General features: G+C 39.2%; 10 protein-coding genes across 13 annotated transcripts; 3 read left to right on the plus strand and 7 right to left on the minus strand.

Moving 5' to 3' along the window:
* Positions 1 to 1742: 1742 nt before the first annotated feature.
* Positions 1743 to 7447, minus strand: si:dkeyp-51f12.3 (uncharacterized protein LOC107988041 homolog). The gene is made up of 4 exons (XM_034709492.1): positions 6997 to 7447; positions 6468 to 6652; positions 5205 to 5346; positions 1743 to 2281 (listed from the first exon to the last, which is right to left on the minus strand). The coding sequence occupies exons 2-4, from the start codon at positions 6598 to 6600 to the stop codon at positions 2068 to 2070; spliced, it is 489 nt and encodes a 162-aa protein (XP_034565383.1). The 5' UTR covers positions 6601 to 6652; positions 6997 to 7447; the 3' UTR covers positions 1743 to 2067.
* Positions 7448 to 19652: 12205 nt separating this feature from the next.
* Positions 19653 to 31915, plus strand: dhcr24 (24-dehydrocholesterol reductase). The gene is made up of 9 exons (XM_034676781.1): positions 19653 to 20031; positions 20430 to 20585; positions 24314 to 24419; positions 25589 to 25707; positions 26486 to 26749; positions 27404 to 27547; positions 28946 to 29143; positions 29225 to 29403; positions 31628 to 31915. Exons 1-9 carry the CDS (start codon positions 19801 to 19803, stop codon positions 31779 to 31781), a joined length of 1551 nt encoding a protein of 516 aa, XP_034532672.1. The 5' UTR covers positions 19653 to 19800; the 3' UTR covers positions 31782 to 31915.
* Positions 31916 to 34068: 2153 nt separating this feature from the next.
* Positions 34069 to 49794, minus strand: slc5a9 (solute carrier family 5 member 9). Its single transcript, XM_034711187.1, is given in 14 exon segments — positions 34069 to 34516; positions 35262 to 35477; positions 38268 to 38436; positions 39427 to 39577; positions 42497 to 42604; positions 42946 to 43081; positions 44352 to 44386; positions 44389 to 44556; positions 45915 to 45995; positions 46396 to 46501; positions 46719 to 46883; positions 47234 to 47338; positions 49058 to 49129; positions 49692 to 49794. Coding segments are annotated over 14 exon segments (1845 nt in total). The 5' UTR covers positions 49710 to 49794; the 3' UTR covers positions 34069 to 34201.
* Positions 49795 to 54052: 4258 nt separating this feature from the next.
* ndufa11 (NADH:ubiquinone oxidoreductase subunit A11) lies at positions 54053 to 58354 on the minus strand. Its single transcript, XM_034710083.1, has 4 exons — positions 58223 to 58354; positions 55309 to 55401; positions 54825 to 54947; positions 54053 to 54239 (listed from the first exon to the last, which is right to left on the minus strand). The coding sequence occupies exons 1-4, from the start codon at positions 58299 to 58301 to the stop codon at positions 54127 to 54129; spliced, it is 408 nt and encodes a 135-aa protein (XP_034565974.1). The 5' UTR covers positions 58302 to 58354; the 3' UTR covers positions 54053 to 54126.
* Positions 58355 to 60573: 2219 nt separating this feature from the next.
* mrpl55 (mitochondrial ribosomal protein L55) lies at positions 60574 to 66311 on the minus strand. Its single transcript, XM_034708904.1, has 3 exons — positions 66178 to 66311; positions 63309 to 63525; positions 60574 to 61037 (listed from the first exon to the last, which is right to left on the minus strand). The coding sequence occupies exons 1-3, from the start codon at positions 66213 to 66215 to the stop codon at positions 60888 to 60890; spliced, it is 405 nt and encodes a 134-aa protein (XP_034564795.1). The 5' UTR covers positions 66216 to 66311; the 3' UTR covers positions 60574 to 60887.
* Positions 66312 to 68976: 2665 nt separating this feature from the next.
* Positions 68977 to 82087, plus strand: ctns (cystinosin, lysosomal cystine transporter). Of its 4 annotated transcripts, none has more exons than XM_034674986.1 (12): positions 68977 to 69032; positions 69639 to 69704; positions 71121 to 71223; positions 71598 to 71676; positions 72544 to 72634; positions 74192 to 74295; positions 75953 to 76078; positions 76542 to 76641; positions 77210 to 77329; positions 79076 to 79246; positions 81445 to 81562; positions 81705 to 82087. In XM_034674986.1, exons 3-12 carry the CDS (start codon positions 71148 to 71150, stop codon positions 81851 to 81853), a joined length of 1134 nt encoding a protein of 377 aa, XP_034530877.1. In that variant the 5' UTR covers positions 68977 to 69032; positions 69639 to 69704; positions 71121 to 71147; the 3' UTR covers positions 81854 to 82087. The 4 variants fall into 4 exon arrangements, with proteins under 4 accessions (XP_034530877.1, XP_034530885.1, XP_034530904.1 ...); XM_034674994.1 differs by having other exon boundaries at positions 68996 to 69034; positions 69609 to 69704; XM_034675013.1 differs by lacking the exon at positions 68977 to 69032 and adding an exon at positions 69180 to 69218.
* Positions 82088 to 83422: 1335 nt separating this feature from the next.
* On the minus strand, positions 83423 to 109286 carry trappc8 (trafficking protein particle complex 8). Its single transcript, XM_034708891.1, has 29 exons — positions 108944 to 109286; positions 105126 to 105335; positions 101727 to 101816; positions 101255 to 101429; positions 100745 to 100898; positions 99924 to 100020; positions 99512 to 99774; positions 98395 to 98510; positions 98104 to 98254; positions 97501 to 97601; positions 96046 to 96151; positions 95409 to 95540; positions 94819 to 95043; positions 94221 to 94326; positions 91974 to 92168; positions 91616 to 91758; positions 91445 to 91519; positions 90303 to 90408; positions 89847 to 90004; positions 89200 to 89633; positions 87991 to 88147; positions 87797 to 87893; positions 87255 to 87323; positions 87119 to 87177; positions 86566 to 86763; positions 86375 to 86476; positions 85915 to 86054; positions 84805 to 84894; positions 83423 to 84429 (listed from the first exon to the last, which is right to left on the minus strand). The coding sequence occupies exons 1-29, from the start codon at positions 109098 to 109100 to the stop codon at positions 84195 to 84197; spliced, it is 4341 nt and encodes a 1446-aa protein (XP_034564782.1). The 5' UTR covers positions 109101 to 109286; the 3' UTR covers positions 83423 to 84194.
* Positions 109287 to 110610: 1324 nt separating this feature from the next.
* Positions 110611 to 115527, minus strand: commd2 (COMM domain containing 2). Its single transcript, XM_034708844.1, has 6 exons — positions 115344 to 115527; positions 114004 to 114081; positions 112387 to 112469; positions 111942 to 112016; positions 111721 to 111819; positions 110611 to 111101 (listed from the first exon to the last, which is right to left on the minus strand). Exons 1-6 carry the CDS (start codon positions 115408 to 115410, stop codon positions 110892 to 110894), a joined length of 612 nt encoding a protein of 203 aa, XP_034564735.1. The 5' UTR covers positions 115411 to 115527; the 3' UTR covers positions 110611 to 110891.
* Positions 115528 to 118235: 2708 nt separating this feature from the next.
* lmnb2 (lamin B2) lies at positions 118236 to 136457 on the minus strand. Its single transcript, XM_034703748.1, has 13 exons — positions 136016 to 136457; positions 130822 to 130958; positions 129035 to 129191; positions 128308 to 128433; positions 127362 to 127460; positions 126977 to 127048; positions 126661 to 126786; positions 126291 to 126511; positions 124274 to 124511; positions 123933 to 124040; positions 123083 to 123202; positions 122869 to 122946; positions 118236 to 121134 (listed from the first exon to the last, which is right to left on the minus strand). Exons 1-13 carry the CDS (start codon positions 136226 to 136228, stop codon positions 121099 to 121101), a joined length of 1731 nt encoding a protein of 576 aa, XP_034559639.1. The 5' UTR covers positions 136229 to 136457; the 3' UTR covers positions 118236 to 121098.
* An 879-nt stretch (positions 136458 to 137336) lies between these two features.
* On the plus strand, positions 137337 to 141172 carry rpl36 (ribosomal protein L36). Its single transcript, XM_034703757.1, has 4 exons — positions 137337 to 137445; positions 138714 to 138808; positions 140732 to 140866; positions 141044 to 141172. Exons 2-4 carry the CDS (start codon positions 138716 to 138718, stop codon positions 141131 to 141133), a joined length of 318 nt encoding a protein of 105 aa, XP_034559648.1. The 5' UTR covers positions 137337 to 137445; positions 138714 to 138715; the 3' UTR covers positions 141134 to 141172.
* Positions 141173 to 143338: the final 2166 nt, after the last annotated feature.

Raw genomic sequence — 143338 nt, forward strand, 5'->3', positions numbered from 1 at the left:
CATTGACTGCTCGGTTGTCAGACAAAGTTGCGTGCGTCTATGGAAAAGTAAGTTGTGTTTATTTGTGCTGTTAGTGCATTGGTTTGTTTAGATTTATAGTATAAGTAAGAATAGTTTAGTTAATTGTTAGTTATTTGGTTAGCTTGATGCACATGGCTCAAGTGAAAGTCTGAACGTTACCCATAAAGTTTAACAAGTAGATATAGATTATATAGATATTGTGCATTTATGAAAGAGATTATTATACATATTGTAAAGTTGAATATCAATACCTGCTATTTTTTGTTATCTGAGGTGTTATTTTGTTCTTTACAAAACCACGCTTAAGTGAGTCCCATGTTCTGAACTGTGTCAATACAGAATAAATCCTTGAAAGATAGAAGTTTTGGCATCCGTGTTTTGACAGACACCCCTGGGGCAAAGTGTATTGAAGTAATTCGGACCCTATACAGTCCTACAAAATCCTACATAACAGACATGGCTGCTCACAGACCCGCGTTACTCCAACCCTCTGAATTTGATCCAGAATCTGATCCTGACGGAGAGGCGCCTGCAGCAGGACCTTTCTGAACGATTGGTCACAGATTTTGTGTTTCTTGTTGTTTTATTTGTCAGTGTGTCGACGTGTGTCTTGATACACGGTTACGAACATGTAGCTATATGGCTATGCTAACTAGCGCTGGCACTTTTCCATGAAAAATAAAATTAATCCACTAGATCTTCAAATCTGCAGACGTGGGAAGTAAAACCAACCTTTGTGTTTATTAAGACAGCCTACAACTGGCATGCCTCCCTCCTAAACTCCTTGTTAGCACACATGTGTGCAGGTAATGAAAAACGGAGGAGGACTTGAGTTGTATTTTATACAGTCTATGGGCTGAACAAGCTCCGAGCTCTGACTTCCGTTACAGACCGGATGGCGTTGTGACTTAACAAAAACACTGAAAACTGAAACGGCTCGTTTCAGCACACATTTACAGAAAGGTGGAGAAATCAGAGCAGGGGCAGAATGGATTTTTTTTATTTTAAGGGGGTTTGTAGACATGCCAAGGACACATATTTCAGGTAGAGAACCATTAAAAAGTCGATTTTGCATATGTCACCTTTAAGGGGAATTCAGTTTGCCTTTGTCAAATTTTGTTGATTAAATTAAATCAAAACTTGTTGTTAGTCATCTGTAGTTTTCTTTTTTCAGGAGAAAAACACAAAATGGATTAAAATCGTAAATTGAGTTGAGTAAATTGAGTATCGTCCAGCCCTACCTGGAGCTAAATGGTCATTATTTTGCTTTCACTGCATGAAGAGTGGTTTCATGATGACGTATGTTCACACTTGTGGAGACTCCACTGTGTGCATATTATAACTGTGTTGAACTCAGGCGTTAAGAATACGGTGCAGCTTCATTTTCTGTTGTACCAGTGGTATCATCTGGACTCCGTCCGTCATGGCTTCAGTTTAAAAACGTATTTGAAGCGAGGAAGCCCAAAACTTCCTGACCAATGAGAGGAAAGGGGCGTTTAGGGACACTGATTTAGGATCTTTGTTAATGATGACTTTTACAAAGATTAATAAAGTAAATCACCTGAAATGAGAATAAGTCCCCTTCAACATTTTCTCTTTTCACTCTTAAATAACTTGTGACTTATTTCTATGTACAACACACGCACACACGCATGCATGCACACACGCAGGCACGCACGACCACACGCACGCACTCACACACACACACAGAGCATTACAGCTGCTTATTAAAGTGTGTTTATAGTAGAATCACAGGATAGAGACACAGCAGAGTCTCTACAAAGGCTGACGGTTAAGTAACACTATGCCGCTGACATTTGGCCGTCACTGGTTAAGGCACTTTGCAGCGGAGAAGGCTGTTGATAAATTTCCTGCTGATGATTGACAGGAAGGCATACAGGAACAGTTCCTTTCACAAACACAAGTTCACAAATGTTCAAACAGGCCGGCAAAATATCCTCATACTGTGCTCGAAGGAGGACCCGACTGTTGATGTGAAGGCCTTCAGTGAATACGGAGTGAAGCAGTCATCATTCAGGTCCTTTATCACACAACACACGTTAACGGGACTCGCTGCGGCTCAGTCTGACAAATATCAGGGCATCCGCCAGCTGCAGTCTCTTCCTGTTTCATCACAGTGTCGTAAGACGGAGGCGGCTCCATCGTCCAGGGGGGCGGGGTCGATGGGAGGGATGGTTCAGGCTCCGCCCTCCCGCTGACAGAATCCTCAGACATCTCCCGACGAATACGGTCCAACCTCCTGCAAAAAGCCAAGACAAGAGACGCGATAAGACGTGGGGATGCAGCAGGTACGTCTCTAGTAGTAACCTTAAGTCTTCATTCAGAGCAGGAAACAGGAAGCCTTGACCCGCTGATATACGCAGGCCGCTGTATTGATGAGGCAGCCTTTTGAGACCCTTTCAAACCTCTCTCACTCAGATTTCGCTTCATTAAGTTATGAGGCTTCTGCTGACCCAGGATATGTCTGTGAACATTGGAAACTGCTTCAGCACTGAGTTCCCAGTAGGGTTGTAAAGGGGTGGAAATTTCTGGGAAATTTCCATGGGAAGTTAAGCTGGGGAATTTTGGAAATATTCTAAATTGGGAACTTTCCATGGGAATTTATGGGAATTGAGGGTAATTTCATGGAAAGATATCATATCCAAGCATAAATATTTGTTTTGTTATAAGCAGACATCCATCCAAAATAGAAATCATCTGTGCATGTGATGGAGGAATGTACAGTGCATGTAGGGGGCATGGTCTCAATGGCCCTGCAGGAAGCAGTGTGCTATGTGCATGCGATTGAGGAATAGCATAGATATTCAACTGTACTTACATAAAATCTGGTTGTTTTAGTCAGGATTATGCTGAAATATATTTTTCCCAACTATATTTAACCCTCCTGTTATGTTGGTTTCTTAGGGACAGCAATGATGTTCCTGGGTCAACTTGACCCGGGGCATATTTGATGATCCAAAAGTGTCAGCACCCCAGAAAAATCCTGATAAACATTTATCTCATTATGAACTCCATTACTAACCATTTAAATCAACATTTAGTGCAATGGTGTTCTTTAATTCTTACAGATCATGGTTCAATGAGGATAACTTGCTCGTTTTTCATGAAAATTCACATTAAAGCTTTTTTTAATGTACATTGGAAAGCCCTAAATATAAATACAATAGCTTTACCTGACATAGATTTTTGTTTCTTTTTATTTAAAATTTTGAAGAAAATAATGTATGAAGTGATGTTGATAAATTAACAGGAGACACCTCTTCTGTCACATGCTGCCCAGATTTTGATGCTGTATTTAGCTGGCTTGGAAGTTATAGATTTCCTAAAATGGAAGGAACCTCTGAATGCCTCTAGCCTTTCATCCACTGTGACATTAGGGCCTGGGTTATAGAGTAGTGGAAGTTGCTCTCCCCACTTGTCCCTCACTGTTCTAAGGGCTGACAGCTTGTCTCTCTTCAATCCCAGCTCCTGCAGTCAAATGGCAAAGTGTCCTTCGGCAAGGAATTTTCATTTGATGTGTTATTTATGCCAATTAAGTCAAGCAGAAGAAGTTTCATAAAACACTTTTAACTTTTTTTTTTTTCAGATTAGGGGTTAAGTTCCCTAGTTCCTTCCGTTGCTAAGCGCCGCTCGAGTGGCTGCTTGTTGCAGCAGCTCCCTCTTCGTTGTTCTTTTTTCGACTCTTTTTTCATATCTGTTTAGTTATCTTTGTATTTGGAGCCTGTCATGACTTTTAATAGCATGGACACCAAACTGGCTACGACGACATCAACCTGTCCTTCCACCCACCGTTATGGGGACTGTAAGATCTATCTACGATAAGGTGGACGAGCTAACCCAGCACCAGAGGGAATACTGGCAGAGTAGCATCATGCTAACAGAGCTAACACCTGCGATTTCACCTGCTGTGGGCGGACAGGATACAGGAGAGCGAGACTGAACTAACTGGTGAAGAAGACCAGCTCAGTCCTGGACCCTGTGGAGGTGGTGGCTGACAGGAGAATTATGGCCAAGCTGTTGTCTCTGATGGACATTTTTTTTCTATATATATTCTTGTTGAAATTCTTGTACTGTACACCTTCTTGTTTGCTGCTGTAACTCCATGAATTTCCCCGTTGTGGAACGAATAAAGGAGTATCTTATATTATCTTATCTTATCTTATCTTATCTTCTCTTATCTTATCTTATCTTATCTTATATTATCTTATATTGTCTTATCTTATATTGTCTTATCTTATATTGTCTTATCTCATTGAGAGCCAGCCTTCAATTTAGTAAACTCCTGGTTTACTCGCATAAATTCCTGTAAACTCCAATGGAAAGTTTCCAACTTTGAAAAAATTCCTGGAATTTTGCAACCCTAGTCACTAGGCGGCAGAAAGGACTTCTCTTTAACATCTGATTGAAGTTATCAAACAGCAGAAAAGCTGCAGACAGCGAGTGCTATCTGTGCAGAGACCAGAGCCTCAGATGATCAGATGATCAGCAGCCTGACACTGGCTCATGGCTAACTGTTGTTCCTGTGTCAGGGCCTGAATGTTTACAATCCTTCACAGTGCTTACACTCAAAACAACAGCCACTCCTCTGAGCTCGCAAATGTTTTCCTCACTGACCATCCACTGCGTGTCTCTTGAGAGGCAGTAAACTCCTTCTGATGGAAACTCTGCTTCCCTAGACGATAAGCAGAGCTCCTCTTGTTTGACTCAAGGTTAGGGATTCACTGAGACGATGCACGGCTGAGTCTGTGAGCCACATGCATGTGTGTCTGCTGTTTCCTCCATGACCTACTTCTGAAATTAGCCCAAATCACCAGATCTCTCCAGTTCTCAGTATCACAGGTCCAGTATTTAAATGTTCTGATCTAAAACTCTTCGTCAAACTATGAGTGATATGAAAGTGTGTCCCAGAGATCTGCTCAGCATTCATCTGTTTCTCAGCAGCTCTGCAGTAAATGCCGGAACGCTTAGAGGCAGCATGATTGGGAACAGGGCAGGACATCCATGTTTACATGCTGATGTTAGCTTTAAGCTCAGAGTGTGTGTTTTGATGCTGATTGTAAAAGTTATTAAACAGTCGTAATGAGAAGACTCTGAAGAAGAGAGAGACAGATGTCAGGGCTGTGTTCAGAGACACTCCCAGGAGTCAGGAAGTGTGTGTGTACCTTTGTATGGCCAGGGCCTGCTGCGGGCTGAAGCGGGTTCCTGTCCGGGGATGCAGCAGAGAGTGTCCGGGCACTGACCCCTGCAGATTCTTCATGGCCATGCAGAGTCCACAGACCAACAGGCCCACACCGCCCACTATGGCTGCTCCACGAGGGGACAGATCAGAATCATGATTATCAACATCTGCATCATGCGTGTTTACTGAGTCACACTCTTATTTAACACTTACAGAAAAACAAAAACATATTAAAGGGACCAATCGTTTGATCCTGAAGTCCAGCAGAGACGTTCAGTGACTTCATGAATACTGTAAGAGCTGTGATGGATTCAGGTCTCACTAAACCAAAGAGCTCCTCCAGTTCTCTCATTTATCACAGACTACACCTCTCTATCTCAGCCTCCATCTCTTCATGGTTTAGGGTGATATCTTAGTGACACATATGGCGCTGTATGGTGGAGAGTTTAGGAGGATTCAAGGGACCAGGAGGGGTCTCGATTTATTAGAACATCTCTGCTGCAAGGGAATGCATTAACGGTGGAACAACATAGAACAAAACGAGTGACACGGCAGAGTCACAGGAAGCATTTCATCTTAAATCATAAACTAAATAACTTCTGGATGAATTGCCCAGCCCTACCACCCAGCCCTACTGACCAGCTCTAACGCCCAGCCCTACCACCCAGCCCTACTGACCAGCTCTAACGCCCAGCCCTACCACCCAGCCCTACTGACCAGCTCTAACGCCCAGCCCTACCACCCAGCCCTACTGCCCGGCCCTACCGCCCAGCCCTACCGCTCAGCCCTACCGCCCAGCCCTACTGCCCAACCCTATGGACCAGCCCTACCGCCCAGCTCTTCCACCCAGCCCTAGCGCCCAGCTCTACCACCCAGCCCTACCACCCAGCCCTACCGCCCAGCTCTACCACCGGGCCCTACCACCCAGCTCTAACATCCAGCTCTATCGCCCAGCTGAAACGCCCAGCCCTATGGACCAGCCCTACCAACCAGCTCTAACATCCAGCTCTATCGCCCAGCTCTAACGCCCAGCTCTAACGCCCAGCCCTACTGCCCAGCCCTATCGCCCAGCCCTACGGACCAGCTCTAACGCCCAGCCCTACCGCCCAGCACTACCACCCAACCCTACCAACCACCTCCACCACCGAGCCCTACCGCCCAGCTGTACCACCGAGCCCTACCACCCAGCTCGAACGCCCAGCTCGAACGCCCAGCCCTAATGCCCAGCCCTACCCCCCAGACCTACCGCCCAGCTCCAGCAACAGCAAAACGCCAAACAGCGAAGACGAGTGGAACGGCAGGCCAAAGCACACAGCAAGGGCCCCCCCAGCAGTCAGCAGAAGGCCCACGCAGATCAGCAAGCCCTTGGGGGGCGGCATCTCCAGAGACCTCAGTCCTCCAAGCGCCCAGAACTGTGTCCAGCTACAGAGTCTGCAGAGAGAGAGAGAGAGAGAGAGAGAGAGAGAGAGAGAGAGAGAGAGAGAGGTTTGTTTTGAATTTGTATATGCTTTGGCAATATTGTTTCAACTTTCATGCCAATAAAGCTATTTGAATTTGAAAATTTGAATTTTGAGAGGTGGAGAGAGAGGTGGAGAGAGAGGTGGAGAGAGAGGTGGAGAGAGAGAGAGAGAGAGGAGAGAGAGAGAGAGAGAGAGAGAGAGAGAGAGAGAGATTGAACTGATTGGTTATTGGTCTGATTGGTTTTTGGTCTGGTCCTCGGTCTAACATTAGTCTCCCCTGTAGCTCCATCACCTGAGTGCCTCGCGCAGTGTTACCTGGTCTGGAGAGAGGATCAGTTCAGCAGCAGAGGCGGGGTCTCTCTTTTCCTCTCCGGATCCCGCACTGTGTGGAAACTCTCCCCGCCTCGGAGCTCGAGTACCGCGGCTCATGGTGGGCTCCTCTGCCGCAACTCTGCTTCTTCTCTCCGCAGCGGGATCACATCCGGGTCTGGAGCTGTGGTGGGAGCGAGGATCAGCAGGAAGTGTGCCAGCCCTGTGCGATGTTCGTGCGTACGTGTGATCTGGATCAGGATCAGGGCTGTGCTGGATGAGGAAGAGACTTTCATGAGGAAAACTCTCTGGGACGAAGACTGGAGGGCAGGGCGGGCTGAACCCGGTCTCAGCTCTCTCTCAGAGCCTCAGTTTTGGCAGGGTGTTTACACAAAGGCAGAAAGATAGTCCCATTAAAGGGGGACCGACGAGCTGAGGAGGAGCTGTGCTGGGGGTGGAGCTGGCCTACATGCAGGAGGGGAGGAGGGCTGTCCAAGAGGTTTTATATTACTGTATTGATTATGATCAAACTGGAGAGGGGGGTCAATAAGGAGGGCGTGGGTGGACTGGAGCCTGCAGTAACCTCAGTAAATATGAAACCATGAAGAGGTTCTCCTCAAACTCTCAACTACAACTTTCACTTCCTCCAATAATCAAAGTCTGGACCTGATCATCACCAAACAGCAGTTTAAAGGTCTGTGCTGCGACTTCAGAGCTTGTTTTAAAATCCTCTCTGTCACTTTGAAGACTCTCTCATGAGTTATTGTTCTTTACCCCGTCCCTCCTGAATAACTGACCCACAGGATGCTGCAGCGATCAGAGTCTGATCTCACAGAGTCTGATCTCACAGAGTCTGATCTCACAGAGTCTGATCTCACAGAGTCTGATCTCACAGAGTCTGATCTCACAGAGTCTGATCTCACAGAGTCTGATCTCACAGAGTCTGATCTCACAGAGTCTGATCTCACAGAGTCTGATCTCACAGAGACTCCCTTTAACCAGACTCAGGATCAGGGTCTGATCTCCCCTCACAGAGACTCACTTTAACCAGACTCAGGCAAAGACTTCTCTGCTGCAGGGTTTCCTTATAAAAACAGATTTATACTGAAGTCTGATTGTCTCTGTGAGGATGATGAACTATGTTTCTCTCTCTCCTTACTGAACTAAACTCACAACCAAAGAAGAAGACGAAAAAAATGGAGAAGGATATAAAGAAAAAGAAGAAGAGGAGGAGGAGAAAGCGGAAGAAGAGGAGGAGGATAAATTCTATTAAAAGATCACATGTTCCCCCCCTATTAGATCATGCCAGACACAGTCTGAAACACACACACACACACAGACACACACACACACACACACACACACACACACACAAAAGCAGTCTGAAACACACACACACACACACAAACACAGTCTGAAACACACACACACAAACACAGTCTGAAACACACAGTCTGAAACGAACACAAATGCACACACAAACAGTCTGAAACAAACACACGCACACCCACATGCACACAGTCTGAAATACATACACACACAGTCTGAAACAAACACATGCACATACACACAGTCTAAAACACACACACACACACACAGTGTTTGAAACACACACACACAAACACAGTCTGAAACAAACACATGCACATACACACAGTCTAAAACACACACACACACACAGTGTTTAAAACACACACACACACACAGTCTGAAACAAACACATGCACTCACACAGTCTGAAACAAACACACGCACACCCACATGCACACATTGTGAAACACAGTCACAGTCTGAAACAAACACATGCACATGCACACAGTCTAAAACACACACACACACAGACACAGTGTCTGAAACACACACATGCACACAGTCTCAAACACACACGCACACATGCACACAGTCTGAAACAAATTCACATGCACACACACACTGTATGAAACAAACACACACACACCCACATGCACACAGTGTGAAACACATACAAACACAGTCTGAAACACACACACACAGTCTGAAACAAACACATGCACATACACACAGTCTAAAACACACACACACACACACACACACACAGTTTTAAACACATACACAAACACAGTCTGAAACACATACAAACACAGTTTGAAACACATACACACAGTCTGAAACACACCCACACAGTCTGAAACAAACACATGCACATACACACAGTCTAAAACACACACACACACACACACAGTTTTAAACACATACACAAACACAGTCTGAAACAAACACACATGTATTCACACAGTCTGAAACAAAACCACACACACACCCACATGCACACAGTCTGAAACACATTCACATACAGTCTGAAACAAACATGCACATGCACACAGTATAAAACACACACACACACACACACACACACAGTGTCTGAAACACACATGCATACAGTCTGAAACACACACACGCACACATGCACACAGTCTGAAACACACGTACACAGTCTGAAACAAACACACATGCACACACACACAGTCTGAAACACACGCACAAAGACAGTCTGAAACACACACAGTCTGAAACAAACATATGCACACACACACAGTCTGAAACACACAGTCTGAAACAAACATGCACATGCACACAGTCTGAAACACACACACTAAGTCTGAGTTACAATATGTGTTTTTGTGTGTGCAATTTTTTATGTTTCTGTTTGCGTGTTTTTGTGTGCGTGTGTGCTGGTGAATTGATAACAACACAAGCCATCCAAACTTCACGTGCATATATATTTAAAATCGATGACGTTGATGACGAAGAGTCAAAAGCGTTTGTTATATATCTGACGTTCTGGAGCTCGGCCTCTCGTTTTAAACTCTCTCCTCCTTTATATATCTCTGACAAACACAAACTCCTGAAACATGATGAAGGTTGTTCCGTCTCTGGTCCTCAGTCTTCTCTGGTCCTCAGCCTTCTCTGGTCCTCAGTCTTCTCTGGTCCTTAGCCTTCTCTAGTCCTCAGTCTTCTCTGGTCCTCAGCCTTCTCTGGTCCTCAGTCTTCTCTGGTCCTCAGTCTTCCCTGGTCCTCAGCCTTCTCTGGTCCTCAGTCTTCTCTGGTCCTCAGTCTTCTCTGGTCCTCAGTCTTCTCTGGTCCTCAGCCTTCTCTGGTCCTCAGTCTTCTCTGGTCCTCAGCCTTCTCTGGTCCTCAGCCTTCTCTGGTCCTCCGCCTTCTCTGGTCCTCAGTCTTCTCTGGTCCTTAGCCTTCTCTGGTCCTCAGCCTTCTCTGGTCCTCAGTCTTCTCTGGTCCTCAGCCTTCTCTGGTCCTCAGCCTTCTCTGGTCCTCGGTCTTCTCTGGTCCTTAGCCTTCTCTAGTCCTCAGTCTTCTCTGGTCCTCAGCCTTCTCTGGTCCTCAGTCTTCTCTGGTCCTCAGTCTTCCCTGGTCCTCAGCCTTCTCTGGTCCTCAGTCTTCTCTGGTCCTCAGTCTTCTCTGGTCCTCAGTCTTCTCTGGTCCTCAGTCTTCTCTGGTCCTCAGCCTTCTCTGGTCCTCAGCCTTCTCTGGTCCTCCGCCTTCTCTGGTCCTCAGTCTTCTCTGGTCCTTAGCCTTCTCTGGTCCTCAGTCTTCTCTGGTCCTCAGCCTTCTCTGGTCCTCAGTCTTCTCTGGTCCTCAGCCTTCTCTGGTCCTCAGTCTTCTCTGGTCCTCAGCCTTCTCTGGTCCTCAGCCTTCTCTGGTCCTCAGTCTTCTCTGGTCCTTAGTCTTCTCTGGTCCTCAGTCTTCTCTGGTCCTCAGCCTTCTCTGGTCCTCAGCCTTCTGTGTTTGTCTTCTACCTTAAACTCTAAAAATTCCCAGCAGCCCCTGAATGTCTCACACTTAGTTAAATGATGATTCTGTAAACACATAAAAGGTGCTTGCAAATTAATTTTCACATTTTAATTTGATAGGGAGACTAACACGACAGAAACATGAGAAATGTTTGAAATAACTTCATATCAGTAAGCATGTATTTGATTTCTCTAAAATATACATCAACACCAAAGATAGCGTTTCCATGGTTACAAAGGGTCAGCTCTTGATCCTGAAAGCTTCAGTGGAAAAAACACATCTGTGAGGTGAGTCCTCATTCCCTGGTTGTGCTCATGTGTGTCACAGAAACTGTCCACAGACCTGATCCTCCTGCAGTCAGTGGCAGAGCCACACAGTTTTGACTTGGGTGGCCAAACTGGGACTGACTGTTGAAGGGTTGGCCAGGCGTGGAAAACATTAGGGGCTTACCCCAAACCTAGGAGGGTTACTTCCAATAATCACATCTACTTTAACTTCTTTTTATAAAATAATTTAACAAATGGTACATTTTTGTAGATTTCTAACGTTAACATTAAAAATGTAACTCGACAGTGTCAACATTTAAATCTGCTGAACTGAACTCTTTAAGGACTCAAAATGAAGAGGATTGTCCAAAGTCAAAGCATCAACAAAAATGATACTCAAATCCACAGAAACTACTGTCTTTGCAGCTTGCTGAAACGCAATAGCTGATTTGAATATGAGTAATGCCTCTGACATGGCAAATAGCCAATCATGTTTAAGAATTTCAGGGTGGCCAATCAGTTTTCAGAGGTGGCCAGGGCCACCCCTGTCCACCCCCTGGCTCCACCACTGCCTGCAGTGAGTCATCATGTTCATCATGAAGAAACTTTCAACCCCAATCAGGGATCTCCACCTCCCTGCTTTTTAAAGATGAACAAACCAAAGACAAGCCTCCTACAGCCACCACAGAAAACCATCAAAAAAACAGTTCCTCCAGAGACCACTAGAGTGTGTCTCCTGCAGTTCCTCCGGAGTCCACTAGAGTGTGTCTCCTGCAGTTCTTCCAGTGTCCACTAGAGTGTGTCTCCTGCAGTGCCTCTAGTGTCAACTAGAGTGTGTCTCCTGCAGTTCCTCCAGTGTCCACTAGAGTGTGTCTCCTGCAGTGAGTCAGTCCCCACAGAGCCCCTTGTTAAAATGTTACAGCAGAAATAAACATGTTCACAGCCTGGTACAAAAACTGTTTGGGTCTCTATAGCTCATTTCTCTCTTCATGACAACTGTACGGCTGAATTTATAACAGCAGGTTAAGTCACATGCTAACATTATTTATATGTTAGCTCTGATTAGCAGCTCTCTGTGTCGACATACCTGGACTGTTAGCCAACAAATGAGTTAGCCAACAAATGAGTTAGCCTTTCGATTGGATGGGATAACAATATAACTAAAACAAAGTAAGTTCTCTCTGCTTCAGCTACTGTTTTTATCAAATATGATTACTCACTGACTCCAAAATAATTAAATAAACAATTACATAAATAAATAATGGGGAACATGGCCGCAGCCTCTCACTGGCAGTCTGAGAACCTGTGTGTGTCGTCATGGTGTCCTCTGCTTGTTTACAGCTGATGAAATATCTGCTGCTCTGAGTCCGGACACTTTACACCTTTGTTTACATGAATCATCGTCAGTGTGAATAGTTGTCACCTGTTAGGTGTGTTACTCTGACTGGAAGAACAAACTGAAGTCTTTTAGCGTTACTCTGACCTTTGTTCAAATCACAGTCATGATGCAACGTGTCAAACTGATTTAAAGACAGCTTTTGTTCCCTACCTGTGTGCTCAGCTAACCATCTTGTGTTTTAATCAGACATGGCAGTGGTGTAAATGTTTTTATCTGACCCTTGGTAAGACATCAGTTTTCCACAGTCAAACTTTGCAGCACTCTAAAGTGTCTGGGTGCTCGGTCTGATAAGGCTGCATTTGGTTGGATCTGTAATCTGTGCATATAGATATCCTTTATAACTTATTCAAAGAAAACATGCTACAGCGATCTTTTTGACATCTGAATCAAGCATGCTTCAAATGTTTCATAAAGTTTGTAGATGTCCAAAGGTAGTTAGTGAAGAGGTAGGAGGGCTCCACAGAGTCACACCTCAAAGCTGATCTCTCTTGACTGTGCAAACAGAGGCTCTGTGGCCAGGTGTGTGTCTGAATATGCACGTCGCAGGTGTGTGGAGCTGCATGTGGTCTTGATGGCCACCTCATAGGGAGGAGGAGGCTCCAGCCATGGGGGAGGATGAGGAGGTGGACTGAAGCCACCAGACTCCATGGGGGGGTAATCAAAGTCTTCACCACGGGTGCCATGCCGATGGCGCTCCATTGTCCTACAAAAAACAGAGGCGGTTAAAATCATGATGCTCGCACTGAAAGATTTTAGGGCTATAAAGAGGTTTGTACAACATTAAACACATGCTGCATGAAGTGTGCACTGCATACGCTAACATTTTGATGATCTCCTCTCGTCTTAGAGCTTAACCTCTGTGGTCTTGGTTTTTGTTGACAGTCAGTGGCAGCTGGTTCACCTTAGGATTTTAGTTTTGAGACTTTATTATAAGTCCTTCTATTCTGGCACCCAACAGGACATTTTAACGATTTGTGTGTCTCTCCAGTCTCCAGTTAGCTTTTTTTATTTTTTTATTTTTTTATTTTTTTATTGAATATGGTAAACAACACAATGACAAACACTACAGACATGTGCTTCAGACAAATCAAATACCCCAATAAATTAAAGAGACAAGGAAAAAGAAACAAAGAAAAACATAAACAAAAAACGCGACATATAACTCTAGTTAATATATAAATTAAAATATATGCAATATTTCAGACGCTAAGAGGGAAATCCTCTCCAAGAAAGTCATTAAAAAGGTTTATTGTTTTATTATTTTTTGCTATCAATCAATTCAAGGGATTTAAAGTATAGTTTTAGTTCTTGTAAATAAACAGGGAAATAGGGAGTGCATTTTTCTGTTTACATTTGTGAAATTATCATAAAATGTACAATGAATTCCATGTCTCTTTTAACATGTTTTAAACACATTATAACAGCCTTACAATCAATCATAAGATTATAAGAAGTTTTGCGCATCAAATATCCTGTCATTTGGGTCCCCAGTTAGCTTGATTTGCCTCCGGCTAACACTGTGACGTAACCATGACAGTCCTTAAAAGTGTCTATATGTGGGTGTGTCTATGTAAACCATAGACTGTAAAAAATATGGACGTAGTATCCGTGACGTCACCCATCTGTTTCTGAACGCTGTTTTGAAGCCAATCGGGAGCGGCAGCCATATTGCTTCTGTCGAGCCAGTGTGACGTAAAGAGGCGGGCTTTGAGCCTCCTAGCCAACAGCTGCAGTGTTCCTGCAGGCAGCTGAGCCTCTCATTGGAAGACTAGTAATCTCAATAACTTCGAAATTGCCGAATTAGAAAAAAATTCACCCCCCTCACAGCGAGAGGACATCGAGAAATGAGCTATTCAGACTAAACTCATCTTTTGTACCAGGCTGTAAACGTGTTTATTAATGCTGCAAAGATCGTCTTTTTCCCATTCATGTGTATGTGACTTCCGGTACTTCCGGAGCCAGCCTCAAGTGGATCCTCGATGAACTGCAGCTTTTAACACTTCCGCATTGACTCATATTTTTAGACCGGAGGTTGCCGCTTGATGTAAACAAACTGCGGGGACAGTTTAAGGAGTTTCATGTTGTGGGGATTAATCTGCACATCTTCAGGTTTTGTGTTATCACACTCTGACACGTTAAGATAGTGCACATTTAATAAATTATTGTCTCTAGTAATCATTTCTCTTCTTGGATTTTACCTCAATAACTTTCATGGGACCATCATCTCTTCTGGTTATATGAATCTGACCGAAGCAGACAGACGCTGATCGATCCTTTTAGTGATGAAGCAATCAAACTCTTCTTTGGTAACCACGGACGACCATAGATTTGCCCTCCACTTCAGTTTCTTTGTGATAGTTTTTTAACTTATAATGAAATAAATCAACCCACTGATTTCTCTTTAAACTGTCTCATCTTCCGCACATTTACGTCTGACAGCATTTTATAGACATTTTTAATATCTGCACCTAACCTAACCCTTCGCAACACATTGGTTTAAAATGTGTTTATCATTGAGTTGCTCCTGTTTTACAACGCCTGGGGGGGCAAAGCCAGCAGTTCACCTGAATACCCTACAGGTCAATGCTTGTTTTTACCTGCCAGGCAACAAGCAGAGACTCGTGGAAATGAATGGTGTCAGATAAATAAATATTCTTTCATTTGATTGACGTTTAGCAGACAGACGACGGAAGGTTTAATTCAGCTGTTTTAATAATAATAGTAATTAAAATAATAATAATAATAATAATATCACATTTCAAAGCTCTCAAGGTCACCTTACTAAGCAGAGACTGGAAACATGTCATGAGTTGATCTTCAGTTTGGGAGTTTTGTGTTTCAGTCTTGTTTCCTCTCTGTGTGTTTTCTGCATAAGTTACTAGTTATCTTTTGTCTTCCTCGTGTTATTAGTGATCCATGTCTCGTGTTGTTTTCTTGTGTTTTACTTCCTGTCCTCTTGTGTTTCCCTCCTCTTTGATTGCACTCATCAGTCTCACCTGTGTGCTGTGTTCACACCTGTATTTTGTTACCCTGAGTGTATTCAGTTTCTCTGTTTCCCCTCTCTTGTGTTGGATCATGACGTCTTCCTTCCTCTTCTCCTGTGTTCACCATGCATGGCCTCTCCCAGTGACTCCTTGTGTTCTGTGTTTTCTGTTTGACTTTTCGGATTTAGATTTTGGGACAGTTAGTACGGTTTTTTTTTTGTACCTTTTGTCTTTTGTTCTTTTATGAAATCTTCATGATCTGCACATGGGTCCTCTCCTCATGCGACAACACTTTGTAAATGTGAATATCTGTCTTGGTGTTTATAGAGGTGTTTATATCCCACCGCTTCTCTGGGCAGATGTATTTAAACCATGTGTTCTCCAGGGCTGAGCTCTGCCAGCAGAGGGCGACACAACCTTTTCTGTCCTCTAGTTTGAATCCACACAAGAACCAAGATAATGTGAAATAAAGTCAAAGTAGAGCTGTCAGGAACATATTTTTCCCTGATGGAGCCTGAAAACAGAACAAGCTGAAGTGGAGCTGAACTTTCTGAATAACAATCCAAAACTGTCTTCAAATATAATAACCACAGAAGTAATAAAGTAAGAAAACAAAATAATAAAATCAAATGTTTTATTTTGGATTTCTACGCTTGTTCACTGGTATCTTGCATTAAAGTATAATCTATAGTTTGATCATTATTTTTGCTTAGCATTTCCAAAAACATGCCAAATCATACAAATAGACATAAGGCGTGATTCTTTTTACCCACCTGGGCAGAAACACAGACTGGGACTCAGGGAAGCGGCCTCCTGGGGGTGTGAAGAGTGCATGGCTTCCGAAGTTTGGGTAGTCGTATGGATAATGTGGACAGTCTGGGTCGAAGTCCCTGTGGTTGTAGTTTGATATACTTTTGCTGTTCATGGCCCAAAAGAGCCCGAGGATGAGCAAGACCACCCCCAGCACCACGCAGCAGAGGGAGAACGCCTGCAGGCGGCTCTGGTACGAGGCCAGGAAGGCTGTGGAGCCTCCGGTGACAATGAGGAAGGCTCCGACAAAGATGGCTCCATGGTGCAGAGAAGGCATCCTCCTCCGGGACTGAGTCTGAGATTACTGTGTCGGCTGGTAGGTGTCTCTCAAACAGTCCCCCATTCACTCCGCTTCAGAGCAGGCATCCAAAAGCTCCACAGAAACTAATTTCCACCTAAATGACTCAATATTTTGATGGTTTTGTCCTTTTATAAACCGGCGACTCAATCCTACTTATAGGTTCCCATATTTTCTTCAAGGACTAAAACAAGCTCACTGAAAATGAACTCCAAATGTCATTCCTCCTCCTGTGGGTTTCCAGCTCCCACAGAAAGGGCATGAAATAAGGTTTCATCAGAATATGAGGAAAAATAAACCAGTCCAGGCATCGATACGCTTCGGGCTAATGTGAACAAGCTGTGTTCATCATCAGGGCAGATGGACAGCAGGAAAGCAGAGCCCATTAAGAAATCTTTACTGATGCCCCACCCTCCCTGTCTAATGTGTCTGAAGGGTTCCACTTTATCCCTGTGTGTGTGTGGCGGGAGTGTGTGCATGAGTGTGTTTGTGGGAGTGTGTGTGTGTGTGTGTGTGTGTGTGTGCATGGGTGTGTGGTCAGTTTCTGTAAACATAAGTGGATATACTGGATATGAAATGGGTCCCTTTTACTAGATCAAGAGCTCGCGTTGGAGATCCTGAGCTGTAAGAGTAACTTTTTGGAGGGACAATCAGCATGTTTATATCAGCATGTTTCAATCAGCATGTTTAAATAAACATGTTTGAATCAACATGTTTATATCAGCATGTTTAAATCAACATGTTTGAATCACATTGTTTGAATCACCATGTTTGAATCACATTGTTTGAATCATCATGTTTAAATCAACATGTTTAAATCAGCATGTTTCAATCAACATGTTTATATCAGCATGATTGAATCAACATGTTTCAATGAACATGTTTAAATCAACATGTTTAAATCAACATGTTTGAATCACATTGTTTGAATCACCATGTTTGAATCAACATGTTTAAATCAACATGTTTAAATCAACATGTTTAAATCAACATGTTTAAATTAGCATTTTTAAATCAACATGTTTGAATCAACATGTTTGAATCAACATGTTTCAATCAGCATGTTTAAACCAACATGTTTATATCAGCATGTTTAAATCAGCATGTTTGAATCACATTGTTTGAATCACCATGTTTAAATCAACATGTTTGAATCAACATGTTTAAATCAACATGTTTAAATCAACATGTTTAAATTAGCATTTTTAAATCAACATGTTTGAATCATCGTGTTTAAATCAACATGTTTAAATCAGCATGTTTAAATCAGCATGCTTAAATCAACATGTTTAAATCAACATGTTTAAATCAACGTGTTTAAATCAGCATGCTTAAATCAACATGTTTAAATCAACATGTTTAAATCAACATGTTTATATCAGCATGTTTGAATCGGCATGTTTATATCAGCATGTTTAAATCAACATGTTTAAATCAACATTTCCAAATCAGCATGTTTAAATCAACATGTTCAAATCAACATGTTTGAATCAACATTTCCAAATCAGCATGTTTGAATCAACATGTTTAAATCAACATTTCCAAATCAGCATGTTTAAATCAACATGTTTAAATCAACATTTCCAAATCAGCATTTTTAAATCAGTACTTATTTAATCGATGTGTTTAAATAAGTTTCACAGGATCACAGGATGCCAGATTAAAGTTATCATGTTACATCAGTACTTTTTACATCTACATGTTTAAATCAACACATTTGTATCAGTACATCCTAATCAGCCATTTAAACCTACATGTTTTAACTAGCAGGTGTATTACTGTCGGGAGTTTTTTTTAAGCAACCTAGATATATTTAAAATAGATTAAAAATTAACAGGGAAATTGTTTTATTATTGAAAGTTATATGTTTACAACATTAGAAACTTAGGTTAGAAGAAACAAACATAAATAAATAGCTAAAGCTTTAAATAACCCTGAAAATAGAGTCTTCTTCAAGTACAGGAAACCACAAATACACCCAACCACATACACACACTGACCCATTGTGTGTGTGTATTCTCTGTGTTCCCTCCCTTCTGTGTCAGATCATTGTCCAGTCTTACCTGAGTGTTGTCTTCCTGTATTCCCAGTCTTCTTGTTTTTTTCTGTGGATTTGTATTAAGTACGTTTTGTTTTATCTCCTTCTGTTTTATGCTAATCAAACCTTTTTTTTAGTCTGCATTTTGGATCCTCTTCTTTTCATGATATGATGTTGTCTCTCTATGATCTTTTCATCATCTTGTTTTGCTTCAAGTCTTTGAGATCTGCCTTTGTTTCTATGATTTATTGTGTCCTTGTTGACCTTTTGTTTGCATTTTTTGTCTTATTTTGACTTCTCTCTGTTCGACCTGACTGCTGAATTATTATTCTGTAAGCATCCGGACTACTATTATTGTTATTATCATTGTGAATATTATTTCCAATAACTGCATTCATGCATAAAAGATTATTTTGTCATCATATTGTTAGGCACAAATTTCTACCTTGCCCTTAAATAGCAAGGTAGATACATTTGCTTAACGACATATTCTGCATAAACCACTCATCAGAAAGTGTTTAACAGCTGATACATGCACTGAAATACATCCATATATATGTAAAAATACATAGCCTATATGTATACGAATATATATATATTTGCACTGATGCATGTATTTATATTCACTGATTTTGTAATATTACTGGTATTTGAAGCGTCAAGGCTTCAAGGGCTCCTAATGAATCAGAAGAATCAGAAATACTTTTTTATCCCAGGGAGGGAAATTCGGTCATTAGAGCTCTTATAAACAGAATGAAACATGTCTGGAGGCCTCTCTTCTAAGAATCATCTTTCCTTCAGAGTTTGAGTCAGATATTTAAAGTTTAATGTCTCAGCTGGTCTCTGATCAGTCTCAGGTCTCAGGGTCTCAGGGTCAAATCTGGGACGTCTAGGACCGGTCTGAGACATAGGAGTCTGAAACTGCTCCATGAGGACAGCATGGTGTGACAGCCTCTCTGCTCTGTGATTGGTCCGAACCCAGAGAGACAACAGCGCTCAGTCACTCCCTTGACCAATACGAATGCTTCTTTGTGGTCTTACCCTGCCCATTTCAGTTTTAACCAATCAGTGGATAAGAGGAGAGGTCCCGTCAACCCACGGCATGAAAGGGTAATCAGTGTCAGAATAATCGATAGTTCAGCCACACGAGAGTCCTGCGGTCAGTCCAGGTCTGACCGAAACTCCAACAGAGACCTGCAGTCTCGGTCCCGGTGTGTGCAGAGACCATGGAGCCGCTGCTGTACCTGTCCGGTGTGCTCGTGCTGTTCCTTCTGTGGATCAGAGTCAAAGGTTTGGATTATGTGATCGTCCATCAGAGGTGGATCTTCGTCTGTCTCTTCCTGCTGCCTCTCTCGGTTATATTCGATATATATTATTATGTGCGCGCGTGGATCATCTTCAAGATGTGCTCTGCACCCAGGCTGCACGACCAGCGCGTGCGCGACATCCAGCGACAGGTGAGCTCTGGTTGGTCTGATAGTGTCCGCGTGCGGACGTGTTATGTGAGCAGAGATCATTATTTTTTTTTAGATGAGCAGCTGTTTTATGTTTACAGTGTACATATACATATACATATACATACATATATATCTATCTATACATACATATAGATATATAATATCTATATATATGAAATACTGATGTGTGAAATGACACTGTAGTGTAAAACAATGTAGTGAAATAATGAGATTACACTGTGATGACAAGAACGTCCCCAGGATGTCCTCAGTCTCCAGGATATCCTCAGTCTCCAGGGTGTCCACAGTCTCAGAGACAGAGAGTGGCGCAGGTTAACAGACAGGTGTGGTGTCTCTTTCACAGGTAGCAGTCTGTTCACTGTTTGTTCTGTATCCAGGTGGGTGAGTGGAGGAAGGAGGGCAGGAGAACCCACATGTGCACAGGACGACCTGGCTGGCTAACCGTGTCCCTCAGAGTGGGAAAATATAAAAAAACCAACAAAAACATCATGATTAACATGATGGACATCCTGGAGGTGGACACACACAGGCAGGTAGGACAATTACACACACTTACACACACACACACACACACACACACACACACACACACACACACACACACACACACACACACATAACATTGTTGTGAATATTGTCACTAACCACTTGGTTTTCCTCAAAAATTTAAAATACAGTTCTTTCTCCTTAAGCTCTGTTGCTGTGTGTTGATTGGTTGAATTGATAACATGGTTGTAGAGGGTACTTTGTCCTCTATGATGGCTGTTTGAAGCAGCTGTGATCATTGCAGTGACTAGTGACCAATGTCGACCGCTCTTACTTTATCAGATCAGTCTTCTTGTGCTATTCTTCCCCGAGTTCGTGAAGGACCCTCTGCAAAATAACTTGTAACACTTACCCTGGAGATTGGTAGTGCAGCTGAAGCAGTGGACAGGTACAAAGAAAGAGTTCTATAATGTCTATAACAGGGCTCATCAAATAAAATACGTAATGCTCCAGTTAGAGACATTTTTTTCAAGTGAAGGTCCGGGTCATGATAATGTCTGAATATCTGTATGATTTAATACAGTAACATTTTAAAGAAGCTAAGAAGCTATACTAACATCTGCTGGAAGTCAACAACTGACAAATAAATAAAAAGCACTGTTCAAGAGAAGTACAATTCTCACTGTGCACTTGGAGGTGCTACTAATAGTAGTATGAATAGTAGTAATACATTTGCAGTGAAGTACTTGTTCTTTTCTCTATCCGGTTAAAGTAAGGTTTGTATGTAAGTAAAATTATATTAATAATAATTACTTTATTTATTAAAAACAAATGTTTACAAAGTGCTCTGAAAAACAGGGCATGGCAGGATTCGGATGACGAAATAAACCTTTAGCAGATGGAGAGGAGTGAAGAAATTCTAAGAATGAAGTGATGAAACAGTAGACCAATAAATCCTTGTTTTAGAGGTTTTACAAATCTAAATAAATAAATTTGGATAGATAAATAAATAAATAAATAAATAAATAAATAAATAAATAAATAAATAAAGGACAAAAGACAATAAAATGGTTTTAAGAAGAAGACAAAATCACACCAGAGAAAATAAAAAAGGATAGATTAAGAACATTAAAATGATAAATAAAAATAAATAATAAAACAATAATCAAATACAATAAAAAATTATTAGTTAGATTAAAAAATCATAATAAAAATAAAAAGTGGTTAAAGGGTAGAAGTCACATATAAGAAAGTCTGTAAAAGTGAGTCTTAAGAGGAGTTTTAAAAGATGTCACTGACTCTGCGAGCCTTATCTCTTCTGGGTGGTCGTTCCAAAGTCCGGGGGCCCTGATAGAGAAAAGCCTTATCCCCTTTGGATTTGAGCCTCAACTTTGGAACGACCGACTGTTCCCCACCTGAGGATCTAAGGCCGAGAGATGGGTCATATGATGAAATGGCAGTATCTATATCAAAGTGTTTTTGAAAAAGGTATATTAAAATAAAGATGTTCAGACTTTTATTTAAAGGTGTAATTTGACTTTCACTTCTTATTCTTTTTTTGTGCATCTTGACACGTAATAATCGTTACACAGCTTTAACACCGGCTTTTCTCTTTCTTTCCCATGCTAACATTTCCTCTTGTTCAGCCATCGGGCAGGGAGCTTTGGCTTGATCTGTGAAACGTTAAAACTGGGCTGGATTCGTCTCAGGTAACTCCTGAGTCAGTGAAAAGATTATGTTGACATTAAAATTCAACATTTGCAGGTTAGTGGCTCATGAGTACTTTGTTAGTGGTCCGATGGATCAATCATATTGGGCTCTTGTTATTATCCGTGTTCTCATTTCGGATTTAAGTGAGTATGATTGCACAAAAGATCTGTGCTCTGACTCGAAATGATTGTTCAACATGGCCTGTCAATGTTCACGACAATATGCAAAGATAAGAGGCATACTGGTTTGAACGGCTTGGGGGAATCAGTCGGTCCGATCTGGATGTAAACCTACCCCCCCTCTCCCCCTTTGCCAAAGTTGTACAAGCGTCTCTGCCCCCAGCGGGTCCTTGTATGTGAGGTGAGACTCAGGTACGCTGTGTGAGATGATTTGCTTTAATCCTTTGAAGGGCACTAATTGAAATACTTTGAAATTCAAAATTTCAACCCTAGAGTGTTATTGGAGGACATAACAAGACTATTTAACATTTGTGACATTTTACCAAACATGGTTCCTTGCCCTGTAGTGGTAAATAAAATTCAAAGAATAGTGTATATGAGAAATAGAAGAAAAATCATGTAGGGGTGGAAAGAACATTTATTTAACAACATTAGAACATAAGAACATAACAAAGAACATGGGGTGGGGGGCAATATCCAGGTTGCAGGTGGATGTGACAAAGTTAGGGTCTGTCACATCATCATCTTTATTGTCCTCTTCATCATCGTCACTGATGGCAGGGTGGGCTGGCACAACAACATTCTCCTTCCTTTTGCCATAAAACATCTGTGCAGACATTGCGTAAAATTTAGACACATGCAATAAAACATAAATTGTATTAAAATGTATTCTTTATTTATTTATATTATTTTATTATTGGTAGGGCTGCAAGTATTGATTATTTTTACAATTATATATCAGTTTGTCAGTACCTATAGGTGCAGTTCACCTCACCTCAGGTTTCTGTTGAACTGTTTCTTACTACATTTGTGCGCTCAACTCTGACACAAGGAGGGCGTATGTCCAAAAATTTCAATATCATACTAACTCTAGTTTTTACTTGAACAGGGCGTATGATCAAATATGATGCATACATTTTTCATGCCCTAATTGCACTTATTTCACCAATTTCTCCACAAACAACACACGTCATCACTTAGTAAAACTACTTTAGCATAAAATGCTTGAGTTTGAGTCAACTTACCATGTTTTTTTTTTATGTTGCACCTTATTTACTGAAGTGCGTGGAGCCGGTAAAGCGTCTTTTTCCAACTTCAGAGTAAAAAGGCAGTTTGATGTGTTCCAGGACTCTGCTGATTGGTCAAATTCAACATTGGGGCATTCTGTGACATAGAGTGATTTTTGCTGATTGGCTGGGTGTAAATCACATGCCTCTCGACCTCACTGTGAAGTAGGGGTGGTGCCATTTTGGGTGTGTGTGGAAGTTACCAAATATGGTTCCTCGCCCCATAAAGGGTTTTAAGTGTTTAGGATTCAGGGAATGACCTTTGAATGATAGACATGTAACTGATGATCTATGCTACTTGTTGTACAGTGTGTGTGTTGTGATAGGTGAGGTCATCGTTTTGTGTAGAGCTGCTTAATAAAATAGGATGTTGAGTTTACCTGTACAGGTGTGCAGTTGGACTCTACATTGTGTTACTTAGTAATGTCACACTCTGGTCATTATGCCCATCTGTTGTTGGGCTTGAGTTTGTTGTGCAATGTTTTATTTTTGAGGCATGCAGGACATTTTAGGTTATTCTGGGGAATCTTTTAGACAGTGTGTGTCATTGTTTTGGATTATGCATTAATAATAATCATAATCATACATTTGCTTAAGCAGGCATAGTTGTCTACTCTCATGTTGCTAAGAAGATGCAAATTTTAGGAACAATCGGCGCCTCATGCACAGTGTTGGTTTCAATAAATAACAATGACTGCTCATTGTAAGATCCGACCTGATTAATCAGTTAACACTTACTTTACCACTCACAGAAATATTACCTGTTCTGTAGAATCTACCTGACGGTCGATTGTACCATCACTGATGTTTGTCCTTTAGGTGGTGAGAGTCGAGCCACTGGCTAACATGGGTCAGGTGACTGCTCTCCTCAACTCTATTGGCTGGACTCTGCCGGTGCTTCCTGAGCTGGATGACCTCACTGTGGGTATGTTTTCCATGTTACTGTGGGATATTTTCTTCATCATCTGTGTCTCAGCCCAGTCTTCAGAGATGGCAATCCTCCATCAGTCACTGTTTCCTGCTCAGAGCCTCTGTCACTCCTATAATCGTATTACAGTCCTGATGTTGTAGCTCAGGAGATGAAACGTGGAGGAAATGGCTACAGAGCTGGAAGCTCCCTTGGATCAGGTTTCATAATGGATTTCCTGATGCCATAAACTGCACATCAACAACCTAATGTTTTCCCATCAGGCTGGGGTACATTCATTTATCCTCATGCCCATGCAGACAAATACACAATCGTCCACAGCGAGCAGATGCAGCTCTCTGTCCTGTGTTTGCCTGAGCTGGACATGTGTAAGGGATGTATGTATGGTTAGGGATGGTAATGTATGGAGAGGGTTCTATTTACCATAACCACCACTAACCATACATTATCAAACTTATTACCTAGCTACTAACTTAAAATACAAACATGTTGATAAAAAAACATTGATTAAAGATTATTTTAAAGATTTAAATGATTTATGTTTTTAAAAATAGTACCAGTGATTCCTCGTCAGATAGCGTTCCATGGTGATGGATTCTTACCTGCCTGTTGCGGTGGATTAAACATGAAACTGTCCTCATTCAGCTCTCCTTCTTCTCTGAGCTCTGTGTTTCACACACCTTTAAAAATAAACAAATGTGCACAGACTTAGCCTAATGGTTAAGTTGGGCGCCCATTAAGCAGTTGGCCTGGGTTTGAATCCAGCCTGCAGCCTCTTTCCCGCATGTCAGTCCCCCCACTCTCTCCCTGTTTCCTGCACTATTCACTGTCCTCTCCTCCATAATAAAGGTGGACAGGATCCAAGATGTAAATATCTGTTAGCCTGCTGATTCAGCATGCTAACCAAAGCTAGCAGTGTACCCACATTATTTACTGAAGCAAAATGTGCCAGAACTCTTTTCCAGTTTGCCTCTGGTGTTGCTCATGTCAGTGAAAGTTAATGACCATTGTCAAGGAGTTTTCAAGGGGTTTTGACCAATCAGAATCAAGTATTTATCTCAGCTGGGTGATGAGTAAGAGAGGGTAATAATTAATCTGTAATAATCAATCAATCAAATCAAATCAATCAGGGAAAAAATGCCTAATGCGTTTTCCTGTCCTCTTAGGTGGTCTGGTGATGGGAACAGGCATTGAGTCGTCCTCTCACATTTATGGGCTGTTTCAGCACATCTGTGTAGCATACGAGCTGGTTCTCGCTGACGGCAGCTTGGTGCGCTGCACTGAGGTCAGTCAAGTGTTTCTGAAACAGTCTATCTAACCCTAACCCGTGACCCTAACCCTTAACCCCTGACCCTAACTCTTAACCCCTGACCCTAACCCTTAGCCCCTGACCCTAACCCTTAACCGCTGACCCTATCTCTTAACCCCTGACCCTAAACCTTAACCGCTGACCCTATCTCTTAACCCCTGACCCTAACCCTTAACCGCTGATCCTATCTCTTAACCCCTGACCCTAACCCTTAACCGCTGACCCTATCTCTTAACCCCTGACCCTAACCATTAACCCCTGACCCAGACCCTTAACCCCTGACCCTAACTCTTAACCCCTGACCCCAACCCTTAACCCCTGACCCAGACCCTTAACCCCTGACCCTAACTCTTAAACCCTGACCCCAACCCTTAACCCCTGACCCAGACCCTTAACCCCTGACCCTAACTCTTAAACCCTAACCTCTCACTCTAAACACCTGACCCTAACCCTGACCCTAACCCTTAACCCCTGACCCTAAACCATAACCCCTGACCCTGACCCTAACTCTTAAACCCTAACCTCTAACTCTTAACCCCTGGCCCTTACCCTGACCCTGACCCTAACCCTTAACCCCCTGACCCTAACCCTTAACCCCTGACCCTTAACCCTGACCCTAACTCTTAACCCCTGACCCTGACCCTTAACCCCTGGCCCTAACCAAGGCCTAATGTTACAAACCTCGGAGGCTGACACCTGTTTGCCAGAGGTGTGTTTGTTATTTTCAAACAAGAGATACATTTTTGTCACACAGGAGGAGAACTCGGACCTGTTTCATGCTGTCCCATGGTCCTGTGGGACTCTAGGGTTCCTGGTTTCAGCTGAGATTAAAATTGTCCCAGCTAAGTCCTGGGTAAAGCTGCACTATGAGCCTGTCAAAGGACTGGAAAACATCTGCCGACGCTTCGCTGAGGCGTCAGAGAACAAACAGAACACATTTGTGGAGGGTCTCCAATACAGTCTGGACTCTGCAGTCATCATGACAGGAACCATGACGGACCATGCTGAGCCTGATAAGGTGAGATGTTCATCCAGAGCATGTGGAAGTCATATGTGGGGGGTTAGAGCTGTCTTTTGGACCCATGCCTTACAGTGAGAGAATATCAGACATGCTCTTGTCACCTAAAACACTTGTGGGGTGAGGGTCGGGGGGTAGAGCGAGCAGGAGTGTGATTGGTGTCTCCTGTGTTTGTGTTTAACATCAGTCCAACATGTACAAGGATGTTTTTCATAAAACAAACACAACACTACAAATCATTAATCAAACAATGGAGGCAGGCAGTAAAGAGCTCATGCAGATAAACTCTGCCCAATGTGAAGGACATTGCCCCGCCCACTCTGCTGTGTTCACACACCAACTTCTTTACAGCAGGGGAGTTACATTAAAGTCAGGAGTTAGACGTTTGTATTCACACACGGCACTGACTTTGTCCACTGTGTATCTCCTTAGATCTCAATTTAAATATATTTAATATATAATATAAATCCTACTAAAGAAAGCCCCGTCTGAGGAGACTTACCTTTCAGTCACTGCAATGCTTTTTACCCTTTCTTGTTTATATATATATATAGCTTTATATTCTATTACTATTACTATTCTTCTCTTTCAGGAAGGTGCTGCATGAAATCATCTTGTTTATAATTTTGTTATTAATGTTTGATGTGATATCAGATTAACAGGATCGGTCTGCACTTTAAACCCTGGTTCTACAAACATGTGGAGGGATACCTGACAGGTAACTACACTGGAGTCGAATACATTCCCCTGAGACAGTACTACCACAGGCACACACGCAGCATCTTCTGGGAACTTCAGGTACACACACACACACACACACACACACACACACATACGAGAATTATATTAAGGGGCTGCATTGATGATCCAGACTTTAGTTTTTCAACGTCTTATCCATCATCACTTTCTCTTTATTAGCACCCTAGTGCTCTTTGTCTGACACACATTTAACACACACACATGCACACACACAAACACACACACACACGCACATACACCCACCCACCATTAGCCATTAGTGTAAAAGGGCCAACATCCTCTGTCTTGTGCAGTAGTAAATGTTGTGATGAATTATGCATGGTCTTGGTTCGACAGATGTCTGCAGGAGCTCGCTCTCTGCTTTTTACATTTTTTTTATTTTGGCAGCAGAAACAGAGAGAGCGAGAGTGAGGGCGAGAGAGAGAGAGAGAGAGAGAGAGAGAGAGAGAGAGAGACAGAGAGAGAGAGAGAGAGAGAGAGAGACAGAGGGAGAGAAATATGAGAGGATGAGAGGTCACCACTGAGTTGTTGCACATGATGATGAGGGCCAAGGCTGCCCTCTGGTGGAGTCTTGGAGTATCCTCTACATGATGCCGGTGATATTCTTCTCTCCATATAACACAACTGTTGGACAGAAGCTATGAAGCCATATCTGCTACTTTACATTTACCAGTAGAAATTAAAATCATATTTTAATGTTGAAATTAAATTGGTTAATAAATATGATCATGCACTGCGAGACAGCACATCACTGCCTGAAGGGGGGGGACTTTATGTCCCAGGGGGATGTGCCGGAGAAAAGACGTTGTCATTGTTTTGTTTATTTCATCTATAAAGTCAACAAGAGCAGCAGAGTCCTCCTGTCCCTCCTGTCCCTCCTGTCCCTCCTGTCCCTCCTATCCCTCCTGTCCCTCCTGTCCCTCCTGTCCCTCCTATCCCTCCTGTCCCTCCTGTCCCTCCTGTCCCTCCTGTCCCTCAGTGTGGTGTAGACTTTCTCCAGATTTCATCCTGATAAACTGCTGTGCTCGCGCTCTTTGGATTCAATGCACCAATCACAGTCCGGTTCATTGTTGATCCTCATCCCTACTGTACGGGAGTCTTCTCATTTACATTCTTTCTCAGACAGAAGTTAAAGTTAGTCTTTCTCTCCACTCATTTTTTAAAATCAGTGGAGAAGTTTTTCCCTGATGTTTGGTTGATCAGTCAGGTCAGCCATGACTGATCAACCAGTCATGGCTCAGCCATGTTTTGGGATTTTTTTTCACTGTTGGTTTAAATGTTGAAGACTTTAAATAAGTCAGTCTGCTGAGGTGGGGGATAACAGAGTGAGGATTGGGGCACTGTTCAGTTGTGTTGCACAGAGGTGATGGAGGCTTCTGGTGTGAATGGTAGTGTTAACTAATATTCCCCTTTGTGTAAACACACGCTTCCTTTTAGGATATAATCCCCTTCGGTAACAACCCAGTGTTTCGCTGGCTGTTTGGATGGATGGTTCCTCCTAAGATCTCCCTGCTAAAGCTCACTCAGGGGGAGACTATCAGACGTCTTTATGAGCAGCACCACGTGGTCCAGGACATGCTGGTTCCAATGAAGCATCTGGAGACTGCTATCACACGCTTCCACCAGGACATTCAGGTAAGACTCTGGTAAGGCTGCCAAATACCTGATGTTCATAGTGCATTCACCGACTTCATGTGTCTTCTGGTATGGTCTCAGGTTTACCCGCTGTGGCTGTGTCCCTTCCTGCTCCATCCTGGCAGAGGGATGGTCCATCCCAAAGGTCTGCAGGGAGAGTTGTACGTGGACATCGGGGCTTATGGCGAGCCCAAAGTCAAGCACTTTGAAGCAAAAGCATCAGCGCGTCAGCTGGAAAAGTTTGTGAGAGATGTGCATGGGTAAGTCTTAAGAAAAGTTTTTAATAAACGCCTGTAACTCAGGGAGGAGGAAGAGCAGAAGTCAAAATAAACTGGAAGATTTATTAAAGTTTGCATTGAAACAATACATAAAAAAAAACAAACAGGGTGTATTCAGAATATTTTAACAATCACTGAATGTTAAGAATGAAGTCAAAAGATTGACCTTTTAAAAAAGAAATCAGGAGGAAGATTTGTTTTGCTTTTTACCAGTTAAAGCCTCTGGCAACCCAAATCAACAAAAACGTTCTAACTATGATATTTATAGTCACATGTCAAACTTTTATATATATATATATATATATATATATATATATATATATATATATATATATATACTGTATATAGATATCAGAACTTAACTTTATTCCATTTTTGAAATATACTCAAGTCAAGTTATTGATAATGTTCTGACACAAGGTTAAAGTAGGCGGGCTTAACTTATGTATTAGGAAATAAATATCCAACTAATCATAAATAAAACACTGAGTCACGCACACACATGTTCAACCAAAACTACTCCGGTCCTGCTCAGTCCGTCTCCTGACGTCAGAGCGACCTCCTCCTTGTTTGCTAACCATGTAATGCCTGTAATCTGTCTGTATAGCTGACTGTCTCTCTGCTCTTTGCTGTGATCGTGTGTAACTGGCTGCACATCCACCGGGGAAGATGACAGCTTGTTGTCATTCTTTATTTTTCCAACTGCGGTGGATTTGTGGAAACAGCGGGCCACGGTTTAGTTTCCGTTCATTTCCCCAGGACTGGTTCACTAACTGTCCTCAAAGAGCTCAGAGTTTAGCCAAATGGCACATGTTCCTGATGTCCCAATCATGGAGACTACGTAGTACTAAAAGTTCTAAACCAGCATTTCGTAACTGAGCACTCAGAGACTATTTGAAATAAATATTATTCAGATGCTGGAGTTTTTTTGTCTTAAAATTTGGGGTCAAACGGCTCCAACATGCAGGCTCTGAACTCTCCCTCTCTGTGCTGCTCCACGGTGCCCAGTGACTGTTGCCATGGTTTAGTCAAACGTTAGCGGCCACGCCCACACAGTCTTCAGAAATAGACTGAACTGGAAGATAGGCTGTTTTTGAACAGAGCTTTTTCATAGTTATGGATGTTTATTTTCACTCAGATTTTTGGTGATGCTTAATGACACATTCAATTTTAATATTCAATTCAATTTGCTTTATTGGCATGAACAAAGACGTGTTGTTGCCATAGCACATACGATTCATACACATACACATACATTACATATTATATACATTACATATATATTCATTATGATATATATTACATATTTTATACGCATTAATGAACGGTGGTGTCACCCATACAGCATATCTCAATGTTCTCACTTGATGCAGTATGCTCATAAGATAATATCTATATGAATTTAAAATATTCCAAGTCCCGGAGGCTTTGAGAAAAAACTTAAATCAGGAGGAGAAATGTATTACTATTTCAAAATTCTTGACAACATTAGGTGTTATATAACTGTAATTAAGTTAATGTTACTCTAATTCAGCTCATCCAATATTAGACATTTAAGTTCTTCTTATAAAACCCTTGTTTCGTTCTTTGTTCTTCATCCCTTTTAGCTTTTTTAAACTTTCAGATCATATTTTTTACTTTTTTCCCCAAAAACTGTTTGTTCTTTTTAAATGTTTCAGTGAACTCTTAAACTTATAACTCGTCACATTGCATGTTTATTTCTAAAATTTGGAGTTTAACCTTAAAATTAAAGTTTCCCTGTTAGTGCTTTTTTTTTTTTTATCATACCTTGCACTTAAAAGCTGACTTTGTTGACTTTAATCCTAAGGCTAAACTCTGGGACAGTCTCCTCCTGAGCATCAGGTTGGCTAATTCTGTGACTGGTTTTTAAACAACCCCCCCAAAAAATCTTATTTTTTACAGTTTACCATTTTTAGAAACTTTGTTCTTGATTCTTTCTGGTGTTTGTATGACTGTGCTCTGTCACAAGCTTATTGATGTTCTGTTTATATGGATGGTCTGATAGTTGTGAATGCGTCTTAGTGAAACACTTTGCTGCTGTATTTTATTAAGTGCTTTACAAATAGTCATTAATTCGATAAGGTAAAACAAAAAAGTATTGCATCCTCTTTGTGACATATCATCTTTAAACTCTATTTATGTTTAAGGGTATACTCTGTTAATCTGACTCATCTTCCTCCTGCAGGTTCCAGATGCTGTATGCGGACGTCTACATGGACAGAGAGGAGTTCTGGGAGATGTTTGATGGACAACTGTATCACAAACTGAGAGAGGAGCTCGGCTGCAAGGACGCCTTCCCCGAGGTTTACGACAAAATCTGTAAATCTGCCCGACACTGACCTTCATCACCAGATGGTGCTTTCTGCAGCTGAGCCAGCTTCTGGATTTTTTCACCAACATAATAATTAAAAGAACTTTAACATGTAGATATATCTCGGAATTTTTGAAGATGAAATTAAAAAATTGAAACCTCTCATAAAAGTGTCTGATGATCTGTGAATGTAAAGTCAGTGCAGAAGTGTTGCTTCAATGAGGACAGCTAGGTTCAGATTCTGGCCTGAGAAGACCGTTGGTATGTAAGAGGCAGTGGCGGTTCTGGGGGGGGGACAGGGGCCAGTGCCCCTGTAAAATTGAACCTGGACCCCCCTGTGCCCTCCCCCTCCACACGAAACAAATATTATACAATAAAAAAAGAACCGCCACTGGTAAGAGGTAAAGGAAGCCTTCTATGTTAAGCTTGAACAATCTTCTCTTAACAAAGGTAGTGGTCAAAGACACCATTTGTCTCCAACATGTAATGCTGTTTTCAATTCTCTGTCAAAACAAGTAGGGCCACACTCTCAGCAGAGATCATGAAACCCCAATGACCCACAGACGACTGAAGACCTGAACGACTGTCAGGAACCAACTGCCCACTATACCAGTACGTACTGATTTGGCCAAAATTCCGTATGTAGTATGTGAACAAGAGCAAAATCTGCAGTATGCCAAAAGCATAAATCACTAAAGTTGAGAAAATATGGTCCAGGCACTCTTCACGGTGCAATTGCATGCTCTACTAGAAAAAATTGCAGCTCTTGACTTTGCCGTCAGAAACCCCCTTCGTTTTGGGACTATTTTCAGACACACCTCACAGACCTGTGTTCTTCCGCTGCATGAGCACGGATACACGCCGATCAGCTGTTTGAAACCACCTGCACTTTTAGGAACAAAAACTACTAACTGCAAAAACGAGTGATTCTGACAGCGACGATGACATGCCATTTACTGTGGACACAAGAGGATACCTCCATGAACCAGAGTTTACAGAGGAAGAACTCCAGATGCAGACCCTGCACAGGCACGCCCCCTGGGATATAGGGCCTGATAATGAATGATAAATTTGGGCCCTACAACTTTACCACCCCAAATGTCCACATATCTTTAGGACCCCTGTCAGTCATGGGCTCTTAGAATTGCGCTACATTGTCACCAACATACAGCACTAGTCCCACAATACAAACCACACCACCTCAAAAACATGCCCATAATTGCTATTTTTGCAGTAAGGTAAGTAAATCAGCTGCTGGGTCCAAATCTCCAAACACACCCTACACTTTCACAATGATAAACAAACCAATGTGGCTCAAAAATACAGTGATATTAATCCTTAAGGCAGCAATTATAGGATACAAATACCTCCCCACAACCAACCTGTCTGACCTCAACAACAGAGCCATTATACGCAGAGCACGCCCTATAACACTGGACACCCAACACCCCCTCTACTCGGTCTTCACACTGCTCCCATCTGGTCGCAGATACAGATCCCTTAACTGTAGGTGAGCCTGGATTGGCAGAAGCTTTGTCCCGTCGGCCATAGCACTGCTAAACAAAATGCCCATGTAATGTGTCCGGTGTGTATATAAGTGTCCGGTGTGTGTATATGTGGGATGATGTGCAGCATTGTTGTGAGGCTGGGTGGATGTTTATTGTTTATCTGTGATTTATATATGTATTTTTGTACAGACAGTGACAACAAATTAAGGACAAATAAAGATCTATATATCTATCAAATAAATAAGGATTACACTGTCTGTGTAAATTAAATGTTAAATTACTTTTCCTTGGGAATGCAATTTGATTGTTAAATGTCTGCAAAACAAAGGTGGCTGAGGAAAAATATCTCAGATTTTTTTTTTTAGGAATTATTAAGCAATTAAAATATGATAAACTAGTTATAATGTGACTAATAAAATCCCTTTTCATAATTTCAAATAATAGCATGATTAGTTTTAATATGTGCATTTATCTCATGATTCTTTGAAAGGATTATAATAACAGCAATCATTAATCACTCATTTTACTCATGTTGAGGATTCACATATTTTTAACTGGAATCTCAATTTTCTTTATCACATTAGCCTCATGGCCCAGGCTGAAAGCTCCCTACAAGTCAGACAGTCAGACAGACAGACAGACAGACAGATGCACACGGCAAAACTCTTCCCAATGTATTACTCTACATTTAATGCAACCATCTCAAATGATGATGTAAAACATTTTTACCTTGATGCATGCATTGGGGCTGCCAGCCGCTTTGGACCACTGGCTAATCTGGGATTCTGAAACATCTACATAGCCAGCTTGCCTCTGCTCCAGGGTGATTTGTACAACCGCTGGACAAAGTTTTTCATTTAACCAAAACATTTAATCAAAAGTCAGACACAAGTCTAACCTTACTCACGACAAATCATTCATCATTTCTAGAACTTGCATTTCAGACAAAGTACCCCCAGAGAAACACATTGACAGCCAGTAGTATCAGAGCATTCACATTGCAGACACTTCTCCAGAATGGCTCCTCCTGCAGGGAGTTCAGTTCACTGTCCTCAGCCACCAGAGGTACAGAGCCTGTGCTTCCACCAGTCAGACCAAAGACCCAAAGCATTGCTCTTGAACACCATGAGGATTTTGGCAAATGGTTAGAATCAGTACCCAAGTCAAAGCTCACTGTATCAGAAGTAATCTGGGCACTTGTGAGGTCGATCCGTGGCTCCTGGCTATATCTGGACCACCAGGTCAGTCTAAACAGCTAGACAGAACAGAGAGAATTTCGGTGATGTAGTAGTATTGCTTTCACAAAAAAATAGTGAAAGCAGTATGCATGCATTCTTCAACATTTCTTGAGTAACAGCGTTATCCTTGGAAGAAAAAAAATGTGATGCACAGAATAAGCCCTTCCCTAAGTCATGGTTTCAGACGACACTACTTTAACAGTGCAGTAATCATTTTTATAATAAATTAGATGGTCAATATCATTAAGTACATATCATTGCATTCTTTTGACTCCCAAATCACGCACTGGTAAGGATTGCTTTACATCATTAACATGGACTTACAAACTGTTTTGAAATATTAATGGAATTCTAACCATGCAATTAAAAACTATTGGAATTCAGTGATTCATTGGATCTACAAAATGATTTGGCAGCTCTACTTAAAATAATGTTTTAGGGGCTGTCAGTGATCATCATGGTCATTCTTTGAAATTTAACCATGCTGTACATGTAGCATATTAAAAATATAAGGACTGGCCTCTTTTTTATTGTAGTTATGTAATGAATGGTCATTGTCAAAGTCTGTTGTATACAGTTTGTTAGGTTCAAATCATTGTATGGTTCTGCTCTAATTATGTATAATCCCAGCTACATGCTGCTGTAATTCTAGCATGTATGGCACAGTATTAACTCCAGAAAATGTGTTTTTTTTGTTTAGCACTCTGTATTTCCGTTTAAGCATGAGAATACAGATAAACCAATTTTAAGGCATGTACTTACATGTTCTTTAGGTATTGGGGAAGTAGCCAAGCTTATGATAACAATAACAAGGCAGGTGAGAGCCAACAGGATGAGGGCAAAGTACAGGTAGTGGACATCGGCCAGGACAGCAGGACGATGATCGCTCTGACCACAGCGAGGAGAACCATAGGAGAACTCCAGAACCATACGAATTAGTCCCACGACTAGTCCAGTCATCAAACCCCAGAACGCACCCTGAGATAACACACAAAAACACACACATGCAACACAAACTTAGCTGCAGAGACAGGTCGAAACTGGTAGATCTATATTAGTAAAACTGTTTTGCCCTCCACACATAACTGCAAAGAGTAGAGTTATGTAGTTTTCAAGTAGAAATCATAATTACGGATGTGTCTTTTTTTCCTACAAGTGTCTTATTGCTTATTTCTTAATGATAGTAACATCAACATTAAGGTTAAAGCCTCTGGAAATGTAAATGGAATATTTAAAATGCATATAGAATATCAAAATTGAATGTGTAATCAGGCTTCAACAGCAATCTGAGTGAAAATAAACATCCCCAACTATAAAAAATTCTGTTCAAAAACAGCTTACTTTCCAGCTCAGAGCACTTCACAGGACTGTGTGGGCGTGGTAGCTAATTTTTTGATTGACAGGTCAAGAGAGTTCACAGCCTGCATGTTTGAGTCATCTGACTCTGAATCTAAAGACATAAAAACACTCCAGAATCTGACTGATGAGTTACAAAATAATTCAGAATCAGAACTTCTATCATTTATTAGTTTAATCACGTCGTAGTCTTGATGTTCGGGGCTTTATAGTTCGGGAATATTGTTAAAATCTGGGAATAAATTCCTTACCAAAAAAAAATCTTCACCAATGTGTTCATAAAGGTCTCTAATAACAAATATAAAAAAAAGTTAATATCAACTACTGTAGGAAAATCCCTGACAGCTGCTTAAAGTTTGCGTACCTGGAACCTTATTTGTGAAAAGTTGAAAATGTTTAATTCTGCCTTCAGCAGCTTGTGAGGGGTCAATCTAGGGGTTATTCTGGATTCTGAACTGATTGTAAACTTTATTTTGCACAACAAACACTCCTTGTTGGAAAAACGGCCACGCCCACTTTTACACATACATTCAAAAGTATCTCTATTTGTTATTTTAACATCTCGAATACTAGTTACAAAACAATAGTGTCAAAAAACAACAGTCAAATATCTCAGGAGTCTTTGTCTTGGTCTTCTCCAGACTCTACATCATCGTGGGTAGGGTTCTTTGCATGCACTGTCTGTACATCTTCTGCATGCAGAGACACACGTCTACCGATCTTCTTGCAGCTGCATCGCCGGTTGCTGCAGTCCCCATTACAATAACAACTTCGTGAATAAGATGAGCTTCTTTAAGAGCCGCTGGATCTAGTGTTGGAACTAGCTAATCTGGCCCGTTCATCCGTTGTCTCTGGGGTCCTGCATCCAGTCCTGGGTTTGGAAATTGGCATGGAGGCTAATTTGGGCTAATTTTCCCTGGACTAATTAAGACCATGGGGTGCCAGGACCAGCGGAGGCTGGAGTGCAGGAGCACGGCTCTGAGCAGTTTGGGGAAAGTTAGTGAACCTGTCCTGGGGAAATGAGCGGAGTATGTGCAGGACTGCTTTAGCCACTCAGCTGTGGCTCAACTCGACCGTGTCCCAAAGTTTCCCCAAACTCTCTACAGGTAGGGAAATACAAGAATGACAACAAGCTGTCATTTTCACTTGAGGAAGTGCAGCCAGTGACAGCACACACGAGCACAGTGGTGCAAAGAGCAGAGAGACAGCTATACAGACAGATTAAAGGCAACACATGTTTAGCAAACAAGCTAATAGCTAACGCAACACTGAGGGGAGCTGGCTGAGACGTCAGGAGACGGTCTGAGCAGGAGCGGAGAACTTTTGTTGAACATGTGTGCACATGACTCAGTGTTTCATTTCTGATTTGTTTGGTTATTTATTCCGTCATAAATATCCAAGTTAACCCCGCCTTCTTTCTCCTAGTGTTAGAACCAAGCGGCAACCTCCGGTCTCAAACGATGAAGCCCATGTGGAAGTGTTACAAACTGCAATACATCGATAATCCGCTTGAGGCTGGCAGCAGAAACACCAGAAACCACATAGACATGAATGGGAAAAAGACGATCTTTGCAGCATTAATAAACATGTTTACAGCCTGGTTCAAAAAAACGGCTTCGCCCTACGAAGCTAATCTCTCTATCGGCACACACTGTACGGGGGGTGAATTTTTTTCTAACGTGACGGTTCAGAAGATATTAAGATGACGAGTTTTGCCCAAATAAGGACATGACTGACGTGACTCCCAGTCGGGAACACATAGCTGTTGGCGAGGAGGCTCACCCTACGTCACACTTGAGTTGAGTTCCACATTTCCAATATGGCTGCCGCCGTTGATTGGCTTCAAAACAGCTCTCAGGAAACAGATGGGAGTACGTCACGGATACTACTTCCATATTTTATACAGTCTATGGTTAGAACGGTATCAAAAACTTGACTGATATATATCGAAAATGCATTAAAGTTCAGTTCCAATATTTTAATATGTATAATAGTATGTAAATGTGACTATAAATATCATAGGCAGAACATTTTTGTTGATTTGGGTTACCAGAGGCTTTAAGAAAGTTAGGAAATTTGTATATCTAACAGCTGCAATATTAATGCAAATCCTAAAGTATAATTATAACGGTTACTCTATCAAGTACAGTCTGTTTCTTTAGAATTGGTCTGACACCTAACCCCAAGCAGCAATTTCAGGCACTAAAATTTACAGTATAGAAACTGTTAATCTTGCTGCTGAATTTTAGTTTGAAGGTTATAAAGAGACATTAGAATTAATTTCAGTCTGTTTTATAATAGCTAGAAATTATATAATTAAACTCCTCCCAGGGGCTTTAAACTGACCTAAGCCAATCAATCAATCAATCAATCAATCAATCAAGGTTTTGTATTTGTGTGTGTGATACCTACCTGCTCGTTGGCACGCGACCAAAAGATAGCCATCAGAAACACTGCTGTAATAGGTGGAGCTAGAAAGCTGGTCACTGCCTGGATATAATCGAAGAGCTGTCCACTATTGGCTGTTTGGATGACTGGAATCCACAACAGGCTAACACACACCAAAACCAGGATAAACACCCTGTTAAAAAAACACATTAAAAATATAGCTTCAGTTGAGGCCAAAAATTAGAAAGATTTTGTGGAATATGTTCCTGAATATATTACAAACGGTAATGGAAAATAGAATAGTGTTTACACATATATGCATCAATCAATCAATCAATCAATCAATCAATCAATTAATCAATCAATCAATCAATCAATCAATATTTGTTTGGCGCCAAATCACAACAAATGTTATCTCAAGATGCTTTTACAAACATAGCAGGTCTAGACCACTCTATGTCAAATTATGAACAGAGACCCAACACCAAGACAGGATAAGACTCAGTCTCACTCCACCTTAATCCACCATGAGCAGTGCACCTCTGCAGTATTTAGCAAGTTACAGTGGCGAGGAAAAACTTCCTTTTAAAAGGCAGAAACCTCGAGCAGAACCAGACTCATGTTAGACAGACATCTGCCTCGACTGAGTTGGGTCTGGAAAGAGGGATAGAGGAGAATAAGAGACAGAGGGAGCGGTGATAGTGATGAGACGATTCCATGTTTTAAGGTTTTGTTTTTAGATCCATCAATCATGAGTCTGTCGTATAAGTAAATATCTTTATATACTTAAATATCTTAAATAGAAATGTACATTGTTTTTGAGGATGTGAATATTTGTTTACACTTCACCAAGTTTTTGACATTATACTACAGAATCTTGTGTAGTTTTGTTTCAGGATTTTAAGATTAACAATCTTTATGTGGTGTTTGAAGTATTCAGGCAATTAACACTGGAAATGTCATTGTGATGTCAGTGAGTCACGTGGTGAAAAGGGATTTGACTGCAGAGAAGAAGAGAAAATCATTTGGAAAGGTTGTTGTCTTAACAGTCCTTCCTCCTCCATTCATTTTCCTCCAGATTTTTTGCAGGATGTTGATGATCTGTAGCTGCATTCTTATTTGTACAACTTCTGACTGCTGTATTGGCTTACTGCTATGTAAAGGTCAAACTTAACATCCCTACCTTCCAACAATCATGAGTTCTCTCTCTGAAGCTTTAGGTCTGGCTTTATGGTATAGGTCCAATGTAAAAATAGTTGAGCTGCTGTTAAAGATGGAGGTCAGTGATGACATCAGAGCTGCTAACATTACTGCTAGCATCAAACCACGAAGACCTGTATAAACAGAATTTCAGAGGGATGATACATTTAGAAATGATAATGGTCAAAATAAATGTCTTGTGAATATTTTTGTTGTACACATTTATTTGGGTAGGAAAAGCTATAAAAATACAGAACAAAATGTAAAAAAATGGAACCACAAAATATAAATTCTACTACTCTAATAATTCTAATAATAATAACAATAGTAATCTGCATTTGGGCAGGGAAAAACACAGTTATAAAGTATTATTCATGAATAAAATAGAATAAAAAAAAACTTCAGTAAAGGCACCAATCATTTGATATTAATATAAAATAGATAATAATTAAATAAAAATGACACATAAAACCTCTAACAGTAAAGATCAATACTTGATATTAAGCCACTGTATCTGCTCTTAGGATTATATAAAGAGACAATTGAGTTCTTGTGTGCAGTTTCAGACAAGCATACAATAAACTCTGTAACAGGCCTGACTGATCCTTCCTTTCATGACTCTAATCTTGGTGTCACCTAGGGATGCACCGATCCGATCCTGGTATTGGATATCGGCTAAATCGGACTCAAAAAGCTAGATCAGATACCGGTGACAAGGGGGCCGATATATAGTGCCAATCCATATGGCAGATCTGTTCATCTCAGTTCTATGCTGTTCTGTGTTTACAACAGCCATGCACGTCTCCTACGTCATCAGTGCCGGCCGGTCTGTGCATTTCTGCCCGGTGGAGCATGATGGAAGATAACTACAGAGGCTCTGCAGTTTAGGTGCATGCTTCTTTTGCGAACACTCTGCCGGAAACTTGCAACAAGTGCAGCGGTAATGTTTCGACGGATGGCAGTCGCGCTGAAAAATATAATGGGAGCCCAAAGGAGGAAGTTCACATGAGCTGTAGCCTACTGCAAAGAAGCAAGAAACCTATTAATGGATTCAAAGTGTTATAAAGCGGACAGGTTATTGGATTTAATTGTTCCGGATCCTTGAAATTAAGGGATTCCACCCTCTGGTTTAGCACTTGGAACCCAGGTACAGTTCACCATCAAGTCAGAAAAGCCTGAAGTTGCCAAAACATGATTCTATCCTCACATTAAGGAATAGAGATTGTTAAATCAAAACCAGGATCAGATCGGCTAGTATCGGTATCGGCAGATACCAAAGCCCAGGTATGGATATCTGTATCGGGACCTAAAAAGTAGGATCAGCGCATCCGTAGTGTCCCCTCTAGGTATTGTCACTCATTACTCCTGTAACACTAGGGTTCAATGTGGGGTGGTTGGTCACTCTGCAAATAAGGAATGGGAGGATGGATAACTTTCTCAGGAACACTTTAATGTAACCACACTTGATCAACAACAACACTTCCTTGTTACTAACATGTAACAGAACTAACCAAGCTAGAGCAAGATTGACCAAGCTCAAGGTGTGTTATGAAAACCGCATAAGTACATTCAGCATTTTTTGGCGACAATTACAAGATGCTATAAAATTGTTTTAACATGGTCAATATACAAAAATAACTTTTGTAAACATGGGCAAAAAGTCCACTGTATAAATGCTGTAAACATATTTAACTTTAACTCAAAACATGAACTGATTATGAACTGAATTCCCTGTCAAAGCTTACGCACTTTACTTTACTGTCTCTTAATAGGACAACACCCTCCTTAAATGTATTACCTCTCTTTCTTCTTAGCAACATTTCAAGACACTCCTGCTTCCATCTCTTCCAGACTGGAAGGGGCAAAATGAGATATGGTGCCTCTATGTTTTTTGCGATTTTTACTGTACTGATACTGACACAATCCTTCTCAAGCAGAATAAAATATAAAAAATTGACAACATTAACAATATACCTGAAAGCAAACTCACACACAAAGCCAGTTATTAACAGGTAACTGGGGTCACACTTTGCAGCTGATCTTCCTAGATATCATCACTATCATCTCTCTCTCTCTCTCTCTCTCTCTCTCTCTTAATCTCCTCTATCCTATTTTCCAACCCCAACTCAGTCGAGTCTGGTTCTGCTAGAGGTTTCTGCCTGTTAAAAGGAAGTGTTTCCTTGCCGCTGTAACTTGCTAAATCCTGCAAGATGCTCTGCTCATGGTGGATTAAGATGAGGTAAGACTGAGTCCTGTCTGTAAGAGGGGACTGGATCTTATCCTGTCTTGATGTTGGGTCTTTGTTAATAATTTAACATAGAGTATGGTCTAGACCTGCTATGTTTTTAAAAGCGTCTTGAGATAACGTTTGTTGGGATTTACAAATAAAGATTGACTGATTGATATTTTAAAATCAGTCTACACCTCTTGCTGTCATAGATCTACATATAGTATTTATTGATGGCTTATTTGTTATTTGAATTTGAGTTGAACACAAGGTTGTTGTGCTGAAAGAAAGGAGGAGTGCTCAGTGAAGAAACCCACCCCACTACGCCCTCTACTGATAAGTTTAGTAGCCTTTCCCATGGCTCCTCATGTCCCCCAAAGCCTGAGATAGAAAGGACAGGTGGGCAGTGCAAGCCAGCACATCACTGGGGTTATCAAGTGGGCACCTCCCTTCACTGATGTTTCGTTTAGTTAGGCCCACGACACCTTGGAGAGGCTAAGCAGTTAGCTCTGGGGTCCCAGAGGAACCCCCCTCAAGTAGTTCCTGGAACTTCTGTTCAGAAATATATCTTAAGTGAGAACATGAAAAGTCATCTGAAAAAAAGAAAAATGCTCCAAAAGCTAAATTTGCATTCTACCTGCATCCCTTGTGTGTGTGTGTGTGTGTGTGTGTGTGTGCGCGCGTGTGTGTGTGTGTGTGTGTGTGTGTGTGTGTGTGTGTGTGTGTGTGTGTGTGTGTGTGTGTGTGTGCGTGTGTGTGTGCGTGTGTGCGTGCGTGCGTGCGTGCGTGCGTGCGTGCGTGCGTGCGTGCGTGTGGGAAAACTCACCTACTGGCATTAGCTCCACCACCAGTTTAGGGTAGGCAATATTCGAACAACCAACTGATGCTCCACAAACCTTTTGACACACCTCTGGATCTACACATCCTACTTCATCTACATAGACACAGGCAAAGAAAGGAGGGGAAACTTGGTTGGTTGGGATAAGAAAAGAGGAGCATTTACCAAAATGATTGTGAATGATGACTTCATGCCAAAAACACAATAAGCTGTTTCTTAAGATGTTTCTTTGAATCTTCAGATTGTAAAAGCTTTTTAAAGAGGGAAAATTGAAACAAACATTAACAGCGATTTAAAGTATAAATGAGAAAAGATCAATGAATACTCAAGACTATATTCACCTAACACACTAAAGAAGGACTAAGTCTAGTAAGGCAATATACATTTCTTTTTAAATATTGCATTGTATTCTAATGTAAAAAGCCTGACAGACTGACCAGGAAAAAGTGCTCGGCTGATCATGCCCGGCATGACAATGAAGAACATGGGCAGCAGTTTGAGGTAGCCACCCATCACACTGCCTGCTTTTGCATGAGACAAAGACTTGGCTGAAAGGGACCTCTGGACTATAACCTACATACATGCACGCATGCATGCAAACACACAAACACACACATATTGAAAAATACAATACAAATAGTTATGCAGTGATGAGCTGGACCGTGCTAAGTTCAGCCTCTAAGCCCACCCCTGTTTTCCTACAATGAGGGAGACATTCACAATGATTGATGGTTGGAAGTGATTGTCAGCTTGTCTGGTAATGCCAATCCAAACTTTTCCATTTCAAGTTCCATTTCTAGTCACCTTAGTTGTACATTTTTACAATAGCCACATGCAACTTCCTAACAGGGGAAAGGGCCCACCTATTGGCCCTCATTTATCAAACGTGTCTATGACCGAAAAAAGGGTGTAAGACCATTTCCACACAAAGGTCGGCATTTATCAATCTGAACGTGGGCGGAGGATAGGCTCTAATCCCACACCAGTTCTCAGTCCGTGTACGCAAGTTTTCATGTCAGTGTGAAGCGCTGTGCAGCAAAGTAAATCTGTCTGGTGGAGTCTGTGTAAGTTTTTATCAAAGGATTCTTAAATCAAAAGTTTAAACTTCAGCTGGAGTTCAGATTTCATACCCATGCTGATGACTGCTGCAGTGATTTTCATCCAGACGTGGTTTCTCTGACTCCAGTAATGCCTCTTTTCCGGCTGCCAAACTACACAGTTGTATGTCTCTCATTTGTATGTGTTTTTCTTTTCTGCATTTAAATGAAAAATTTTAAAATGTAAACTTGTACGCAGATTATAATGTGAATTTAGCTCAATAAACATAAATGCCAAAAAAAGCATCTCCCCTTTTTATTTTATTTTGTTATTTTAATATTTTTTGTTAACCAACCCCAACATGTTGTGAATGGAATACTGTAAACATTCTGCAGACCATCTTAATCTAACAAGCTTGTGTAATTTTGGTTTGGTGATGTACACTTACAGCCCCCTGTAGTTTGATGTTGGTAGTACAGTCTGTAAATAGTAGATAACACATTTTATGCTAATGTCGGTGTACCTTTCTTTAAGTTATGTACTGTCATTATTATTTTTTATTTACTCGATCATTGTTGTTATTACTTATATATGTATATATTCACTTGTCTATTTGTAATTTTATTCATTTCATTGATTTGTTTTTGTCAGATCGGTTTCTTTGTCGTCATTGTTGATTGTCCTTTGTGTCCTTGTGTTCTGTCAGTTATTGTGTTGTAAAAATGTGAAAAATAATACAAAACTTTGGTCATAAAAATACATGCACACAACATTTATGGACATATGGGACATGTGGTTAAGTTACCTGATCAGTGCACCAGACCCAGGTAGATAAAACAAAAGCCCGAACACCAAACCTGGCCAGGGTATATCCCCTGAAATGGGGTCTCTGAACAAGTGGAAGGCATCACTACGAGGTAGGTGGCAGGTGGTCTTGTCAACCGTCACTGCGGGAACAGCTGTCATATAACGGTCAACGAGGCCTTCGTACCAGCCAACTCTGGCGAATGCTGAGAAAAAGCACGAAACATACACTCACAAACAAAACACACACTTTTTTTATTATTGAACTGTATCTTGCTTTGGTTGATGTGTGTGTGAATGCAAGACAAGAAATCAGATCAGAATCAATAAATATTTATCAGTTATCTCTGCAGTAATTTATCTGTTGTACTAAGTTTTTTTAAATTATAAGAACTGATCAGGGAATGAGTCTAAAGTAGACACTAATTGGCTTCTGTCGACCAAAGGTAGGCAGAGGTATAAAGTGAGCTCATGAGCACAATAAAAGAACTACTGTTGAAGACTACTTGCCTGACACCAATACTGCTTTAATTGTTGTCACAAAATTAAAACATGAAACTCAATGGCATATCGGGATCATAATGAACAATGGTATGGATTTCCATGATAATTATTGTCCATATTATTAGAGTACTTTCACAATTAATTAAACACCATAAATACTGTATTCCTGTGATATAATGAAACCATCTTTTTCTGGCACAGCTCATTTATTGGTCTTATGAATATGGTTTATGGTATAGTGCTTGTCACCATCATTTGGTAAAACTTACTTTACTCCATTAGAAATAATTTTCTCTTTATAAAACAGCTTTATTTTGGTTAATATGCCAACCAATTACCTTTCTGGTCCTCATCACCATTTTCTTTTGCACCGCTAAGCACAATCTGGCATGGTAAGTGATTATCTGTTGTACAGTACATTTCACAGTGCATTGTGGATGCTATGGGTCCACAATATGACGTACAATGACTGTCAGACAAAGCCAAGGCCATCTTAGAGTAATGCCTTAATTAGGTTCATAATCTAGCTATTGTTGGCCACCAAATATAAAGAATCCTTCTGCAGGCTGCTACTGTTTCTCTCTTTGCTTTCAGTGTTGTATGGAAAGACATATGGGGTTGTGTGTGTGTGTGTGTGTGTGTGTGTGTGTGTGTGTGTGTGTGTGTGTGTGTGTGTGTGTGTGTGTGTGTAGGAGATATAAAACTAATTTTCTGGTTGTGTCACTGTGATGGCCTGCTTAAATAATTACAGGAAGGATCAACAGGTATGCTAATATGTTGTCTTCACTTCCTTCTGACCATGAATAAAATATCTGATCATAAAGATTCACATACACTTATATATGCATCTGTTAGTCCAGCTGTGTGCTGCACTTACACAACACACTAATGCAAATGCATGTGGGACTTTAAAATAAATAATCAGACAAGCATGCTTAAATTCATGATGTTGCCAGCATGGTACAAATCCCTTGCCATAGTGTGTATATGTACATGTGTATATATGTATATGTGTATATGTGCAAGTGTGTTTATGCTTGTGTGTGGATTCACATCTTACCAATGAACATCAGTGCAAAGGCTCCCCCAACCATGATCAAAGTCTGGAGAGCATCAGTGTAAATTACTGCTGCCAAACCACCTGCCCACAAATAGATAAATGTTGTTTAGTACATTGTGTTCCAATGTTATAAACAGGCTTCTTTTTCAACAGATTTCAAAAGAGACTTGATTTAGAAATTTGTCTGGAGAGAATCTTTGGATTTATAATCCAAGATGGCCATATGCCAAATAGTACGTTTATTGTGTCTGCATGACAGAGATGTGCCAGAAGTGGATGCATAAATTATATCAAATCATCCACATGTCATCCTGTGTTTAACAATGTTTAATTGCACACAACATCAGTTGTTCTCTGAACCAACAGCAATAAAATGCAACAACTTTTTAATAGGTGCTAATGATTGGAAGATGCAAGCAAGTTTGTGTGTTTGTGTAGGTGTGAGTGTGTAAGTGTTAGTGTGAATGTGTGTGAGATTTACCTGCCACAGTGTAAGCAGCAGTAATGATCAGCAGTACGCCAGTTGATAGATAGATGTCCCAGCCCAAAGACACCTGGATGAACAGTGCCCCTGAAAAAATATCTGTCTGGGTGCACACACACAAACACAAACACAAACACAAACACACACACACACACACACACACACACACACACACACACACACACACACACACAGACACACACACACGCGCACACACACACACACACACACACACACACGCACAGTTTGTATTTTTTTCTTGATTGCATCTCAGTTATAAGTAATCTTTGGCAAAAGAGCCTGTAAAATGTGTGTCTTACTGATATTTTTGTAAAGATGTAGAGTATGAGTGACAAAACAGACATGTATATGCGTATCCTCTGGCCTCCAAAGCGTTTAGCCAAGTATTCAGGCATGGTCACCACACCAGCAGAGATGTAGACCGGGATAAAGATCCATCCCAGAGCCACAAGGACCCACGCTGCCTTCAGCAACACACAGTAAAATTACAGCAACAAATTGTCATCATTGTCTGCAATAGTACGGTTGCTTTTTTCCTTTATTGACAAAAAGAGTATAGTGCGCAAAGAGTTGTCAGCAGTGGTGTCCTCACACACACCCCCCATCCCTCAGAAGTTTTGTAGTTTCAATCTTATTCATTCTTATTAATTCTTATTCATTCTTATTCATTCATTTATTAGTACCCCTGGCTCAGGGGTAGAGCCACCCACATTACCTATTTATTGTGTATGTTTATTCATGCTGTTTTTCTGTGTATAATATAAAAGAAAACTAAGCCTAACCCAAATAAAAAAAGACTGTTTGTGTTTCTTACATTCCATTCAAATCCCCCAACAGCGATGCCTCCAGCTGCTCCGGTTCCTGCCAGGCCAATAAATAAACCACTGCCAACATTACTGGACATCAACGAGGCTCCAATCTATGAACAAATACATACAGCACACAAAAGCAAAAAAAGCTTTTGATTTATTTTTAACAAGATGTGCTTGCCTTAGTTTTTATGCTGACTACATCAAATTACTACGATGGAGAATTAAGAAAAAAATAATTAAGCAAGAATACATTCGTAATGCTACAAAGATAAAGTCATAATGTAACTAGAATTAAGACATAATTTTATGAGTATGAAGTACTAATTACAGGCCATGGTTATTGATTATATGAAGGCTGAATTATCATATAGGAGGATATGAAAACATCAGCCTGCCTGCTTATTAAGCCTAACTAAAGATAAAAATACTCTTGGAAATCAGCATTTGCAAAGAGCTCTTGTGTGCATGTCTGAGTTCATGACTTAAAAACTTGTAGAGGTCCGAAAGTTATAGACTAAACTTCATGCTAAGAAATTGCAAACTGGCTCCTAATAAATGTCTTTTTTCAGAAAAACTGTTCCATAACAGTAACAAGAGGTAGGAGCAGAAAATATAATATTGTGAACAAAATATACAAGACAAAACTACATAGTATGCTGTAAAGTCATGTGGTATATAGATATCAGGGGTGTAACGGTACACAATTTTGAAGCTTTGGTTCGGTACATTTTTGGTACAGTAAGGGGAGGGGAAAAATTGTACTAATAAAATGTATTTTCCTGTATTAGGAACTTGAAGAACTTTTACACACTGTCTAAAGTGCAGCATGGACAATTCAGGCTTGCAGGCCTGCTCAGATTTCTTTTTTTTTTTCCATTTTAAATGAAAATATTTTTTAAGGATTTTTATAAAAAAATAATAGATTAAAACATAGAATCATGCAGAACCCGATCCAAGCACAGAATGTGAGCAGATTTTCCATTTGGTGAGTAAATCTCAGAGGTCTATTTGCCACATAACAGTTAAAGGTGACATATCATTCCCTTATTCAACCATTTAACACAGTCTCCTGTTGTCTAAATGAAACATTCTTGCCATGTGTCAGTCAAAATATTATATAAATCAACTAGGTGGACCAACTCTAAAGAGCCTTTCTCAAAACAGTCCGTTCTGGTGCGTGTCTTTTTAAATCCTTCTCACCCTGCCCCTCTCTTCCGCGAGGTGTGCCAACATGAAACATGACGGTCAGTTCAGAATCTGCTCGCCTTGTAACATCACAAGGCGAGTTATTGTAATTCCGCCTGCCCCCACCAGGTATCACCAACGTCACTTCCGAGCCACACCTTCAGAGCTACCCAAAAGCCTGTGATGGATTTACTTTAATGAGCAGGAACCGCTAGGATGTGAAGAGCTCACATTTACGTGCAGCAGGATGCTGAGTTTATGGTAAGCTTTTTTATGTCCTTCATTTCGGCCAGTTTGGCAGGAGATATTCCATATATAAAAATTGTCAGACATAAGCTCTGAATATCCATATCTGCTTAATAACTTATATTTACCAGCAATAAAACACAAGAAACATTTACACATTAATCCAGAAAATCACATTTAAATTTTAAAATGAATCAATTAATAATTATTGTGAATTATGAAAAGGCTCTTTAGAGCTGGTCCAAAACCTCCTCTGGTGCTTGATCCATATATTATTTTGACTCAAACATGGTAAAGACGTTTCATTTAGACAACAAGAGACTCTATTAAATGGTTGAAAAAGCATATGATATGTGACCTTGAAAACACATCACCAAGACCAGTTTGGTACTTACAGGCCACCAGGTCATTGAACGGCCAGCCAAGAAGTAACCCCTTATGGTGCTGCGATTGGCTCGTACTGCTGACTGTAGGACACAGAGATAGATTCAGTCAGTGATGAACTTCAAACAACAATTCACATGGTATGAAATAAAACACAGTAACATATAATGACTGGAAAGTCTGTGCCGTTTCTGGGTTCACCTTTCTTTCTTTTTTTTTTCACTTTCTTTTTTCTTCTACTTATTTGTAGGACAGACAATACAACCATACGTTTTTAACAGAACTGTTTTCCTTGTATTGCTTAACTAGTGAATGCTTTTGTGAACAAAATGAAAAAGTCAGGAATGTGACAGGAAGTGATCAGGAAATAAATTACTGTATTAAAATAAAATTAATTCTGAAAAAATCTTGGGATTAGTAGTATTATTGATGTTTCCTAAGCTTATTAGAGCTTGTGTCAGGATGTTAACAGGTCATAATCCCATGTGTAATATCTTTTTTAATTGCAAACAAAACCATTTCTCTTTCAAAGCCCTGGATTTAATCAAGTTCATGTCTATTCCAGACGTTACATTTGGACAGATCATGAAGACGTGCATTTCAATTTGCCTGATAGTTATTCTACTGACCAATTTCACATCTTACCCAGATTCCAACCACCATGACAAAGACAAAGTAGACAACAATCACAGCGATGTCAGCAGCCTCCACTTTAAGAATTGTGTTGGAGGGTGCTCCAGTTGTAAACCCGGGGGTACTGCTGCCTGCATGCAGAAAAAAAGAGTAGAACATCACTTCTATAACATTTTTGTCTTTTCACAAACACATACTACTACTACTACTACTACTGCTGCTACTACTACTACTACTACTACAACTACTACCACTACTACTGCTACTACTGCTACTACTACTACTACTACTACTACTACTACTGCTACTTTAATAATAATAATAGTGTAAAAGAGTAACTGTGGCCAGACTGTAGCTGCCACAGACTCTGATTGGAGGTGGCTACACCTGTGTCTGATTGGACTGAAGGGGAAAGGGAAGGGGTGCATCTCAAAGCTCTTAACTTCAGTCTCCTCTCTCCTCTCTCCTAATATTAATGATCAAGTTAGCTTCCCTTTTATATACCAACATATACAATAAATAATCCCTTTTTAAAGATTGTCTCAGTTTATTTATTTTTCCCAATTGTCTTTATAAAATAGCACATCATAATATAAACTTGTCGTTCTCCTAAATGTGAACTTTTATGTGTCCTGTGTGTGACTCTTGATCGTTTTTGCCACATGTACCACAGCCTTGCAACTAAAGGCAGCAAACATATTGCTCAACCACTTTTTCCTTATTATACCCCTCGGCCAAAGTGTCTTCTGAGCAGGCCTTTTTTCTTGCTGAGTTTCAAAAATGAAATGATAATACCTCTGCTGCTTAAAAAAAAACACACACACAAATGGACACACTGAAATAGCAAGTTCTGTAAGAGTTGCTTAATAAGCTGTTTTAACAGGGTTATATATCATTTGTACAGCTGCTTTCCTTTGTATTTCTTTCCCACAGACTTTACTGAAAAACAGTCCCACAGAGAGCCTGTGAGTGTAAGCTAAGTCAAAGAGGGTTCATACCTGTGGTAAAACTGGCAGACATGTTGATTCTGATATTCCAGATCTCGTTGAATTCTTATAGACACTAGGTTCCCGAGCTTTCTTCTGCAACAGAGCACTTGAGACTGCTGATCCTGCTTGTAGTCAACCTGAAGCTTAATTATTAATCTGTTGGTTATTGAGAAGGTCAAACTTCATTGGTTAGCTGCAATCTCTTGGAAAAAAAATGTTAGACAAAAGATAATTGAAAAAGAGGTCACAGGTTTGATACAGGTTGTTGTGTGATTCCTTTTATACTGAGATTAACTGGCTGTCAGTGTTGAAAATTGTTCTGTTTTCCCATTTTTTCTATAGATCCTCAGGCAGGAACCTCCTTAAAGTTCCTGTCACAAAGTTGAAATCTAAGGGTGACCGAGCGTTTGCTGTGCAGGCTCCACGACTGTGGAACGACCTGCCTGAGGGTCTCAGGCAAGCTTCATCAGTATCTTCTTTTAAATCACAGCTGAAAACATATTTATATCAAAAGGCCTTCATCTAATATTGTTTTATCCACGATGTTACATCTACTTTTAAGATACTTTTATTCATGGTTTTCTTTTATTCACTCATTGTTTTCATTTGTTTTACTGATTTTAATTGTTTTATTGCTTTAATTGCTTTTAGTAGTTTCTCTTTTACTCTTTTATTCAGCTTTTCAACCCATACCCCCCCCCATGCTTTGTTCTCTTTATTGTGGGCTTTTATGATGTAAAGCACTTTGTAACGCATGTTTTGATAGGTGCTTTATATATATCTGGATGGATTATTATTTGTATGTATTCATGGTTGGGAGGAAGAGGGGCCACCAATGGACGATTTACAGTGAATTTTAATAGGAGAGAGAGAAGCACACTACATGCACATACTTGAGTAGTCGTTTTTCTTGAAGCTGGGTGAATGTAAAGTCCCCATCTTTCCCTGCAGCCCCCTCTATTTAATCGACAAAACCCTCCGTTCCACATGGATTCATCTGTTTCTGAGCAAAGTAGCATGATGTACTTCCAATGCGTTGTGCACAAACAAGCAAGGGTGTTTCAAAACAGTTTGACAGGGGTGGCCCAACTGGGGCACTGGTTTATACAGGGGTGGCATGAAGTATGTGAGCCCAAACACCAGCATTCATTGTTGTACTTATGTTGTTACAGCATCCATATAGTTAATCTTAACATAGCTCTACCTCTTAACAAGGCAATCGCAAATATACAGTACATTTAAAACCACATACCACAAAAACTAATAAAAAATAAACTAAAGCACAGCTTAAAAAAAGATAATTAAAACTAAACTGAAATCTGGAAGCACAATTTCAATACAAGGAAATAAATAGCAATACAAATTTCAAAAGTATTATAACCTTGATAAGTGCAAATCATCAATAAGACATTCTTCAGCCAGTAACTTTGAAAGAGCTCCAAAAATGTTGACTTCACTCAGGGGAGCTTTTGTGCTGTACATGATTTCATATGTTGTTGTTGTTAGGATGCTATCCTCCCAAGCCTGAAGGGTACAAGTTATTTAAACTGTTGATCTCCAATTGGTTCTTGCCCAGGGACAATGTTTGGAGGGATGCATACTCACCGAGGAGAGACTGAGGTCCTTTTTGGGGACCAGTGATTGTTCCAAGAGTTTATTAAACACTCAGAGAGACTTTTTTTTTCTAAGTTAATTTTCTTTATTCAAAAATGTGTCTGAACTTTTTGTGGTAAAATACATTTCTGTGGAGGTACACTCTTACTTATTTCAAGTGACAATATAGGTAGTGTTTTCAAAGAATGTCCGAGGAGTCCGTCCTGTGGGATATGTTTCCATTTAGTTAAACCTCCATACTTTTCCTTTTACAGAGTGGAAGTGATTCCTCAGAGACTCCAAGAGTTACCAGAAAAATAGTCGAAAAGTGAGCTGGATAAGCTCTGAAGAAAAAGGTAAACCAATGTTGGAGTCTCAATATTTATTCTTTAAGAAGAGGGTGTAGGTGTTTCATTAGGTGTTAGCAACCACTCAAGAGTCCCTTCTGCATTTGTGCTTATTTGAGTATGTGCGTGCTCATGTCCATGATGTCATCCAGGATGGTCTTGTTCCCTCACGTCGGGAAGATGTGTATGTGTGGGAAAGTTGTCTCAAGTTGAACAAATGTTCGTTATAGCTTAGCTGTCCTAAGTTGATCCAAGTTGATAAAGCTCAACATAGATGTTGGCACAGGTCTTTCCAAGTTCTCCTTTGGAACACCTCTAAGCTCAGTGGCCTTGGAGGTGCTGAGATTGTTTAACTTTGTCTGTTTCAAGGGAGTAGTAGTTGTGGCTACTTTCTCCCCGAGTGTCCTAATTCTTATCTGCAGGAGTATTTGATGTACATTTTGACGCTCATGTAAATTGAATGTCCCCAGACTCCCCACAGTTGTACACTGGTAAACCCCAGTAAATAAACTTTTTAAAAAACATACACTACTCACAAAAAGTCAGGGGTATTTGGCTTTTGAATGAAATTTCAGAATGCACGATAACCTTTACAGGTGAACTTAATTTGACCTTCTCTAAGCTTTTTAATGCACAGTTCCAACTGTGCAATGTTTCTGTACTTTTTGCATAACATGCTGTTCTCTAACAAGGTGGTTAACCGCAAAAATCCAAGCGTCTGATCCATAAATCAACCACTAAATATTCTGGTTTCATAACAATTGGTATTCAAACAGCCCTCATCATCACACTGTTCACATTTAGACATCATGGGAAATAGACGACACCAAGCAATTGATCAACAACAGCACTGAGTCGTCGCGTAGAGGGTCGTAACCCAGCACCCCAGACCCTCAATGACCTGAGGGCAGAAGAAGAGTGGAATGCCATGCAGAGAATAAGTCGACTTGTGGAGAGCCTGAAACGTCTGTCTTTGATGCTCAAGGACACATGACAAGTTATTAAGAAATGTTTACCCACCACTGTTAGCTATTCTTTCAATACATTGTTCGAGATGAAGAAATTACCAATGCATGCTTCTACTTAAATGCCCTACTTACATAATATAATATCATTGTAGCATTAATATTTTACATTTTACATAAATTTCACCCAAAAGTCAAATATCCCTAACTTTTTGTGAACAGTATATATTCCTGACTAATCTGAGTTATCTAGGTTTCAGCCTCCCAATGTCAATCCTCCAAGGACATTCACTGTTGTGATTAACTCCACCTACAATAGTTGAAACTCCAGTTGCAACACCTTAACAGGGTGCAACTTACTGCAACCATAACTGTACTGAAGTGGACTAATGAATACAATGAGTACATCCCTAAATCTTACTGTTTGAGTCATTTTTCAACAACTGAAATTAATCACATGAACTGACACAAATTCATCATAACATTTTCACAAGAACTTTATTAAAGTAAATCTTTTCACAACATACATTTAAATTTTACAGCATTTATCCACTCATAGTTTAGGGGCTCCAGCTAGCTTCCATCCCTCCATCTTGCCTACTTTAGTGAAGAAGGCCAGTGAACCCAAACCCAGACATGCCGATGTTCCAGTCATAGCACTGTGAGCTGGGAATGGAAACACAGCAGAAAATATGATTAGGTAAGTTAGGCCAGCTCAGGGAAATTAACATTTTCCTGCCATTAAGTGAAGGGGAATGTATAGTGAGCAGTTTGTTTTAACGGATTGGAATCCTGACATGGTGAGCAGGACCGCATTGCCGAGCACAGGTCTTGTCTCACCTTGAGACATATTGTTTTCTCATAGGTGATAATGTCATGCACAATCTGCACTTTCCTAAATTCTCTGGCAGAGAGCACAGTTTTGCAGCATTTAACCCCCTCCTCTACTGTTTTTCTCTCTCCACACTAAACAAACCACATTGTTACCAGAGCTGCATCCCTGGCAATGGTCTGTTCTTCATAACAGTCTATCGAGAAATATCAGACTGTTGCTATTTAATGATCAATCAGAATCAAGCTACATGCTACACAGAAGCATGTTATTTTCAATTAAGCACTGAAGTTCTCTCTAAAAGCCAAATATGTGTTCATGAAAACACACATTATTGCACTCTTGCTTCATACAATGTCCAGCATGGATGTGCATGTGCGTATAAAACACACATTCAATTACTGAGGACTGATACTTACTTCTGGCACCCAGGAAGATCCCAGAGGCGCAGCCCCCAATGAAGTAATTCAGTGGGTCATCTGGGGCTTCACGAGCCTGAGCAGTAAGACACGTTGCCATGCCAAAGATTGCTCCCATGGTAGCTGTTACAGGACAGATACAAAACCACAAATTTTAACTTTACGTTGGTGTTGATTTTGTTTCATGCAGTAGATAAAGGGGTACCACTAAAATCTTAGCTAATCTTGCTCTGTGTATACATACAGAGTGTGTGTATATATATGTATGTATACACACATACATACACACATACATACATAAGTTGCTAAGAAATATGTCCCTGGAAAGTTTCATAGAGGTCTAAAGGTTAACACAGCGTATTCACTAGAAGTTGCACTTTCAGGCAGTTTGATTTTGGGCTTAAAGAGAAGGATTTAAAATTTGACACAGTAGACACGTGAACTTTTGGCTCATTTCATTTGGAATGTTAAAATGAATATTTACCCATGGTTACAGTTGTGTTCGTAGCTCTCTGTAGTGCTGCCATTGCTGAATCAGGCTGGAATGCCACGATGTGATAGGCTGAACCCACCAGGCCTGAAACCACAGACAGACACAGAATTAAGCATGGAAGGTTACAAAATTACAAAAATATATAAAAAGGAAAACAACATTATTTTGACACTTCAGTGTCTGAAAACAAAGTAGGTTTGATATGTAATATTGAAAGAAAGGCTCATACCACTTGCTCAGGTGTGCTCACATTCTTTTTTGTACAACCGTGTATTAGGGCCGTGACAATGTTTTTTTAAATGGACACAAACAAGAAAACTCATTGTGCCCCCCTTTTGCACGTCGCACTCTGCTAGTCATTAAGCCTGCCTTGGGCAACCTCCTAAAATGTTACGTTTAAATCCTTAAATTAGCGGCCATGCTCCTTGTTATGATGGAGATGATGGCTTTGTATCAGGAAATAAAGGCCAGCTGTTCATTCATCTACTGAGTTTGGGACCTTGGTGACATTAAAGCTAGTTAAGTGGACACACAGAAACTAAGGGTTACTTTAAACCAGATAACACTTTCTAAGCACAATGTCATTGGCTGTGTACTGTTAGCTAGCGTGCAATTGAATACAGCATTACAGAGTGCATGCACAGGCTGCTAACAATCACAAACCGCTGACATGGCTCACAGCTGACAGATTTTCTTGTAAAATAACATTAATGTACACAAATATAGATATTTAAAGAGAATCTAATATTTGAGAAGATATTTTGAAAATTTTCTCTGACATTTAAGAAACTTCTGGCAAAATAATAATGGCGCTCAAATAGAATTTTTTTTTTCTTACTTTTTAGATTCTTACCATATCAACTTATTTCACTTCCTCAGTTCTCTCTGACATTGAAAAGGAGTTTAAAAAAAAGTAATTTTTATATATATTATATTCTTTTTCAGTTTTTCTGCAAACATGTCAGAAAATAAAACAGATAAATAAATCTTGCATTAATTTTTAAAGGCTTTATATAGAGACCTGGTCCTCTAGTGTGACAGAAATGGTGTACCCAATTAAGGACGTTCTCTGTCACACCAGAGGTTTGTGTCTGTTTGTGAGCCTGCTGTTCATGGCTTAAATTTCAAAATAAGTAAGTAAGACAGTTTAGAATCATTTTTAAAATTCCAATTTAGGGTTGACACACCAAAGGTAATAAAACTTCTCCCTATAATCTCCCTAGTAAATCAAATGAGTGTCCCTCAACTTATAAGGTACATGCTCCATCAGATATTTCAATACCTAAAATGTTTTTAAAACCATAATTCAATTTTCATAATATATTTTTAATGGGATCCTCTAATATCTAACCGTTTTTCAAGAAGTCTTCTACTTGAGCCTTAAAAACCCCCAAAAAACATCCTGTAGGTGGTTTGATCCATAACACGATGCATGAGATCGTTTCTGACAGCAGCTAAATACAGACACACAGACACCGAGCGACGAGTAGATCTGTGACACCGGTAGCTGAAGTGTTCATTAGACACATTTTTAGGAGTTCAACAAACTTCTGCACTGTTTTAAGATTTGATCCATCCCTCATTAACGTGGGTCAGCCCTGTTCTTATAGCTAACTTAAGTTGTGACCTGCAATAACACAGCATCCTCTTTAAAGTTCATAAGGAGAGTTTAGAGCTGAGTGAATCTGATGACAGAGTGCTGACAGTGTCACTATCGCAATATCACAGGTGAAGTTATTAGAACACTAAACTCTGATAACCTCAGGTGGAGATGCAGAGGAAATCTCCTCCTTCTTTAAAGAAAGAGCAGAAAGCAGCAGAGGATGAGGATGCAGAGGTTACTGTAGGTCAGATAACATTTAGCTGTAGGTAATAATACATATGATTTAAAGGACCCAGATAAATGACTTTAAACAGCACATAGAGATGTAGATTCATGTTACAGAGACTCCTGCATTGAAATAATACTATAATGGTGTTAAAATCAAAATATGGTGTCAACACAAACCCCTCTATCTGGAATATGTGTGTTGCTCATCACTGCAGTGGCTCACTCTACTCTCAATCTTCAACATGTTTATGTATTTTGTCATATTTGTAAGACATGTTTTTTTTTGTTTTTTGTACGTTTTCATTGCCATATTTTACTGCAAACCTTGAAATTATGAGACATTTAAAGTATTTGACTTACATATCAGTTTATTAAATGTATTAATCTGCAGTTTAGGGTTCTATATGGACAGGGTTGCTGGGTATAGGCTGATTTTACGATGCTCCAGAAAATCTCCCTATTTTTCACAGTCCAATGTTGGCAGATATGGTATTATCTGCTTAGTTTATGGTGCATTCAGATTCTCTAAATACCATGGTTCTCTTCACTCCTTATAACCCTACCTAACCCGAGACGTGATCTGTCACTGATGAGGAAAACTGGACAAGAGAACTTAAGTGATGTTTTTTTTTGCACTTTAAGAACGTACCCCAAATCTAACATGTACAGTGTAGGGGTCCCAGACCATGACTTGGTTTCTTTAACCTTCCTCTTAAATGTCACTTTGAAAGCTGTGAGTTAAATGACAACTTCGTAAACACGTTCCAAGTTCTTAGTCAGTGGCGCAAAACATGCTATTTAAGCCATTGAACCCAATACAAAAAACACATTAATTCAAATTAAAACAAACACAACATAATAAACATCCTTCCAGCTTACAATAATAATAAAGTACATTATATTCTCTCTACACTGAGCTGTGACCTGTAAACAGTAACTCTGTCACCAGTCCTGTGCTAGCATGCTAGCTCAAACCATTACCTCTGACATTAACGTTTTTGTTCAACGCAGTTAAATATCACAGCTCGGGGTAACACTCCATTAGTGTATTTATTTGCCTTTGCTGATATTCACCTAAAGCTGTGCCGAGTTTGGTCGTGATCCATGTTTTCTCGACGCAGTCCGAGCCCTCCTTTAGCTCCCAGTACCCCATGACGGCTAATGCAAGGACACGGACTTCTTCTCTTGATTTACTGGGGGATCGCAACCAACTTAAAAAGGTGCATACCGCCACCTACTGCACCGGAGTGTGTAACTTCAGGTAACATCTAACATTCTACATCAGGGGTGTCAAACTCATTTCAGTTCAGGGGCCACATACAGTACAGCCCAAGTTGATCTAAAGTGGGCCGGACCAGTAAAATCACAACATAACAACCTATAAATAATGACAACTCTAAATTTTCCCATTGTTTTAGTACAAAAAAGTACAAGCACATTCTGAAAATGTTCACATTTAACAAACTATCTTTCTACAAAAACTCTTGTATTTTCTGCCATGATGAGTCTCATAGTGGGCCGAATATTTTACTCTTTAAGTCCTGAAACCTGCTGCGAACACACCAAACACACAGGTTACCCATTCACCTGACACCGAATGTAATGTTTACTGCAAAAGAAAAGATAGATTATAATAATGAAGGAGGTAAAGTTGACTATTTAGTGGATCATCTTATAGTGCTCTAAAAAGTCTTTAGGAATCTCAACCGGATTATGCAAACAGCAAGTAGCCTAATCTATTTCCTCACTTTAAGAAAAAAGTCCCAGGAAAAAAAGTGCCTTTCAGGTGCACTCCGTCAACAGTATAATTTAATGCGACCCCTAGAGGACAAATCTGAAATCGCAGTTACTTTTATTGAAAAATTGCAGTCTTAATGTCTTCTATGTAACCCTTTCATTTTGCAAAGTTATTCCGCGGGCCGGATTGGAACCTCTGGCGGGCCGGTTTTGGCCCGCGGGCCGCATGTTTGACACCCCTGTTCTACATCATGCAAACATGAAAACAAAGTACCAAACAATAAACAAAAATTATGCGACTAACTAATAATAATAATAAAAAATAATAAATAAAAATAATCAACAACTAATCAAAAAATAAAAATAAATACAATGAATTAAATAAATAACTACATAAATTATATCACACAATGCAAACCTGTTTCTTTCAGATAAACTAAAAGAGCCCTATAGCATTCACCCGTCCCATCAGTCCTCCCCAGAATTCCCTTTAAACTCCAACTCCACTCCAGCCCAAATACTCTACCACATAATCTCTTCCTCTGTACGCCATATTTTTTACACTCTATAACCACATGTTTCACATTCGCCTCAACATTACACACATCACAGTTCACTGAGAAACATTTGGCCATTAAGTACAGAGTCGATTTCAATTCTGTATGACCCAATCTTAAGCTGGCAATCATCACTTCCTCTCTACTATTCCTCCCTTTAAAATCAGTCACATCAATGGATTTCTGGATGCTGTAGAAATGCCTACATTTTGTATCCTCATACCATTTTTTCTGCCACACATCCCTTACTGCCCTCCTTATCAGAGATTTGGCCTCTCCTTTTCCAAAGGGAACTTTCAGGATATTTTCATCATTAAATTTCAAAGCTCTTTTCTGAATTGCCGTTGTGATTTGCACTTCAGGGCCACCGTAGTTTTCCTTCATTCAGCATCTTTATATAGTTAAGACTTTTATAAATGCATGATTTAATTAACTTTTATTTCAATCATGCAATGTTTATTTTAAACTACAAAATGTTAAATTATGAGTAGTAATAAGCAACCAGTTAAGAATTTCTTAAAATATTATATATAATATAAATTAGCTTTACCGGCCAGATACATAGACCTACAAATATTAAATATTAAATATTAACCTGATTTACAAGATGACATAAGACAATGATATAGGCTACAGTTTAAATAATTTATGATGAAAGGCAAACTTATCCTCACCAACAATTACTCACGTTTAAACACAGGGATTTAATGACTGATATGTCACATTTATTTATGCTAATTAGGAACATTGAGCACAAGCTTCTGACTTACAAGACATGGCATTCACCAATTTAAGAACATAGGTGTGAATAATTGCATGGTTTAAGAGCACGTCATGATGTAGAGTTCTGTTAGAAATTTTGTGTATATAAACGTATAAATTTAAGGAAAATCTTAAGATGTTGGTGAATGAAACCCAATCTTATTCTGCATAGGTAGATCCTTAGTGGCCATCAGACCGATTTTGGTGTATTGCCACCCCCTATAGGAATGGAGTGTGACTCACACTGTGTGAAGCGGTGGCAGGCCTCTCAAATCTGAAATAAGAACTTTGCTTAACTGGTTTCCAAGGAAAATAAACAAAAGACTGCCTATTAGAAGAGATCAGGAGAAAATTCACCACACAGATACATACCTTTGCAATGAGGCTCTTTATTAACCTGACATTGTTACAGATTTCCGCTCAAACAGGAACATATCAGTTTATTATTGAAAATTAAAAAACAAGGGAGGCTTTAAGTCTGTGGAAGAGTTTCCTCTCATGGTGTTCAGTTGACAATAAAGTTTCATTGTTCTGGCTTTTAATTGTCCCACATTTAAAGTTTTGTAAAACAAAAACAGAAATTATTTAATTTAAACATACCTTTAAAGGACAAGAGGAAGTTTACAGTGACAATGATTTAATGGTTGCTGGAACTTACATGGTTTGTGTCACATATAAAAACATTATTTCTTCTTCCAAAACTGTGTGTATCTGTCAGCTTTGAAGTCATCGTCATAGTGGACAGCTGTCTGTTTTACTTTTTTCTTCACTTCTCTCTTTTTCTGGCGAGCTCGACGTTCATCTTCAGACAGAGTTGACAGGTTGACTGGCATCTTGAAAAGCAAAAAAAGAAACATCAATTAACTGTCAAATAAAAACAAATCTGAGTAATCATGGTTTCATATGCTGTAGGTTGGCTGGCCTTGATAACTTCAGTAAGATTACTATTCTGGTGTGCGGTCTTTCATTTTATGCATATAAACAGATATAATTGGGCTATGACCAAGCAAGATGTTACAAAACATCTTGAAGACATATGAACATTTTGAATTTGAGTTTATTCATCATGTGAAAAGCTATCCAATAAAATGATACATTTAGATACAAGTACACTGTAGGTAAAGCCTAAGTCAGACAAAAGAAAAACCGTGTCAGGTCAGAGGAATGTCTTAAAGGTTACCTCAGCTTAAGGCTTGGTGACTACAAATCTATAACAGAACTGAACCAGATCTCAGCCTCTGCTCTTTTATTTTAACCACTGTCTATTGAATGCATCCGTATAGGTAAAAAGGGAAACCAGGCAAAGACACCATGGGTATGGCAACTTGCCCTGAGAGGCATAGGTTCATTATGCAGGGTATTTCGCTGTTAATCCTGGGGAATACTAATAGTGTGTAACTGATTTGTGTAGCTTGGTCATAAATTTGTCCAGTTGATGGATTCTTGGATACAGAGAGCTTTCTCAGCCCCCAATGTGCTTTAGTGTTTGTGTGTAATTCAATAATTTATCAAAAACACTGAAAATGAGCCCCGTCTGTTTTGGGTGTTCGACAAACATTGTGAAGAACAAAACAGAATATTTTGAAGGCAAAGTATGGCTGAGCTGCTGAATTGTATAGCATTATGTTGTCAAATTAGAATGAGAACGTTGTTGATAATAAATAGTCAATAGTGTTGTCAACACAATGGAGTCTAGTTTCCAAATATGTTTTTATGGTCATTTCATTTAATACTGTCTGCAGATGCAATTTAAGAGGCATTTTGTTCTTATGGTGCTTTCAAATGGGGTCGTGTTTGCCATGTTCACGAGAAATGGCCATATGAACTAACTAAAATCTCTAAAAGTAGTATGACACCCTCTCCACTTTTAAGAGTAGACTTAAAACTTTCCTTTTTGATAAAGCTTATAGTTAGAGCTAGATCAGGCTTGGACCAGCTTTTGTCATGCTGCTATAGGCCTAGACTGCCGGGGGAACTGGCGCACTGACGCACTGGGATCCTAGCTCACCCCCTTCCCCCCAACCCCCTCATCACTTACTTTAACTCTGCCTGTCCCATTAAAGTTACTAACAATAGACCTTTCTGGAGTCCCTGAGCTCCCTTGTCTCGTAGATTCCTCTGAGCTGCCGTAGACATCCTCCTGCTGCGGACGATCTGGACTCCAGCGGCAACAGCTTCTACGACTCGTTTCATCACTATCACTTCTCTCTCTTACTCCCCTCTATCTGTCTTTCCAGACCCAACTCGGTTGAGGCATGATGGCTGTCTAACATGAGTCTGGTTCTGCCTGAGGTTTCTGCCTGTTAAAAGGAAGTTTTTCCTCACCACTGTAACTAGCCAAATTATTGCGATGTGCAATGCTCATGATGGATTAAGGTGGGGTCAGACTGAGTCTTACCCTGTCTTGAAGTTGGGTCTGTTCATAATTTGACATAGTGTGGTCTAGACCTCCTATGTTTGTAAAAGCGTCTTGAGATAACGTTTGTTGTGATTTGGCGCTATACAAATAAAGATTGATTGATCGATGGATTGATGAACGCCCCCCTTTCATCATATTCACATCATTGCAAGTCAATTTTTTCGGAAAGCATCAAGTTCACGAGCTGTGACGTGTCTGATGACATCCACAGAAATGGTGGAGCCTATAGACTCCAGTTTCATGCAAATACATGAAGTTATTATGTAACTGATCAGGTCTGTAGTTAGAGGAGCAAAATTAACAAACGTTAGCGAGAGCAAAGCTTGTACAACGTGATTTGATTAACGCTAGACACGTACGGGACCAAGAGGAGTTTGTTGTTCCTCTGCACGGCTTTTCAGCAAATATGAAAAATTGTAATATGAGCATTTCCACTTATAAGGAAAGCAAGGAGGACAACGATGAAATGTTTGGCCAAGCCACTCATTCACACGACTTCACAACTTTAGGAGTTCCATTTGAAGACAGCATTATACACAGAATACAAACTGTAAAATCAATGTTGAAAATTGAATTTTCTTTTTAACCGGACTGTATTCAACAGAGGTCTGTCAGTTCTATCCAAACTAATCAGTTGTCATTAAGGCACTAAGCAATCAGGAAGTGAAACAGATGGTGTACAAACCATGAGGATGCGTCTTGGTTCTTTGTATCTGATGTTGACAGTGGATCCATCAGGCTGGACCAGCATCACAGGGTACAGTCTCTCATATTTCTGCCTACCACAGGCCACCACTGATGTCCTGTTGGAGTTAAGCTGAGGAGTTTGACTGTGGAATAGAGACACCTGGCTGAGCGCTGGGGTGTGTCCACAGAGTTTTAACACCGACGGGCAACCAGTCCTGGTGAGCACAGGTGAAAAACATGACCACACATACAAAGTATACAATAAATGCCAGTGTTGTGAGCAAGTGAGTTCCCCTGTGCATCCTATAGTGGTGCCACAAATAAAACGTACCAAATGTTGATACAGAGAAATTCAATCATTTTTGGAAAACTATATACCCATGTACTGGAAAGCTACCCTCCTACATTGCAAACGTGTTGGAGTGGAATTATTGATCCTGCATGACGCGCTCTTCTCATCAGCATTCTCCATTGATGCCCCTAAATCATTTAACACCCTCCAACAGACTTTAAAGTTGATATCTATTCCTTCTTTGGAAGAGTTTAAGACTAAATTATATCTGTTTTAATGAATCTATTGTTTTAATGAATCTATTGTTTTAATGAATCTATTGTTTTAATGAATCTATTGTTTTGTGAATCATTTTGTGTGTTTGTTCTGTTGTTTCTGATGTGCCTGTGATCTCGACAACATTGGAAATGAGGTAAACCTCAATGTCTCTTCAAGAATAAATAAAGATTTTGAATTTAATTTAATTTAATTTGAATTTGATACCAGTAACACTTTACAAAAAAGCTGGGACACTGGCAACAAAATATTGGAACAAAAGTTAAGAAAAGTTGAAAGAAAACATTTGGTGGAATATCTCACAACTGCTAGGTTAATTGCCAACAGGTCAGTGACATAACGGCATAAAAACAGCATCCCAGAGAGGCTGTCTCTCTGAAGTAAAGATTTGGAAGGGTTCACTCCTCTGTGAAAGAAGCTGTCAAATAGTGGAGGAATTAAAAAATCATGTTACCCAACTAACAATTGCACAGATTCTTGGGATTTCCTAATCTACACTTCAGAGAATATGAAGAATTCTCTAGAAGCAAAGGACAAGGTGGAAAATAAAAAAGGAACGGCTGTGATCTTTAGGCCCTTATTCAGTACCATCAACAATAGTCATAATTTTGCAGTCGACAACACTGCATGGAACTCTTCCAAAAAGCATAATCTGTGAACAATGTTTTGGCTCTAGTCTAAACAGGCTTTTCATCTCAGCTCTGCCTCCACTGTCTTCTATTGTGATAGTGTTTTTAAGCTTGTACAGCACTTTGGTCAACAGCGGTTGTTTTAAAATGTGCTATATAAATTAACTTTGACTTGACTTGACTTCTAACATCTTGCTACAGTCTCTTCTTGCTGTGTTTTGGGTGGTCGAGGCTGCTAGGGGGCAGACAGCAGGGTAGGAAGTGTCACTACCTGAAGCTTGGGTCCATTGAATGTGGAAATACTGTAGTGAATAGGTTGATGGACAGTGGGAGCTGGGCATGGAAGGGGGTTGCTCTGGGACGCTAGAGGAAACAGTTTAGCCTCTCAGGATTGGGGACATGAGAAGCCATGTGGTAGGCTGCAAAACCAGTAGAGGGCATAGTGGGGTGTTTTTTTCACTGAGCACTCATCCTTTTTTACTGCTCAAGTATCTCATGTTTAACTCAAAATTAAACTTGACTTATTTGACTTATTACTCATTTGAAATGTCTGGTGCATTATGAGACAAATAAATATAGCAAAATAGTGGAAAAACCTTGTTACTCTTAAAGTTACAGCCATTGATCTGGTGTGTATTTTTTTTTTTTTTTTTTAAGTAAATTCTTTACTCCTTATAATCTTCTATCTATTATCAATCTTTCCACTTTTACCTTCTCATATTTGGCATGCATCAGTAGATATTCAGTGACCATCACACCTTCAATCTTCCAACACAAACATTAACCCTCACAAGACACACTTTTTGTTTGTTTATTTTTAAATGTGTTTATATATATATATTATCATCTTTTTATTTATTTATTCATTTATTTAATGTATTAACCCCTTGAAATTAACAATTAGGAATTTGTCATCCAGCCATATCTGTTTCATTATCATTATTGATATAATATATTTATTTACATTCCTATTATTATTATTTATTTATTTTCTCCCTCTTTCATTGCTTACTTTTTATAGGTTATTTCTGCTCTATTCTTTTTATTTTTTTTAAACATCAATTGATTTTCTCTGTTTCTTTAGTTTTTTTGTTTTTTGCTGGTGTTGTTGTTTTTTGCCTTGGTTTTCCTCTGACTGTTATTATTAGTATTACTATTATTACCACTTCTTTGTCTGTATGTTTTGTTTTCTTCTTGTTGTCCATATTCGTGCCTTGTTTACTTGTTACTTTATCTACTATCACTTGGTCACACTTTCTTGTAAAGCACATTTCTTGCACAATAAATAATAATAAAAAAAGATTTAGTGTTTACCCCGCAAATAAAGACTGTGGATGCATCTCAATGAACTTGTGTCCTTCGTTGGTCACAAGTTAAGAATTGAAGATATCTCAAACAAGAGTGCTGTTGACATGGAGGAGACTTGACCCTGTCCTAACTTGTATGCAACATGTGACATGTATCATGCAATGTTCGTTTTTACATGTTACACAGCGACCCTACTGTTTTTGGAAACTGGGTTGTAGAAGTAAATAAACCTTTCATTTCACAGAGCCTTACTGTATTCTTCACCAACATATTTCTTAAGAAAGCGTGGGGACACCAACATCAACGTTTCAGAACTCTAATAAAGAAGTGTTAATTTTTCCACATTATCATGTGATTCTTACCATAATAGACTCCGTACAGTGCAGAGCTTTGGAAGCATGTTGGCGAAGATACACAGTAAATCCAACCTTCTGTCTGTACGTCCAGCCAAAGCTGACAGGAAGCACTCCTTCACAGGGTCAAACCACTCCACAAGGATCTTCTTTTTTTCGTGTTACACTGTGGTTGGTATCAAGCTTAATGGTGCATTACCGCCCCCTTCTGCTCCGGAGTGTGGATCATACAGTGAGCTCAAAAAAAAACAAAACAAAACGAAAATCTAACCAAAACCACAAACACACACCTTCATACACTCCTTATACACCACTTTACCCTAACTTCCCTTTATCCAAACTATGTAATCCCCTCAGTATCCTCCCAAGTCACCCCACACCCTGTGAAAAACCCCTGTGCTCTTTAAAATAAGATAAGATATTACTTTATTGATCCCCTGGGGGGGATTCATTTTTTACAGCAACCCAGACATAAGTACAATCAAGAAAAAAGTTTCAATAAGTAAAATTAAAAAATAAAATAAAATAAAATAAGTAAAAATAACAATAGATAAATAAAGCTAGAAAAAAATTTAGATATATACAATGTTACAGATGGAATTTAAATTAAATAGAAGTAATTACAGGCAGTATTAAAAAAAAATTCAATAGTGACAGGTTGACACGGTGTGATTATGGTTGGTAATGACAAATTAAGCAATAAATAAAAATAATATGGTATGTAATATGACCATGAGTTGTAGAATATGACCATGAGTTGTAGCTAGAATAATAATGTAATATAACATAATATGAAAATAATATGGCAAGATAATTATATAATACAGTATATTATGCATTATAATGCCAGCAGCAGTCAAGAGAGAGAGTTCGTGATGAGATGATGGAGTGTGACAGACAGAGCAGGGATGGTATGGATCTGTTCATGTGGGGTGGGCACAAAGGAGCGCCTGCACAGAAGAGCGCCTGAAGCGTTCAGTCTTGCACCATAAATTAAGAATGCCAACAAAACCCTGACCTGTGCTCTGTCACCCATACTCAATAATACCCCTTTCAATGTGAACCCCCCTACTCCCAATTACCCTAGCTCCCTCCTCATCCTTTCTCTCTGTGTCCCATACTCCCTACACCTCAAAATAACATGCTCTACAGCAGTGGTTCTCAAAGTGGGGTCCTGGGACCCCTGGGGGTCTGTGTACCATAGTGTGGGGGTCCGTGAAATAATAAAAATACATTTCTAATAAATAATAAATAATATACAAAATTGTGCTGTGTCATTACAAAACAGCATTTACACCATTGTTATGATACCATTTGGTGGCTCGAAGGGATATGCCAGTCTTGCTACTGTAAATTTTCTGAAAGCGTTTAAGATATATTACTTTAAAAGTAGAAATGCTGTCATGTTGAGTCCACAAGGAATGAAAAGACCCTCTGTTTTAAAGTATACAAGTGGTATTTACATGATTCCAATTGAAGTGTTATCTGTTTATCACTATGGAACAGGTCTGAAGTATTTACATTGATAAGTTTTACAATAAAAATAGTTTCAAGGGCATCTATGAGTGCAAATGGTAGTAAGCATGTGCTTAATCTATGTTACAATTATGAGGGGGTCCTTGGAAAATTTTCTGACCTGTAAGGGTTCTCTGGCTCCAAAAAGTTTGAGAACCCCTGCCCTACAGACTCCTCCTGACATAAGGGCACACCACACCAAAAAACATCTGGTGTCCTTTCAGTGGAAAACATATAAAAAATGTCTATAAAGTGCACTCTGGATGCTCTGGATCCATCTCTGCTCATTAACAAAACAAATCAAAATACCATTTTGCACTTAAATCTTAAAAACTTTAATAATTGTCCCCCTCACTTCTGAAATGATGTCTACATCCCAGTGGGCATGGTGCATTTATATCCACGTCCATCAATTTGGACAAACACGTGTTCAATGTGACAATCAATGTATGTGTGTGTGTGTGTGTGTGTGTGTGTGTGTGTGTGTGTTTTCTGTTGGTGTTCTCTTTTTTTTTTCTAAAGTAAGTAATGGTTGTTAGACCACGGAATCTGTTGGAAGTCGGGGCAGCCTTCCTTTCTTTTGTAGATGTCGCTATTGTTAGCATCTGAGGACTATCTGTGGATCCTTTAAATCTTCAACACCCTTCCTGTGTTATTTTTCATAGTGTCTTGTGTTTATTGTGTGTGAGTGTGTGTGAGTGTGTGTGAGTGTGTGTGAGTGTGTGTGAGTGTGTGTGAGTGTGTGTGAGTGTGTGTGAGTGTGTGTGAGTGTGTGTGAGTGTGTGTAGGTTAAGAAAACAAAAAATCACAAATACAATATTCAAAAAAAAAAAAAAAGAAGACAGCCATTTGTTTCTCCATTAATTTATTTCGTTGATCAAGTTGACATCATAACCTGAAAAAGAAGTTTGCCAAAACATATTTTACAAAGAAATTCAATGGATGGCTGCTATAGATTTTGTTTAAATGTTTGAATAGATCAAATTTGATAACGAGGATTTGGTTGTGATATTATATATTTATTAATTTAATTTAATTTAATTTAATTTAATTTAATTTAATTTAATCTAATTTTATTTAATTTAATCTAATTTTATTTTATTTTGTTTATTTTATTTTATTTTATTTTGTTTTATTTTATTTTATTTTATTTTATTTTATTTTAATTTATTTTAATTTTTGTATTATTATTTTCGTCCACACTCCACACCAGTAGGTGGCGGTAATTTACCTAGACGTTGTTTGCCAAACACGAAAGAAGAAGAAGAAGAAGTAGGGAGGAGCGAAGAAGACGAAGAAGAACAGTCTTGTGACCCGCCAATGAGGAAGCAGTCAAAACAACTGAGGAGGTGTAAGTTCTCCTTTGTTTCTCCTTTTAAATAATTTACCTTAATGCCTCTTAAGTCTTTAACTTACTGTTGCAAGTAGCTTTAACGTATTATCATTGACCACAACCGAGAAATACAATTTACTCATGTGACGGAACAGTTGTCAATCCATCTTTCGTTACTGTTGTATCTTTGTTTTCACTTCAGGTGTGTGTTGTATCTTTGTTTTCACTTCAGGTGTGTGTTGTATCTTTTGCTTCACTTCAGGTGTGTGTTGTATCTTTGTTTTCACTTTAGGTGTGTGTTGTATCTTTGTTTTCACTTCATGTGTGTGTTGTATCTTTGTTTTCACTTCAGGTGTGTGTTGTATCTTTTGCTTCACTTCAGGTGTGTGTTGTATCTTTGTTTTCACTTCAGGTGTGTGTTGTATCTTTGTTTTCACTTCAGGTGTGTGTTGTATCTTTGTTTTCACTTCAGGTGTGTGTTGTATCTTTGTTTTCACTTCAGGTGTGTGTTGTATCTTTGTTTTCACTTCAGGTGTGTGTTGTATCTTTGTTTTCACTTCAGGTGTGTGTTGTATCTTTTGCTTCACTTCAGGTGTGTGTTGTATCTTTTGCTTCACTTCAGGTGTGTGTTGGCTGCGTGACGGCTGTGGAACGTGGATGTTTCGACTCGTGCTGTCACGGCTTTCAGGTACGTGTTGGATCGCCTATATATTGACAGTGTACACAGGTAAGTGTGTACATACTGTACCTACATACCAGGAACTGGACCCAAGTTGATCTTTAGTACGAACAATAAACATCAAGCTATCAAATTTGAACTGCTCTTGGCTCTATAAGTGTCAAAATTTAGGGGAGAGGGTTGCAAGTCATCCACTGTAAATCAGAATCAGCACAATTAAATAAAATATCAATTTCAATCTTGCATGACTTAACACACTGTTTGCAGTACTTGGCTGGTTTTAGGGGTTAAAGCTGCTGTTGGTAGTCACAGAGTAAACATCTGTTCAGAGAGAGGGACTTTGAATGTCAACACTATCCCTCCCAACCAGATTTCCTCTTAGCCCCCCAACACTGATCGGCGTGTGCAGTCATGATAGCGCTGGACTCATAACCAATTGGAGGACGTAGTAGGGGCCGCCCCTTAACCAATCAGGACAGAGGATTGGAGATTAGCTGTCATTGGTCCATGATAACGGGAACGAGGGGAATAATAACATTGCTTGATATAAAGGCATTGGAAAATGCAGAGATTTCGCAATAGTCTCAAATTACTCCACTTACCGATGAGTACCGATGGGCATTATGACCTTTTCTCAAAACCTATCAGAAAAAAAGGATTTTTTTTACACCATTCCTACCAACAGCATCTTTAATACCATGTGAGGGGTTGTTACCACAACAGGATTTATGGTTGTAAGGTACCTTCTAAGTAAACTCTGGGTTTTCAGTACTGTGAAAGAGGTTACTGAGGTAGCCATAATCCTTTTTGCAGAAATCCACCTACTGTACAAACCTACTGTAAATAACCTACTGCAAAAAAAAAAAAAGTCATATAGTTCCTATATTGCATCCCTGTTCTCCAAAGATGATTTAGCTGAAACTAAACCTTAACTGTGAGGAAGAGAGTCATTTTATTATTTTAAAATGATGGCGGCTTGAATGAGGAGAGACATAGGCACGCAGCTTGCAGCCAGAAACTATTATCATCTTGCTATTTGTACCCCTGCTTCCTCAATAATACATTTTTTTAAACTTGAATTACTTGCTATGTTGGCTTCGTGAATTGGAGAATGCAACTCCACAACATGTTAACTGAATCATTGAGGGCTGTACCGAGTAAGCCCAGAGCAGACAGGCATCCAAAAGTAGGGTGAACATTTCGAACATTACAGTTGCAGCATTTCAGCTCAGTGTAGATCTAGAAGAAGAAGGATGCCAAGTGTGATCCCCAATTTAAAAAAAGTGTTCTCCCTGAAATTCAGAACAGCTTCTGCAGTAGTACAGTAGAGAAGTAGCTATTTAAAATAATACTGGTTTCACGTTATTGCTATGAAAAATTCTGTCTGAATGCTAAGATGCTTTATGTGTGCCCCGTGTCCCTCAGGTTGACGGTATCCATCATTTTGCAGAGATGTCAGGTCTGGGCTTGGCTAAGAGGTGGCTACCTACTTACCTGCTGCTTCTGTGGATGTTCACAGACATGTCTGGTAAATGTACTGATGTTGCTATGTACAGTGATTTCATCTGCTTCTCCATAAAAAAGGAATTTCTGCCTTGCCACTACACTGACGTGGTCAAAAGACTAGTGTTATTTAAACGTAGAGCGTTGCCTTGCTTTAATTTGCTACTCTTATTTTGTTTTCATTCATTAAATGGAAAACGACATGTCGTAGATGGTTAGGTTTTGAATTTGTTAGACCTGTTCAATACATTTTCTTTGAATCAGTAACCTCTTGGTAACCATGCGGATGGGAAAAGTGTTGAGAATGTTGTATGTCAATTTTTGATCCTATTGTGAATTTTAATCATCAATTGATGATGCCTTTCTGGTGTTTGTTCTACTTGTCTTTCCATCCTCCAGAGTCCAGACTTTATTTGTCTGCACCAAGTGTGGTGACGCTTGAGGAAAACGCAAATGCCAGTATTACCATTACTACCAGGTGAGCACACACACACTTTAGGGCCTTTACAGCAAAAAACAAGGTTCTACATTGAATGTGTCACTTTACTCTGGCCAGTAATTTGGGGTGATTGAGTCAAATTGCAAGTTTTTTGTTGGATAGCTGTTGGAGTATTTGCTACATTCTCTTTTTTTTCTTTGCAATTAAAAAAAACATTATGATCTGTTCTATCAATCTTTATTTGTAAAGCGCCAAATCACAACAAACGTTTTCTCAAGACGCTTTTACAAACAGAGCAGGTCTAGACCATACTCTGTTATATTATTAACAAATACCCAACATCAGGACAGTCCCCTCTTACTGACAGGACTCGATCTTATCTCATCTTAATCCACCACTAGTATTGCACCTCACAGTATTTAGCTAGTTACAGCGGCAAGGAAAAACTTCCTTTAACAGGCAGAAACCTCGAGCAGAACCAGACTCATGTTAGACAGCTATCTGCCTCGACCGAGTTGGGGTTGGAAAGAGGGATAGAGAAGAATAAGAGAGAGAGATGATAGTGATGAGACGAATGGTGGTAGTAGTAGTAGTAGTAGTAGTAGTAGTAGCTGTTACCACTGGAGTCTGGAACGTCCACAGCAGTGAGTTAAAGTAAGTGAGCAGGAAAAAATATTTTCATGAACATCTACAGGTCATGGTTAAATTCTAACATTAATTTAGTAGAGTCACAGTGATATGATACAAATGTGAGCAGTAAAGCAGGGCTGTATAATAATTTTTTGGAGAAAGAGCTCACTCAGGTTTCAAAACAAAGAAAAGAACCTTCAGAAATGTCCTAAGCATGAAGAGAGACACATATACACTGCATTGCTGTTCTGACTAGATTTTTGTCTTTTTCCCTAGGTTTCCTGTCAACCAGTCAGCTGTGATTGAGTTAAATGTAACCCACAGCTCCAAGCAGAACTACTCATCTATAATTACAATTCCAAAGCAGGTAAAATATGAAAAAACAATTAAAAAAGATGTGCCGCAAAGAAAACATACTTTCAATGTCCTATTCATCACAGGGAGGCTTGATGCTACATGCACGTATATTTGACTTATTTTTTAGCCTTTGGTTCTAAAAAGTGTACCAAAGACTTCAATTGAGAAGCAGATGGTTTTGTTTTTTTAGTGAACTCCCCTACATTTCCTCATGCACCATCATTACAGTGAAAAAAAGGGATGTTTAACAGTATGATTTTACAGGTATGATCAGAAAAGGGAATTTTGCCTTAAATACAAAGAAAAAAGTTCACATCTGTATATGCAGTATTGCATTATTACTCAGTGTTGTGTTTGTCTTTAAGGGTTCAAATAAAAGCCCAAGTCAACTAAATGAAATGTAAGCAGTCACGGTTAATTTATTCTCGATTCTCATTAATACTTTGTAAAAGGTAGTCTTTTGCTGTAGAACCTAGTGATGTGATTCTTTTGGATAAATGTGAAATTCACAAAAAAGACAAAAATCAAATCATTTTAAAGAAGGGAGGGAATAAGCTGTTTAATAAACAAGTTAAATTTATTTTATTTTTATTTCTTTATCAAAGTTTTTATTCAGTACAATTTGAAACATGTTTTGCAGCTAGTCAAAGTAACAAAGCATTTTTTCAGAAAGTAAAGAGGTACATAAAACAGGTATAATACATTTGTCTAAACATTCTTATAAAATGAGGTTATAATAGTGGTGAGAGAAAAAAATATTTTGTCAAAGAAAATTCAAAGCTTGCCAATGTCATTGTGAATAAAGGTAGTGTGCCAGGATTGGTAAACAAATAGGATCGTTGTCGTATACATCTGTATACATTTATACACCCTCGCCTACAAGAAAACATTTAGAAACATATATCTGCACACGTGCAAACCCACATACCCATTCGGGGTAACGATAAATCAGTGAAGGAATGTAAATAAGCTTAGAGTAAATAAACTCTCAAGTAAACTTGTATCTAGGCTTACAGATTTAAATCATCACATACTGAGAAAAGCAAATAAATAAATAAAGAATCTTAAAAAAACTTGATCAGAAAAAGTGATCAGTGAACAGCTGAATTAAAATCAGCTTTGTCATTTGTGTCGCAGTACTAACTCAAATTAACAACTTGAGACCCTATTATTACCACCCATAGTAATATATATAACAGAAAGGGAAACATGGGGGAGGACAAGGTCTAGGTATAGCTGCTTGCATGGGTTCCTGAATCATGAAATCTTGTATTGACAACAATGAACTATGTACAATTTAAACAAGTTCAAATTTTAATATCATTTTAAAATTTATTCCAGAAAATGTTTACAATTGCACAAAATGAAACCAGTAATTAAAGTAATTTTATACAAAACTAATATTTACTATGAATAGGCTACTTACAGTCAACAGCCACAGAAATTCTGAAATGGAGAAATATTGCTGGAACAGGAAGATTTTTTAAAATTATGAGAAGAGGTGCCATTTGCATATTTGTGTGTGTTTGTTTGTGTGTGTCTGATAAATCCACTTGTTTTTGTTTAGGTGTTTCTACCAGCAGAGGCAAACTCAGTCTCCTTCAATGTGTCTGCCCATGATGTGGGTCAGGTGACAACACACTTACAGAGCAACAACTCAGATCTCAACAGGTTGGTTTTTGCATTATGACAGCACAAGCTGACATAAAACTTTCCTATTCTCCTCTAAAAGGCCAGCTCAAGGCCAGCAATTAGAGACAAGACTTAACTTTTTAGAACGCTGCAGTTAAAGTTAGCTGCAAGACAAACACTGTCAGCTGGTTACATTGACAGAAATGAGGAAGAGGGAAAGGGTGAGTTCCCCATCAGTTAAAGAAAAGCTGTGTATGTACATAACTCTTAAGGGATTTGTTGCTTTCTGTTTTTTAGCACAAGTTGTCAACAGACAGTAAAGAGCAACAGTGGTCAAGCAAGCAAAGGACTAGATAAATAAAGCATTGAATTAAAGAAATCAAACATCATATCTTGTTCTTTCATTTGGTAAGGTTGGGTTAGGAGGATAAATAAATTCACACTCACTTCCTCAAAACTCTGTAAGGCAGTACAACAGGTTATGCAGGAAGGTGCAATATTTATGATGTCAATCAATGTTACATACTTGTAACATAAAAAGAAACACGTTAAGCATATTCTGATTCTTTGACAAGTGTTTTTTTATACTTTTTCGCTGGCCTGACTACATTCAGACTCTACAGACTTACTTATACTTCTACTACGTATACTTTTAATACTACTTTTACTACTACTTCTCCTACTTTCACTACTACTTCACCAACTTCACCTACTTCTACTACTTCCACTACTTCAACCACTTCTATAAATACTTCTACTACTTCCACCACTTCAACTACTTTCACTAATTTCACTACTTCAACTACTTCCACTACTTTTACTACTTCACATCTTTAAGACCCTTCTATGATTCTACTCTTTGTGATTTTAGGTTCTTTACAAGTTTCACTTTGTTAAGCTTTGATTAAGTCTTCTGATTTTCAGCAGGGCATCCAAATATTTCAGTAGGCTTACACAATTTTCTCTTTCCCTTCACATTTCCACATGTTCGGTTGAGTTTCACAGCTTTAATCCTTCAGTTTCAGCATTTCAACACATTTGCTGTAAGGAAATGGAACTTTTCTAGCTCTGTTAGGAATTCCACAGTTTGACTACAACCACAGTAATAAAATAAAGCTAATAACTTTTTAATAATTACTATTTATAGGCTCTTGTTTACTTTATACTCTTTTGCACTATCTACTCGGCTGCTTTAACACTTTTAATTTCCCTGTTGTGGGACGAATAAAGGAATATCTTATCTCTTATATCTTAAACATTTCCTTTAAAGTCATCTATGCATACTACTGCTAAATGAAATTAAGTATCCTCCTATTTTTCTCATCCCCTGAGAGAAAGACAAACATCTATTTTTTTGCTATGAACATAACTGTGAGTGTCTAATTCAACCTAGTTACACAGTCCAGCTTTTATACGAAATTAGATTGTGTGATATCTGGACTCCATGTTATAATAATTCTTACAGCTATTTTCTGTTATATAAATAATATTTATAATCTATATCGTTCACTCAGAATGCTATGCTGGGGTCTTCCACATACCCTGGATTTTTAGAGAAGTGTACTACTGATTTTTGTATCCCCTTTGCTGAAATTACTTGATCATGCATTTTACCATTTTAGCAATATAATAATTATGTGTCTTGTAAAGCTGCTGTTTACAATTCTGACTCTCATCCCTCCAATTTGTCCATCAGGATCCACTTTATGGTTGTGCGTAGTAACATCCTTTCTGGAATCAGTCAGGTGATAGGCTGGATTTATTTTTTCGCCTGGTCGGTGTCTTTCTACCCACAGGCCTGGGACAACTGGAAGAGGAAAAGGTAGTTTTCAGTTTGTCATTCTCTTTTATTTATGTCGATTTTTTTTAGTGGTTTCTTTGTGCAGTTTTTGGTAACACTTTCTATGAACCCGCCACTTGTAATGCAGCATAAGCACATTTATAAGGCTTTGTAACAATCTGTATAAGTGATTTTATATATATCATTATGTGTTGGTTTTAAATGTAATTTTATGTGGGAGCGATCTGAAGGTTGGGCCTATGGTCTTGACAGTGAAGCCAAGCCACTGATGAAGAAGGGATCCATTCCAGTCACTCCCTAGTTTACCTCGGCTGATATGTCTTTGATCTTATGGTTTATTTTGTCTATAGTGTCTAACTGATTATTGGGTCTTCTGGGGTATCAGTGTGTGGTCTTATGATTGGGCTGGAAGTAAAAAAACTGAAAAAAAATTGTGAATTATGAACCAAATCAGACAATTTATACTAACATACATTTTTTTTAGTGTTGTAGGTCTCAACTTTGATTTCCTGGCCCTCAACCTCACGGGCTTCATCGCTTACAGTGTCTTCAATATAGGGCTGTTTTGGATTCCTTACACAAAGGTAACTTAATCCTTGTGAGGATGTTGAATTATCAATACAGTCTTCTTGTCAGGTTTCAGCTACCAGGATTACTCAGACACATCTTTCAGAAGTGAAATGGTTAATCACTGATCAGTTGTGTATGATCATACAGCAACTCATCTTCAGCAGCCAGCCACAGCATAATAATAATTGTGATCCAGAGGAAATTGACAAAAGTAAATTGTGTTGTAATTGGTCAGAAAGTTTCGGTGCAGTAAAGTGATTGCCTTTAAAATGACAAAAAATGTTGTTATAAAATGAAGATGACTCTTTTTTTTAAGTAAGATTATACATTATGCCACATTTTACCTCATGACACCTACCCCTTGATGCTGTCTGACCTGACCTTTTGTTAAAATTACAGTAAAAATAGCATTCTTGTTTTCCTAGGGAGAGTGGGGTTTGTTTAAAACGAGGTACAGGGGTGTTGAATTTGAATGTCTTCTTTGTCTATTAACATTTTAATGGTGAGTTACAACACTCATACATAACTGCTTACATTTTTTGCTCAACAGTATTTGGTGTATGTTGTGTGCTTTCCCTTTAGGAGGAGTTTCTGAAGGAGAATCCCAATGGAATTAACCCTGTTGATGCCAATGATGTCTTCTTCAGTCTCCATGCTGTCCTGCTGTGTTTGATCTATGCTATCCAGGCTGCTGTGTATGAGGTGATTGTCTTGGCTTATCAAAATCTTATTACACAATAATATCGTGATAAGTATATGATATGATATTCATCAAAAATAAAGACAAATGAAGACTTGGTAAATTGCCATTTCTATAGCTCTAAGTAGCTGGTGAAGTCCCCCTATCAGTGGTGAGAGAGACGCACTCTGCCTGCTGGAGTCTCTGTGTAACTTTAGCCTTTGTCTTTTTGTAGAGAGCTGGTAATATATATATGATGACGTGGTTGTCTGGGATGGGGAGTCATACGTTGACTCCAACATGTTTGCTAATCTTCTAATCCTTCTTGTCAACTGTCTTGAAGACAGTTGAGGGAATTTCACTGAGCCAGACCTCTAGACCTCTCCATACTTGTGTACTTGTGTTGTGTCATCATGTTCTCTGATTGGTCAATGAGTTTTGTGATTTGTCATTGTGTTTTCTTAACTGTCGTTGTGTTTTGTGATTTGTTGTCATTGTGGTTGGTTTGTTTATTGGGTCACAAATCCCACCTGGAAAATACTGGAAATTCTTAGTAGTACAGTTAGGGTTGCAAAGGGGTGGAAACTTTCCATGGGAATTATGGGAACTTATGGGAATTAACTGGGAATTGAGTGTAATTTAATGGAAAGGTATCATATCCAAGCATAAATATTTGTTTAGTTATAAGCAGACATCCATCCAAAATTATACAATTAAAACAGATTGATTTGTAAGTACAACTTTATCAAGTGTTAAATATTTTATTGAACAATCAATTAAAACATTAATGTTGAGTTAAATATTACTCATCCCCCCCGACCCAACCTGTTCAAAAATGAACAGAAATGCAATCCCAACAAAGTCCCAATCAAAATGTTAAATGAAAAGAGCCCCTCTCCCTCCAAAAATGTCCTATTCAACATGCAAATAAAAAAGCATCGTTTCCTCAAGCTTTATAAGCCTAGCCTCTGCAGGATTCTAGAAATCATCTGTGCATGGGATAGAGGACAGTGCATGTAGGGGGCGTGGTCTCAATAGCCCTGCAGTAAGCAGTGTGCATGTGATGGAGGAATAGCATAGATGTTCAACTGTACTTGCATGAAATTTGTTTGTTTTAGTCAGGATTGTGCTAAAATATATTTTCCCCAACTATGTTTAAGTTCCCTATTAAGAGCCAACCTTCAATTTAGTAAATTCCTGGTTTATTCACGTTTATTCCCATAAATTCCCGTTAAATCCAAATCCCATGGACAGTTTCCAACTTTGAAAATTCCTGGAATTTTCAAACCCTAAGTACAGTTTGTGTGAAAAATTGTTTACTGAGTGCAAGTGGGTACCTCCTGAAGTGATACTCTTAGTGAATAAAGTTGTTTCTGCTTTGTTACACGTAAGCTCTGGAGTGAACAGATCCACTTGGTTTCATTTGTCCAATCATCTCTACAGGACCACAAATGAACCGATCCCATTCATGAAATGTATCCAGTGATGGTACTTTAGGGGGTTTTGTCCCTTCAAGTTAATTTCTTTATGTTTGACATTTTAACTTTGGTATTTCTATTACCTTAGCAATGCCAAAACACAGGCCTACACCAAGTTTTGTGCCTGAACACGTCCTCTGTAATAACTACTGCTGCTTTGTGTGGCTATATCGTGAAGTTAATGATTCTAACATGTCTTTTCTGTGAGTTTGTAGAACCACCGTTTGCCTGACAGTACAGCACATCCTTCACACTGTATCCTTATGTAAATCTGTGTCCTCTCTCTTTCAGAGGGGCGATCAAAAGGTCTCTTGGATAGCCTTGGGCTTGTTGCTGATTGGCTGGACTTTTGCCTTGATTAGCTTGTTTCTTGCTGTAGCCAGACAGATCACTTGGTTGGATTACCTCTACTATTTCTCCTACATTAAACTAGCAGTCACCCTGATCAAGTATGTACCACAGGTAAGTGCTCGACTCTTCAGAACCAAAAGATTGGAAACACTTAAACATTGTGAAGCTTTACAATACAGTTGCCTTTTTATGAATACTTAAGTTGTTAAAAATGTTCCATGTGTATGCTAATGTGGGATCCCAATGTGGCACTAATTTAATCTACCAAAAGGTTGAGATACTTGAAAAATAAATAGTCAAATTTGATTTTTACAGTCACATCATTTTTAGCATTGGCCTAGTTTTCTAGTGACCCCTGGGATTGTTGGTCCATTAACAGCGTGTGGCCGGTTTTGCATTGCTATTTTGTGGATGCAGAAGACAACTGTGCCATAAACCAATTAAAACCTGGTCTGAAGTCAACCTTGCACATTTTCTTGTGTGCATTAGGACAGACCTTATACAGAGATTTAGATCAATACCCCATCTCAAAAGAACGTGTATTAGTTGTAGGGATGTCAATTTTAAGTAATCTCAGTGATCGATAAATGTTAAAGGCACTATGAGGAGTTTTAACTGGCTGAGAAACAGACTGAAATTGATACTGATGCCTCTTTATGACCCTCAAAAGCAAACAAGACCATCCACAGCAACACCGATACTTTCTCTGTTGTCATTTTAATGCCTGAAACTGTTCTGAGGGGGTAGGTGTCAGAACAGATGATTGACATCTCGCTCTAGAAACACCCTTTTTTGGCTGTTTTCATGGCAAATAATCACGACCAATTATCGATTAATCATTTAAAGCTAGGGTTGGTAGTCTCGGAAAACCAGCATGAATTTGAATGTAGCTTTTCCTCAGGACTCCGTCTAACCCCTCCCCTCCTCCCTCAGAGCTCCTCCAAAACGACGCCCCCCCCGCTCACATGCACGAGCGCCACTGATTCGCGACCATATGATCGTGACTGATTCAAAACCGGTCCTCACCAAAACATTATCATAGTGAAAGTTAAAAACACAAACAAACATGGCTGCTGTTAGTGCTCACAACTATCATGCTAGCATTATCCAGTTGTACCAGTGACACGATATCAGGAGAAAAGTTATAACACATATATAATACTGTAACAACTCTACTGTTTGTTAAACCTGTTCAGTATAGATGTTCTTAATTCCTACAGTGTTGACGGTCAGTGAAGGCATCAGGAGAGGTGTAGAGTGTGCGAGTGGGAGAGAGGAGAGGAGAAGTTTTTCATTCATTCAAACATTGATTGTTGTTTTGTTGGTTGGCGTGATCACGGCCGACAGTGACCGGTTATTAAAGCTCAACGTGTTCACGAATCGGCTGGTCATCACTACAGCGTCCGGACAGACGCTACAATAAATATATATTTTCTGTAGGACTTACTGAACGTCATTAATTATTCTGCTTGTTGGTGAGAGCTTTTTAGACTCTGATCCGGACTACAGTCCTGAGTAAAGCACCGCATCAGGTCAGAGGGGACAGGCCCGAGGACGAGCGAGAGGGGCAGTAAATAGAGGCAGGGGAAGTAGAGGCAGGAGACGGGGACTCGGAGGAGTGCACGTCGGGGAAATGTAAGCGCAGGAGGAGGGCAGAACGGCTGGACGGGATTTGATTGGTTTAAAATTTGGGGAGCCAAAAAACGGTGATTGGTTGGTGTTTTCCCAGGTTTACTCCGGCTGTAGATAGCAGTTTTTTTCCACTCTTTTTTAGGAACACATCATGTAATGATTGCCATCAGGACATAAAGATAATTTTAACCAGTATGACAAAAAGTGTATCTAAATCTGATTACCAACCCCAGCTTTAAGAGAAAGTAGACGTTTTCCATGCCAAAAACAATGCCACCTTTACCATCAGTGAGTGACTGTTGTGTGAATGGGTGACTGTGACTAGTAGTGTAAAAGCACTTGGAGTGGCCAGAGAGACCAGAAAAGGGCTATATAAGTACAAGTCTATTTATGATTTAGCACATGCTCATGCTCATAGTTCATTGCTGACACTACAGGTTTACCTTCTCACACTCTGGGCCTGCCAGCAAGTTAACTCCGTTCTGATCTTGAAATGCACCAACTCATAATCATCACAGTAAAGTGACGGGGATGAGAAACTTTCAGATAACAACAGAATTTATTTCTTTTGCCAATGTATTTCTTCTCTCCAACAGAAAAAGGCACAGTGGTGTGTATTTGGTTAATTATAACTTAAAGGGCATCATTGAAATCTTGATGCTCTGTTTTTTTTTCAGGCATTCATGAACTATAAAAGACAGAGTACTGAGGGCTGGAGTATTGGCAATGTGTTGCTGGACTTCACTGGTGGAACCTTCAGTATTCTTCAGATGATCTTACAGTCTTACAACAATGGTAACTTCTGTACTTTATGCTATCTAATACTTTGTGCTGGTGTATCAATGCAGGTGTGTTTTCCACAAAATATGATCTAACTTTTATCTTACTGACAGTCTGTTGTTGTCTTACTTACTTACTTACTTGTGTCTCTTTGCAGATGAATGGACGCTGATATTTGGGGATCCTACAAAGTTTGGCCTTGGACTGTTCTCTGTGGTGTTTGACATCCTCTTCATGACTCAGCACTACTGTCTCTACAGAAAGCCACCACAGTATGAAGCTATTGTAGAACAACAAGAAGCCTGATGTGGACCCCTTGCCTTGTTGATGGACTACCTTTAAACATTACTTCAAGGGAGCCTATGATTGATTTCTATCAGTCAGCCCACAATAAGCACACCTGATCAACAAAGAATTGATTGAAGCTGTTGATTATCATGTTGCTTTCCTCCAAAGCAGTGCCTTCTTCTTAAAAATCAGCACTTTATGTAATGATGTCAATGTCAACACTTTTTATTAAATGCAATATCACAACTGTTATCATAGTAATTTTGAGATATTATAATTTCAGAGCCTTATTTAGGCAAGCCAATAATATAAGCCAATTTTAGCGCAGCACAGATTTCTGTTGGTGTTGTTAAGTAACCCAAAATATTAGGGAAGGAAGAGCTTTTGTGCCTGCCCAGCACATTCGACCAATTCCCCTAGATAGATGAGTTGCTTCAATCCAACCAGCTCCCAGCGGGACCGGATTATTGAACAGAAAAACATCTTTTTATTAAAAAAAAAAGAAGGACGATTAAGACAGAAAAGGGGAAAGAGTTGTTGTACAAGTGATGACATCAGCTTGGTCTGTCATCAGCATACAGTGTTACCAGTGCCTTGACTGCAAAGTTCTGCAGTGGTTCCTTTCCATTGCACGAAAGGCAAATAATAAAAACACATTTTTACATGCCTTTAATGGATACCTTAGAATTTGCTCCTGTCATCAGTGACGTTCTCAGACTGTTTCAGGGGCAGGGGTGAAAAATTAAAGAAAGGGCATCTCCATTCAAACTGGTACTCACAGTTTAGGGTTAATTTAAATGTACTTAGGCAGAGGTAACAAGAGGGGATGTCTCTATCCTGCCCTGGGTCTGAGTGTCTTTTTTAAAATTGTTTTGAAGCTTTGAGTTGCCCTCCCTTTTCTTGACAGAGCTTCAATAAGGATTTCAAACAAGTGGCTGTATTCACAAAGCTTCCTAGTATAAAGAAGATATCCCCCGTCCAGAAATCAGTCTTAATATCATTATCATTTGTTACATTTTTATTTTCTGATGGAGGAATAGCATAGATGTTCAACTGTTCTTGCATGAAATCTGGTTGTTTAAGCCAAGATTATGCTAAAATATATTTTCCCCAAATATATTTAAGTTCCCTTTTAAGAGCCAACCCTAAATTCCTGGTTTATTCACGTTTATTCCCATAAATTCCTGTTAAATCCCATGGACAGTTTCCAACTTTGAAAATTCCTGGAATTTTGAAACCCTAAGTACAGTACATGTGTGAGAAATGGCTTTACTGAGTGCAAGTGGGTACCTCCTGAAGTGATACTCTTAGTGAATAAAGTTGTTTCTGCTTTGTTACACGCAAGCTCTGGAGTGAACAGATCCACTTGGTTTCATTTGTCCAATCATCTCTACAGGACCACAAATGAACCGACCCCATTCATGAAATATATCCAGTGATGATACTTTAGGTACCCCACCCACATAAAAAAAAGAAAAAGAAGAGTGTGACAATAATTCCAAAAATACAACATATAGTGTGTTCTAAGAGTTCCATGCCTTTTACATGTTAAACATCCCACGCCCAGAAATCAGTCTCAATATCATAATCATTTGTTACATTTTTATTTTATATTTACATTCAAATTTTTATATAAATATAATGCATAATTTTCAGAAAAAAAACCTGTTAAATCAATGCATACAAGATTTCTATCATAACATGGTGAGATCAAACAAAAAATGAGAGGGTATGCTGATCTGATTAGCTGGACAGGAGGAAGTAAACTGCATGCACATGAGACAACATGGGAAGTAGGTTGTTGAGACATGAAGCCACGGAGAGAACAGGTGAATGTGATCCAGTCGTCAGAAGGCTTTTACCAAGAACTTTGGGAGAATAGATGCCCCAATAATGTAGACTCTATGATAAGATGATTGGGTGTTAGGGGGTACAACGTTAAGATGTACACATCTCTAGTTAGAATCTGGTGATGGTGGGTTAAACAGTGGGGTTAGAAGCACACAGGGCTAGTCTGTGGAAAGGTTAACATCTGTGTTGAAGAGTGGGCCTTTTAAGAAGAAAACCAACATGCAGATGAAAAAATTTACATCTGGCTGAAGACATGTATGTGTTCCAAGGTCCATAAACTGTCCGTCAGCTTACTCTATAACATTTACTCATCAAACTCTAAAAACTGTAGTTGCTTTAAATAAATCGTTTTCTATTTTACTAATTGGTATAAAACATCGGTTTTCCTGCTGTCCAGTATATTCAAGAAAACAAGTATGGTCCTGTGTAGAGAACTAATAGACTCTGTTAAGTGGTTTCTCTGTCCACAGAATCCAGGCCCTCCTCTTCGTAGGCTAGGCTCCTCTGCTCAGGCATTATTGATGATTATGAGAGCAGGACTAGCTGTCTGTTGACTTGTCTCACACATAGTGCCCAGCTGGGCCAGCTTGGCAAAGACTCTCGGAGTGTTTAGGTTGTAGACTCCTGCCTGGAGAAAGCAGGCCCGCAGAGTAAGGCACAGCACCTCTTGAGACTTCAGCTGCAGTTTGTACTGGGTCTGACCCACCCAGGTGAACGAGCTGTGGACATCTAGAGATTCTAGGCTAAATGAGAGGAACATCGTATATTTAATATTTTCAAGTAAAACCAAGACTTTTTGTAAGTATGAACACAGAGACATATCATGGGGCAGTATTTGTGCCACAGACTACATGATGCCACGTTTACACATGCACACACATACACACGTGTATAACAATGTATACTCAAAATTAAGATTTAATTCATTCCTAGGTGTGTTGCATGTTGCAAATGTGAATCATTATGTCAAGCATCCAGAAAGAAGTGAGGAAAAACATTACAACTGTCGAAATATGGAAGTACATGAAGTGAGTGGGCGCAATTGAGTCGCTGCTGTGGACGTTCCACACACACGCACACACACACAAACACAAAAACTCCACACAGACAAAACTTACCTGCTGCTTTTGTGCCGTAATTCAATGTTGACATCCACTTGAGAAGAGGAACAGTTCGACAAAGTCAACGTAACAGGCACCACACAGAGACTGCAAAACAGAGACAGAAACGTCATTCATTCAGAGGAAACTCATATCAATATCGAACATGGGTTTAAGAAAATGTGAAATACAGAAAAGAATCTCCACAAGTTTAGAGAATGGAATTTCATGGATAGAGACAGAAGTCAATATCCATATTTGATGCAACTGCCTGGAGTGACTACAGTGCATATGAGATGATTTGCTACTTATGTTGTGCTTTCTTTCAGTCATCTTTAACAATCCAACTTACTGACCAGCATATGACCTTTCACTACAACCTGCAATATACTTCCAAATTTGGAGATGTTCAGGAAAGAACATTTTAAGTTGTTTAGGGCAGCAACACAGTTAACCATGGCAACCAAGAGTAGTCAAAGACATTTAACTTCCAAACTACTTGGCGACATCTCTAGCGGCTCCGACCCTAACTCGATCGAGGCAGATGTCTGTCTAACATGAGTCTGGTTCTGCTCGAGGTTTCTACCCATTACAGGGAAGTTTTTCCTTGTTGCTGTAACTCGCTAAACACAGCTAAGAGCTCTACTCATGGTGGATTAAGATGAGATAAGACTGAGTCTTACCCTGTCTTGGTGTTTGGTCTTTATTAACAATTTAACAGAGAGTACGGTCTAGACTTGTTGTGTTTGTAAAAGCGTCTTGAGATAACGTTTGTTGTGATTTGGCGCTATAGAAATAAAGACGGATTGATTTATTGATGGCGGCTAACGCTGATAATATGACTCCATAATTACTCCTTTTTGTTCATCTGGACTTGTCACTTTCTCATGCTATGTATGCTGGTAGCCACCTTATACTTGGCTACACAGCCTTGGCTAAGTTGGCTATCGGCTTACAATTTCTGGATCAAATTCTTCTGAATTCTCTTTTTGTTAAAACAGACGTAGGACGACAGATTCTGATCGCTAATAATGAATTGCTCCTTTATTTGAGGATGTAGAAATTGAATGTAGCCAAAGTGTCCAGATAGATGGCTTTGATTGTGCAGCCCTAGTGTAAATGTCCCACCTGTCCTGGATGAATGGATGTGTGTAGGTCTCAGGGTAGTGCAGGTTGGTTTTGATGAGCTGGGATAGCTCTGCAGATGGAAGGATGACTGGAGGAGGTAGCTCTGATTTAAACTTGAGAAGCACCATCTCCTGAGCTTCCTGCAACAAAATCACTTAATCAAAACACACAGATACTCAAATACATATTTCACAACATTGTCATCATTGCCTCTTTTAAACGGCCATAGATCTTGTGCTGTTGAGCAAAGACTGATCCCGGGCCTCTGAAAATCCTTTGCTTTGCTCTGTAAATTTGCATTTTATAAGCACATTTCACTTTATTAATCAAATTTGTACATGACTTTTACCTTTTTCCTTCAAGCACAAGCATGTTATATAGAACCCAGTCGCATTATTGGATTTGAGATATGAATACCACAATATCTCGACATTGTCTACCATGTGTGTGAGTACAGTACCTCTTTGGGAGTCAGAGAACAGGCCTCTTTGCCGATGGTCTGCAGGGCCACATGAAGCTGGCCTTCTAGTATCAGCTGTTTATTGTCCTCCACCACGTAGGCCTGCACAGACACAGATCCCAAACTTGAGGCACAAGAACTGACTGTAAATTTAGCCATGGAGTTGTCACATCTATCTTTGTTATATGTACCTTCCAAATGACAATTATGTTGAGGTCCAGCTCATTACACTTCTTTACAATGTTGTTAATGTCAGAGGCTGTGACCTCAGGGGGAACAGAGCTCTTGCTGGATAATGTCCTGGATGATGCCACATTCACTCGCGGGGAATCTGAGGTCGGACAACCACGGAAAAAGAAATCTCCACAGGGTGTGGCGGAGCTGATGATCTACACAGACACATAGCAAGAGGTGAAGAGAAGAAGGGAGTCACTGAACACGGCGTCCTTTTTGTTTGACTTCCATCAATCTCATCAGTATTTTTTTCAGCTGCAGCAGGGAGATATTTTTTTATAGATATAGTTCTAAAAAACAATTATACACATTACCACACTACCACGAACCAATATCTGGTGTATTATATAAAAGAGATATCAACAGAAACACAGTGAAATTAGGACATTTTCTAGTGGCCAAGGTAAAAAGGATCATATGATAAGTTTGAATAGTTTTCAATTAAGTGTTATAAAAATGTAACACATATCTGACCACTTAAACTTAGAACAAAATGTTGCTTCAGTTTACCCGTTCATTTCCCAGATTCAGGTCTGCAAAGGTGTACTTGTCCACAGCATCTGAAGCAGCTAGAAAAAACAGACAAAACATGATCAGATCTACTTCTTCAAAACCATGAAACTCTGACCAAGGAATGGTTGATTACCTTGGACGGGCTTGCATCGTGTGGCTCTGAAACAAAGCTTGGCTCTTTCTCTGCTTGTGAGTTTACAATCTAGAGAGGAAGAGGACAAGCAGAGATAAGATGTCAATGAAAATACATCAAACCAGTTTAACTTAATGATAGTAAACTGTAATTCTGTACATTGTTGACAATGAGATGTGTTTAAAAAAAAAAGGAAAGATGTGTAAACCTTAGAATTAAGATTCATGCCATGTGAAATTAGCTTCAAGGTAAGGGGAAAAACGCATTTGGCATTGTTTTAGACACGGAAAACATTTATGTTTTTTTTAATGATTAATCATAATTGATCGTCAACATTTCCAAAGATCGATCACAGAAAATACTTGAAATTAACATCGCTAGTTAAGAGTGCTGTGAAACATGAGCATTGGTTGAAACTTGTGTTTAAGTCTCTAGCCAGCTCATTTGATGATTAGAGGCCTGAATTGGATCAATTAATCTTAAAGCCAGAAAGACAATCAAAGTTCCAAAAAATGGATAGTGAACTGGGTATTAAAACAAACCTTTATCCTTTGCAGGGTTGATACACTTGTGGAGGCGCCAGTGTTGACTACTGCTTGAAACCTGGACAATGTGGAACTCTCGCACACCTGCCTCATTCTGAAGTCAAAGGAGGAGGAGGAAGAACAAGTTTGAGTGGTAACACATTCCTTTTCAGCAAAAGAAGTTGAGACTTTTAGCATGCTGTTTATCTCACCGTATTGATGTTCTCCACATCAACAAAGACCAGTGTTCCACTGCTACTTTTGTCATCAAGACTTTGATTTGGAGGAACGCTGCTGCGGCAAGCAGAGGCCTGCACACTCAGAGATCGACTGGCACAGATAAACACTGTGTGACGCAACACACGATGACTTCACATGAAGAAAGAGAAAAGAGAAAAGAGCGATAAATAATGGAGACCAGTTGTTAAAACAAATGAATACTGATTTGCACTGCTGCTAGGTGAAGAATTGTGACAATTGTCACAAAAAACAAAGGAACAACGGTAAATGATATCTTTGAAACAATCAGATATTTTCTTCTCTATGAGTTAACTCTGGCTTTAACTATTAACTTAATACACTTAATTAAATATACTTTCAGGATGTGGGTAAAGGAAGAGCACAGAGACAACTTCTGCTGTGCATCTCCAACACGTTTTATATCCACCGTGACTGTAGTACAACTGAACACTGAATAACTGTGATGCATTCACTGCACTGTGGGAAACAAAATCACTCTGCCCTTAACTCTTGGTAAACTTGAAAGGGATTGCATTTCTCAAACAATAATCTACTAACCTGATGCATGGTACAACATTTGATATACTGTTGTTTTAAATTTAAATCAAATCATGCAAATTATCTCAACCTGAGAAAAATAAGAATCTACAAACAAAAACTGCACAAAAATCTCATCTTACACAAAAGACCTACTTCCTGTTAGCACCATCAAAAATGATGGATTCAAAAGATTATCAGAGAACTAAATCCCAGAAACAAGCTAACACCATTCAGTTTCTTCAGCTTTCACTCAGGGGCAAAAGTCCAGCTTTAAATTTGAATGAAATAAAGATCAAATGATACACGATTATCTGAACAAACGATTTTAAATATCTTTGCTTTCTTTCACTCAAAAGGAATCAGCAACCTAATCCAACAAAAAGGTTAGTGGAGAAATATGTTTCAGAATTTGAATATTTAATGTTAATTTTTTTTCCCCAACGCAAACAGGAACCTACACAAAAAGAACAATAACAAGAAAAGGAACAGTGCTTTTTGTCAAGTTCTTAAAAGCGTAATTCTACAATGTTAAAATCTATTTGTTGATAGACATGTCAGGAGCTGATCTGAATCATTAATTTGTAAAATGGAATCTTATCATACATGCCTTCAGCCCATTTCACAATAACTCTCATTTTTACCTGATTTTGATTCCTTTCTCTGTGCTCTCATAGTAGAACAGGAAATTGATTTCATGAACTCCCTCCTGGTCTGGTCCTCTGAGCCAGAGAGGGAGTTGGGTGGACTCTCCCGGCTGCAACGTGTTGCCATCTATCGGTATCTCCATAACACCAGACAGCTTGCTGTATTCCCCTGCAGAAACCAACATCTCTGATGCCCCAGAGCACGACTGGGGGGAAGTGACCGTGGTTTTATAGGCTGAGCAGTTTTCAGTTGAGTTAGGGCTGAGAGGTGTAACGGGCGTCGTGGCATGGCTGCCAAAGGTAAAGAAATCTGGGTGTGTGGATACCACTCGCAGGCCACGCAAAGCAACACTGCTGACGTTACAGAACTCAACGTAGGCCTTTCTGATCTCACCACACAGCAGAGCAGTGGGAAACTGCAAGAAAAAGATCTGGGGTGCACACACACAAACACACAAACACACAAACACACACACACACATACAAAATCAGAGTATGTTAGAAACTTTAGAGAGTGCTCTTGAGTGTTCTTACATTTTGTTGTTGTTGTTCTTAAAACCTTTGTAAGTGGGTTTTATTAACAAATGTGTTCTTTAAAATAGTTGATGAATGAATTGCTTTTATTGTCAGCAAGTTAGTGTTACCTCCATTAGGGGCATGGGCGGCGTTATGATGGGATCCAGTCGATGATCAGGACCATGTCTAACCACCATCTTGTCCTCTTTGGTCTGGTTGAGTCGAAGGCCACGAATTTTCAGGTCCTGTCTGCCCCGAACCACTATCAAATCCAATGTTTGCTGACCTGTGAACACAAAGAAATTTGCAATGTATGTAACTGTGACAACAAAATACAAAACATTCTGGATGAAGAATCTTTTTCTCTTTAATTCGAGTTTTCTACAAATAATACAAAACTGACAAAGGAGAAAAAATAAATATAAATTAAAACAAAGAAAGGAAGAGAAGAGAGAGAAAGGACAAAAATGCAAATACAGTACAAATAAGTAAAGCTTCATTAAAAGTAAATCTGAGTTCAATCATACATAAAGGAAAAAAAAGAATTCATTTTTAAAAATTAGCTGAATATCCATAGTAATTACCTTCAGTGCTTGGAGCCTTTTCTCCAGATAAGGCTGTGGCCAGGTCGTACACCACACCTACAATGTTCAGCTGGCCTGTTCTGTGTGGCAGCAGCCTCAGCCGAGCCTAAAATCCAACATTACAATGGCTGTTAACACTGCACTATTACCAGATCCCTGGAAAGTAATGGTTAGGTATTTGGTTTATAATTTATAGATCATATGAACCACCAACACTACCAGAAACTACCAAAGTAATAACCAGATAATAGCTTTATAAAAAAAGTCTGGGACTAAACCTCGAGTCAGACTTGAGCCCTGATTTACAAGACTCTCAATTTGACTTAGACTTGAGCACTGGTGACTCAGGCTTTGACTAGAACTAAAGCATTGATTGCGTTAGGACGTGATGCAGACGCACACAAGCTCAAACTTTATCAGTCAAGAAAGCACCCAGAGAGACAAGTTAGATTCTTGATTGTTAGCCTATTTGGACTGTTGATAATGTTACTGTTAGCTCACTTCTAGATCACTTTCATTTGGTACATTCCTTTTCTGCCAGAATCTGCTGTTTGTAAAATCGCTTGTAAAATTGTCTCAACACTTGTTTTCTTAAATGTAAATTTGTTTTGGCCTTGGTAAAAGTGTTTTGCTAATATCATTATGTTTTATAACAAGTAAAAATGTTTAACAAAGTTTGAAACAAATTTACATTTTGGAAAAGTGTTTCATCCTTTGTAAATTGTCATTGCACTTCCAGGCGTAGGTAGGACCTGTGTTAAAATTGGTCTGTGATGCAAGAGGCTGCCAGAAGACTTACATCTCCTTTTTGAGGCCTTTATAAATTCAAGCTAAGAAGACTAGAAGGTTGCCACTCAGTTGCTTTACTTGTTAAAGTTTATAAAATATACACAGGAATATAAAATGTTTCACATACATGCTACTATAAAATGTTAGTAGTTAAAGTTAATATCATTAGAGGAGAAAGATAGGATAAATAAATACTGTTCATTATTCAATCATGTGTTTGTGAACACATGCTTTGTGCCACTCCTGCTCAGTGCCCCAGATGGGCCACCCATTAAGAAAAGTCTAGATCTGCCCCTGGTACTCACACATTCCCAACTGCCAATCCCCTTAAGAGACTCTTGAAAGCAACTTACAATTTTGGTCTCCTCTGGACCCATTTGAAACTCCTGGATGACCTCTGTTGTGACGATGTCATCCTTCTGTTTTACCTGCAAAAGCAGACAGATATACAAGAAACCGTTGAGTCTTTTTATTTTTGTTTGTTTTCTATGTAATTGTCAGGAAACTTGCTCTAGACTGCTTACCCCCAGATCCAAGGTCTCCTCATTGGTGATGGCCATCTCTTCAGACACACCCTCAGCAGTGAATCTCCAGAGAAGTGATAGGTTGGACAGAGCCAGAGAAACCTTTAGAGGGTTGTTGAATTTTAACTCTACTATGATTGGCTCTATAGTGAAAGAGAAAGAGAAAATGTGCTCAAGAAGGGCTGTACACTGAGCAGGCACAATTTAGCCCCATGGGATTGTGAGGTTAGTTGTACTATTATTCTTTGTTATCCTTTGTCAAAACAGAAAACTACCTTAAACATAGTCACTTAGTTAAACTAAAGATAGTTAACATTTTCATTCACAATGCCATTTTGTCTGCTGAAGGCCATCTTACCCTCCACTACAGCCAGTGGGCAGCGCAGGTTGTCCGTTTGGCTGTTGAGACAGCATTGAGTGGGCTGAAAGTTAGCTGGGACAATCCCTCTGTTGGAGGCAGCCACAAGCTGCTCCTCCAGGCTGCACCACATGGCTGCCAAATCCTGATCATACTCCTGATCTAGAGATACATGAGTAGCCGCCTGCTTTTCCCCTGCAAAAATCAAACAATTAGATTGACTTATTTCTTGATATGTTTTTGATACAAGAATAGCAAACCTCTGCTTGAACTACAACTCAAGAAGTTAATAGTAAGAAGTTCATCAACTTTGTTTTGTCAGTCAGAAATCTCAAATATGGCATGTTTTGCTTAGCTATTATCACAGTGAGCAGGGTTTACCAGTTTAAATGAATGCCTATTTTGGGAACTTTTAGTAGCGTATTAGTTCTAAACATATTGGGGGTGTGATGGAAAACCCTTACATTAAAAAAAAGCCTTTGAATTCTCATTATTACATCAGTTCTGTCAGTTCTTCCCAGCACAATGCAATGACTTCTAATCAGAGATTAACTTAACCCAGACAGGGAAAAGTGGTTTAAGTTCGATGGATAGACTAACCAATTAATATTCATTTTAAGTCTCTGCTAAAACTACTCAGCTTAACCTTTGTTTAACCCTAAGCATGTTACCAAAGCATCAGTGTTCATTAATTACTAATGTGTACTAATTTTGACTCAGCTTCTAATTGGGATAAAGTTTGGGCAAAGATTCTCTTGACATCCAGGAACCCAAACCATCAGCAAATACATTCTCACTTTGTTCATAGAGTTTATTGAACACCATGGAAGCTGTGTTCAATAAAAGTGATTTCTGACCCCACTTGCACTTTGTGCTCCGCAACTTTTGCTCACATGTTTTGGGAATGCTCTCCAGTGGTCAGTTTTTGGGGGATGGTTGCCTGTTACACCTACAGTATATTAAATGATCTTACTAATATAGGCTTGACACTTAATAAGAAAAGGGTGGTACTAGCTGGTCTCACGCATTGAAAGCCTCCACACTCACTTTCCTTTCGAGTATTGGTCTTAACATACTTAGACATTGTATACCTTGAACTATCATCAGCCAGAGTTCAAGGGGCGAAAGTGGCAACAATAGAGATCTGGCAACTGATTTCTGCAAAACTCAAAAGCCTTCTACATTGCTTATGTTTATGTATGATGGCTTTGATTGGGGAGGGGGGTTAGGTTTGTCTTCTTTATTATTATTGATTATGGGTATCATTATTATGATGTTTTCCCCTTCATTATTTGTATAAGGTTATCTTTTCTCACAGGCATGCTGTTGCTGCTGTGTTGATTGGCTTCCAGTATCTTTTGGAATAGATTTTAAGATTATTTTACTGGTTTTTAAATCTCTTAATGGTCTTGGCCCTTCTTTTTTTATCATATTTGCTTTTATCATATGAGCCAGTGAGAGCCCTCAGGTGTTAAGGTAGTGGACTTTTAATTGTACCAAAAGTAAGAACTAAGACCCACAGTGAGGCAGCTTTTTATTATCATGGCTGTGGAACACCCTACCTGAAGATCTGAGGGCTGCACAGAGCATCAACATTTTAAAAAGCAAAGTCAAGACCTACCTTTTTAGTCTCGCTTTTAACTGAGTTTTAATCTTGTAACAGTTTTATTTATTCATTTATTATCTATTTCAAATTTTAGTCACTTTTATTTCACTTTATTTATTTCTGTGCTTATTTATTTATTTATTTATTTTAAGTATAGCATCTTATTTTCTTTAATGGTTTAATATTTTAGTGTTTTACTATCTTAGAAATGTATTTTATTTTGGTGAGTTTAACTTCCTGTGTTGAGTTTTAACATCATATTTTACCTCCAGTGTTTCCTCATTAAGATATCATGAGAGCGTTTCCTCAGTTCGTCCAGCAACTTATTTATTTATTTATTTATTTAATTTTTATTGTTATTATTATTATTATTATTATTGTTGCATATATTGTGTTCTTGACCTTAGGATTGTGGGGTGGGTTTGGGGTTGGGATCTTTTTCTTAATTTATTCCATTTTAAGTTGTTTTTATGTACAGCACTTTGTGTTACAACGCCATTGTATGAAAAGCGCTTTATAATCAAAGTCTGATTGATTGATCATTATATTGCTTGAAAATACCATTTTCATTAACCTGTATACAAATATCAATAAAGTAAAAATTGGATAACAAAAAAGTAAATAACTCATTTGTGTTTTACCCTCTGCAAGGCGGCGATCGTGTCCAAAATAAACTCTTGTGGCTGAGCTGTGGATGCAGGGAAGAGGTAGTTGAGGGAGACTGACTTCATTTCCCCCGATCACACTCTGAAAAAGATATGCACATTTGTTATTTCTGTTTCAGCTAAACCCAATATGTATACAAAGAAATATAATAATAAATATTCTGTATTTATAAACTTTGAATTACTTTTGTAGATTCATTGTTACATCAGCAATGTATATAAAGCTAAAGAGCCTTCCATTACATTTGATACATTTTGACATCTTTCTTCACCTCAGTTGTTGTCCAGCAGTAAAATGAATGGGCATTTGTCATTCTAAATGCCCACCATTCACCCTTTTATACACACATAATATACTTCTGGCAGAGTCTACCATGCAAATGCCAAGCTACTCACAGTTAAAATGATAGACACACTAGAACACAGATAGCTTTTCCCTGGGGAGCAACTTAGAATTTAGTGTCTCATACAAGGCCAGTACGACATGAACTATAAGGAGACAACCCACTCTACCTATGAGCCATAGCTCCATCCTATAGTTAAGTACATAAACATGACAATAAACTGTAGTTACCTTGTACACAAAGAGATACTCTCTGAGAAAGGCGCCCTGCTGTGTGGCAGTCTGCCTGCTGTCATTGGTCAGGATCTCTCTAAAAGCTGTCACGGCGTTCTCTGGTTGACCAAGTGTGAAGGATTGACGCCCAATGGTGAAGTTGATATGGTCCTCTGCCAAAGACCAGCCTCTCTCCTTGTACACCTGCATGGCTTGGCAGTAACAGCGCAGTGCATGCCTCCTCTACATACAGGGAAGAGTGGAAAGAATGATGGTAAGGTAAAAGAAGAGGTGATGAAAGTCAGACCCTTTCACAGCGTTTTTAGATAAATGTACCGGTCAGGTGTGGACAGCCTGACATGTTTCAGTTAATTTTCTGGACATATGGCTTTTCCATATTGGTTACATTGTCAATGGTCAAATGATATATTTTGTGTGTTAGACCAGTATTAGAAAGTAAACGTTTTTAGTAGTTATTTAGTTTATGGGGATAAATGCTGTATTCTCACAGATAGGCACATCAATCTCTGCACAGGGGTTAAGCCTGAATTCTTCAGGGCTTATCTTTTTAAGGACAAACCTTACATTAGTGATAGTGGAAGGCTCACCTGTCCTGCTTTGCTGAAACGATGACCAGCCAGGATCATGTGGAAAGCAAACTTGCGTACCATTGGGTTACGCATGTTAATGAAGCAGTGCGCTGCCTGTTCCAACAGCAGTGCACTACGCAGGTCAGAGTCCTGAGACAAAAAGAGTCAGATAGAAAAGTCAAAACGATATCAGTTGACTACAACTTATAACCTTTGTTCTATTGATCAATCCTACCATGCTTCGGGGTATTACTCTCATACAAAGGCTGAACTTATCTTTCTTTGTCACAAAAATGAATTCATGTATCTCTTGGATAGTTAACTCTAAGTGTACCTCTACTTTGTTCTATGCAACGTAGAGTCTATTATGATCAATATAGTAAGGTATGAAAATATTCATAAGAACATTAAATGGCAAATGCACAACTTAATCAATAATAATGTTCAGTACAAACAATAAATAAGTCAAATTGATTTATCATTAAATCAGTGCACACAAGTAAACTCAATTTATAAGAGTTTTACTTGTGTATATGAGAACTACTACCAAAGTGAGCCCACACAACTCACTATTTGTAATAAAGTGAATTAAGAATGCATTGCAACTAGGATTTTCCAAGTGCACAAGAGAGCTAAAAATGGTGAGTTCCCTCACCTCACTTGTCATCTTAATGAGAAGAGTTGCCGCTTCCGAGTATTTTGCCTGACTCTTCAGAATCTCTGCACTAAGTAAAGCACATCGCTCGGCCAGCACCATGTTCCTACAGAGAGCATTGGGAAGAGAATCAAAGCCACAAACAATGAGAATTACCACAGAAACAAAGACAGCTTTGGGAAGACTATGAGAGGTTAAGAGGGGAGTTTTTCATTTTGTTTTTTCTCTGTCACTCAATATGACATTGTTGTTAAATACTAAGTTTACAGCTAATGTGTTTTTCAGTCTATCGATAGAAATTTTTATGCCACGTTACAATGCTGTGTCTGCTCAAAAACCAGCATCATAATTGGAAAGGTTTCTAAGTTTCTCGCACATTTTGGTAAATTTTGAGACAATGCGCCGACCAAGATAGACTGGACGATGGTGAGGCAGGATAAAAAGTGAAGCCCACTAGTAACTAATATGACTGGGTCAGCACCAGAAGACATAGAACTGTAGGAATAAGGACAGTAGTGGATATCTAAAAATCAGGGCTGCAAAAGGGAGATTAAATGGTGTTAAGAATTGATTAAATTAAGAATCACTGTAGATGTACTTGAAAGAGCTACAGCTCTACCTGAAGGCCTTCAATGATAGTCTTGTGGAAGTGAATCATTATCTTAATATTTAAAATCTTTTATGAGCTAAAGAAATGGCACGACAACTCCCTTTGAAGTATTCCTAGTAGGGATGTTAACAGTTAATTGAGTATCAATTAGTTGATTGTTAAGAACTTACTCGAACACATTTATTTGTTTCGATTTTATATCACGTGGAACAAACATCATGTGGTCTCATATTTCGTTCAGCTATCAGGGAGATGTTTTAAGTTTAAAGCATGTTTCGATGTGACTCAGCTGACTGAAGGTGATGCGCATGAGTGACAGGTCTCCACGAGCGCTCTTTTTCTCCACTGCCGGACTGATTATGACCCGGTTGTGCTCCCGGCTGACACCTGACCACGTTCACATGCTTATTTTTCTCAATAAGAACGAGTAGACAGAAAACTAGACACTGTGAATCTAAAATATGTTTCTGTTCAATTCCCTTGTTAAAGTCTGAGCCTTCACTTTTATGACTGTGTGTTCGCAGAGATTATGAGCCTGCTCCACACGTTGATATTCAGCGTGTGTAACGTTTTGAACACCTCAATACGATCCGTAGATATTTAATACTGTTAGTTATATACAATGTGTCGTGAAGGAAAATTGGATTCAGGTGGAAAAAAAACGCATTTGGCATTGTTTTTGACATTGAAAACGTTGTTAACATTTCCAAAGATCGATCGCAGAAAATACTTGAATTCCTAGTTCACAACTCAGGCGATGGAATTAATTTTAACAAAATAGTATGAATGTCTTAAAAACATTTCATTGACATAAGAAGCTGAAAAAGTTGGCACTTAGGTCATACTTGCACACATCTCTGTACGTCTGTATAGCTGTATCCATGTAATGTGCTGGGTATGGTCTTGGAGCTCCAGCCTGCAGAAAAGCTGACACTGCAGCCATTTCCTATAGAGGTCAGTGGAATGAAGGGGGAACAGGGAAATCCAGCAAGTTAAAAGATGACCAAAAATAATAAGAGCATATTTTATTGCAAAACTCTTGATATTACTGCAAAACTGAAATGACAGTCAATTCACTTTCTTTATACATGACTCTTCCTTGCGTACTTCTCGTACTCTCACACAATGACCACAGTTTAGGGTAATGTTCAGTCAAATAAACAAAGTCTTCAGAATCCATTAAAAACTTTGCTTGTAAAATACGGGTGCATTCAATCTGAGCAAAACACGTACAATTCAGATCCTTAACCTAAAGCAATTAAGAGTTATGGTTGATACTAAAAATTTGAAACAAAGTTCCCTGCTAAGGTATCATTTCAATTTACCCCTGACTTAAATTTGCAGCTGTAATGGATATGTTTTGTGTGTATCTGTATTTTGTATCTGTTATTAATACATGGTCCTCATGCAGAATTATAGCAAGATTAATGCAGGTGTGTATTTCTCACCAGTGCTCCTGCAGCATACAGCATGGCCTGGTCTGACAAGAAGTCTTTCTTTGCAGTGTGGTAACAGCTGTAGGCCAGCTCATAGTGCTGAACCAGAAAGCACAAGTCAGCCATCTTCCTGATCTGCAGCTCCGGGGCTTCTGGTGGATATCTGATATCAGAGAATCACAAGGTCAAACTAATGGTATATACTATATAGTGTTATGTTCTAGCATTGTGTATGAATTAAAATGAAAGCCTCTTTGAAGCCTCATAGAAAGTGTGATGGGGTTATGGTGCAAGGGAGCTTACAGAAGGCCATATGTGCTCTTTGGTTCACTGATGCTCTTCTCTGGAACTTTACCTCCACCAAACCACTTCTTGGTGGCAGTGAACAGAGACCGGCTCAGGCCTTTCCTGGAGACCAGCTGTGGGCAGAAGAGCAGATCACAAACCTGACTGTTTAAAAGATGTTGAGGGATGTCAACTATGAAACGACAGTCAATCAGAGCTAATTTTGAGACAGCTAGTGTTGCTAGGTCACCTGTGTTACCTGCATGGGCATTATTGTAGCAATATAATTTTAAAATGTTTATAGGGGGTTCTAAATGTTTAAAATAATCTCTTAATGGTACACTATACATGCATATGTGTTTCAGTTTGTACATAAATGTGTAGTATATTGAGCATGTAAATGGCATTACTATTAATTACTTCAAATTGTTGGTATACAAATTTTTGAGCAAGAAAAATTTGAAGATGAGGAGCAGCTTCATGAAGAGGGCTGTGAGATCAGGGATCACCGGGACACATACAAACAGTACTGGGCTGCTGGAACAGTGCCAAAAGAACGAGGATGGATACCCAAAACTGTCTGGAACTGCTAAAAGAATCCACAGCATCCCATCCATCTCCACCACCAGAGAGGATATTCTCCATGGCAGGACTTATTGTCTCTGTTCATAATTTGACAGAGTGGTCTAGACCTCTTATGTTTGTAAAAGCGTCTTGAGATAACGTTTGTTGTGATTTGGCGCTATACAAATAAAGATTGATTGAGATTGAGTGCAACACTTTAATTAAACATTGAAAAAAATGGGACCAAAGCAATGATAGGAGAGGGCCATAGTGCAAGAATTTTCACTGACCCACTAATTCTACTAATAACAATCAGATACAGTGGTACTTATGTTCCAGTTAAATTAACACCCAAAATGCATCACATGTAATTTTCTGATCAAACTGGAGTTAGATTTTTTATATTCAATCTGTTTTAGTTTTTCAGGTTTCTTATTATTATTATTATTATTATTTGGATGCTCTATATAATGCTCTCAACCAATCATAATGGTCAAAATTAAATGTTTATCTTGTGATCACAATCAAAAGCATGTTGAAATATGTTGACCGTCATAACATGGAGTTTTACCTGGTCGTTGAGCTGTCTAATGTTCTTCTCGATGTGCGGCAGCAGGCCTCTGAAGGTGAACTCTTGGATGAACTGCCTGATGCGGTCATGGTCATTCAGGGTCAGGCATACTCCATGGCTTCCTGATCCCCCCGACACACTATCTGGAGCTCTTGCACCTTTCTTCAGGTCATTGCTTACAGCATCGAGAGTGTACAGGCTCCCTGAGGTGTTAATTGTGTCAAGCTGCAGAGGATGGCTTTTCAGGCTGTTGGACATTCCATCTGGTAGAGAACATTGTTAAAAGCTGAGCTCTTTCATGGCATAATCATAGTCATTACCGTCTTTATTTGAGCTCCTGTTTGTCACAGTAACCAATTTTATTGGCATCTGGTGAGTCAGATGTATAGCTAGAATTGTGGAATTGGCTGACCTTTGTCTGTTGATGGTTGGCAGTCCGCTTCCGCTGTGCTGATATTATTTTCATAAGCAGGACTGTTGACAGTCGGAGCCACATCATCAAGAATATCCTGCAAAAAAGGAATATGATGTTAGCACATACCCAGCTTTGACTGAAGGCATATCAGGCTAATCCCCAGGTTGAACCAGGTTGCATTGTGCTCTCTGGGAGTTTGTAAACACTCCCTCTGAACACATTTTCATTTAACGATCTAAGCACTGATGTTTACATTAATTACAGTTCAATTCTGTTGGGCTCTCCTTTTAATAGAGGAGATGCTATCAGTGGGACAATTTTCATTTTCAAACAAGCGGCAACCTCCAGTCTTAAAATATGAAGCGCATATGGAAGTTTTATCAACTGCAGTTCATGGAGTGTACGCTTGAGGCTGGCTGCAGAAACACCGAAAACCACATACACACCAATTCAAAAGAAAGATGATCTTTGCAGCATTAATAAACATGTTTACAGCTTGGTTCAAAAACAGTTTAGGTCCGAGTAGCTAATTTCTCTTTCGGCACACACTGTAGGGGGGGTTTAACTCAGTATTCTGGAAGATATTACATTTACGAGTTTTGCCCAAATAAGGACATGGCTGACTTGATTGACAGGCGGGCCCCCTGTAGCTGTTAGCGAAAAGGCAAAAGGCCCGCCTCTTTACCTCACACTAGCTCGAACGAAGTTTGGTTTTGTTCAGCGTTTCCAATATGGCACCCGCTGACGATTGGCTTCAAAACAGTGCTCAGGAACAGATTGGTAATGTTCAGGGATTGTTATGTGGAGGAAGTGCTTACCTGGTTTTGTATATTGCTCCTGTGAAGATATTGACTCCAGGGGTCTGGAATCTGTTCATCAACTTCAGCTGAAAGGGCACGTGAGTTTACTTTCAAAAGGTAACAGCCCTGAGAACCATACCTCTGTTTCATATCCTCATACACTGTTTCTGCCCTGAGGAGGAAGGGGAAAACACTGATCAAACATAAAAAGTATAGACCTTTTTTTTATATATATATATATATTTGTTCTGTTTTTTCTTAACATCTGTCCATCATTTTTCCAATCATGCATTGTCAAATTATTCATGATTCCACAGCTGTACAAATTAAAGTATATGTCTAAACCAGAAGTCTTTAACATGGAAATGATACAACATGGAATATGTAAGTAATATTTAGCTTTAAATTTTGCATCAACATTTAAGTCCTCAGCACTCAAAATGATGCTAACAGTTAAACACTATATAATACAACATAAGCAAATCAGCAAAAGTTTACACATGCATATAATACAGCCATTTTCAGTACCTTTGTTCATCCCCTTCACTCATGTCATGCAGCAAGACGTAGTACTTGAGCGTGTTGGGAATAAACCACTTAGGGTTAGTATATTCACCACTATGCTGAACCCTGTGCTGCTCTTGGGAAAGCTTGAGGAATTGCTCCACAGGGACTGTTTCTGTGGAGGACACAACCAGCAGGCCTGCAGGGACAATTAGTCAAGGACACAATTGTAGACATTGAGATCCACTGGAGAAGAGTAGATGCACTAAGCCCTGAGGACCTATGAGAGCACGAGACTAGAAAACCAGTTCTATTACAGCAATCTTAATTATTTTAACAAACAAAATTTACATTACTCCACCAAGTAAGGATGATAATGGCCATGTCATGATTTGTGATGTGTGACATTAATACACTTTTCTCCTCCTTTACATTCCTCTTGACTTTGTTAGGCTATACTTGTTTAAAGTTGTATGTTGTATTTTCAGAAGGATACAGGCGAGGTAGTGGTTGAGGAACTCATGGTCAGAGGCAGGCATGGACTGCAGGAAGTTCTCTCTGTAGGTTTCAAACCAGGGTGTGGTTGCTAAAAGACAATAAAACATCAGATATTCAACAACAACAACAACCAACAAATAACAAGCAAATGATCCCAAACTTAGTGACTTAGCTTGTGATTTTGGTGTAATAACACAAATAGGAATGGCCCATACTAGAACCTGATGAATACTGAAGAAGAATTTAGTAGGGGAAAATTCCCTGATAACTGATACAACGGCCAGTGTGTAGTAGAGGTTGTTTTTAGGCTTGAATGTAAATACACCTTAAGTAACTTAATAAGTAATGTATTCAAAAGGTAAACATTATTATACCAGGTCAACCCAATATAGTTTGGGCCTTAGTGTGCTCAGCTGTGGTGCCCTACTACTATATGTTACTACAAATATACCTTATGCTGAAAGCAACAACATTGACCTCTTCACTTTGTGCCAAGGGTCAATGTAACGAATGGAATCCTCATCCTAGAAAATATAATCTGACAGAATTTAATAATGATTTTTATAAATGTAGGTGGTTTGGTTATTGTCATTGTCGCTTTCACTGAGGATATCCAGTGATTGTCAGTGGTGTAAAGGAAGTACTTTGTCAGTGGTGTAAAGGAAGTACTTTGTTAGAGTGCTTAAGTAGGTTTTGGGAGTATCTATACTTTACTTGAGTTTCTGTATTTTTTTGGAACTTTCACTTTTACTTTGCTACATTAAAAAGAAAAAACTGATACTTTTACTCCGCTACATTTATAGTGTCACCCTTGTTACACGCTACAAAATAAAAAGTGAAAATAATTGTCTCATGATGAATGGATTATCAGGACTGTGTGTGTTCTAATGCGAATAACTCAAATCAAGCTGAGGCTCATCTCAGCGAGACCACACACAGCCTGCGAATATTTATCAGTCTCAACAGCATGATGGAAGCGCCCTCGTACACTGGCGATAGTGGAGATACCGCCATACCACCACCTGCTAGTTGTGCTTCAGGAGAAGACAGACACCCAAGGCCATATCTAAAAAACCTTTACGCTGTTGTCGGAAGGGGGAGAAAAGGAGAGGGCAAGAGGAGAGGGAGGGAGAGAGCAAGAGGTGAAGGAAGGAGGAAAGGAGAGAGGGAGCAAGAGGAGAAGGGAGTTGAGGGAGGGAGGGAGAATTAAACGTAATAAAGCTTGTGAGAGAAAAAACTATTTCTACCCGTTTTGTTTCTTTTTACTTAAGTTCATTTAATTTGAGCTACTTCAAGACTTTTACTCAAATGCTTTTTTTAATGGGTGACTTCCACTTTTACCTTGAGTAGATTTCAAGTAAGATATATTTACTTTTACTCAAGTATGGCTTTCAAGTACTTTATACACCACTGGTGATTGTGCACAAGTGTCCACTACAGTATTCATATATTTACATCAAGCGGCAAACTCCGGTCTCAAATGATGAAGCCAATGCGGAAGTGCTATAAACTGCACATACAGTTTGCGCATACATCGAAAATCCGCTTGAGGCTGGCTGCAGAAACACCGGAAACCACATAGACATGAATGGGAAAAAGACGATCTTTGCAGCATTAATAAACATGATTACAGCCTGGTTCAAAAAACGTCTTGGCCCTAGAGAGCTAATCTCTCTAATGGCAAACACTGTACAGGGGGTGAATTTTTTTCTAATGTGACGGTTAAGAAGATATTAAGATTACGAGTTTTGCCCAAATAAGGACATGACTGACGTGACTCCCGGTCAGGAACACACAGCCATTGGCTAAGAGACTCACACTACGTCACACTCTGCCTAGTTGAGTTCCGCATTACCAATATGGCTGCTGCCGTCGATTTGCTTCAAAACAGCTCTCAGGAACAGATGGGTGACGTCACGGATACTACGTCCATATTTTATACAGTCTATGATTTACATAGACCACACTGATTACTTTGTGAAAGTCACATAGTGGCAAAAGCTGATGATTCACTCTTCTTTAAATCATACATGTTTGCTAACCATCTCTGCCCTAACAGAAACACATCAAAATGACGTTAAGGGTGAGAGCACCATATGCTGGCGGACCGTTTTAACTGCCGTAATACCAACAGCTTCACCACATCTCGCGGTTTTGACATGCCCCATCAAGCAGTTTTGTGCGTCAACGCGGAAAAATAAACATGTCCATATTTTGGTGAACGTTGTGAACTGAACCGCTCAGTTTACAGCTCATGAACGGGAATGTGAACATCCTTCACTCTGGAGGCAGAGAGAACAGTTACATTCCAGAAGGGTCCGAGAGGCATCGAGAGTTACTGACAGTTACTGAATGCTGTGTTTATTGTAACCAAAGTCAGGTTAATGGCACCCAAATGGCATTCAGCCTGGCTTATGCATCAAGTAGCTGTAGTAAGTGGTACCTGTGAAGTTGATCAGTTTTATGACCGAATCAGGACAGATCCAAACGGGCTGGTATGGTTTTAGAGGAGGTGTAGCTTTTTGAGAATGAGGAAAAGTTTGCTTTAGTGTTTCTTCTGTATTTATTTACCCTTAGTCTTTTTAATTTAGGGGATCTTCCCTGTGTATCAGGGCGTTAAAGTCGGATCCTTTTGCTAAATATTCAGCTGATAGATCGTACAGTTAAATATGTTTCTATGTTTTCATAGCTGAAGACTTTCTTGGCTTTTATCCTAAATATCCGTCTATAATTCTATTGTAGAATACAGTAATTCATGTAGTTTAGTAAATATCAGTGATTAAAGGCTGCAGACTGAAGTATATGAGGCTGTATTGAAAAGGAAAGTAGATGCAGATGAACTATGAATGTGAACTAGTTCATTTTAGACTGTATGAACTGAACTTTGAACTAGCAAATTTTTTTGTGTGAACTTGCACAACACTGCCAACAAGAATAACTGTGCTTGGGCCCGTTCATTGCTGCTTGTGGCTTAAATTTCAACTTGCTTTCTCATGATGTCTAACATCTTGGTTTCTGTATCTTCTTCCTATCCACAATTTACATTCAGTGCACCCCCAAAGAGAATAAGTGAGTTCTAAGATTAACACATCTCATCAAGCTTTTCTTTACGAGGAAAGGAGGTCTGATTAACAACTTGTTTTTTAAATTTTACTAAAATGCCATTTTTTTTACTTAGACCTCACCATTGATTCACCAGCACCAACATCTGGCTAGCTTCAAATGACAAGAAAAAACAAAATCCCGGCAATAGGAAATTAAGCAAATTATAGAAATGATAACCTATCAGTTAGTCAATAGAATGTCATTTTAACAGGTTACAGGTTATAGGACAACAAACCCATCTATGACCATCAATTAGAGAAACTAGATGCACAAAAAGGTCTCTCTTTCTTACCACTGAAGTTAAGATCATAGTCTCCTGCTGTAATCACATTGGTCGAAGCACCATCTTGTGGCTGACAGGATAACACCACTTCATTGAGCATCCGGCGCTGGGCAGGGCTGAGGGGAGCAGATGCTGTGTTTAGACTGGTTGACACATTGTTGACACAAATGCGCAGGTTTTTCACAGCCTGCATCTGGTTGTTGGGGTCTCGGATATGGCCTAGAAGAGAAGACAAAAAACACAGTTTTTGGTCATCCAAAATAATGCATCATTGCAGGCAAACTATCATGACAAGCATCCATAAATGTAACCACAATCAGTCAAAAACAATCAAATAAGTTTATTTATTTGGATATTCATTAAAGCTGGGGTTGGCAGTCTCGGGAAACTTGCATGAATTTGAATGTAGCATGTCTTCAGGACTCCGTCTAACCCCTCCCCTCTTCCCCTCGGAGCTCCTCCAAAATGACGCCCCCGCTCAAATGCACGAGTGCCGCTAATTCATGACCATATGATGGTGACTGATTCAAAACCGGTCCTCACCAAAACATTATCATAGTGAAAGTGAAAACCCCAACAAACATGGCTGCTGTTAGTACTCACAACTGTCATGCATTATCCAGTTGTACTGGTGACACGATATCAGGAGAAAAGTTATAATACATGTAATACTGTAACAGCTCTACTGTTTGTTAAACGTGTTCAGTGTAGATGTTCTCAATTCCTACAGTGTTGACAGTCAGTGAAGGCATCAGGAGAGGTGTAGAGAGTGCGAGTGGGAGAGAGGAGAGACAAGAGGAGAAGTTCTTCATTCATTCAAACATTGATTGTTGCTTTGTTGGTTGGCGTGATCACGTCCAACAGTGACCGGTTATTAAAAATCAACGTGTTCACCAATCGGCTGGTCATCCTTACAGCGTCCGGACAGACGCTACAGTACATATACATTTTCTGCAGGACTTACTAGATGTCATTAATTCTTTTGCTTGTCAGAGCCCCCGTGGTGAGAGCTTTTTAGACTCTGATCCGGACTACAGTCCTGAGCAAAGCACCTCATCGGGTCAGAGGGGACAGGCCCGAGGACGAGCAAGAGGGGCAGTAAATAGAGGCAGGGGAAGCAGAGGCAGGGGACAGGGACGGGGAGTGCACGCTGGGGAAATGTAAGCGCAGGAGGAGGGCAGAACAGCAGGACGGGATTTGATTGGTTTAATAAATTGGACCCTAAAGGTGGTGATTGGTTGGTGTTTTCCCAGGTTTACTCCGGCTGTAGATGACAGCTTTTTTTTGCTCTTCTTTAAGAACACATTATGTATTGATTGCCATCAGGACATAAAGATCATTTTAACCAGTATGACAAAAAGTGTATCTAAATCTGACTACCAACCCCAGCTTTAATAAAACATTTCCTAACTTGCTTGGTTAGTTTGCAGCAGGTTAGTCACATGGCTGGGTATATAAAAAAGGGCTGAGTTGCTCAGCAGTATGAGAGTCTGTGTCAGCAAATAGTTCAACAATTTCAAATTAAAGTTCCTCAGAGACAAAATTGCAAAGAATTTGGGGATTTCATCATTGACAGTTCCTAATTATTTAAAAAGATTTTAAGAATCTGGAGAATTCTCTATACAAAAGGAACAAGACTGAAAAAACAATACTGGATAGCTGTGATCTTCAGCGCCAAGGAAGCACTGCATTAAAAACAGACATAACTCTGGAGTGAAATTCACTACGAGCTCACAATCACATCCAAAAACCACTGTTTGTTGCTGCATCCACAAATGCAGGTTTGAACTGTACCATGAAACATAAATGACTTCTCTGACCCCCAGCCCATTTAAGATGGACTGAGGCACAGTGGAAAACTGTTACGTCGCCTGACAAAGCAACATTTGACATTCTTTTTGGAAATAACTGATGCTGCATCCCCCGCGAGGAGGATAGGGACAGCTTGTTATCAGCCATGTTCAAAAGACAGAATCAGTGATGGTATTGGGGTGCAGACATGACCACAGCATGTGTAGCTCACTCATCTGGAGAGGCACCATCAATGCTGAAAAAAAAGTCTCTAGGCCAACATATGCTGCCATCCAGACAATGCTTCTTTAGAAAACACCTAGTTGAGATAATACCAAACCATATTCTGTATGTTTAACAACAGTATTGCTATGTAGTCACAGAGTCGGGGTGCTAAACCGGCCTGCCTGCAGTTTCGACTTGTCACTCCCTGAAAACATTTGGCACATCATGAAATGAAAAATACAACAATGGAGACCCTGAACTGTTGAGCAGCTAACATTCTACATCAAGCAAGAATAGGACAACAATTCATTTTTAAAACTTCAGAGACTGGTCTCCAGTTCATGGTCCCCAAAAGTTTACAGAATTATTTTAATAGAAGAGGTGATGCACCACAATGGTTAACTTATGCCTGTCCAAACTATCAATCAATCAATCAATCAATCAATCAATCAATCAATCAATCAATCAATCGATCTTTAATTGTATAGCGCCAAATCACAACAAACGTTATCTCAAGACACTTTTATAAACTTGGCAGGTCTAAACCGTACTCTATGTTAAATTATTAAAAAAGACCCAACATCAAAACAGGATTAGATCCAGTCCTATCTTACTGACAGGACTCGATCTTATCTCATCTTAATCCACCATGAGCATTGCACCTCGCAGTATTTAGCTAGTTACAGCAGCAAGGAAAAACTTCCTTTTAAACAGGCAGAAACCTCGAGCAGAACCAGACTCATGTTAGACGGCCATTTGCCTCGACGAAGTTGGGGTTTGAAAAAAGGAAAGAGGAGAATGAGAAAAGAGAGTGCATTGATAGAGATGATATGGTTAGTAGTAGTAGTGGTAGCTCTTAAGTGTATCCTTTCATCCCTACTCCCTGGTGTACAGGATGCAATTTTCAGTAATCTGTCACTCATATTAATTAAGGCTGGCAGAATAACATGTTTATTTTACTGTATTAATTTCAGAAGGAATAATGCATTGAATACATTAATGATGCTTTGAAGCCATTAAGACCTGAATGACCAGAAATGTTTTTCTGCTCAACAAAAACAAAAATTGAGTTATTGTTCTTGGCCCCAGAAACCTCAAGCACCACCCAGCACCACTGTTCAGAATCTGGGAACTCTATTAGATCAGGACTCTTCCTTCAACTCCCACATTCTTTAGGACTTTAACTTTACATGGTTTAAGTGAATGACAAATAAATTAAAACTACTGTTATACTTTCAACTTTTCTATCTTATTTCCAACTTACACTTGGACTGTGAAGAGATGAAACCTTTTGTTTGATTCTAGTCCAAAGCATGCTGGGAACTCTCTGTGTTTGTGTTTGTCACTGCTCTGCAGCTTCACAGAGAAGGCACAGTCTACCTATATTTCTGACAGTACTTTGAACCCTGGGTATAATATTGTCACTTTAAGCCTTAAAGTGTTGAATGAAACTAAACCTATTAACGTTAGCCAATTAACTTGTTTACTTCTGCTCGCTCTCTGTCGTCCTGATAACTGAACATCAGCTGAATTCTTCACTAGCTAACAAGACGTGTCCGAGAAACAGAGATGAGGTGCTGGATGGTCAGGTGTCACACTGTCTCCTCGGATGTCAGATCTGATAAAGATCTGACCTCCTGTCACCTCACAGCTGCTTTGGAACAATCCTGTGTACTGTCCGGTTATCAGCGCCATGCTAAAGCTAGCTATAATCCATGTCAGGTTATAGATGTTAGCTAGACAACTTAGAACCATGTAACACAACAACTCTCACATAGGACCGACCTGCGACTCCGAATACTAGCCCTTACCTTCGGACGTTAGCCTGCAGAAAGGCCTCAGCAGCTCAGCGAAATTCAGGTTGTTCTTGCGAGTCACTCTCTCCGCTTCTTCGCTGCCTAAGACGGCCACCATGGGGACGAAGGAGTCCTGGACGAACTCCTGCACTGACTGGACACACACAGCCATGTCGGAGCAGGTCTAACCAGATAACACACCGTACTGGGTCGACTGTCTCGTAGTTTGAAGGTTCCTCCTGTTTATTTCATTGCTTAGGGCAGCTCCTCCTTTATTTTCAGACAGCAGCCATGTTGAATTTGTAAGTCCACTTCCTGTGTGGAGCTGAGACTGTCAGGTGATGCTGACGCGCTTCGACGCTCGAGACTTCGATCGCCTTATCTTCAGTCCTCGTACTTTGGCCTTTATGAGTTTTGTGAGAAGGTTGTGGATCATATACAAATATGAAATAAAAGATTATGTGCATCTAACTGATCTTTTGGAGAAAGTATGATAAACCGAAATTTTTAAAAAAAAGTTTAATAATAAAATAATTCAACAGTCGCAGCAGATGGCTGTTAAGATAAGATATTACTTAATTGATCCCCTGGAGGGAAATTCAGTTGTTGCAGCAACCCAGACTTAAGTACAATCAAGAAAAAGGTTCCCATTAGTAAAATAAAATAAGTAAAAATAAAATAGATAAATATAAATATAAATAGAATACAATTTAGATAAGATAACTGACTCTCTTGGCTGCTGCTGGCATTAAAATGCATAATATACTGTATTATAATTATCTTGCCATGTTATATTATTTTATATTACATTATTATTCTTACTACAACTCATGGTCATATTACATACCCATATTATTTTTATTGATTGCTTAATTTGTCATTACCAACCATAATCACACCATGTCAACCTGTCACTGCTGACATTTTTTTAATACTGCCTGTAATTACTTCTATTCAATTTAATTCCATTTGTAACATTGTATATATATAAATTGTATTCCTGCTTTATTTTTACTTATTTTATTTATTTATTTTATTTTATTTTTACTTATTGAAACTTCTTTCTTGATTGTACTTATGTCTGGGTTGCTGTAACAACTGAATTCCCCCCAATCTCCCTGACACGAAGGAGTTTGACATAACATATTCCATATGCAAAGTGTGCAATTTGAAAGCAAAGGACCTATGGGGAACACTCCAAATGCCTGAGCTTGCATCATGCAGCTTCGCTCTGGAGATTGAAGAAATAGAACAACAGTCAGCAACGGTTGCAGCACAGAACCATCGGGTAATGCTGAATGGGCAAAAATAATCATTCACATCATTCACGAAATAAACAGCTAGAAGTTGTAAGGCCTACCAATTTATGAGGTTGTGTCACATATACAAGATTGGCCTCAGCCACCAGTTGCTGTCCCAGTGAAGGTCTCTGTGGTCCCTGAAATTGATCTCTACAGCAATCCAATTTCCAAACCCTCCAGTAACCCTTTATCACTTTACAATAAACATCATGTTCTTCTACTGTTTTTTTTTTCTCTCTTTGACCAGAAGCAACTCGTTTTGGTTTAAAAATTTCAATTTGAAGGGGCAGCACTGTCAAATGATGAATTACATATACTTTACTCCTTAAAGTTTATTTCTGTCTATTCACTATTGATTTTTGAAAAACCACAAGAAGGCCATTTCATCTCTGCCAAACACTTTAATTCAATATCAGTTCCACTGTAGAAAGTTGATAAACAACAATTAATCAAATTTGGTAGATATCATAACTCAAAGGGTGACAGTGAGGAGCATTTGGCAGCCAGATGGGCAAAAACCTAGTTTTAACATCCAGACAAAAAAAAACAACAACACTAGAATAAAGAGAACAATACTTGCTATTTTCCAGGTACAAAGTGATGATGTGATGTTTTTGAGTTGGCAAAAGGCACCCTTGTTACACTTCAAATGTCTCTGAGGGTTATTTAATGTTGCGTAATATGCGACGAGCATGACTGGTTTTTATGGCAGCCAGAGCAACCTCCAATGTGGAGATGAGGTGAAGGAGGGTGCTAGGGTCTGTCTGGAGAATCCTGCTGCTTTGATCACTTGTGCCGTCACAGCCACTTGTCAGGAGAAGACGCATTGTCAGCTTGGGAACGACCTGATGACGGACTGCACGACTCCCCAACTGTCAGGAAGGAGTAGGTGGAAACACAACAAGAAGTGACAGGGAAACAAAGGATGGTTGATCATTAATAAACTTAAATATATCTATATACACAATCAAATGTCCACAAAAAACTGCACATTGCAGACAATATCACACAAACATGTTATCATAACTACTAAACTATTCAATTTAATCCACAGCTTTTATTTATACCTTATAAACTATCTAGCATACACACATGCACAATGGTTATAAATCAATCAATCTTTATTTGTATAGCGCCAAATCACAACAAACATTATCTTAATACACTTTTATAAACTTGGCAGGTCTAGACGTACTCTATGTTAAATTATTAACAAAGATCCAACATCAAGACAGGATACTATGCAGTCCCCTCTGATAGGACTCAATCTTATCTCATCTTAATCCACCATGAGCATTGCACCTTGCAGTATTTAGCTAGTTACAGAGGCAAGGAAAAACTTCCTCTTAACAGGCAGAAACCTCGAGCAGAACCAGACTTATGTTAGACAGCCATCTGCCTCGACTGAGTTGGGGTTGGAAAGAGGGATAGAGGAGAATAAGAGAGAGAGATAGAGCGATTATAGTGATGAGACGAACTGTAACTCCGCACCTGTACATCCAGTCTCCATTCAAGGTTTTGATATGCAGGCACGTTTGTAGGTAGCTGACTTAGGACGCTGCGAATCTGACTGTGGTGCTGTAGGTAGAGCTGCAACAAAAACACTCACCATCAACTGGAGTGCAGTAAAACTTACAACACACTGACTGCCATAAAGCATACAATTCACGGACTTATAACATTAAAAAAAATATTAAACAAATGATTGTCACCTGTAACAGTAACTGGTTAAGCTCTTCCCCAAACCCCAAAACCAACACCGAATCCAGGAAATCCACTTCAGAGATCTACAAACACAAATACACACATGGAACCATTACTTGTTAAACTGTTGACCCTTTCAGTATTTCAATGCACCTCAAAGCCTGGGGAATATCGGGCACAAAAATGTTTGGCTTTTCTTTTTATAATTTTCTATAATGACATTGTACACTGAAAAGGGAATTAACGCCTCCTCTCAAGATTTAACAATGTTTTCTGTCAAAGCCTAATCCTCTTTTTACTCATGACACAATGCACAAACTGCATTTTAATATTAAAACACACCTTGGAATCTTGAAATTCATTTGAGTCAAGAATTAACAGTAGTGAAGATTGTGTCAGCAGTCTTAATGATTCAATACAGAAAAAAGAAGTTTCAAAGTTAGTTTTAATCACCATGTGTTTGGAGCTCTCAGTCATCAAAAACATCAGGCCCTCAACTCCATGCTGCACCATCTCCACAGGAACACACAGCTTTCCTGCAACCAGTCAGTAATTATAACTTTAATTTATACACTTGAGAAGAAAAACTAGAACAATATATAATCTTCCAGGCAGCCTTAAAAATGTAGTGAGTGTTTTTATATGCCATTTGCAGCAGAGAGATGCTTGTGATATACATTTGAATTTTTTTTTTCAATCTAAAAAATATGAAACAACCACCTAACCACTGTGGCATGTTGTCCTATTCACACCATAATGTGTACTTCCATCATGATGTATAGTGGCTATCTGTCACACTATTCATTTAACAATAATAATAACCAGGGGCTGCAGTTGAAAAGACTTTTATAATTACCCATCCTCACACAAAATAGGTTCAGTTCTGAATGTAAAATAATTTATGTGAGCAAAAAAGTTAAATGGGAGCTCTTTCTGAATGCAACCACATAACTGGGAAACTTCAGTGAGGATCTGTAAAAATAAACCTTGTTGGCCTAGCTAAAGATAATACAGTCCACAACAGCAAATTAATTTTGGTCCAACATTTATAGATATTTTAATTTAACTTTATGGTAATTTTGAATGCTGCATTTTGTGATGCTGTTAATGTGTTACCAATCAAGGAAAGACCTAGAGCTAGTTGTCATTTCAGGGCTGTTTTGTTTGAAAGCCATTTTGATAGGGTATAATATGACAACTAAATAAATCATTCAAAAATAACATACTGAAAACTGTGAGAATACTGCAGTACTACAAACCTTTTCAAGTACTACAATTACAAGATATGCTAAAATGTGATGCTTCATACAGAATTAACCATTAAACATCCAGAGCTGCCAACTTTGTTGAAAAGTGCTTTCAGCTGCAGTGAAGCTGTTGGCTGATTATATAGGGCCCCGTTTGTAAAGTTGTGCACACTGAAAATAAGAGCAACAATTCTCCACATTTAGCTCCAAAATGCCATAAAAAAGTAGTGTGAATTTTTAAAAGTCACTTTTGTACCACATTGAGATTAATATTTGTGATCTTCTTCACATTTAATTTTGTTGTGAAAAATATATATTTTGGTACAAATTATGGTATGGACAAGCTAAGGTGCTATTGCTAAGTCTGTATCGCTTTATAAATATTTTATTTTGGTATTTCCACGAGGTGTCAGTGTGAATTTGCATATTAGCTAAATATTGAGGATTGAAGCACGAAATTTAACATTTAGATTTAAGATTTAACTTAAATATTTAGATCTAACATTGCCATTTAACATTTAACATTTATGTTTAGATTTAACATTTAGATTCAACATTTAAATTCAACATTCAACATTTATATTTAACATATATATATATAACATTTATATTTAACAGTGACTTTTACATTTTTCTCAACAAAATTAAATGTGAAGAAGATCACAAATATTGCTCTAAATGTGATTAAAAAAAGTGATGATAAAAAATTCACACTACGTTTCTATAATGTTTTGGAGCTAAATGTGGAGATTTTAGCTGTTATTTTCACTGTGCACTTTTACAAATGGCGACCCATATGAGTGTGAAACGTGTGTGGTCTTACTGGCAGCTCCCTCATAGATCCTGGTGCTGGTGCCTTTCCGTAGGAACTCTAGTGCTATGCGACCAAATTCTGCAACCACTGAGGACAGACAGACAGAGACACAAACAAATAGATGAAAGTAAAAATAATAAATAAATAAAAAGTTATTCTGTTAGTCTTGTCCTTGATTTAACATATTCAGGTCCTAGAGGGCATTCTGATAGAAATGCATCTGCATCTATGGTCTGCATCTATGTTCTGCATCAGTCTATGGTCTGCATCATTCTATGGTCTGCATCAGTCTATGGTCTGCATCAATCTATGGTCTTCATCAGTCTATGGTCTGCATCAGTCTATGGTCTGCATCAGTCTATGGTCTGCATCAGTCTATAGTCTGCATCAATCTATGGTCTTCATCAGTCTATGGTCTGCATCGGTCTATGTCTGCATCTATGGTCTGCAGCTTTGGTCTGCATCAGTCTATGGTCTTCATCAGTCTATGGTCTGCATTGGTCTATGGTCTGCATCAGTCTATGGTCTGCATCAATCTATGGTCTGCATCAGTCTATGGTCTGCATCAGTCTATAGTCTGCATCAATCTATGGTCTTCATCAGTCTATGGTCTGCATCGGTCTATGTCTGCATCTATGGTCTGCAGCTTTGGTCTGCATCAGTCTATGGTCTTCATCAGTCTATGGTCTGCATTGGTCTATGGTCTGCATCAGTCTATGGTCTGCATCAGTCTATGGTCTGCATCAATCTATAGTCTGCATCAGTCTATGGTCTTCATCAGTCTATAGTCTGCATCAGTCTATGGTCTGCATCGGTCTATGTCTGCATCTATGGTCTACAGCTTTGGTCTTCATCAGTCTATGGTCTGCATCAGTCTATGGTCTGCATCAGTCTATAGCCTGCATCAGTCTATAGTCTGCATCAGTCTATAGTCTGCATCAGTCTATGGTCTTCATCAGTCTATGGTCTTCATCAGTCTATAGTCTGCACCAGTCTATGGCTTGCAGCCAGGTCCCTCTCCAAAATTTTGACTTATTCACAAAATGTAAAGACTTTACTCTCGTAATGTTAAATGTCGTCATGTCAGTAAATCTGCGAGTTTTATTAAATTCACACTTTACTAGGTTTCTATATCACTCATGTGTCTTAACTTAATATGCTATTTTGCCGTGCATGTAATAGTTTTATGAGTAACAGGTGGAAACTAACGACACAGTGTGGTTTAGAAGATGTTCAGACAAACTACACCTCCCACAGTGGTCAGCTGGCTCAGCTGACAGTCACCAGGTAACACTGTGTGAGAATGTCTCAGTCTTCATCTGCTAAACCAGCGACAGAGCGGACTTTACCTGCTGTGTCGACCTTAGGCAGGAAGGAGAGGTGTTCTTTATGGTCTTCAGACAGAACCAGCAGCATCCTGAACAACAGCGTGCTGTCAAACAGCCTTAAAAAGAGGTTATCAGTTCAGATCAGTCATATTATCAACACGGAAGACGATGTTCTACTCTTCTTCTCTCAAGTTTTTTTTTTGTTACGGCGGCAGCAAACTACATTAATGCACACCTGCCCCCCTTTGGTCTGGAATGATAACTGCATTGGCGGAGGAGACCTCCACTCTCAGCCTGCTCTCAGCCGACTCTCTTGCAGACAGAAGCCGATTAAAAACCTATTTTTAACAAATCATGCATCTCTCTGATTAATAACTAAATCAATAATGAAATAATCCACAATAAATCAAAAAAAAAATGTGTTAATAAAAAACCCAAATGTACGGAAGAGGATTAGGGCCATTGAAAAAAAAAAAAAAAGGTTAAACTTTTTTTTTTTAAATTATTATTCTGAGAAAAAAAGTCAGAATTCTGAGATTAAAGTCAGAATTCTACCTTTTTTCTCAGAATAATAATTAAAGAAAAAATCTTTGACCTTAAATTTTTTTTTTCAGTGGCCCTAATCCTCTTCCATACAAATGAATAATATAGATGTGTCTATTATAATTTAAAATAAGACTTTATATGACTTTAAAATAGACTAAAATTTGAACTAGATAAAAAATACAGTAAGATGAAATAAGACTCAGCTAAACGCAAGACTATAAAACCTACTATAAAATGTAGGTCTTGAGTTTGATGTAAGTATTTTGTTATAAATATAAAATATTATTCCTCAAAGAGGAATCATTATTCCTCAAAAGGAAATGACAGTAGATTTCCAAAGATCCAGGCTCTGCCATCAGCTAACATTCGAGGGGTGGACATCGAGGTGGTTCCAACCTACAAATATCTAGGTGTACATCTGGACAACAAGTTGGACTGGTCCCTTAACACAGATGCACTCTACAGGAAGGGGCAGAGCCACCTCTTTTTCTTAAGGAGGCTCAGATCCTTAGACCAGTGTTTTTCTACTTTTTTTAAGCCAAGGCATATTTCTTATAGTAAAAAAAATCCAGAGTCACACCAACAACCTACAGTGTTACAAAATGACACATTTAGACTCTCAATTTATGAATCTATTTATCTGAGAGAGGGACTTTGGCTACTTCTTTAACTGCGTCAAGGCAAAGCATCTCATTTACAATGGCTTTTGCAGGTAATATTAATGTCTCTGCCACAGTGTGTGGCTTTTTTTATTTGGCTACAAGTTCAGCTACTAAGTAGCTTGCTTTGAGAGCTCTCGCAGACACCGTTGTAGTTTTTCTCATAAGAGTTGCCTTTTCCACCACCCATATTACGCTCTTCATCCAGGTTAGAATTTTGTCCGGGGCCCAGTTTGGAGTCCAGTTTTTTCCTTTTTGAATATTTATCCATTGCTGTTGTACGCCTACGTCTTATCACATACACCTCTCGCACGCATCATTAATTCTATTGTCTTAAATTAACAAGGTCATTAGTGTGCTTTATTGCCACAAAGTGGGCGGGTAGTACAGGTCAGAACATGGACGAGTATTGAATTACTCCGCCAGTCACCACACTGCAGGCACAGATGTACTCCATGGCAAATTGTTTGCAGTATATGAATAATATTGTTTTTGGACTAATTAAGTGAAATTGGAAAATGTCCTGCGGCACACTAGTGTTCCACGGCACAGTGGTTGAAAATCACTGCCTTAGACATCTGCAGAAAGATGCTGCAGAAGTTGTATCAGTCTGTGGTGGCAAGTGTGTTATTCTATGCTGCAGTCTGCTGGGGAAGCAGTATAAAACACAAGGATGCGAGGTGACTGGACAAACTACTGAAAAGAGCTGGCACTGTGATTGGAACCAGGTTGGACTCACTGGGGGCTTTGGTGGAGAGATGCACACAGAAGAAGCTAGAGGCCATTCTAAATTACACAGATCATCCACTTCACAACTTCTTTGTGGACCAGAGAAAGAGCGGCAGTGGATGGCTCATCTCTCTGTGCTGCAGGACTGAGATACAGAACATCATTCATCCCTGCAGCCATTAGGCTTCATAACTCTCTAGGCAATGGGAGATGAGCTGACAGACACCTGAATTACTCGTTTTATGTGATTTTTAAAATAATTTTATCTGCCAGGCACCTGAATTTCCCTTTAGGCATTAATAAAGTACATTCTATTCTATTTTGAAAATACTTTTAACGAATCATGTATCTCTCAAAAGCTCATACAGATCTCAAAATATTATCTTTTGAAGGCTTATTTAACCTTCAGTTTAATAATTGTGACAGCCCTGGGGCTTGTCTTGTTGTTTTCTGTGTCTCCATCTTTTCTCACTGGCTTGTAGTCTGGCTAATCAGGTTGATTGATCCTACCTGCCTGCTCCAAACCTTCAGTCACTCTTACTCTGGCTGGCTCTGCATGTGAGAGGACCTCTCCTCTCCCACCTTCTTGACATTATTTTCACACTCTACATATTACACCATTGATACTACAGATGAACAGTTTTTTTCTTTTGTTTGCTATTTTTTTGTACGGCAAGGAAAAACGTCCTTAACAGGCAGAAACCTCGAGCAGAACCAGACTTCTGTTACACACACATCTGCCTCAACCGAGTTGGGGTTGGAAAGAGGGATAGAGGAGAATAAAAGAGAGTTGATAATGAGACAAATAGTAGTAGTAGTAGTAGCAGCTGTTGCCACTGGAGTCCATGACGTGCATATCAGCTGGAGTCTGTTATGGGGTCTGCTCAACATTCAGAGGACAGACTTTGATGTGTTAATCAAACAAAGCATCTGATTGTGTACCGCTTTCATAGTAATTAATAACCACAAAGTAGTATCCAGTGTGTATATGTAAAACATTTATTGTGTGTACAAAAAGTAGCTCAACAGTAAAAAGAATTAAAACTGACCACCAATCTCCTACACCATTGGTTGAAACTGGAGATTTGAAGTTCTCCACTGAACTGTAACAGTCACACTTACATTGTAACAGGGCTTTTCATAGTCAAGTTATTTAACAATCTCCAAAGGGAAAGTTAAAAACAAAAAAACCTGATATTATTGCATACTAATATGAAACAAAAGGCAGTTAACATCCACATTTAGGTCCAAGAAAGCCTTGTTGAATTTTGCAGGAAGCCTTTTTTCTTTTAAAAAGGCTCTTAAAATTGTTCAAGGATATTTTATTAGTTGAAGTGGTTGAATTAAAGGTTGACCAAATCCTGGAGCAGCTGTATTACCATGGTAATTTTTCTGTTCCACATATTTCAAAGAGGAGTCAGATCAGACAAGTCAGATAGTTTAACACCGCAATACATCACCTAATGTTGGTCACTTATCTATAATGGGTATCGGGGATTTTTCATCCCAAAATGAAACTCAGAAGACAAAGATTTCAGATCATGCATTCACAAAGTGAAGATTTTGAACTCTCAGTAGCAAACTACTGGAATATTTTTTTTTTCTTTATCAGACCTGAAAATAAATGTAATCCCCAAATAGTTTAAGCCTTCTGTTAAGGTTGACTAAACCCGACTTTTATCAACCATAAAACCTAAATAAAAAATAATAAATGTAGTTTCTCATTTAGACAAATTGATTACATAGACAAAATGCTATAGAAAAATAACTAGCAGTTGAAAGCACAGCATAAAAACACACAAGAAAAGGTAGTTTGGCCTACCAAGCTGAGCACAACACTTGTATAAAAATGTGATAAAGACTTCCAGGAAATGTCATCCATCAGAAAATTAATTATACAACTATCGAGTGTTGCTGTCGCTGTTCACAGTTACCTAATTTTGTTTTTCAGATGGACAGCCAGTCAAATGGCTTTTCTTGATGACAAAATTCTAGCAACCCTGGCAAGGATTAAAACATCAAACCCACACGTCAGCCAATTCAACCAGTTGTTTGTTTTTGGAGCAGAAATGCTGCTTTGCACTGGGAAACAAGCACAAATGGTCCATGTGGGCCAGTCCTTATTATTATAAACCAATGGGAAAAGCTTTGTCACTGTTCAGAAGTTTAACATCAGAAATCACATCTATGAAGAAATATTTCGATACATTCACAAACTTGCCATAATTTGGTTCATACAGAGGAGTGTAAGACAGCTTTCACCGGGTCATTTCTAATCAATGAAAGCAAAACCTCCTCTCTGCAGTGTGGTTGTTTATTTCATTATTTTTTTGTACGAGATTCCTGCCTCTGATCTGGCCAGAAACTCAAAGTCCAACTTCTACCCATAAAGTAAATTTAAAGTAAGACTTTAGGTCTCAACTCTTCTTCACTATAAGAGTGAAGTGGTTATACTTGAAATGCAGTGAGTAGACATCAGGTTTGATATGCCTTGGGGTCTTTCTGCATCACATTTTTGAAAAGTATTGATTATTAACTGGCCACTGCCTCTGGCTTACAACTTCTTCCTCTAATTCAATAGTAGTAATGGGTGCTCCATTATTCAGAATTTTAAAACATTTCTGAAAGATTCAGAGTACACAGCTTTGTTTTCACATGACTAAGAGCATTCCCTTTGCTCTACAGTCCAAATAAAAGGCAGCAAAACTGTCCGATTTTCACCTTTACCAAATCAGTGATATCAGACATCAGAGGTTGTCAGTCAAAATAAACCTGGAGTGTTTCTCAAGAAGAGTACAGGTAATACTTAGCTGAAGATTTCAGCTTGCACAAAGACCTTGATGATAACATCACAAAAGGCCCCATGCGAATCAAGAAAGGAAAACTTAAACATGATAAACTATCATACTATACTTTGCCATCTTCAAAGGAGTCAAAGAAGGAAGGACAGCATTGGGAATTCCTCTCTGAGGAACGTTTGAAGAAGTCTAACAAAAGATCATCTATTGCCCTAGTGAGCCCAAAGGTTTGGAGATTATTTTTAGTGGCCTGAGCTATAAAGTCCAATACTTGCTAGTTCGCTGAAAATGAATAGTGGATTTGTTCCTTGGATCAGAGGAGTCAGTTTTCCAAACACAAATCAACGCAAAAGAACCGGTAACTTCTATCAGCCTGTTATTTGAAAAGCATTTGCAGATCTTTGAAAGGATTATATAAAAAAAAATACAAATCAGAGATACATGTGCAGTTAGACTTAATCTATCTAGATAACAGACAATTAGATGTTATTGATTGGATGTGTCTTAAGACCTTGGTCTTTTTAGAGAAAGAAAACAAAAACACTCAAAACTAATCAAGAGCTGTCCTTCATTATTCAACAACTGTTAAAAATAACATGCGTTATGAACATAGCTAATGTCCTTTGACTCAAATAATATGCTGTTTTAGTTGATTTCTGTGCAATACATTACACTTGTGTTCTACTATGGCCGAGGGATGAAATCATAGGGTTTCTAAAGGAGCAAAAAATGACAGCCTTAGAATAAATCATTGACATGTACTAGTACTGTCTATTCACCTACAATACCCCAGTTTGACTGAATATTTGGATCCATCATCTTTGTTTATTCACAGATGATTGGAAAGATGTGGAGATGTTAAGATAAATAACTCATTAAACAGATTCCATTATTTAGGAGGCAGTTATAAAGAGTCTAAAAAGTCTTGTATTGTCTTGAAGGATAAAACATCATATGATGAGGCAATGGACATGATCATATCTGAGTAGCTCAAGAGTAAAAGAATATAATGGAGAAGTCAAACTGTTCATCAGTTGGAAGGTTTTACATGATGGCACATTCTCTGGATGACACCTTGCCCTGTTGGAAAAGAAGACGAGATTATTAGTTTATTGATCGCTTCGATAATGATCAACTCATGATGTAATGGAGGGATATTCTGGATATGATGCAGTTTTTTAATTCATGCAAACCAAATTTAAAAAAAGGTTGGGAGGCTGTGTTGAATGTTAATAAAAACTACATTTATTAGTGCACAATTATTTAGATTCTATAGTAACATTGAAAATTGTTCAAAGCTGAAAAATGTCCTATGGACTACGGATGTACACAATCGATTATCGATTAATTGATTGTTAAGACATTACTCGAAACATGCATTTTTTGTTTCAATTTTCCATCACATGGAACAAACATCATGTGGTCTCATATTACACTCAGCTATCAGGGAGGTGTTTTAAGTTTAAAGCATGTTTCGATGTGAATCAGCTGTTAAAGGTGTTGCGCACAGCGGAAAGGCTCAGCTGGAGTGCGCTTTTTTAAAGAGGATCAATGTGCAACGGCTGCCAACAACGACACGGACACGAAGGTTGACAACTTTAAACAGGACATTTTAATCTTTGGATACAAAGCCAAGAGACTGGTGGGAATTGCTAGTAAGCTGTGTTTGCAGAGCAGCAACATCAGAGCCGTCTGGGCTTTTCTGCTGTTGGACTGATTATGACCCGGTTGCGCTCCCGGCTGACACCTGATTGAATACACGTTTATTTTTCTCAATAAGGACGAGTAGAAAGAAAACTGGATACTGAGTCTGAGGTACTTTTCTGTTCGTATTATGAGCCTTCACTTTATAAGACTATGACCACGGAGAATATTTTTATGAGCCTGATTGTTGATAATCAGTGTTAAACATGTTACCCATATTCAATACCGTCAGTTATCTGCATTGTGTTGCTGTAGAAAATATAATCTAGGGGGAAAAAACATATACGGCATTGTTTTTCAAATAAGAATAAGGATGTTTTTTTTAATTGATAATCGATAATTGATCGTTAACATTTCCAAAAATCGATCACGGAGAATACTTAAAATGTACATTCCTACTACGGACATTTTCATATTGGATCCTGTCCAGCAATATTAGGAACGAGCTGAGCCGGTGAGAGAAACTTTAAGTTACTGGTTGCTACAAAAAAACTTAACCATGAGTATTGCCAACCAATTGCCGCGCAATGCAGCGCTAACTGCCGTGGAATCACTGGGACAATTTTATTTATTTATTTGCATACATAAATCATTTTAAATAGAATAATCTTTTAATCAATGGTTTTTGTCAATGTGTTTGTATTTTAAGTTAGTAGCTGGGTAATAAGCGGGAAATAGAATCCAGACAGGGTGAGACAAGACCCATCCACTTTGTGCCTTGGTCCTGTCTCACATACATTATCCCTTACTTAGCTTTGGACAAATGTTGACTAGTTGACACTGGCAACTACTGATAGACACTGATTGAAAAAATTACAAACAAAATAACGAATTCAAGCTGAATAATAAAAGCCCAAACGGGATAAATAATCTCTATTAATTTCAAATGGTAAACTTTCTAATGAAGAACAATTGAATGAATCCATTCAGGATGACGACTGAAAGCATAAATACAGCCAGAAGTACAGAGCATGAACAAGAAGTTATTTAAAGGGCTTGGCAGTATACAAGAAGAACAAAAAAATGTGACACACATACATAAAGAATATACTCAGTTTCTGCATGCTTCTCAAAGGCAAATGAGGCAAGAAATAAAAAGTGTTTACTAACTCTTTGTGCCACTTCCTCTTCTTCCTCGCCGTTCTCTACCTCCACCTGAGTTTTGGTTACACTCCTGCTGGCCACCTCCTGTAGGTAAGTAAGTCAGCACACATGTCTTATTACAGAAGCATCTTACAGTGTGAAGCTCAAGTGCCCTCAAAGTTGAACATTTAACAATGAAATCAAAAGACAGTCATAATTATTCACGCATGGTTGTATTTACCTCGCCATCAGCATTAACTAAAGCGGTGACCATGTCGTTTCCTGTGCCCCAGGAAGCCTGGCTCTTCCACAACAAGTCAGATGGAGGACTGTGGGCCACGCCAGCATCAGCAGACCATACCTGTATACACACAGAGAAGGATATTAAGTGTGTTGATTAGTTTCCTTCATCCCTTCCTTTATTCCTTTATCTGCAGGGGTCCTTCCCCCGGAACATTTTGAGCATCCAATACTTAATTTGCTGCATTCTGGTGAATATTTCTGTAACCATGTGTGGTAGTCCCCCCAACCCCCCTTCCCCAAGTTCACCACTGCTCCGGACTATTATTCTTTTGTTTTATAACTGCCTGCCTTTTTGTGTCATCCTCGACAGGGCAATTAATTTAAAATCCACCCTTATCCTAGCAATTAGTATTTCTTTGGCCACTTAACATAGTCCACCTTTGATGCCTCTTGACTGTCAGAGATGCTGCTGCTGCTGCTGCCTGCTCCCTGTCATGATCCATGACAGCTGCCTTGTCCTTCTTTATATCACAGTTATACAGATTGACGAAACATGTGTAAATAAATAGTGAGTATAAATTGGATAGAGAGGGTCGAGTGGAAGCAAGGCCTGGCCTAGGTAGAAGCAACAGCTGGAGCGTGCCTTTCTGCTCTCCGTTCTGCCCACACATGAACTCACTCACCGCCAAACAAATGTGGAAACATGCATCCTAGACCACCTCTGTATTGGCTTGAGTAATAGGATCTCAATGCATCCTGGGTACATTTACACCTTTCCACTTTTGATAACTAAAACCACGTGCTAATCACAGGCGTCACACCAGGGTCTCATTCTTTGTGTTCCTCACCGTGACTGTCTGTCCAGCCTTGAGGACATACTTCGGGGAGAACTTGTAGACGATCTCGTCACTGTCGTCGACCTGTCTCTTTAGCCTCCAGTTTCCCAAAGGCTGGTCCTGCAAAATACAAAAAAGCACAACATTCAGGCGCAGAATCTTCAAAATGTCCACACAAACACATACAAGGACATTAAATCTAGAGTTCACATCCATGATTAGCATTATCAGAATAATCCTATCTTTTTAAAACCCTTATATTAATTTTTCTCACCTACTGCTTTTCCATCTGCAAAGATTAGACTACAAATGACAAGCTGTTACATTTTTTGTCTTGTTTCTGTTTTACATACCTGCTCAGTATCATTGATTAGTGTGACTGCATTTCCATCCATGTCAGTTGGTGATATGGTAACTGCCCCACTTGCTGTGGCCTCCTCTGATACCAGCAGCTGCCCCTCTCCCATTTCCCCTTCTGACACATCCTGAGCATCCACGTCCACTCTCTTCCTCTTGGAAGAGCGAGAGGAGGAAGACCCTGTCATCCTTGTAACAGTGACTCGAGCTGAGGGGGTTGGGGACAGCTTCAGTCTGAAAGAAGCACATCAGTCAGTGTTTATCCACAGCTTCATGACAGTTATATCAGAGTATTTTGCAGAGAAACCATTTGAACTGCTATCTAAATAAGAAATTAAGAAAACAATTATAGCAATTTAACAAATTGTATCCAAAGTATTGGAAAGAATACATGACCAGCTTTGTAGCACAGTATCTGCTTTTTACCACTACGATTCTGTTATGATCTACATCACTTCATGGTTTATGTTGCTGCATGTATTGTTCTCCCTCACACATGATCACTACAGTCCTTTGTTGAAACTAACTGATTTGATTACCTCTTGCTGTTTGTCTCTGTATGTCTTTGCACTGATGGCTCCCAAAACTTGTAGTATGTTTTACATTGTCGCCTCAGTAACACCCAACGACCCTTAGTGACCAATAATGAAACCTCAAACCTTTGCAACCTAGCTGTGTATTAAGCTGGAGGCGTGTTTACGGTTACAGCATGCCTAAGCTGAAAACAAATGAAAACATAAAAGTTCTCATCCACTGATGCTTTTAAATAAAATCCAAGACACAGTCTAGCTTCTAAAATATCCTGACTTTTAATGCTTCTGTACGGAACTTTCCGTTTGTGTTGATTTTGGTGCCTGCCTGTGGTGGAAGTGGTACATTTAATCTCTTGTCGACTTAGCTACGTAGAAGTGTGAGTAGTGCAGTCTAACACAAAATCTCACCCTGCTTTACTGAAATGCTTAAATATGGAAACAGCTGTTACGATAGCATGCAGTACATTTCATCAGCTGACACTTCACCCTCAGCAGAATTTTTAGATTATACAAATAACTTCTCCTTTGTTTTTCAACATACAGTTGCTGGAGTTTCTATTCATTGTGTGCTTCTGTTGCTGCTTACTCAGTGAGTTCTGTTGCTTCATGTGAATTGTGAGCCACTAGTTTAATGATTGATATTCACTGTCTGATGCAAATGTGTCCAGCAATGTTAAATGTTATCCTGTTGTTTCTGAATGTTTTTATTAAGACTTAAGACCTGTTTAATGCTGCTTAATGTGCTGATGCATGCTTATGCTTCTGTATATTACTGCATGGGTGTCTTTATTAATATTAGCCTAATGCTACCTTTTCTTTGCCTTGAATGCTTTGTTTTTGTTTTCTGTTTTTATGAATGTCTCGCATGCTTCTTAACATTTCCTTATTGCTGCTTTCTGCTTGTTTTGCATGCTCCATGTATTTTATTTCTGTGGACACTTTAAGACCATCATGTTATCTCTTTATGTAGTTTTTAATCATTTTAATCATAAGATGTTGATTGCACTCTAATTTGTTTGATTTTAATTTTTTTGTTTTCTTCTCTCCTTTTTTGTTTAATTCTGTTTTTCATAGGAAGCCTGTTTTTAACATCTGGCAAGAGACTATGAATGGAACCTAGCCTTTTGACTAACTCTGGCATATTTACAGGAATGTTAATTAATATGCATGATCCTTGTAGTTGAAAATAAATAAATACAGAAAATAAACATGACAAAATGAGTCCATCTTCACATTGATGGTCTGGTTTGCTTTTTTAAGTCCTAGAGAGGCATCAGTTATAATTTCAATCTTTTTCATAATCAGCTAAAAACTCCTCACAGTAGCTTTAATGTAAGATTCATTTAATGGGTAAATGTATTTATGACTTTATTAAAGATTCAGCTTGTTTTTTATTTAGTCATTCATTTAAATGTAGTTATGAATAATGATCAATGATAATGGTTTTCTTTAATACCAGGCTTGCGAGAATGTGTGTTACCTGTGCTCCTCTCCCTCCAGCAGTTTCCTGTATGCGTTTATCTCCATGTCCAGGGCGAGCTTCACGTCCAGTAGTTCCTGATATTCACTGAGCTGAGCGTTCATCCTCTCTCTCAATTCACTCATTTCTTGTTCTTTTCCTTCAATGGTGCGGCGATGCTTTTCCCGCTCTGCTGAAAGAATTTCCTCTAGCTCTCTGATACGATCCTCTGAGGTGGCCAGCTTTAAATACAAACACACACACACACCCACAACACCCCCAGCACATCAGGCAATTGGTAGGGCTGATCAGCAAGATAGTTCACAAAGCTTGAACTGTAGAAGTTGAAGACCTCTTAAGTATTGTATGTAAAAGTTTCATCACACCATACCTGCTTTTGCAGTGCATTCAGCTGATATCCAAGACTTTCTATTCTCATGCGGGACTCCTGCATCTCCTCCCTGGCTGTGCTCATTGCCTTGTCGTTTATCTCGGAGGACACCTTTGCATTATCCAACTAAAGGGAGACAGTTTGTTTAAGAAACAGCCCTCATGCATCTTCCACTGTTTGCAGTTGAACCATGTGCATCAGCTCAGCTTATACACAGCAAATCTCTAATAACAAAGAAAACACTTGGGCACATTGGTTAATTTGTAATCTTAAAAATGCAAACAGTCTAACATTCTGATATAAACATTTGTCTCACCTTAGCCTGGAAGGTATGCTCCAGTTCATCCTTATATATAGATACTTGCTCATCATGTTGCTTCCTTAGGTCCTGGTGAAATCAAAAAAATGAGTTAAGCTAACGCTCAATCAAGTCTCATGTGGGGTAATTATACAGAGCTTTCAGTTTGTAAGGTGGTAACAAAATAGACTGTCAAGCATGTTATGCGTAAAAGAATATATCAACACACTGCATTTACAAGAATTAGAGATAAACAACCAAAAATCACTTTTTTTATGTGCATGGGAAATTATAATCTAAGGTGTACTGGCATTTAATGATTGACAGTGTATTCTCTTTCATTTCTGTTCAGTTTGATATATTTTTGGACATAAAAACTGAAGAAATGAAAACTGAAAAATACCTGTAAAGCTTGTGCCAGTTTGAAGTCATAGTCCTGTCTGACACCGGAGTCCACCTCGACTATCCTCTGCTCCTGTCGCCTCCGTGACTCACGCACTTCCTGCACAGAACAAGAAAAAAGAAAGTGGTGCAACCGTGAATTCTTAATACCACTGGGCCCCAGGGTAGCAGACATGGTACAGCACAAACTGTGTTCTTAGACTGGTTATTATCATTTTTCTGCATGTCATCAGTCCTTTCCTGTTATTCTTCAACAGTCACTATTTATTCATAGTGTAATAAGTTTGATCAAACATCAAATTGTTCATTCATAAATGAGGGGAAAGTTGATATTAAACTTAAACAAAAGTTCCAGTTCATATGTAATTTAAAAAATAATCTTGGACTGCATCATTAGAGGAGATCTCTTGTGAATGTGTAATTTTGTTGGTAAATTCTGGATGGGAGATGTTTATCTAAACTACAATTTTACTACACAACTACACTCTCTTGTTAATCAGCCTTTATACCGTGGCAGTTCTGGGGAGGGGCCAACGGGGGCCAGTGCCCCTGTAAAAATGAACCTGGACCCCACTGTGCCCCTCCCCTCCACTCCAAACAAATATAATATAATAAAAAAAAGCTTTGGTATCCCGCCGGTGTTACAGGCGGAACACATGTGTTTGGCACTTGGTTCCAGTCCCTTAGAGCGCTAAAGGACTCATGTTGAGTGTAAACAGCCAAACAGCTGCTGTCAGTCTGCATTTTGATATAGTATACAGTAATATATATGTCTAGTATATAGGGATGCACTGATGATTTGCCAGTTTGTCCTCAGCCGGTCCTCGCCCTTCTCAGTCTCTTTTGTCAGGGTTGAATGTGTACCTCTGACAACACCCTTGGCCCCAGCCTGGCCCCCCCAGTAAAATTGGTCTAGAACCGCCACTGCCTTTATAGAAACACCATACCTCTTCAAACATGCTCTTCCTGAACTCCAGGTCTTCACTCAGTGACTGGCAGCGGTTTTCCAAGTCGACACGCATCAGAGTCTCTGCCTCCAGCTGGCGTTTGGCAACAGCATGGCTGTCCTCTGCCTGTAGAACAGGTTACACAGTGAGATATATTAGCACATGCAAGTGTCATTTTAAGCAAAGCCATCATTAACAGGTGTGGAAGAAAAATCTGAAATGAATAACATACAACACTGGTACACTACCAAATCAGTGGCTAGCAGGACTGCAATGCTCTTAATAGCAAAAAAACCCAGATGATACTAGAAAGAGATACACAGCTGCAAAGAAACGTCTTATAGTGGACTTTGGTGGATGTAATGGAAATATAAGCTAAGAAATTTCCCTCTTAATAACAGAAATGCTTATACAGGGTGTTGAGCATCTGGTCAGTTATGCAGTTCTCCAAGAGTAAGGGCTCTTGTAGATTAGTTTGTAAGTCAGGCTGTTGCTGCAAACTCACAGTGAGTTCTGGTTTACACCTCTGTGTTGACTATGCCGTGGCAATGCTGTAGTGGCTTACGCAGTCATGAGTACTACTACATACTTGTGCGCTTACTATGCTTGCCATAAGGCGTTTTTTGACCAGAGGAACTTTACCCCGGAACAAGGGACTTAACCCCGGAACTACGTGTGTTTCGACCGGTGGACCCAGGGTCTAAATTTAGTGCCGGGGTATACGCACCTTAGCCAGCAAGCTCTTGACATCAGCCAGCTCAGAAGACAGAGAAGAATTCTGAGCTGAAGCAGAGGAAAGAGCTGCTTCACTTTTGTTCAGCTGGCCTTCCAAACCACTGGCCCTGGACAAGGCTGCCGCAAGATCACTATCCTTCTTCTTGGCACTAGAATGTAGAAACAAAAACAGAAACATTTCACCACACACAAAAACATGATAGAACAGAGATACACAGTCACATTGACAATCCTAAGGAGGTGCTTGTGGTGTACAGAGTGCACGTGTGTGAAAAAAGGTCCAGCAAAAATATACACCAAACTGTTCAGACAGCTAATTGAACCCTGACTGCTAGCACTTAACGTGCCTCACAATATTGTAAGGGAGCATGGAGCTGAAAGAGGTCGTCACAGTGAAGATGAGCTGAAACGCAACCAACAACAACACGCCGTTGTTTAACAGCCTACAAATATTGAGGTCCAACTGCTGATGTTTAGAAGGTCTAGTGTTGGCTGTTTTTCTGAAGACTTATAATGACTTTTATGTTTTTGGGGTTTTTTTTGTTCTATTTTTATGGGTGTGATTGGTTTGCATACAAGTAGCATATGTGTATTTTTGTGAAATATGACTTGCACTACTACAATACTACACAGCGAGTCGCTGGCGTAGACGGCCTGCTGCTGTGGACGTGCCGGACTCCAGCGGCAACATCTACTACTGCTATCTGTCTCATCACTATCATCTCAATTCAATTCAATTTGGCTTTATTGGCATGAACAAAGACATGTTATTGCCAAAGCACATACAATTCATACACATACATTCCATATGTATTCATAACATATTATATTCATTACATGTTTTATATGCATTAATGAACGATGGTGTCACCTATACAGCATATCTCAATGTCCTCACTTGATGCGGTATGTTCATAAAACCTTCACCTAAAATCAGATATTATGGGATGGTGCGTCCCTCAGGCTGTGAAAAAGATCCTGATCTCAATGGGTTTTTACCTGGTTAAATATAGGTTAATAGTAATAACAGGCAGACACATATTGAACAGCCAGAGGAGCTGCTGACCCTTCCCCCAGGAGAACTGACAGTTTCTCTTCTGGGGTTAATGCTGGGAAGTTTGTTACCAATCACTATCATTTCTAACTCTCTCTCTCTTATTTTCCTCTCTTCCTCTTTCCAACCCAAACTCGGTCGAGGCAGATGTGTGTCTAACATGAGTCTGTTTCTGCCTCTTAAAAAGACATTTTCTTTGTTGCTGTAACTTGCTAAATACTGCAAGGGGCAATGCTCATGGTGGATTACGATGAGATCGAGTCCTGTCAGTAAGAGGGGACTGGATCTTATCCTCTCTTGATGTTGGGTCTTTTTAAATAATTTAACATAGGGTACGGTCTAGACCTGCTATGTTTGTTGAAGCGTCTTGAGATAACCTTTGTTGTGTTTTGGCGCTATACAAATAAAGATTGATTGATTGATACATTAGTGCTATTATAAGAAATGTAAAATATTCACTCGATGTAATTCTCTGCATGACTCATTTCTGTGAAGCAAACTGTCAGACATCACAACACAGGCCTATATAATGTAGAATTTGTCATCGTTTCAACTTAAACTTTAGTTTTCTCATAATGCAGTAGTGACAATGAATACCTTAATAAAAGATATAGTATAATTGAATGAGCACAATGCTGTTTTGGCCAGTTTTTCCACGTTGCCAACAGTGTCATTTGTTGCAAGAAACATGACATGTGATAATACGGTGCATGGTGTCACATTACCTGCGTGTTGCTTCTTCTAGATCAGCCTGAGCTTTTCCAAGCTCTATCTGAAGCCTGGCTCTATCTTTTGCAGTGTCGTCCAAAACTCTCCGAGCATCAGCTAACTCTGCCTCATACAGAGACTTGAGGCCCGTCACCTGGAGAACGAGAACAATACAAATTCATCATTTAATGGTTGGGTTAGAGGAACAACAATCTAATTCAGAGAAAGTCATGCAGAAAGTTCATGGTGGGAAAAGAAGGTTAGCTTTTACTGGAGATAATCCACAGTTAGTTTTTATCTGCATCATTGTACACAAAACATTGTACGTAACATCATGTTGGTATGAATCTATAAATAAATCCAGATCACTTCCACTTCTCAACTTCTTTCAGTGACAGTTGGCAAATTTTGCTGCTGGCAGAGTAATATGTGGGTGTGCATGTTCCTCATTTTCCTCTCCAGCTTTCTATGAGCAAGTGCCAAATACATACTCAAACATCTGAGGTGATTCCAGCCTTTTCATTCCATGACAGATTTTTTTTTGGGCTTACAATTGGCCTGGGTTGAGCAATAACTCAATAACAGTAATTATCGCAATCTAATTTTTTTTTCAACATTAATATAAATATATTCAATAAAAATTCTATATAAAATTTAAACTGATAATGACACCCGCCAACCACTGGAAAGGTAGGGGGAGCTATTGTGCCTTTAACGCTAGTTGCCACCCTTAGACAGAAGAAGAACAAGAAGGCGTTGAACAAACAAACATGTCGCAGTCTAAAGGCTGATTTATACTTCTGCGTTGAATCGACGGCGTAGCCTACACCGGGGGGCTGTGTAACTCCCGTACCTACATAGAGGCCTACGAACGTAGCTGATGTGCACCTCCTCCAAAATGTAACTACCTGTAGAATCAACACGGACCGCAAGCCCTGTGATTGGTCCGCTCGGTGGCATTGTATTTCCCGCATTTAAAGCACTTCTGGGATGCCGCACATCGGCCGTGTATTTCATCTCCTCCTCTCTATTCTTCATGTAATCATGTCTGTATGATAAACAGCAACATGTATCAGCTGTAGATTAACATAACACGCTCTGAATCTCTGTGGAAAAGAAAACAGAGATCGTAGCGGGGCCGGAAGCAGGCGACCGGCTATCAGAGAGACCACACTGCCCTGAAGTGTCTCGGAGGAGAATTGCTGCGCGACACGGATACATCGACACACAAGTATGTGATGCTCATATCTTAGTCAGCCCCTGCTGCGTAGGGGAGACGTAGAAGGATAAATCATCCTTAAGAGGTCGGCGAGCTTAAAGACTTTATAGCAGGATGCAAACACAGCTGAAATGAGCGACAGCGAAACTGAAGAAAACACAACCTGAGAAAAGTATTCATCTACAAACCAAACTTCACAAAAATCTCATCTTACACAAAATACTTGCTTCATATTAGCACTGTCAAAAATGGGGGATTGAAGAAGCCTCTCAGAGAACTTATTTTAGACACAATCTAACAAACCATTTAGTTTCTTCAACTTTCACTCGGGGGCAAAAATGTGCCTTTAAATTCAAATGAAATAATGATTGGATATTTATCGTGATAATTATTGATATCGACTGATATGAAATTTTTTAGCGTGATAACATCTTTTTCAATATCGCCCAGCTCTACACTCGACCATATCAAGATGCCAATATTAGGAGGAAATAGCACTTCAATATATCTTAATGTTCAGTATATATTAAATCATAAAACATAAATAAATACTTGAGTTTTTATCTAAAAAAAAAAAGAACTGACGCAAATATTATCTCTCATTAAAAACACAACATATCATTTTTACCAGTTCCTGGCTGCAATACAATCCTCCCACCAGACGGTGTCTCTGAATGCTGTTTGCTAAGTGCATTAAAAACAAAAGAAGAAACTTTTCAATCAGCTAACAGGAATATCTGCACGCCTGCAAGGTGTGAAGATGGATGATAGCGTGACTTAAACAACCCTCCTCATTGACACCAAATCCACCGTATCAAAGTCTGACTGTTTCTCACTTGCAATTGTTAACTCCTCAGTTTCTCCCTCCCCACAGGTTAAGAGTCTGGGTGTCATCCTCGAGAGCATACTACCATTTCAATCTCACATCAATGATGTCACTCGGTCTGAATATTTCCATCTACAAAACATCATTCACCCCCGCCCGTCCCTCACACCCAACAGTACTCCCGTTCTCGTTCACACCCTGGTTACATCATGCATTGATTATTGCAATTCCCTCCTCTTTGGTTTCCCTCTCAAATCCATCCATAAACTCCAACTGGTCCAGACCTCTGCTGCTCGTATCATCACCAGAACCCCGTCCATCAATCACATCACTCCCGTCCTTCAGCAGCTTCACTGGTTACCGCTCAAAACTTGCATCAATTTCAAGATCCTGTTCATCACCTTTAAGTCCACCCATAACCTCGCTCCTTCACAACTCTCTGAACTTCTGCACATCAATACACCCAGCCACACTCTTAGGTCTTCTTTGTCCATTCACCTCACTACACCACCCACCCGCTTAAACACCAGGGGGTCCCGAGCCTTCATCCGGTCTGCCCCTCGTCTCTGGAACTCCCTCCAACCAGACATCTGTAACATCCACTCTCTTTCCATTTTCAAATCACACACCTTTCCAAACTGGCTTATTCAATCTGATTACACCTCTTCACTGCATTCTATCTTATCCTTTTCATTTAGTGATTTTTTACATCACATCGTGTCTTGTTGATGTTATCAGACTCCTTTTATATTGTTCTTTTCATTAACTCTGTCCTGTACGGTGACCTTGAGTGCTCTGAAAGGCGTCTTGAAATAAAATGTATTATTATTATTGTGTTTTTCACAGGGCGTGCATCAGTCCATTCAAAGTTAGGATTTAAAACTTGTTTTAAATGCTGACAAGACAAAAAAACATGCTCTTCTCCAATAAAATATCAAAGCCTGCAAACCTGCCGTCAATATGCACCCGTGAGGGGATGCAGATTGAACTTGTATCGCACTACAGATACCTTTGGCATTTAAATTGATGATTCTTTGACTTTTACCCCTCACATTCAGCAGCTCACTAAAAGGTTGAAATTAAAACTGGGGTTTTTATTTTAGAATCAGATCCTGCCTTTCTTTTGAAGTCAAGAAAAAACTTGTTGCTGCTACTTTTCTGTCTGCACTGGACTACGGTGATGTCTTATATATGCGCGCCTCTGCTCAAAGCTTGCACACACGTGATACCGTGTGCCATGGAGCTTTGAGGTTTATCACCAATCTCAAAACTATGACTCATCGCAGCGTGCTGTACTCAAGAGTAGGTTGGTCTTCCTTGTTATCACGCGGGCAGAAACATTGGCATCTTCTAATCTATAAGTGCATCTTAGGTCTACTTCATTCTTACCTCCTCACCTACATTGCACAAATGAACTCAGGAAGTCATAATCTTCGATCTCAGGATCTTTTATTACTATGTGTTCCAAGGGTCAGGACTGAACTTGGAAAAAGGCCTTCAGGTTTGCTGCTCCCTCGACCTTGAACGCCTTACAAAAGGATCTGAAACGTTGTGGTCTGATAACTTTGAATGCTTTTAAGCGGCCCGTAAATGACTTGGAGGCTGATGCATCTGTGTGCAGAGGTTTTCTTTAAATGTCACTCGTGCTGCTTTTCTGGAGGTATTTGTTGTGTAGCTGTTGTATGCGTCTGCTAGCTCTGTAACTGTGCTGCTGCCTATCTCGGCCAGGACTCTCTTGAAAAGGAGATTTTTAATCTCAACGAGCATTTCCTGGTTAAATAAAGGTTATAAATAAATAAAGTCTGCTGAAGTACACATCACACAAGCCAAGTGCTCTCAGAAAGACAACTGGGGAAAAGTGTCTCTGTGTGTTTTTTTAACCAGTAAAGTATTTTGTAAGATTATATATGCCAATATTTGAAAGTGTTACTACCATTAAAGCATAAGTTTGGACACTTGAGGAAAGAACAACATTTAAAATTGTTTTGATTTAATTCAGCTTTAATTCATTTAGTGGTCCAAGAGGTGTTATTATGTTTCAGAGACACAGTCACCTGCATTAACTTCCTTAACCTTCCTGTCGTGTTCGGGTCAAATCTGACTGGTTTAAAACTTTAAAACTCGGAATAAATATTGTGTTTTTACATTTGATTGCCTCAAGGCCTCATGATATCCTTCACACTGTGCACTTGGACATATAGAATCAGAATCAGAATCAGAATCAGCTTTATTCGCCAAGTATGCTTGAACACACAAGGAATTTGACTTTAGTAAACTGTGCTCTCTTTGTACAAGGCATAAGAATAGGAATAAGAACTACAATAAAAAATATAATAACAATAACTTTCATTGGTTTTTGAGTGTTTTAATCAACCTTGTTATACAACTGTGGCTTTCCAGGTCAAAAGCGACCGCCATAGGAAATTAATGAGTATTCAAATTATACTCCTCCATCAGATGAGCAAACATCCCACAAAACCACACCCACACCCACACCTTCATGTACAGGAGTTTGGTCTCTGGTTTTGCATTTCTTTTTTTCCTTACATGTTCAGTTTGGAATACATTTCCAGTGCCTATTTGTATTTTCATTGCAGTTATTCATGTTAAACACTACTCACTAAAGGGGCGTTGAATACATATGGTGTGGTGTTAATTTAAGAGCAGTTAAAACAGACCGGTCAATTTTGACCGGAAACAATAAAGTAAGGGCAGGAGGATGAACACGACAGGAGGGTTAAACTAAATAATAAGAGCTTCTTCTGTAACCACTTGATAATGTTTTCAAACTGGCGCGCATGGCCCCCGCCCAAACCCGGTCCCGTTACGCTTGATCCCTTTATCAGAATAAAGTTAGGTAAGAAATATTAATATTTACGTAAACAAAGTTACTTAACTTTTTAACGTAACGTAACTTTTATCCATGCTGATCAACTAAAATCGTGAATTTTGGTTGTAAAAACCATAATAGAGCAATGCATAAGTTTGTATTTTATACACACTTCTAAAAAGAAGTAGTAGTTGTTTATCGATTGCTTTGTAATATTTGATGTCTGACTCTGAACAAGCTGCCGGAGTAATTTCAGGATGATTGAGAGACTATCCTTTAGACTCGAGTGATCTGAGGCTCTGAGGCTACATGTGGACTAAATGTTTTTGGTCTTACCTCTCTAGTAGTCACCTCCTCCTTCTCAGACACTTTGACCATCAGCCGGTCATTCTCCAGCTCCAAGGATCGCACCCGGTCGATATAAACGGCCAGTCTATCGTTCAGGTGCTGCAGATCCTGTTTCTCCTGTAGTCGGGAGATCCTGGTGGGGGATAGAGGTGTAGAGGCCGCCGGCCGGCCAGCTTCACGGCTTGGGGTAGAAGTCGCCATAACGGTTCTTGTTACTAGGCTTAGTTTGCGTCCCCGCTCAGTGAGCGAATGGAAAAAACAATCGAGTACAGTCTCTGTGTAAATGAGACACAAAAGAGTCCACTGGAGATGCACTGTTTTTAAATGAGAAGCCTACCCGCGAAGTCTCCCTGAAGCTTGACTTAAACAGTGATTTCAAGATGGCGGACTCCACCGTCACCACCGCGCCAAAAGCATGGAGAGCTTCCGGTCCCGCAATGCATGATGGGGGATTGGACACAAAGAATATAGCATCGCCGTTTGACTGCAGTAGCCTCTAGTAATGAAATTCTATTCCCAGGTAGACAGAACAGGACTGATATTTTACACAAATTTAACAAAAAAAAAACTGAAAAATTAAGAACAATGTGTCTCACATTCCCTATTCCACCCAAAGCAAAAGACACACACTTTAATATGATGAACAATATTTATCCTTCTAAAGAATTACTCTGTGATTTGAAGACAAATTTGAAGACAATTTATGCCCCCTTAGTGAAAATGAAGTGGAGTCGACGGACCATGTTTCCTTCTCATGCCAAACTATGAAAACCTTCTGGACTGATATCCATGAATGGTTCAAAGTAAAAATTCAATCCATTACAATTTCCTTTTCAGTAAATGACATGACTTTCGGTTTGATATTAAAAAATAAAAGTGAGGAAGTCTGCTCTAACATAATCCTGTGCCTCTCAAAATCCTTTAATCATAAAAACAGAACTATGAAATCTACCCCCAAATTTGTTGTTTTTCTAAATGAATTCCAAATATACCTAAAATCATTGAAAATGATGAAAGGACCAAGATCACTTAAAATACACGATTCCCTAAAATAATTCCTCCCTGAATTGTAAAATTATTCCCTTTCCTTACTCAACTTATTTTGTTATTTATTTTCTATGTATGTATAATTCTCTCATTTACCTTAAATTACCAACTGAAGCTGTATTGTTTCTGTATCTTTAATGATTGTTTATGTATGATGCTCCTTCTGAAAGTGCCCATTGTTTGTTATGTACATGTATAGTAAAGTTGAAAATCAATCAATAAATAAACAAGGATAAGAACAGTAACTCTTCCTGCCCTGTAGGAGCACTACTCAACCATCGCATAGTAAGTGACTTCCGGGTTAAACCCTTCATGATTTGACGTCACTCGTCAAACATTCCTTCCGGTCTGACCGCCATCGCTGATAGCAGGTAAGAATTGAATGTTGACAACTATCCACTAAAACCCACGAATAATCTCAGCCATCCGTCCTTTAATGTGGAAAAAGATTGAAGCTCAGCAAAGCGTTGACTTAAATAAACATACGTGTTCAATATTGTAACACTTTGGTAAACCAAATTTAACGAAACATCTATTTCACTGAAGCATACTTCCTAGCATCCCTTTGCTCTTTGAGTGTAATGCAATACAGTAAATAAATAACAGTCTTGAATCCATTTAATTTATTATTTAAGACAACCCGAACCACATCATAGTCTGCAGAGTTAAAAGTCAAAATGTTCATTAGCTGTAAAAGATATATAAAGGTCTGAACGTCACCGTCCTGAATCGTATCGGCTGTACTTTACTGTCTGTATATGTCCATGGCTTTTTAGCCAACACAAAATTATACACACACACACCAAAAGGTGAATATTGTAATTGTAAATCATAATGACTGTTAAACTCCCTGTGTTTTTGTAATCTATAAGATGGCATTTTCCTCAGTAAGAACATAGTGTAAATGTTATTTCTTCAATGAGTAAAGCATGGATTTATTTATTAAAAGGAAAAAAGAAAACCATGCATTTGAGTATTCTTGGCTCTTAAGTCCTAACACAGTGCTGCTATACGTGCGTTTGTTGACAAGTTATGATGCATGTGTTTTCAAGTCTTATTGATATTAGGTTTATTTTGGTCTACGTCAACAACCAACACTTACTTACACAACATAGGAGCCATGTATAAATCACAAATAAAAGTATAAAAAACCCAAATCACTGAGGGATTCATAAACCAAGAAAAAATATATAAGCATGAACACACACATCAATATGTACATGCATATGTTCACATACACAAGAACATTCATGCATACATATTAACATGCATACACATCCACATGCCAATCACATGTTGACCAAAAAGGTGTAGGCTGAAGCCAAGGCTTATCCTGCCTGCCTACCCTTTTACATTACTTACACCATATAGGCAAAGTTGTGCAAGTAATTATGTTATAACAAAGCAATTTTTAAACGTTTCATTCAGAAACAAACTTGGAACCAAAAAACAAAATCCCAAAACATTTCAATCTCAACAAGCAGTAGGCTTATTTGTGAATAGCAGCAAGCAATAATGTGCGATGCTTGTTTTTTTTTAAGGTATGACTGTCTTAGCTTATGTAGTCTAACAGTTATTAGGTAAAAAAAAAAAAAGAAGTGTTTTCCACTTTGATTCACATTTTTGTGTTCTTCCACAGACATGGCTATTCGCTACCCTATGGCCGTTGGCCTCAACAAAGGCCACCCAGTCACCAAAAATGTAACCGCTCCCAAACACAGTCGCAGACGTGGGGTAAGTACCTTCTGTGGAGTGACTTTAAGTATTGGTTAGTGTAGATTATATTTGACAATTAAGTATCTGATTTGTTTTTATAATCAGAAACTTTATTGATAATGTTGACTGATCAATGGTGTAAATATAAAACCTACCTAGTTTCTTAAAAGTGGGTGTTTGCCGTTAACTATGATTTACTGATTTATTAAACCAAATCCATCTGTTTTAAGGTAAGTAAAGGCAGTACAGTCATATAAACATGGGCTTTGAGAAATAGTGATTTGCACTTTATCTTGAGACGTGTTTTCTATGAAGAAGGCAGTGTTTGTTGAAGCCCTCCTTACAGTTTTGAAGAGACCCATACTGTTTCCAGAAATCTGAATCATGATTTTTCTGCCAGCAGGATGCTGAAAAGTTCAATGTGCACAGAATTCTGGCAACAGAACAACTATTGGATATTCACTACAAATAGCCATACAAACCTTATAATTTACATTTACCAGCAATCAACACAAACACACTTTGCAACAAATCCATTTAACCCTTAATGAAAAAATATTTTAATGATTCATGTCATTATGCACAGTGAGACAGCAAGCCAGTGTCAACATGCTGCACTGAGAGTGAGACACACCTGTTAATCTGATATTTTGCAGTGTTTTCAAGGAGTGTTTTATTGAGGTGTCTTAACATTTCCATGTATGTTTTATTGGTTGTTGATAATGCATATACCATACTGGGTCCTCCTCTCACTATGTGATGTAACTCTCTAGATTTCATGACTATCGATTTATGGGAATCAATTGTAATCCCAATTGGTGCTGTACTTGTGGGCAGTAGATTCACATGTGTAGTTTTGTTAATCCTCTGCCTGCTAGTGGGAGAATCATCTTTTGACTGTCTTTCTGGGACAGAAGTTTAAGTTCACCTTGTGTTTTTCCTGTCCTGTCCAGACTTTGTTGAGCGTATTAAGTTAAATTGGCAGTGGAATGTACAGATAATGATTCCAGAAATATTGTAAACGCAGAAAACCTGATGCTGCCCAGTGGACCAATCACAGAGCTTAGTCTGGGTCGTTTCAATAGAGTTACATTTTTGAGGTGCATGTCAGGCTACATGCATAGGCTTCTCAGTTGGAACAGGGATACGTGGACATATGGCATATGCTACGGTGTCATTTAGACGCCTACCCAAATGAAGATGCAGTATCCTGCACTTTGAGTCATCAGACAGGCTGGGTAATGTCATTTGATGGCATTGGAGCAGTTTTTTCACACTTGCATTTCATTCTCAGAAGGAGAAATGAGAAGTAACTGAAGGACAACATTGTTATCCTCTTGCTGTTTATATACATTGCTTGGACAGTTATTTTTTGCTGTGTATGTCAGGAGGAGGTGATGGGCACTTATTACCTCTCTTCCTAAAATAACTTAAGTTAAATCAAAAAGTTTCTACTACTGCATCATTTTTTGAGATGGAAGCAGCTAAAACTTAGACCTATTGTTACTGTTGAGAATACATTGGAGATCATACCATCCAGTGTTGTCATTGATTAGTAGACTGAGGAATGGTTTTTGGGGCTTGTGCATTGAGCATCCTAATGCTTGTAAATGGCATTTAGTACCCCACTGATCATTTATGCACTAGTCATTTTCTGTTGTAGTATTTTGCTTTATGTAATATTTTTAATTTCCTTCTAGAAATAAAATATTTATCCTAATTTGTCTTAATATCTTTACCCTTAAGCCTTGGATTACTTGATTTTTTTTAACAAGCTGCAATATGGGGACCTAATGCCACAGTTTACATGTACAAAGATGTTACCTCAGCAATACTGAAGAGCTTTAAATTGTCACACTTTGAAAATGTATTGGAAAACATCCACAGAATACTTTGTTTTCATGAAGTATAATCCTTCTTTCTTTTTTCTTTTTTCTTCAGCGTCTGACCAAACACAGCAAGTTTGTCCGGGACATGATCCGTGAGGTGTGTGGTTTTGCTCCATATGAGAGGAGAGCCATGGAGCTGCTGAAAGTGTCTAAGGACAAGAGAGCCCTCAAGTTTATCAAGAAGAGGGTAAGCTCATTATTTTGTCATTTGCAATGATTAAGACAGTTTTATACCTATACTAGATTGTGTTTATATATAGTTATGTTGGTGTTTGATCCATGTTTTATGAGTTGTTCTTGAAAGAGAATGTCTCACTTTACCATACATTTGAAGTGGCTAAGTTGAAGTTTGTTTCTTTCACAGATTGGTACTCACATTCGTGCCAAGAGAAAGAGAGAGGAGCTCAGCAATGTCCTGGCTGCCATGAGGAAGGCTGCCGCCAAGAAGGACTAATCTTTCACTTAATAAAAGTTGGCTTAACTACAAAATCAAGCTGATTGTCGTTTTCTCCTATTTTGTAGATATATCTGCAGATATTTGTTCTTGGTATTATTTTTGAATGGAATGTTTGGCAAAAATCACATGGTATGGTTTCTGTTTAGAGCGTCGTCTCAAAATGCTGGCTCCCACTCCCTCAAGCCTGCCCCTGATGTTGAATATATAATGTAATCCGGCCTGTGATATATTCCTTTTTTTTATTGATTTTAATTTCCATTAAATATTGTATACAATTTATCAGAACATAATTCCATAAAAACAGCTTTTTTAATGAAAGTCATTTTTTTTGCAAACTATAAGAGGTTCAAAGAGTTTTTTGAGAACAGGTTGTGGGACTTTTTTTTTTTTTCCAAGTTGCTAACAACCAAGATGTCTCAATCCAAACCAAAAAGAAAAGTGGATGGAGCACACAAATTTTATAAAAGACAGACATTGCAGTAATGTTTTTGGGGCGTTGTGTTGAAATGCCATATACCTGCTATGCAAGGAGAAGGCTGCTATATTTAAGGAATCTAATTTCAAGTATCAAAATTGAGCAACATGTAGATCTGTGAATGAATATTGGGAAAACCAAAAGATAGGGAGGGCTGACGCTTCAGCAAAGTTTACCAGAACAATGGAGGTGAGGCTGAAGCATATTGCGTGGTTAATTGCAAGAGCTGATGAGGAACTTTTTTGTTTGACTGATCTTTAATAAGTTTTATTACAGGTGGTGATGAACTTGATCTTGAAGCTGTGGCCAAGGTCTCACTGTAATCTCCACCAGTGCAAATGTGACTCGGCTGTATGAGCAGAACAGTTTAATAAGACAGAATACAGGACTAATGAGTTGAAGTGATAATACCTTGAATGAGATTAGTAGTTTTCTTCCCGTTAAGAAAAATACCCAAAAATGGTTCAGATACTTTGAACATATTTTATACATTTGGCTGAAATATCAATCAATCTTTACACACAGCGCCAAATCACAAACTTGATCTCAAGACGCTTTGTGTGTAACGGATGTGATTGGGGCGTAGCAGGAGCTTACACATGGACAGGTTTCCAGCATTTATTCACTCTGCAGAAAACAACAAAACATACAAATTGCCTTCTGGACTCTGCTTTCTACACTTCTGCTCCCTCAGCATAGCAAAAACAGCACTTTCTGGAGCTACTGTGCTAATACATACAAATACATTTAAATTACATTAAAGTATGTAATTTAACTCATTGTGCAAACACTTTAAGAACTTATCACATTAGCTGGAAAACATTTGAATTACAACATTTCTGTTATGAAACTATAAAGAACAGTACATTCACTGGTGAAACAGGGACACCTAGTGGGCAAAGTACAAACACAGCAACATCTCTGGACAAAAACAACAAAGATTCTAACATTTTCAAGGGAAAGAGCATACCTGCAAAAGACAACAAAACAAACAAAGTCCCTTCTGGACTCTGCTTTCTGCACCTCTGCTCCCTCAGCATAGCAAAACAGCACTGTGAAGGACTGACGGGAGAAGCAACGGTACAGAAGTTGAAAGTGCACAAAAGACCAAACATCAAGACAGGATACGATCCAGTCCCCCCTAACTGACGGGGATCAATCTTATCTCGCCTTAATCCACTATGAGCATTGCACCTCGTGTGTGTTCAGGACTCTTTGGATTCTAACCTAAAAAAAAAATGCATTTTCAAGATGCTGTGGGCAGTCATTGGGAGTAAAAATGACAGTACAGGCTTGTCCTAGCTTGTTGTGCCTCAAGGTTTAGTCCTTTCATTTTTTTTTCTCAATTTCTCATTCAATTAACAAGTTAAAGTGACATGGCACTGAAGCACTGCAATCTTTACTAATGTACATCAGTGCTTCTGAAAAAAGTTTTGATGCTATGTTGAAATGTAAAACAAAAACAGGTTATGATTTGCAAAATATTAGAGCCCCATAATTTGTTGAAATTACACATTTGTTTAAAGTTGCAAAAAGAAATTGGAAAAATGATCTGTCCATGTTGAGTTTGATGCATGAAACAAGATCATGTCTACCACTCTTGTTTCTTCATCTCTTCTCTTAGCAATACTGTAAGCATTTGGGACCTGAGAAGATCAATTGCTGGATTTTTTTAGTTATATATTCTCCTGCTCTTGATAAAGAAATTCAGCTGCTCAACAGTTCAG

The sequence above is a fragment of the Notolabrus celidotus genome, chromosome 2 (assembly GCF_009762535.1).
Source record: "Notolabrus celidotus isolate fNotCel1 chromosome 2, fNotCel1.pri, whole genome shotgun sequence".
Lineage (NCBI taxonomy): Eukaryota > Metazoa > Chordata > Actinopteri > Labriformes > Labridae > Notolabrus > Notolabrus celidotus.

What these genes read in the sequence shown, in the direction of transcription:
- ndufa11 (XM_034710083.1), bottom strand. Translation starts at nt 58,301, where the DNA reads ATGGGGTACTGGGAGCTAAAGGAGGGCTCGGACTGCGTCGAGAAAACA. An exon ending in CAAACTCGGCACAGCTTTAG is followed by an intron (nt 55,402 to 58,222) that starts GTGAATATCAGC and finishes CTGTGGTTTCAG; the next exon opens with GCCTGGTGGGTTCAGCCTAT. An exon ending in GAACACAACTGTAACCATGG is followed by an intron (nt 54,948 to 55,308) that starts GTAAATATTCAT and finishes GTCCTGTAACAG; the next exon opens with CTACCATGGGAGCAATCTTT.
- si:dkeyp-51f12.3 (XM_034709492.1), bottom strand. Translation starts at nt 6,600, where the DNA reads ATGCCGCCCCCCAAGGGCTTGCTGATCTGCGTGGGCCTTCTGCTGACT. An exon ending in GCTGTTGCTGGAGCTGGGCG is followed by an intron (nt 5,347 to 6,467) that starts GTAGGTCTGGGG and finishes CTCGTGGAGCAG; the next exon opens with CCATAGTGGGCGGTGTGGGC. An exon ending in CAGGCCCTGGCCATACAAAG is followed by an intron (nt 2,282 to 5,204) that starts GTACACACACAC and finishes GGCTTTTTGCAG; the next exon opens with GAGGTTGGACCGTATTCGTC.
- dhcr24 (XM_034676781.1), top strand. Translation starts at nt 19,801, where the DNA reads ATGGAGCCGCTGCTGTACCTGTCCGGTGTGCTCGTGCTGTTCCTTCTG. An exon ending in TGCGCGACATCCAGCGACAG is followed by an intron (nt 20,032 to 20,429) that starts GTGAGCTCTGGT and finishes TTCTGTATCCAG; the next exon opens with GTGGGTGAGTGGAGGAAGGA. An exon ending in GCTTCCACCAGGACATTCAG is followed by an intron (nt 29,144 to 29,224) that starts GTAAGACTCTGG and finishes GTATGGTCTCAG; the next exon opens with GTTTACCCGCTGTGGCTGTG.
- lmnb2 (XM_034703748.1), bottom strand. Translation starts at nt 136,228, where the DNA reads ATGGCGACTTCTACCCCAAGCCGTGAAGCTGGCCGGCCGGCGGCCTCT. An exon ending in AGGCTGGACAGACAGTCACG is followed by an intron (nt 123,203 to 123,932) that starts GTGAGGAACACA and finishes GTGTGTATACAG; the next exon opens with GTATGGTCTGCTGATGCTGG. An exon ending in AAGAGGAAGTGGCACAAAGA is followed by an intron (nt 121,135 to 122,868) that starts GTTAGTAAACAC and finishes CTTTTCCAACAG; the next exon opens with GGCAAGGTGTCATCCAGAGA.
- mrpl55 (XM_034708904.1), bottom strand. Translation starts at nt 66,215, where the DNA reads ATGCTTCCAAAGCTCTGCACTGTACGGAGTCTATTATG. An exon ending in ACTGTACGGAGTCTATTATG is followed by an intron (nt 63,526 to 66,177) that starts GTAAGAATCACA and finishes TGTGCTCACCAG; the next exon opens with GACTGGTTGCCCGTCGGTGT. An exon ending in AACCAAGACGCATCCTCATG is followed by an intron (nt 61,038 to 63,308) that starts GTTTGTACACCA and finishes TTGCTTTTCAAG; the next exon opens with ATGCCAGTCAACCTGTCAAC.
- trappc8 (XM_034708891.1), bottom strand. Translation starts at nt 109,100, where the DNA reads ATGGCTGTGTGTGTCCAGTCAGTGCAGGAGTTCGTCCAGGACTCCTTC. An exon ending in CCAACCATCAACAGACAAAG is followed by an intron (nt 99,775 to 99,923) that starts GTCAGCCAATTC and finishes GTTCTCTACCAG; the next exon opens with ATGGAATGTCCAACAGCCTG. An exon ending in CAACCCTGCAAAGGATAAAG is followed by an intron (nt 87,324 to 87,796) that starts GTTTGTTTTAAT and finishes CTTCCTCTCTAG; the next exon opens with ATTGTAAACTCACAAGCAGA.
- rpl36 (XM_034703757.1), top strand. Translation starts at nt 138,716, where the DNA reads ATGGCTATTCGCTACCCTATGGCCGTTGGCCTCAACAAAGGCCACCCA. An exon ending in AACACAGTCGCAGACGTGGG is followed by an intron (nt 138,809 to 140,731) that starts GTAAGTACCTTC and finishes TTTTTTCTTCAG; the next exon opens with CGTCTGACCAAACACAGCAA. An exon ending in TCAAGTTTATCAAGAAGAGG is followed by an intron (nt 140,867 to 141,043) that starts GTAAGCTCATTA and finishes TTTCTTTCACAG; the next exon opens with ATTGGTACTCACATTCGTGC.
- commd2 (XM_034708844.1), bottom strand. Translation starts at nt 115,410, where the DNA reads ATGCTGCTGGTTCTGTCTGAAGACCATAAAGAACACCTCTCCTTCCTG. An exon ending in GATCTATGAGGGAGCTGCCA is followed by an intron (nt 112,470 to 114,003) that starts GTAAGACCACAC and finishes GACTGGTTGCAG; the next exon opens with GAAAGCTGTGTGTTCCTGTG. An exon ending in TTAACCAGTTACTGTTACAG is followed by an intron (nt 111,820 to 111,941) that starts GTGACAATCATT and finishes TTTTTGTTGCAG; the next exon opens with CTCTACCTACAGCACCACAG.
- ctns (XM_034674986.1), top strand. Translation starts at nt 71,148, where the DNA reads ATGTCAGGTCTGGGCTTGGCTAAGAGGTGGCTACCTACTTACCTGCTG. An exon ending in AGTATTACCATTACTACCAG is followed by an intron (nt 71,677 to 72,543) that starts GTGAGCACACAC and finishes CTTTTTCCCTAG; the next exon opens with GTTTCCTGTCAACCAGTCAG. An exon ending in GACAACTGGAAGAGGAAAAG is followed by an intron (nt 76,079 to 76,541) that starts GTAGTTTTCAGT and finishes CATTTTTTTTAG; the next exon opens with TGTTGTAGGTCTCAACTTTG.